At 35.4% G+C, this 144,179-nt stretch overlaps 1 protein-coding gene across 1 annotated transcript; it reads right to left on the bottom strand.

Moving 5' to 3' along the window:
* Positions 1-50,099: 50,099 nt before the first annotated feature.
* Acvr1c (activin A receptor type 1C) lies at positions 50,100-121,011 on the bottom strand. The gene is made up of 9 exons (XM_026401459.2): positions 120,869-121,011; positions 92,692-92,922; positions 66,487-66,726; positions 61,879-62,109; positions 59,039-59,206; positions 57,923-58,079; positions 55,631-55,755; positions 53,591-53,721; positions 50,100-50,225 (listed from the first exon to the last, which is right to left on the bottom strand). The coding sequence occupies exons 1-9, from the start codon at positions 120,939-120,941 to the stop codon at positions 50,100-50,102; spliced, it is 1,482 nt and encodes a 493-aa protein (XP_026257244.1). The 5' UTR covers positions 120,942-121,011.
* Positions 121,012-144,179: the final 23,168 nt, after the last annotated feature.

Raw genomic sequence — 144,179 nt, forward strand, 5'->3', positions numbered from 1 at the left:
GGAAAAGGAAGCTATCACAGGATACAAGTTTATGACTCTCTGATATCTTTGAAGTACTATTCCATCATAGGTCATCAGCACAAGGGCTGCTTCAACAGGAAGATCGCTGAAGTCAAAACAGCAGGAAATACAGCCCCACTAGCCCATAGCCAGGGGCTAACTACTTTCTCTCTGAGACAAAGGCCATACATACTTCCAGCACTGAAAGTGCCTTCTCTATGCTCTGATCAGAAACAATAGGGCACCTGCTCTAACTTCATCCCCTCTAGGCAAGGAATGTATACACTTTCCTACTCACCTACCAAAGCACACACACTTATACACATGGTCCCTTACCTCATGTAAAGAGTAAGTTTAAACCTGTTTCTTATATGTTCATTCTTACTCCTCTGTGTGGGCAACATATGTTTTCCAGTTTGTTGTTGCATCTAGAGCCTGAGGTATAACTAGAGAACTTGAAAAGTCTCTAACTTGCTTTTGATAATCTGCCTGTACAATAGAAGCTTATTAGTACTTGAAAATACTGCTTATTTACAATCTAAACAATGGGGGCCCTATAATAAGCAATTCAAACTTTGTGACAAAAAAAAGTAAGTAGAAAAACTTTTGTTATCATAAGAAATAATTCATTCTTCTAAAAACAACACTTCTATAGCGTGTTAAAAGGTCAATATATTTGCAGAGCTATGCAGGGATTGCTGATGTTAGTGGTATTTATTCTGATCCAAGTTCCTTTTTCCCTTTCTCTGAGTGGGATGGTTTCAATTACAGTATTTCAAGATTATATTTTTACTAAGCATTAACAGTACTAAGTCCATAACAATCAACATCCTGCAGAGTCTAGCAACCAACAAACAAAAAGTCAAGCTAAATAAAAAAAAAAAAAAAAAAAAAAAAACAGAACCTACTGACTATTCTGCTCTTAGGCAGGAAGACAAGTGTCTGGGCTTCTGGCTGACTCTGGAGTCCCATGTACTTTCTTCTCCAGGTCATGCTTGCCCTCAGAAGACTCTTTGCTAGCCTTGAAACCTGCAGGAGCCATCAACACCACCACCACACACCTGACTGTTCCAGTCATGTGGCTGCCCATGGTCCCCATACCAGGAAACACTGCCAGCACCTGCAGGCTCGATGACTCAATGTAATTGTAAAAAGTGCTGAATGTCAGTTTGGTGTCAAAGATGGTATATAAACCTGTAAACGTGCTCTATATCCTGAGGACAATATTTGATGAATTGAAATTTCTTAAATTCTTTCAGCCTTGGTAACCATGACTATAAAATAAAAACATTTACTTTTTCAGAGTTGTTCTGAAAGATATGAAAATATGCCTCGGACAGTGCCTAGCATGTAGTCACTAAAAATTTTTAAAAAGACTTTATTAGTAGTATTAATAGTCATAAAAATAACAGTAGCATTCATAAAGATATTTGTAATGCTATTTGAATAATAATGAGAAGGGGTAAACAAGCTGAGACCCAGGACATTACAGATGGATCCAGCTACAGAACAACTGTGGCAAGCATTAGGATGATAAAGTTTAAGAAATCCAAGTTAGTGAAGTCAGTATTCAAGCAGAGCAGAGATAAACCTACAGAAGGCATCCTGAAGAAGGGGCAGCTTCACTTCTACCTTGTCTGCACAGATCTTTCTAATTAGACCATTCAAAAGGGTAGTCCATCCTAGGAGGTCACTCTGCTAGCTCAAACCAACATCCAGAGAAGGCAGACCAGTATCAGACCCCAGGAAGAGTACTTGGATCCAGAGAGGCACCTTCAAAATTTTGGTGGAGTGCTTGCCTACCATGCACAAAGCACTGGGGATGGAACCCAGCGAATTAACCAAAAGAAAACCAAGTTTTTCATTGAAAAGAAATCACTGTTTATATATTTTTGGTTTTCAGATGTATTAAAAAGCATTGAGAAATCACTCCCCAAAATTCAGTGATGAAGGGCAAACAAATAAAAGATGATCTTTCCTATCACTTGCCAGAGCCTGGTCAAGCTTGGCTTTGACCGATTTCTGCTCTGTCTTCCTGATGCTTCTGGAATTGCAGTGCATCCATGGATCAAAGGCTAGATGCATCAGGCCCCAAAGTTTTAAGCTCTTCTCCTTCAAGTTCTAGATTACGTCTCCAAAAGTCAATATGAGGGTCTCTCTTTTTACTATGTTTTAACTACAGCATAGGAGATTTTGTTTGTTTGTTTTTTACCATGCCATATTAACTCTCTCTTATCTCTATTTCCACTATATTCTAAGATTTTTAAGGCAGAGTCTCTTTCCTCTTTTAGGCTTAACATCTCCAGCACCTCACAGACTGGCAGTTGTTACTTCTCCCCCCATCCCCAGCACGGTCTCTCTTAGGTGAATGGGAGATTGTTTAGAGCTAGAGAAAACACTGGCAGGACATACGTCAGAGGTTAATGTCAACTGAAATGCCAAGAAGGAACAGAAGGGTTTATGTGACATGAAAACAAACAAACAAACAAACAAATACATCTCAGACTGATAGAGCTCCATACCTCTAAACAGACTTAATGACTCCAGAGGCATCTGAGCCTACCTAACCATATCCTAGTTTTAAATTAGCATTTTTACAATTCTAGTTGTAACTTGGATGCATAGCTGCAAAAAAAAAAAAAAAAATCACAGTTACAATACCAGTAGGCATATACCCACTGAGAGGGGACTGGCCCAAATGATGAGATGTTCCTATGAATACACACAACACCATTTGCATTTAAAAAATTGACACTTTGGGTGCAGTATTTGGTGGCAGCCAAAACTGCCTTCAGAGAGCAAATGGAGATAGAAGAGGAAAGAAGGTGACAGTGGAGGAGTGTGAATTCATATGCATCATCTCCCTGGCTCAGCAGAGCAAAGCAGTGAAATAATACATATGCCATGATGATTAATGCCCTGAGACTCGATGACATCATGCTTTGGAGATCTAACAACCTGCTTCTCATATCCTGAGCTGATGAAGAGCCCCATGTGATCTTACTGAGTAGAAAGAAAATAGTTTAGCGGTGAGTCAGTTGAAGATTTCAATCTTAAATACACTTTGTTTCTGTACAAATTTATTTGACATAATTATGTTCATGTTTTAACCATATACATTTATCTATTGATATAAATATATGTGTGTGTGTATATATATAATATGTATATTAGTACAAAAAATATACATATTCTTTTTACCATGCCTATGTAAGTCGTCACTCAAAATTGAGACATGGGACTAGGTGGTTGTACTCAAGCTGGTAGTGAAAGGGACGACAAGACTGAGACCCCAAAGTAATTTGAAGACAAGTAGAAACAAAAAGCACAGGTGTGAGTATGTGGACCAAGCAGGGACCCATTATTCTGAGAACAAAAGTGAGAGGGCTTGCTTAGAATTAAGAAATCTGGGTAAGAACTAGAAACAAGGCACGTAAATTCATAACCACGGAGCAGAGGCTGTAAGCAAAAAAGAGGTAAATATACCCATCCTGGGGGACAAAGGTGTTTAAAGGAAATAACTAGAGCTTCACATTCTTCTAATTCGTTGAGGGCAAGGAACGTTGGAAACTTCCAAATATTTAGACTATAGAAAAGACAAACAACATGGACTAAACCAAGTACATTTACTTCCTGCTGTCCACACCCCCTCCCCAACTTGTAATGTAGCATGCATTGGAGAGTGTGTGGACCAAAGAAAAATAAAATGTTAAAATGTAGAGTCCAAAAACATCTTAACCTGAACATTTTAGAGATAAAGTTGAAAAGCTGTGTGACATTGATAAATATGTAAAGTTGGGCAGAGAATCGGTTTGTTTTAGAAAAACACTGGCTTTTATCAGCATACTCAAAAAGAGAAGCACAGGGCTTTCCTTGCAGTTGTCCTCTATGCTCCAGTGCTCTGAAAGAGGTAGCCAACAACATTACGTGTTCTAATATTTTTGTTTTTTCTAAGCTCCGTTTCTACATTGCCACCGACACTTCAGATTTGAAATCACATTCATCACTATTTCCAGTGATCTGCCCTTTTTCCTTCATCTCCCTCTTTCCCACTGTGTTTCTCTTTTCCATACTCTAAGGAAGTTTCCCCTGTTATTATCTCTGTGTTTGTGGCAGACAACTTTAAAATAGAGAGGATCCTGTCACCACCACGTGTACCTTGCCAGCTTCGTTTTTGTCTTTTTTTTTCTGGTTAGCACAGCCTTTCTTGAAAACCAACTCAAGTGGTGAACATAGAAAAGAGGCTTCTAAGAAAACAGAATCCCAATTTCTAGGGACTATTGTCTTTCCAGGTAATAAAGAGTCACTGTAGAGTTGCATCATTCAGAACAATAGCTGTGATGTTTGTTCCCTGCAGCATCAGAAGTAGACTCACTGTCCAGCACAGTTTCCAGGAAGAGGTGGGGCTCCCTAGTCATCTCTGGATCAGTTTCTATGAATATAAAACACAGAGAGAAGACAGAAGTCTGAACTGTGCTTCTGATTAGCTAGACATTCTCTGTTCAAGAAAAGGAGTCATATAACAAAATATTGCTCTGGACCATATGAAAGTAAATAAATCTATGATCTATTTGAAAAGCAGATCTCTCAATGTAGGTTATCTGATACTCTTTGTGACAACATGGTAACTAACAGCTAATTTTGAATATATTTTAATTTTTAAAGCAAAAATTAAAAATAATAGATACATAGCAAAATTGAGTGGAAAGTGCAGAGATGTCTCATATACCCTCTAACCACTATTGGAACCCTACACCACAGTGGTAAATATGATAAAATTGTGAACCCATACTCATATGTCCTAATCACTCAAAGACCATAGTTTACATTAGCATTCACTCTTAGAGTTTGAAATTCTATGGCTTTTGACAACAGTATAATTATATATTTTGAGCATTATGGCATCATACAGAATAGCTTTATTGCCCTATGAATCCTCTGTGCTCCATGGACCAATCTCCTCTCCTCCATCTCCGATCCATTACCTTTTATTGTCTCCACAGTTTTGCCTCTAACACAATGTCATGTAGCTGGAATCATATAGTACATGGCCTTTTCAGGGTACCTTCTTTCACTTAGTAATATGCATATAATGTTCCTCCACGTCTTGATATAGCTTGATAGCTCCTTTCTTTTTAGTTCTTAATAATATTCCATTGCATGAATGTACCACAGTTTGTTTATCCTTTCACCTACTGAAGGACATCTTGGCCAATTCAACATTTTGGCGATTATGAATAAAGCAGGCATACACACATGTGTGTAGAGTTTTGTGTGGACGTAAGTTTACAACTTATTTGGGAAAATTCCAAACAATGCAACTGCTAGATTCTATGACAAGAGTTTCTAGCTTCTGTTAAAAAAAAAAAAAAAAAAAAAAAAAAAAAAAAAAAAAAACTGCCTGTCTTCCAAAGCAACTGTGCCATTTTGTTTTTTTCACCAACAATTGATGACAGTCTCTGTTGTTCCACATTCTCACCAACATTTGAGTACATTTTGGATCCATGGGTTGGATTCTTATCATTCTGATAGGTGCATAGTGGTATGTCCCTATTTTAATTTGCAATTCCTAATGACATGAGGTTGATATTTTTTCATGTGCTTATATGCCACCTTTTAATCTTCTTTAGTGAGATGTCTGTTCAGATCTATTGCACATTAATCAAGTTGTTTGTGTTCTTATCATTGAGATTCATGAGTTCTTTGTATATTTTGGATTATAGCCCTTTATCAGATATACTTGTAAGTATTTTCATATTGTTCCTTGACAGTATCTCTTGCAGATGAGAAATTTTCAATTTTTGTCAATTAATCTTTGCTCCACAAAGCACACAAACGTAATAGCCTATTTAGGGCATACTTCCCAGTTATTCCAGATATGGCAATTAGGGCCCCAATATCCAAGAGGGAGAGGCGTAGGGGAAATCATCAAAGTGCAAGGCAGGCTTTGTAGGAAAGGGAAGGGAGAGATGCTAAAATTTTCCCAACCTTTCCGTCACAGAGCCAAGTATAAGGGCAGACAAGAGAAACATTCTTAAAGCTTAGGAGCGTTGCCTATAGGAAGGGAAAATGAACATTTTATTTCTAACTTTGACATGTGCACCTGAAGTGGCCTTGTCAATCCACCTCCTGAACTAATTTGAACTGAAGGTCAAGGAGACAGAAAAGACAGAGGTCCCAGCCTTAACACAACCCCCATGCATGTGTACTTAGGCAAGTGAACTTGGGAGAAGTAGCTAGGTTTATGTTATCATGACATATTCTGTTCACACAGGCTGGCCACTGAACTAGTGGACCCCCACAGCAGGATGTTGGGTGGGTGTTCATGAGATCAAACTGATGCTGGAGCTGCCATCTGTACAGTTGCATAGACCCCCAAAGGCCAGAGAACTCCAACCCATACAATTGGCACATGAAAGGCCTCAGCCTGTTAGGCCACATTATCCAGAGACACAGTAAAAACATTCACAGAGGACAGCCTACACTATAATATGTGACAGAGAGGTCCTTTTATCCTCCTTCTTCCCTGGAGTTCCAGTTTGGATCATCCCAAACTGAAGAAACTTAGAAAAGGGACAGGGGAAGAGAGACCATATCCCAGAGGCAGACCACACTGCTGTCTTCCATCTGGAAACTTTGTACTTCTCTGGTGATGTTGGAAGAGATAATTTTGGGTTGGGGGAATAGAGACTTTCAAAAGACTGAATTGTTAGGGTTTTGTTTTTAATAGAAAAAAAAATGACCAAAATATCATGATATTTGCCCAAAGAAAAGATAAATTTGACAAAGCTTAACTAATTACAGAAAAAAAATCACTTTCATATATATGCTCCAGGCAAGTTTACATTAATCAAAGTAAACAAAATAATACAATATTGCTGTTAGGAAGAAAAGTGTCAATTAAAGTGGTCACAAGTGAAAAATGAAAACATAGGACATTAAAAATAAACTCCATGCTTAAAAAAATAATTATTAGGAGAATATGAATCAAATAACAAACAATACAGGATTAATAATGGCATTACAGAGAATAATAGAATTTCAGTATATCATAGGAGTAGAAGCATGGTTATAGAACAGATTCAAACCCTCATACTATATACTGGTGAAATATTTTACTGATTCATCAAAATATAGTTTTATGTAAAGTTTTTTTCATAATTAAATTTATTTGTAAATTATTGGGAAGCCCATCACAAAGATGTAACTTATTATAGTTGAAAGAATTCTGTTCAAATAATTTTGAATTTTTATTTTCTCAAGATAGTATGTCATTCTACTGTCATGTATAATTAAAAAGAACAAGTAAAATAATTTTTAAAATGTTATGTCATACATTTCCATCCATATCAGTAACAATTTTCCTGGTTATTATTTTCTTATCTGAAATAATTAGAGGGAGATAATAAGTAGATTATATGTCTCTCTCTCTCTCTCTCTCTCTCACACACACACACACACATACACACACACACACACACACACACACACTCATAAACTATACCACAATGTGATGGCATGGTTTGGATAATATAAGATGCCATCACGAATCATGATGATATCTAATATCATCAAGAAAGACTAATTTGGTAAGGAATATTTGACATAGGCTTTGCAAGGTAGAGAAAATATTGCTAACCAGGGATGTCAAAACTTTATCTATGAAGCAAAGGGCCTGCAGCAGAAATATAGTGGGAATAAGCATATATAGGATGGCATGAAGGTGCTACAGAGACATCACCCTACAGATTTTTAAATCCTTTTACAAATATCTATATTCTAAAATCATAGTTATGAAATACTTGTGTAATCTTATTTTCACTAATAAAACTAATTGAGGTATAAATAAATCAAATGGTTTTTACTAGACCATTCACTATAAGAAAAGAAAGTCAATTCCAGATTATTTGGATTTCTAATTTTATTGTCTTTCCACTTTATTTTTAGGGTTCTCTAGAAATAACTTGGAATAAATTGATGATATGATAAAAATATCATTCCATCTAAAAAAAAATCCTGACTAGCTGCTGTATCCATGGTATAACAGAATCCACATGGAAAATGTTTAGATGATGCCTTCTAACACTGTTACCATAAAGATTAATGATGAAATGTTTTAAAAAGTGGCTATTATTAGCATTTTTTTCTCCATCATTTCATTCATCATTACTCTCTGTTATTGTGATTATGTACTGAGATGGTACCAGTAACATCCGCAGATAAAACAGTGCTAATAAAAATAGATTTAATTTGAAACTTTGGTTTATGGAAAAAAATATATAGTTCAGGGTAAACAAAATTCCTTAAAATAGCTAGATTTGGTGATAAGTTAGTTGTGCCAGTTTAGGAGCTACTCTGCAAGTGAAAAACATATATAAAGTAAAATGTTGGGCTTTGGCCCACTGTGTATACCTTATACCACTTAAAAGGGAACTTAGGAGATAAAGGCCCCAAAAAGCCAAATGACTGGAGGCTAAATGACAGTCTGCTCATGCATCACCCCACTCATCCTTCATACTTCCCATCTATTTACTTATTGATTTTTACTATCATAGCATACTTTATTTAGGTCTATCTTGCAAAAAGCATTCAAAAGCAACATGCCCCCCAAATTCACCTTCATCTTTTAAGAAAGCCAGTTGGGGTGCCAGGAGTTTCCTCTACTTTTGGTGCTTCATTTGAAGAAAGTTCTTGATATCAGCCACATGTGCCCCAGTCAGCTGTTCAGTACCCCCTGACATTGCACTGAATTACCAGATAAGTATTTGATTTCCCTGCAATCTGTTTGATCTGTGATCCCTGTTCCTTTTCTCTCTTTGATCATTTTTTCTCTTCACTCACTATTCCTTCCATGCAGTATGGGTGGTGGGTATGAACAACTTCAAAAGTTGATGCATTCTGCTTAGTTCTCCTAATGTGCTGTTGTTAGTGGTGATGGTGGTGGTGGTGTGTGTGTGTGTGTGGTGCTGGGAATTGAACCCAGGGCTTTGTGCCTATGAGGCAAGCACTCTACCAACTGAGCTATATCCCCAGCCCCTCTCCTAATGGTTTTACTGAGGAAAATCAATTAAACTGTTGACTTAAATACCATTGTGGGATCAATTATAATTCCAATTTACTGGGCCATCTGGGTTGCTCACCACTAGCCTTGGAAAAAAACTCATGCATGATGGTGAGAAAAAAATGTTTCCTATTCTTTTTATTCATCACCCACTCTAGGATTTTCCTGTAGGCACTGGTGCTGGACTCTTGAGATCCCAGAACTGTTCTCCAGGTTGGTAAGATCTTACCTCTGTCTGTGACCACAAAGGACATCAATGACATTCCCTTCTCTCCCCACCAAAAGAGCTATCATGAACTAATTTCTTTACTATGTACCAATATCTCTGCCAATGAACATTGCATGCCTTGCTTATTCAACTCCCTTGAGGTAGACAATATTGTTCTCTTCTTTTAAAAAGCAGGAACCTGAATCTTAGGAAAAGCATTGTGCCTAAAGCCACAAGGGATTCAAAGTTAGGTACATTGACACAGGTGCTACTTCTCCATCTAGGCTGCCCTGCATCTCCCTCAGAGACAGGCTCCTGCTGTGTGTCACACTGACAAGCCTCTACTGACATAAACAAACCAGAGAAAACTCATAATTTTTTCTTAAGGTTGGGGTCCTCTAACATCTGCATCCTTTATAAAATAAGTATTCCCAGAGACACATATCCCCTACCTCCAATTTGTTGAATCAGAATCACCAAAGGTGAAACCCAGGACTAGTGTTTGAACATTCTCCAGAGAGATACATACATCAAAGTTTGAGCTCCACTGTGTTGTCTTTCTCTTAGACTCTAAAAGTATACTTAACAAAGGTTTCCTGGAGACAGTGCCCTGACCCCTGGTGGTCTAGCCCAAAACTGTAACTCCCGACATGATGGAGATTTGATACAATACTTTTGATCCCACCCCAAACTCACCTTTTAACTGGCAACTTGTTTAAGTTTTGGTTGGCTCTAAGTGAGCTCTGCTCACTTTATTTAGGTCTATCTTGCAGAAAGCATTCAAAAGCAACTAGTTTTGCTAAACTTCCTATAGCAGTCACAAAAAGAGACACCCTATTCAATCAAAATGTTTATTGATTATCTATTCCTTGCAGATGATGCAGAGCTTAAAGTGCATATACAGTAGTGATGGTTGGTATGGATCATCCCCCGTGGAGGACAAGTGGCCACCTGAACATTTAATGTCAGGGTTCACTATAAATGGCAGACTCTACCCCAAACATCCCCACCTGTATGGGCCTTCATATGTGTGTGTCATCAAACAAGTCTTTCACGGGTTGTGTTTTGTTTTGGGAGAGCTTAAATCTGGCAGATACCCTGTGTAATAAGCATCTGCAACTCTTGTCCCCTACCTGTGAGGATCTTATGCCTGGTAGATAAATTATAAAATCTTTGTTTTCTGTGTGCTTTTATTTGTTTGTGTACATGTGTATCGTATGTTGTGGCAACATGGTACTAAATTGATGGTGACTGAGTGCTCATAAATTTGAAAAGACAAGTCAAATGTCTTTAAGCTCACATGAATTAAATAAATATGTGACAAAGAAGTTAATCGAAATTTGTTGGGAAGAACAAGAGCTCCTGTCCTTAGAAAAGCTAGAGTAGATGCAGTTAAAAAAATAATGAATTCCTTCTCATGTGCATTCTCTCTCTCTCTCTCTCTCTCTCTCTCTCTCTCTCTCTCTCTCTCTCTCTCTCACACACACACACACACACACACACACACACACACAGTAAATTCCCATGAGCAGCCTTACGTTGTCTTCATCACTGGACTATTGTTTGAGTTCTTAGTAAGTTTAAACTTGGTCTCTCACTGGCTCCCTCCTTTCTTTTCTTTTAATAAGAACTTTTAACTTTCTAGATGAGTTTCTTTTCTTTGCTATTCTCCCTGTCATGATGTTATGTTCCTATATTTATTAAAACTTTCTATTATCAAATATTATCTACATGTCACAAACTCAGCATCTGGCTTGACAGAAGATATCCACCCCCAGCAAGTCCCCTCACCATATGTTATAAGAAAAAAACAGAAGCAACCTGGTTCAACAAGTAGAAGTCAAAAATATTCGATAAAACCCCTAAACATCAGCCCACTTATTCATTAAACACTTGAATAAAGAACCTCCCCCCCAAAAGAATTACCAGCAATAATCCCCTTTATTTTAATATTGGTACTCCATTAGTATTTGTTCGCTTTCTCCCCTTCTGGAGATCAAAGAAAATAATGTATAATTCAGAGTCGTCCCATACATTTCAAACTCAAACTCACCATAGGACTGTAACTCGAAAACCTCCGAGTGATTCTCCTGTTCTCCAAACCAGATTTTGTCTCCTCTGTTCTACATGAATTCACAACCCCTGCAACACAACAGGACAATCAAATACTGAGACTGAAACACAGTCTTGCCCTGGCAAATTTCCTATATAGTTATTTTAGGACATGGACAGTCACAAATAGAAAGAAAAAGAAAAAAATACACAAGAGCAAAACTTGAATGATGTTCCTGTGATTCCAAGCCCTGTATGGATGGAAAATTTATTCTATAATGAATCAAGTGGAGAATGCAACCATTTCTAATCTGGAGTCACCCCTAAGTGTTTTACATGTAGCTTCCATGTGGACTGTGAGATTTCAGAGTCTCAAATGCTGGTTCCTATAATCTAACTACAAATTTTACTTCATTTGCCTTTGTTTTCAGGTAATTAATGAGTGCATCTTAGTTGGAAGGAAGTTTTCTTCTACAATTTTGGTTTTTAAGCAAAACCTAAAGCCCTACTTTTGGTCAATTCTATGCTGTTCTATTAAAACCAGACTTACCTGAGCTTTTTCTTTGAAGCAGAACAGACATCATATTGTGATCTATTTTTTAAATAGAATACCATGTTGGTTTCTGCTCACATGACATTCATTTCCAGTCCCAAGAAACAATTTATAGAGAGAGCAAATGTGCCACATGGACAGCAACTATCATATAAATATGTATTGTGGAAAATTTTCCACCCACATGGAAAACCTCATGGTCTGGTTTGGAAAACAAGCACTTCAAAGTTGTGGAAAATAGGAGCTGTCCCTGCCTTTAAGGCAGATCTGGCACTGAGAGTCATTCTATTTATTTTGAGCTTGTAACTGGCTCTCCCTTAATTTGAGATATTTATTGTGTGTGATCAGCTGAAAGTTAACATGATGTTACCTAAAAAAAAAAAAAAAGAAAAAGAAAAAGAAAAGAAAGAAAAAAAACCTCTTTTGCTTGTATTTTCAAATCAAGGAAATCCATCCTCCATTGAAAACACAGCTTTTGTTCTCCAAATCAAATTTGAACTGCTTGAGTTTCTAAAAATAAAGGCAATATTTAATATAGCAACAAATACATTGGAAACCATTGCAGCCTTGACCAACCATATGTGAAATAGTGCCCCTCTCTTTATTTGTCTCCATAATATAGAGAAATTATGGAGAAGGAAACCAAAATAGTTGGCTTTTTTATGGATTCCTTTTAATGAACTATAATATTTTGCTGCCAGCTACTAGTAGAGATTTAGAATTGTTTGTATAATGCACATGAAATTGAGAAACCAGCAGCTCTGGCTCATGCTCCTGATGGCCTGACACCTCTATCTCCCCTTCGGGATCTAGCTGGATGTTTCCTCATAGAGCAATCTGTCCCGGGGCTTCTTCTGTGATTGAACAAGCAGCTGCACCTGTCTATACACTAATCCATCCCTTTAAGAGTCATTAGTAAAGACCCAAGTTTCATTGCCCCAGAATCTCCTTAGAGGCTTCAAAAACTGTTTCTGAGGTTTGCTGCATCCCTACCTGTGCTGTAGTGCTGGAGCTGGCCGGAGGAAAGCAGGAAAAGCTGCCCTGTAGGAGATCCCAGCTCAGCATGAAGTTGGGGGAGGGCACAGTGTGGGCAGCTGGAGGAAGAGAAGGCGGAGGGAGGAATTCATGTGCCACTGCAAACATGATACAGTGCCAACGAAAACACCATTCTTTTTTCCAAGAAGTTCAAGGCACTTTGTAAACATTAACTCATGAGGCCAAGTAGTCATGGAGCAATTATTACTTTAACATACCCTTAAGATAACTATTGCCGTCAAAATCATTAGAAAAGGGATTCTCTTCATCATTTCATTATTTCTCAAGTATTTATTGAGCACCTACTGTGTACAGAGCACTGGCACCTGAGGGATCCTATGGGGCTCTTATAGTACTCTTCACTGTCATACTGGGCTACACTCCTGATTACACTTATGTACGTTTTAGTTTCGCCAAACTGTTTAATGGAATATGCTCCATTCTTCAGAATGCCCATAATGTGCTAAGTGCTGAGCAAACACACCAAAAGAAAAAATTTAAACTACCTATAAATCTCTTTATAATTATAGGAATTGAGGAATATAAATTCAAAGTGCTTTATTTTAAGATGCCATAAACAAAGCTTTAGTGTAAGCAATTCTTGTCTCTGTTAATATCTGTGGAATTGCTATATGAGACAAGGAGAGTTAAGATCAGCAATGTCATGCCAAGCAGTTTATATAAATAATATATATTTATGATTAATCAAATGATCAAGCATGTTTGGTGAAGCAGAGAGCCTTTATCCATGGGACTTTTTCTGGCCTTTTTATTTTATGTGACAAAATGGCAAGTCAGATATAAAAAATGATGGTAGCCATTTCTAAATCCTTATTCTTAGGCAATGAACTCCAGAGTATATGGTTAGTCTAAGACTAACTGGACTGAAGAGGCTGGTGGGGGCTTTTTTAAAATGTATGACATTCTGATGACTCAAAAGGAATTCAGTCTGTTGTCTTTTAAAGAAACAGGATAAAGATTCTAGTCTGGCTAGGGAGTCACTAATCCAGCCCAGTTTGGATCAAACCTAGGGACTCTTACAGATCTCACTTAGAAACTTACACATATTTTAAAAGTCATAGGGAATTATACCAGTTACAACCCAACTTCCTTCCCTAAGAAATATTTCCTTGACTGAATAAAGTACAACAGAGGTATAAAATTGATCTGCCACTCAAAACACACATAGCCAAAAATTCAAGCTCCACATCTCAGCAGTTGGCCTCAAATTACCCTTCCAGCCTTAACATCACCTTCCTTATCACTGTAACCACAGCATGCATTTCCATGATACCACATCTTGCTTTTCTGGGGTCGTCTGCCTTGAAGTCTGCCCTTCCCCAAGCTACACACACATAGACACACACACACAGACACACACCACACGCCCATGCGCATACACACTCTCACACTTTGTCCACATGGAAAACTTCATTCTTCAAGATCAGATGACATAGCAAAAAGATTTTAAAAATAAATGCTGGTAAGGGTGAGGAGAAAGGGGAACTTTCATATGTTGACGGTGGGAATGTAAATTAGTATAGTCATTATGGAAAACAGTATGGAGGTTTCTCAAAAAACTAGAAATAGAACTACCATATGATTCAGCAATTCCACAACTAGGTATATATCCAAAGGAAGTGAAATCAGTATGTTGAGGAGACATCTGCACTTGCATGTTTATTGCAGCACTATTTGCAAAAGACAAAATAAGAAATCAGCTTAGGTATCCATCATGGACGATTGAATAAAGCAAATGTGGTATATATACATAATAGAATATTATTCAGCCATAAAAAGAATAAAATTCGGTCATTTGCAGCCAGAGGGTGGAGTGGAGAACACAACGTTACATTTAATAAGTCAGGGACAGAAGGACAAATACCATATGTTTTCACTTATGTGATAGGTAAAAGTGATTTCAAAAAAGTGGAGAATATAATAATGATTGTCAGAGCCTGGGAAGTTGACAGGGAGATGAACAGAGAGTGGTTAACCGGTATTAAGTGAAGTTGGCTAGGAAGAATAACATCTGATTTTTCTATAGTACTGTAGAATAACTGTGGTTGATAGTGATTAAGTAGTTCTGGTATTGTCTGATACTCCCCCTACTCCTTTGAAAGGTTCTTATGTCTTCTTTCCCTGCCACAAACTTTTCTTTAAATAGTTCAAAATAGATGATGAAGAGCATTTTGTATATTCCCAACACAAGGAAATGATATATATTGTAAATATAATAGATATGGCAATTACCTTAATCTGATCATTACACATTGTGTACATTTATTGAAATGTCACATTGTACCTCATAAATGTGTACAATTACAATGCGTCAATTAAAGTAAATATTAGCAAAAAGAAGAGTTCAGAAAAAAATCAAATGACATTTCTGGCTATTTCTTCCCCAATTTCCTAATAGCCAGCTTATAATTTATTTATATATTTATATAGGTATCTAACTGAAGCCTGAGTATCTCATGTATACAGGCCATGTCTTATTTCTTTATGTCTTCAGCAACTAGTATTAAAACTTTGTTGAACATGAATTTTCCAGAATAGATCAATATAATACCTGCTGAGGGTAGCAAAGTAATCAGTTACGCTTGGATTTACTCTTCAACTAGATGCTCAATTGGGATTAAAAAAAGGAAAACTTTTTATTAAGCAGAGCTAGCTGCTAATGAAGAGAATAAAATTGATTAAATAAACAAGTTAAAAAGAGATCTATTATTTTTGATTAAAGAACTAGTACTTTAACACAGGTATCATAGTGCATGTCTGTAATCCCAGCAATTTGGGAGGCTGAGACAGGAGGATCACAAGTTCAAGGCCAGCCTGGCTAGCACATTAACATCAACACTATTGTCATTCAGCTTGTCACCCCTTAAATGGCCAGTAATCTGAGAGCTGGGCAATGTTCTATCTACTCCAATTATAATAAGAGCACTGAAGAGAAGAGTATACCTGTGGAATTGCTGTGTAAGGGCAAGAAATAGCTAAGCCCAACAGCAGTGGCAATACTAGCTGGAAACTGCTTCTTTCTAACTTCAAATTAAACAGGAGGTAAACAGAAGGGAGGGATAGAGAAGGACCTAGAGCAAAGAGCAAAGGAAGAGTGGAAAGGGAGGTATTTGTTGCTGTGAAATATTATTCTGAGAATTATTTTTTGCTATTTTTCTCTTAATGAAAGCAAAAATGTAGACATTTATACAGGCAGTGCAGAACATAATGAAGGGCAATTAAAGATAAACACTACCAAGTAAAGAAGTTGTTCTGTCTCCAGAACCTCTTGGAAAAAAATTATTTTTAGGACATCCTGCTTTCTTTCAACATGTTTAGAAAGATGTCTTTCATTTTCTAGGTTTGAAACATGAATAACTTTTTGCCAGTTTTAAACGAGATGAATTTCCAGAAATCAATAATTTAACAATGTTGCTAATGTAGATCACTTTGTACTACTGTGTAAGCTGTACATGTATATTTAAAACCCCACACTTGCAGGGGGTACAGTAACGTACTCTCACCTGCATTATTAATTTACTTGATCCTCACACAAACATTTTGATGTAAGTCATGCATCTTACTGATAGTCTGAGCTTCAAAGAGTTTTAGTATCCTGCTGAATTAATATACAAACCAAACCAGTCTACTGGTACTCCCAGTGTTCTTCCTATCACATCCCACTATATTAATACTTCAAAAAAATTATAAATGCAACTTTGATTCTTTACATTTCTTTTAAAATTCTGGCACTGTATATTTTGCATGCCAATTTACTGAGCAAGAGGGATGCTTATGATGATACACAATGAATATTTTTCCTGGGCACTCAGAAATCCCCTGAGAATTCAGATATTATGCAAGGAATTCACTCTCTGCTAAGTAAATCTCTGCAACATGCAAGCAAATATTAATTTTCTACTTTCAACTTTAATTCTTTAGCCAGTAATGTAGATTCAGTTTTTCTAGCCAAATCCAGCAGAGGGCAGGATACTCCCATCAACGCCAGCTGGCTGCAGCCTCCTACCAAAGCAATGAGACTTCAACTCCCAGAGAGTTTTCTGCCATTACAGCAATCATTATTTACTCACCTGGATCTGAAAAAGGGTGAAGTTTAAACTAAAAATAGGAGTTACAGGACATGGCCTTGGAAATGTCAGAGAAAGTTTTGTTTCCCAGGCTGCCCACTTTTTCTTTGGGAATTGGTCTTTAAGGAACCTGGAAACTAGCCATTTCCTATTATCTTTGGTGGAATGTCTTGTAGAAGAGACTGCATAGGGAACTAATTTAACATAAACCATAGTGATTTCTGTTTGTGGCATTAGATGGCATAACTCTCAAGGAGGCCACTTCTTTCACACATCCTGCACCTCCCCCTGAGCTGACCATCCCTTCCTGTCCTTGGAAACTCTTAAGAGCTGCCCATTATGTGGTCTCTGTTGTAATTACTTCACAGCTCCCACTGATAGGGGGTAATGATCTCCTTCCCACTAACTTAAATTCTTTCTGTCTCCCTGAGCTTGACTCAGGGGCAACTCCGTTGGGAAGTTTCTGGAAGTCTTGGTGTCAATAGTCATTATCTACAAAATGTTTGCAAAGTGAACTACAAGATGGGAGTTTTATATCAAGCCTTGTGTCTAAAAAGATATTTCCCATTCTTTCTAGTCCAGGTAGCAGTATAATAAGCGCAGAATGGAAGAAGACAAGGACAAATACCACATTTCATAGGACAGATTAATGCTGAAGAAAAATTGCACCCATCATCTATGCTAGAGTGTCAAATGACTAGCTAGAAGCTTGTCATCAGTACCTGAAAGTATTTCCAGGTGGGGTGATGGCTGAAGGAGGCTGGGTGCTTGGGCAGGCTTTGTGTCACTCTCCAACCCCCACCCCACTTCCTTACTACCTCCCAGCCCAGTGAGACAAAATCAGTTTTACCTGTTTTGTTAGTGTACACCTGTGGGTACTAAAACCTCCTTTAAAGAAAGGGTAACTGCAATAATAAGCAAATAGTCAATCCATTTATAATCAAAACAACAGGGCTGAGGGTGAGCTCAGTGGTAGAGTGATTGCCTAGCATGTGTGAGTCCCTGGTTTTGATTCCCTACACCATAAAAACAAACAAACAAATGTAATCAGAGCAACAACAAAAGAATTTTTAAAACACAGGTTGAAATAATTGCTCTAGAATGTAAAGGTTTGACTTTACTACTGAGGAAACCAAACCCAGAAAGGAGGAAAGATCAGTCCAGGGTGAAGGATGGCACGTAGGGAAACTGGACTTGAAATCCTGTCTAGCCTCTAAAATTCAAGGCTTTCGAGCCTTGCACTCAAAGACTGACTTACATTGAGCCTGAAAGAGACTGAGGCATTGAATAAAGGGACTGAGCTCTCAGTCACCTGTGAATGGCTGTCAACCAGCAAAAGGTAGGTGCAAAGTTGCTTAAGCTTCACCAGCAAAAGATTAAGGCCATATTTCTCAACCACATCTACAAAATGCTACCCTGTGTAAGGCAATGTGTAGGACACTTGGACAGAGTGGTAAATGACATAGACATGGCTCTGATCTTCCAGACAGAGAACCAGACATTATAACTTGATGAATGCTACACCAGGTAAGTACAGAGTACTAGAAGAGATTTATTAAACTCTGTGGACTTCAGAACCTCCTAGATTATTCACTTGTCAATGTCTGATTGCTAACTCAAATAATCAGTTCTTCCAACAGCAGGTTCTCTTCACTCGAGGTGCAGGATCTAATCCAGGACTTGGCATTGCATTCAGTGAGTATGACTTCTCACTCTCTTGCCATCTGGGAGAGCAAAATAAATAATGATAATATTAGATTATAATTGATATGACTGGCAATTTTGAACAGTACAGTCAGTTGTTTTGTAGAGTATTCAGTTTGGGTTTGTCATGATTAGAGGAAAGCTATGGGCTTGGGCAAGAATTCTACAGAAATGATGCCAGACCCTTCTCAGTGCATCATTATCAGGAAGCACAAGGTGTCAATACGTCACATATTTGATGATATTACCTTTGATCACTTGGTTAAATGTGTGTTTGTCAAGTTTCTTCACAATTGATACTACTTTATCTATTGGAATTAGTGAGATAAGATAATTTGAAAAATATGCAAATATCTTATTTCTAGTTACATTTTTGCTCACTAGTTTTTCCATACATTGAGTCATCCCTAAAGCAATTATCACTGTGGTGTTCCCCGAAGGGTGACCTTGAATTTCTATTTCTGCCATTCCTTCTCCACTTATTCTTTGGAATTCTACTGTAAGGATAACCTGTCCTTTCTCCTTCATTTACCGATTCAATTATCTGTTTTTGTCAATATGAACTCATGCATATTTAGTTTATTCTGTGGATTATAATCCAATATTATCAGTATTTATTTTGTTGCCGGTAAGCTCTAGCCATCAGGGGCTACTTCAGGTTGGTTTCCAGTCCTTATAGTATGTGACCATTTTTTGCTAAAAAAAAAAAAAAAAATGCTATTTAGAAACCATGCTCTGGGCATGCTCATTGTTGCTGGGATATCATTCTAGGTGAAGAGAGCTAGGAAATATATGCATACACACACACAAGTGCACATCTATCTGAATCTATTTCTCTCTCTCTCTCTCTCTCTCTCTCACACACACACACACACACACACACACACACACACACACACATACACACACTCACACTCACACACATATACCCAGAACCAGTATATATAGAACCAGTAGTTCTCACTGATACTTCGCATTCTAATTCATGGGGTTCCTTCCAGTCTTCTACCTCTCCTCCTTAGTAACTCCTTTCTCTGACAGTGAGAAACTGGCTCTCATTATCCACAATTTATTTACTCATTTGCTCAACTTAGAATACATATAAATTATCTTCACATTCACTAACATAGCCCTATAAAAAACAAATTTACAAAAGACATTATAATATGTGTGTGCTGTGCAATTCTTTATTCTTCGGTTGTGTAAAATACACTAAAAATACTATTATTCACTATTATTTATGTTCATGTTTTTCTTTTTTATTCCAGTTGTTATAGTTGTAATATTCATTTACTGTTTACTTAGATTTCTTGGTTACACTTCACATGTCATTTGAGTTCTCCACAAATCACAGTTATATTAATTTTTGTGATATTGGAGATTCAATCCAAAGTCATTCTAACACTGAGCTACATCCCCAACTATTTTTTTGAGATGATTTTTATTTTATTTTTTATTTTTGTTTTTGGTCTCTAACTTACAATCCTTCTGTTTCTGTTTCTCTAGTTGCTGGGGTTACAGCATCGCTATGCCTGGCTTTATTATTAATTTTTTTAAATATGTGAGACATTACTTGATTCTAGAAGTCAGAAATATACACAAAAGTATTCTTAGAGAAAAATCCCCATTTATCCCTTCTACTTATTCTCTACTCTTTGCATTCATTGCCACTCATCCCTGTAAATAACCAATCATATTGGTTGTTTATCCTTCTTATATTTCTTTTTTGCACAAATGAGCAAACATATGTATATTTTTTATATCCTTCTTTCTAAGCCAAGGATATCACGCTATAGATGTATTGCACACTTTGCTTTTTTGACTTAAAGTATATCCCACATATCTCTATATCAGCCCAGAGTGGTATTTCTCTTCTATAGTAGCATAATGCCATCAGTTGTAGAGATGCTTTACCACTTATTCAACCATTCTTTCATGTAAGACCATTTAGGTGGTTTCTCATATTTTATATTTACAAACAATGCTCCAATCAATCACATCATGCCCATATGTTCGCTTTCAGAATAACTTCCTAGAAATAGGATTATTTTGAAAGATGTGCTGGTTATTCTTTTTTATCAACTTGACTGGACTGAGAAACACTAGAAAATTGGTAAAGCACACTTCTGGGTGTGTCTCTAAGACTATTGTATGTGGGTAAGGAAACTGAGTGGGGAAATCTCATACCAAATATGGGTGGCACAGTCCCATACACTGGGAACGCAGATGGAACAAAAAATACAAAGGAGACTCTTACATGTGCTTGCAGCTGGACTTCTTAAGCAGATGGAGGGTTTTTGCTGCTGCCCTTAACCATGAACATCAGAGTCCAAATTTCTCTAAGGGCAGACCTGCACCAACAACTCTCCAGCAGTTTCCAGGTCTTCAGCTTTGGACTGGAGCTCCATCATTAGTCACTCTTATCCTGAAACTTCCTGTTTCTTGAACTGAGCAGTTACTTATTTCCCTTGAGCTCCAGCCTGCAGATAGCTCATTGTGGGACCATTTAACATCTTATCATTTAAGCTAACCTAATAGATACTCTCATAACTAGGTAGGTAGGTATGTATGTAGATTACTTTATATATATAATCAAATATATATATATATATAATATATATATATAATAAATATATATAATCAATTGATTCAGTACCTCTGAAAGATCCTAATGCAAAAGGTAAATGCACACGTACCATTTTTAAATATTGCTAAATTTTCCTTGGAAGACTGTAATACCTATCAACATTCAAATCCCACTCCCAGAGGTTTTAATGTAATTGGCCAAGGGTGGGAATCAAGCACTCCTATCATTTAAAAATTTTGACTTCTTCACTGAGATTTAATTTAGATACTATAAATTCATGTACCCTAAGTGTACAACAATAATTTTAATGTAAATGTATACACATGACAATATAATTTACTTTAACATAATTATAAAAGCATAAAATATAATTTGTTTTAATTATAATTATTGTTATCTTAAAAATTCCCTAAATGATTTTAATGACAAAAGTTTAAGATCACTAAACTGGTACATAACTTTCAGTGGTTTTTACTACTACATGGTGTCACTATTAAAGACCCATTTAGATACTTGGGCTTTTCTTACACTGTAGTATCTTTGTTGGTTTAAGTCCAGTGGAACCGGTTGTACATTAAACAAAAGCCTGCAGCTCAATCAGTTCTCATTCTTCAAAGTCACATCATAATCCATGGGCTATAAATGCCAGATCTAAGGAGTTTCCAGCACAAGTTTTACACTTGTCCACCAGAGCCTTGGACTGGAATCATGTCTTTAAACCAGGTTTTGTTTGTGACTTAAGGAGATTCTTTCATTCATGCCCATTGGTTCTTTCAGTCCCAGTGATCAGTTGAACATAATTCTAGAAGTCAACACAAATTTTAAATAGACCCCACGTGAGATAGTCCTTTGAATGACTCTTCGAAGAAGCACTCCATGTATACAAAGTCTGCCTAGGCTGGGAAGTATTAGGTCAGTGATATTTGAAATGAACTTTAACTGAAGACTGTAAATTAACCTGGAGAAGCACAGGGACATAAATGGGAGCACAATTCCAAGCAAAGCAAGCTGCACAGGCAAAGACCCTGAAGGAGAAGGCTCGTGTGCCCGAGGCAGAGACATGAGAGTGAAAAATGCCACTAGAAAAGACGAGAAAGGTAGATCTGAGACCCGATATCATTCTGGCCCTCTTAAGCTTTAAGGATTTGGGTTCTGATCTTAAAAGCAGTGAAAACAAACAATATTTTCAAAAGCTAGATTAAAGGATGGTTAGTGGGCTTGTAAAGTATGATCAGATTTATTGAGAAAAGTTTGGTGACTGTAGCAAGGAAAATAGGCTTGCCAGTGTGGCTACTGGGAGACCCATTAGAAAGATAATGCGCTGAAACAGGAAGAAATGATATTTTAAAATTGAAGTGGTGCTATTATGAAGAAAAGCAGTATATCGACAGGACCCAATAATTGGTTGACTCTAGAGGTTGAAAGAGATAAAGATAATCAAGAATGACTCAAGTTAAAGGACCACCCACTTCCACCCTGTAAGGGTCCTCTCCTCTAGTCCTCCTTATTCTTTGGGAGATTTTAGCATCTAACCCTCTCATTCTCTGTATTCTGCCTTAATTCTTGATGGTTTCAGTATATTTGCAGAGAGTCATTCCATTACCATTGTTGTTCAGTTCCTTGATTTCCTCTCCTTTAATCATTTTGAATTCGATATTACCTTAGCTACTGATTCCCATGGACACAACTTTTCTATCACTTCCCAAAGTATTCTCATTCTCCTTTCTGTTTAATATATTCTTTACCAAGGCAAGTACTATTCTGATTCTATTATCATGAATTATTTTTTACCCGTTTTATGTGTCTGTAAATTAAATCACATAGTTTTTATTCTTTTATGTCTTACTTTTGCTTTCAACATCATGTCTGTGAGATTCATAATACAGGATATAGTTCTATTCACAGTATGTCTTTTTTCATTATAATATCCAATTATAGAGTGTAGCATTATTTGTTCTCATGACCATAGGTATTAGATGGTTTCTAGTTATCACTTATATACATAAAGATGTTCTGAGTAATCTTGTAAAACCTTTCTGAGGGAGTATATTTTCATTTTTCTTGGATAATTAAAGGTGAGTGGAATTGATGGCCCATAGGGAGAAATACACACAGAGTATTGTAAGAAACTGGTAAATAATTTTAAAAATGAACGATTTCATATTCCACAAACAATGCATGATAGAACCAATTTTTCAACATTTTTTGCCAACATGTGGGGTTGTTATATTGGCTTTGCAATTTATTATCCTACTGAATGCGTAGTAGTATCTCATTATGGTTTTAACTTGCATTTCCATTGAATACCTTTTCAGATACTTATCAACAAATTGTCAGTCTTTCTTGAGGTGTCACAGTCTTTGGCCCCATTGATAGGAGAGACTTATCTACGTATAATTGAATTATAAGAGTTATTTTATGTTCTTAATGCAAGGCCTTCGCATATGTATATTTGACTAGCATTTTCTCCCATTTGATGTCTTGCCTTTCTATATTCTGTAGACTAGATGACAATATGATATCAATGTTAGTTACCTGTTTGATGTGTAGTTTCCTATTTGTACTGTATTATCTAAGAGAATTAGGAGATACATATGGGAGTAGGTAGAAGTAAAGAAAAATTAAGGAAGAAATGGAGACAAAGAGAGTGCAGGCATAGTAAAATGTTAACACATGAGAAATCTGAGTAAAAGGTAATCAGAAATTATACTAACAACTTTTTGGTAAGTCTGAAATTATTTCAACATATTTTTAAAAGAATATATGATATCAGATAAATCACAGTAAGAAAGCATTTTATTCTGAAAAAAAAAAAGGTGTTATGGACTGAATGTTTTCCCCCGAAATTCATAGGTTGAAGCCCCAACCCCCAACATAACATTGGGAAATGGGGTTCCTGGAAGGTGACTAAGTTCAGATGAAATCATGAGGATGAAGCCCCCATGATAGGTTTTGTCCCTTCACAAAAAGAAGAGGAGGAACCAGAACTTCCTCTCTGCAATGTGAAGCTATAGCAAGAAGGAAGTTGTCTATAACTCAGGAACAGGATCCTCACCAAATACTGAATATTCTGGTATCTTAATCTTGGACTTCTGAGGCTCCAGAACTGTGAAAAATAAATGTTTGTTGTTTAAGTCACCCAATCTATGATATTTTGTTATGGCAACCAGAGCTGACTAAGACAGAAGGGTTTATCAGATGTTATGTATTGGCATGAAGTTAAATCAAATAAGAACTAAAATATGTTGAAAAACTGTGTAGCAGCTAAACTGTAGAATTTTAGACTCTAGACTAAAGATAATTGATTGTATTCCTGAGGGCAGTGGAGATACATTAACAGCTACTGAACACTGGAAAAAAAAATGTATGACATACTATTTCAGAAAAATTAATCTGGAAAAGGCATGTTGGGAAGATGAGACTGATTGGATGTAACAATATATAAGTGTAACAATTCAGCAAATAAAATTTTAGAATTGGGCAGGAGTAATAAGGATGGAAAGGAAGTGACAGACAGGAGAAACATTATGGTGCCGTAGCTTGGTATGGGCCTTAGAAATTTGTTATTTTAAAAGCCCCCCAGTACATATTCCAATACATACCCAAATATGGGAACACTGAGATTACAGAAGTACTGATACCAGACAGTGACATTAATAAGGATGTGCCCCCTGGACAGAGATTATCAGTCAAATGAAACCAGATTGAACCTAAAGATAGTGGGCGGTTACTATGATAAAATTGTGACTTTGTTATAAGACAGGGAATTTGAACAAAGCAAAAATTCCAAAGTAATAAGTCCAAAAGAAAGCTAATGAAATGGAGAAGTGTATATTGACAAAAAATGGAGCCAGAGATTTGGGTAGAGGCCGTTCAATAATAAGTAGTACAAATATGTTTAGAATTTTATTAAATTACAATATATTTCAAAATTTGTTCTGTGCATTTTGGGGACAGTGTCAACACAAACTGTTTCTACTATGGTACCGTCTAGTCGTCACCCTTAATATTCTGAGCTGTAAAAATTTCCTATGCATGTTTCCTAAAGAGTGAATCAAATGCTATTTCAAAGATCTTCCAGTTATGTACTTTATGCAGAGTCCCTCACAGAACAGCCTAAATGCTTTGTGCTTTGGTTTCAAACAAACTGAAATTATTGGAGGTAGTCAAAAGAACAACCCAATTATCCTCTCCCCACCCCCACACACATATCAGATGTAAGCCAAATAATCATTTACTTGCAAATATCATTTTTAAAAGATACATTGACTCATGCAGAAGATAAATACATAGTCAGATGATAGGATAAAATGAGAGTTACATCAAGTCAAGGTGGTCGATAAATAGTAGATCCTCCCCACAACACCACCTACTATTTGAGAAGAAGGAAAGGTACGAAAGAAAGTGCCACAATTTTTTTAAAAGAGTAAATTTGTCATTTGCTGTCAACCTCAGTTCTCTCCACAGGTAACAAATTCATTTCTGTTGGTTTCTACTGGGGTAGAGAGTATTTTGCAAAAGGGGTACAGAGAGGTTACAAAGTAACTTTCTGAAATATTTTTTGCTTATTGTGGGAGGTGAGAGAGTGGGCAAAGTACAAAATTATCTCTCCCACTAATACTACCAATTAGATATTCAAAGCAGTTAATGAGCCGTTCTTTTAAAGTGCAAAGGTCTCATAGGGTTGCACCTCATTTGCACCCGAATGTCATTAAACAAATAATTAGATTGAGTTAAATTTCAAAACAGAAACTTTGTGGCAGGGAAAGGAGTTGTGAGAGTTGAAAGGAGTAGTGAGAGTGGCAGACAATTCCTGAGTCCCTGAGGACACAGAATTTGGGAAGGTCAGCAGGAAAAGCCAGCAGCAACAGGATTTCAAAAGAGAAACTGGGGATGGCCAAGTGTAGAGTTGCCATTTTGTTCAGGGACCATAGATCAATGGGTATAAATCACTCATCTTCCAGAATAACTTTCAGATGACTACATTAAGATGTTCAGATACTCATTATTAATTAATACTAATTTCCTTTATTTCCATACAAAAATTGTAATCCTTATAACAATATTGCAAGAGACTTAAGTCCTTATCTCCCAAATGAGGAAACTTGCACACAGAGAATTTTGCATGGCTTGCTTGAGGACTTAAGAGAACTCATAAATACTAGGAAAGAATTTGATTAGATAGATAGATAGATAGATAGATAGATATTAACCACAAAGATGTCTTTTTTTTCAAGGCAGGCCTCTACATTTGGCAAGCTCAAATCTCATCTTTGTTCTACTGGGCTTCATCTTCTCAGGCTACAGCTTGATGGACTTTCTAGCTCAACTTAATGTCTTGCTGGTCAACCTATGTCTTCTTAAAGGTGTGGCCCAAAAAATGGAAGAAACTCAAACTTTGGATTTAGACATATTGGAGTTCACAGCTCAACTCTGCCATATCCATGTTATGTGACCATCAGCACATTTCTTCATTAGTAAAATAGATGATCATATTCCCTTATAGTTGATCATATTCTTGGTGGGCTATATGTTGCTGCATAAAAAAATCAACTCATAATTTAGTAGCTTAAAAGTAATAATTGCAATGTTCATATCTATAATCACATACCTGTTCAGGATAGTTTGTCCCTGGTCCACTCAGTGTCCGGAGCAGCTTAAAGCCTGAGTCACCTGAAGGCTCCATTACTTACAAGTCAGGCAATTGATTCTGGCTCTTGTATGAGACGTTACCTGGTGTCATCAGCCAAAATATCTACACCTGGCCTCTCCCTATAGCTTGATTTTCCTAACAATATGGTACCTGGATTACAAATGCAAGCATTCCAAGAGAAAGAGCGGTTAGGTGGCTCTTCAGTGTAAGCTCTGTTTCTTTCTGTGATCTAGCCTCAGAAGTCACAGAGCATCACTTTAGCAAGATTTTACTCTTTGAGGTAGACTCCAAGTCCAAGATTTAGGGGATGGGATATATAGTTCATGAATGGGAGAATTGCAAGTTTCTAGAAAATCATTTGTCACCAAAAGTATGATGCAGGTCATTATTGGAAACTAAAATCTGCTACAACACACTTTTAGGCGAAAAAACTCCATATCTCTGCCACAGGCCAAATACACTCATCCCTTGGCCCTGGGGTGACTCTCCCAAGCTTATCAAGCTAAGGCTTGCGGAACAAGTTCTTGTCATCCTAATCAAATAAAGTTCATTGACTGTGGTTCCTTGGGTTTACCATATTGCGTATCAATCCTTTTGCGTCATCCTTGGATACAAGGAAAACAATGAAACAATATGTTCCTGAAGTGCCTCTCTCTCTTTCCAGAAACCTAGCCAAGTTAAAGGAACAAAAAGAGCAAGTCTGGGTCAGAATATCCAGACAAATGTTATCTTCAAAGACACTGGCTTTCTCACATATGCTGGGAATTAGGGCAAGTTGCTGTTATCTGTAGAAAGTTGCTTTCTTGAATGCAAGCCAACTTCCTTGGCATGGTGGTCATACAATGGGACAAAGCAAATTAAGTCAGTGACATCACTGCTTCTGTAGCCCAGCTTATAAAACCATTCTCCCGGTGGTGGTAACTGGTGTGAATCAGAGCACTGTGGAGAGGGAAGTGCTCATCCAGCCAGCCACCACTGGATAACTGCCGTGGGAAATGGAGATATTCTTTTCCTAAGTATCACCAGAGGCACTGTGTGAAACAAAGGTGCACCTGTCCAGTCCATCACCATTGAACTTTCTGATGAAGAATCTACATAGCTCATTGCCACTGGATCTTCCCTGTAAGCATTTCTGGATAAACTTGATATCTTATATCCCGTCTCCAGGTGTCTTCTTGGTATCTCAACAGCCTATCTCACTGGCCTACCATAATTGGCCCATGGATGGTATTCCTCCAGATTTTAAGACCTGTGAACTAAATAGATGATTTCTGTATTTCGTACACATCTGACATACAAAGATGGGATAGATAAAGAAAAAGTGTTAAATATACTCACATTCAAAAAGGATAACTCAGTGCAGTCACTTGGCCTTAAATTGTAAAATAGAATCAGACACGTGTTACCTGTACTTTCATTAGGGTTCATACCTACTACCAATATGAGCCCAGAGTTCTCCAGGGTTCTTACCTCTACATTGGGGAGCTATCAACACACAATCTATCTTTCCTATTCCATAAAATGTAGGTCATTTTTTTTTTGGTTGAGCATTTTCTTGTTCTGCTTCCTTCTCAAAGATATATCATGATTGAGAGTCTTCTTTTAATTATATAGTCTCTATCATTTTCAATTACAAGGTTATAAAATTCCTTTAAACACTTTGTGGGTTTCTTATGAATCAATTTATAATCCACTCCATTAGACAAAAGCCACATGCTCAAATCTCACTGAAATCTTTTCTTTTAAACTTGGATTCTGTTAAAGAGTACCACTGTTAAGATTCTCAGAAATTATATTGTTTTATGGAAAGAATCTTAAAGGCACACAATAAGATCCTTATATGGCCTTTTGTCTGCTCAAAATGGTCTATAAGGTACGATCTCAAAACTTTATGAGGCATTAACAAAAGGTTTTTATCTTTAGATCATGTTTTCCTGACAGCACCCTGGATTTGATCTCTGCTCAGAAGCCATATCTTAATTTAGCATCATTTGCCATCTGGAGAGGCTGGGAATGAGAAACAGTTTTCTTTTCCAACCCAGCAAGTCCTGGAGACTTATATATAACAGTTCTTTCTTTAGCTCATCTCTCTTCCCTGCATTTTACTACAGGCAGCTAGAAACAGAAGGCAAAGCACTTTCAACCCTCTTTCTGCAAAACTCCTTAACTAGAATATAGGTATATTTCCTATTTTTCACCTCACTGCAGGAGACATTGTTGCTAAACTTTCTACCAGTACATATTAAGAGTTCCCTTTCCTCCAGCTTGCAATAATATTTTCCTCTTTTTCCTTTAATTCCTCACCAGCAGTCTTTTTAAGATCACTTATGTTTCCTCTAACCAATTCCTTGAACTCCTTTAAACTTTCACTAACACTGTTTCACTTCCCATCCCCACTTGCCCCTGATCCTTTTTCTCTTTTTCTTTCTGTCTTTACTTTCCTTCTTTTTCTTTTTTATTTTCTTTTTCTTTCTTTCTTTCTTTCTTTCTTTTTTTTTTTGTACTAGGGATTAAACTCAGAGGCAATTTGCCACTAAGCTAGATCCCCAGTGCTTTTTATTTTGAAATAAGGTCTTGCTAAGTTGCCTTGCACTTACAATCCTCCTGACTCAGCCTCCCAACTTGCTAGAATTACAGAGGAGCACCACCACACCCAGCTTTGCCCCTTATCCCAAACCTACTGCCTCATGTATTTGGTTGGATTTTGGCTGTAATCCAAAATATGTGTTCTAGTCATCTACTACTGCCAGCAAATCCACCTGAAACTTAATGATCTGAAAAAAACGACATTTATTTTGCTTAAAAATATACAACTTGAGAAAGATGCTGTGGAGATTGCTCATCTCTGCTCAACTCAGCTTTAGTAGGGAAAACTCAAAAGCTGAGGACTGAATTCACACTTTGTCTCTGCTCCAGGGTGCTTGAGTCCTCAACTGGTAAACTTAAGCCTATATAAAACTTGTTGGCAAGGACCCGGAATCATCTGAAGTCTTATTCAGGTTCATGTCCCATAATGATACTGGATGTTAGATGAGACCTTTACTGAGGATGTTGGCTAGAACATCCACAAGTAATAGTTTCCTGTATCCTGGGCCTCCTAACAACATGGTGGCTGAGTTCCAAGAGGGAGCATTTGAGGGAAATAATGAGCCAGGAAGATGTACTGCCTTTTATGCCTTATTCTCAGTAATCATGTTTGTCATTTTGCTGCTTTTCATCTAGACAGTCACACAGGCACAATAAACTCAAGTAGAGGGTAAGTGGATGTTACAGATGGGGGAATGGCAAGGTTTTGGAAGAACATGCGAGACCCAAACTACGAATGTCACCATTTTTGGAAATACTCCACTACCATCAACAGGGTCACATGAAATAATTTACATTTAAAAATAGATGTTGAACACATATCTATTCCCTTCCTCAAGCAAAATATGCAGTTATTTTCCACATTTTTCCAAATATTACTTTTACATGGAATGTATGGATGGTCTTTAAAACCCCTTGGGTTGAACATAAACAGCCATGGGTATATACATGTGTATATAATTTCAAAAAATATTGAAAACACAGGGAGGTCCAAAAGAAAAAGACATGAAAACAGCTCTTATAAATATGTGCAAGTACTAAAATAAATATACAAATGATGGGGAAACAAGTGGAAAGTATGAAAAATACAAATGAAACTTTCAGAACTCATCAATTCTTAAAGTATCAATGATCAGGGTAAATAATAGATACTGTTATAGTCTCCACTATTGCAAATAATATTTTTAAAATATATTTTTGGAAAATGGAACTAATTTCTATAATGCTAAATGTCAAATTTACAGCTACTTCAGAAAAAAAAAACAGGAGGAAAAGGGGATTAATATTCACAAGTTAAATTTAAAATTTAAATCATCTTTAACATTCTAGAAGATAACCACAGCATATATGCAAGCAAGCACACGTTGTCTCTGTGCTCAATCCTGCCCTTAAGTAACAACTCAATTGAAACCGAAATCAACTTGTGGTAATTCAAAGCTACTATTAGAGAGAGCACTAAAAAAGGTACACTATGATAAAAGCCACTGGAGACTGTGTCAACCTGCCCTTAGAGTTGTTCTTTCTCAAATTTTATTAAACAAGGTCTGGTTTCATGGAGCCAGACTCAAAATAGTTTCTGTTAGATTTTATATGGATCATGATTCAGAAGTGGCCAGCCCATGTGAAGGGGTAAGCAACACAGCAAAGCTTTTTCCCCTTCTAGAACAGGCATAGCAACTAAAATCCTTCTTCCATTATAATATTTTTTGAGTAGCAAGAACTGGGGAAATGAAAGAACACACAAAATCAGGAAGAAAAACAGAAAAAGTGGGAGTAAGAAAGGAGAGTGAAAGTATCACATTAAGGGGCATGTCAGGCACCTGCCACTCCAACCCCCAACCTTCCAGAGGAGGAAATATTGTAACTGTCAGAAATAAGATAGACGTGTGAAAAGTATATGCAATTATCTACATTCATTTAGAATAATAATCAATGCTTTTGTTCTAGAATTCCATAAAAATGGCAAAATTTATAGAGAACTAATGCTAAGATTCAATAGTAGAGGCACAATACAAAATATTATGTTCCATTTATGCCTACAGTAAGACTTAACAATGTAGGAATAATTTTGAAACTGTTTGCACTGCTCACAAGTAGATAATCCCTTAATGTGATGATCATCATTATCCAAAGTACATGTATGAAGACATGAATTAGTGTGAATATACTTTGTATACAACCAGAGGGCGGGGGGAAGATTTCAAATGTACTCACTAATATATTTTAATACATAGGATCCAATCTACTCAGATTATTGGATAAATAAATAATACTTTGAAAGCAAAAAATTATCATTCTTCACTTTCCAATATCTATTCCCACTCATCAATATAAACATATGATTATGAAGCTTTTGTGATCTTTTTCTAATTTTCATCCCCCATCTCTCAGTATTATAAACATATTTTAATCAGTTGGACATGTTCAAAAAAATTTTAGGTACTTGTCATTCTGTTGCACTCGACTTGATTCAGTCTCAAAAGATGTAATTCACAGAATAAATAGACAAGCATTCAAATAAATAATTTGAGAAACAAATATAGCATGATAAGAACTTTAAAAATAAAAACAGATTTCTATTCCCACCAGTAGCAGACTAACTATTTGGCACTATAATTGCCCTCCTGCTATAAACAGCCAAATATATATATTTAACATGAATTAAACACATATGCAATATGTATGTAAAAAATACAAGTAAATACACACACATATATCCACATATATATTGTATATATATTTACAATATCAAACTACTTCAGGCATTCAACAACAGGTGGAAGAACAGGATTATAATTCCTAAAATAAGGAAAACACAAGAAACAAGCCATATCATTACTTAGGATCCTTCTTTTCCTAGAGTATTTTTTTTAGAGAATTGTGAGAAAAAAGGCAGAATCAAACTGCCCATAGCATCTTGCTGATTTGAGGAGACAGATGCTGCAAGGGTGAAGATAACTAGTACTTCAAGACCATGAGAGTGCTTCACAGGGAAACAGTTTCAAAGAACTTTGAAAGTCTGCATTATGGCACCCGGAGTCTTTTTTTGAAATGCTTCATGGTACATGTTTAGTTAATCTTCAAGAAACAAAGCAAAGAAAAATTACTGAGGTGATATAAACGAAACAATTCTTAGAGTTCACACTAGCTGGATTGTGTATGTGTACTGACCAGGTAGAATATAGAGAGCTTGGGGCATTCAGTTGAAACCCTGGAGGATCACAGGATTAAGCTAACCCTGGAGTTAAGGTTACTCTATACCTTAAATAACAAAACTTAAATGTAAAATGCAAAAAAAAAAAATGAACTAGTCTTCAACCCCCTTAAATGTCTTCAAAGTCAAAATTTGACTCTTCAGGAAAAAATGACAATAAAATCTATATACTCAATAGCATAACCTTTACAATGTCCAGCATCTAGTAAGAAATTATTAGACATGCAAAAAGGAAGAAAATGCTGATCCATAAACAAAAGAAAAAGTGGTTAAAACAGACCCAGAGAAAGATAAAGACATTTAAAACAGCTATTATAACTATGTTCGATCACTAAAATAAATATACAAATAATGGGAAAACAAGTGAAAGGTATAAAAAATACAAAGGAAACTTTCAGAGCTGAGAAGTACAATGTTGAAAAGAAAATCTCACTGGAAACTTATTTCAGGAAATCAGAGAATGCAAATAAAAGAAAGAATGAACTTAGACGAAATAAGTGGTAGAATTGAGTCATGTGTAAGTACATAGAAAAGAAGCTATAGAAAAATAAATAGAATCTCAGTTACCTAAGAAACAATATCAAGTTGTCAAATATGCATGTATTTGAAGCACTTTTCTCTGAAAGAGAAAAGATTAGTATGGGATGGGGCGGCAGGGTGGAGACCTGAAAACACTGTGAGGTTCAAACATTTTTCAGAATTGGATGAAAATTGTAACCACACAGTCCAGGAAGTTCAATGAACCAAAGTTGAATTTAAAAAAAAAAAGCAATCTAAAACCATCACAATCTCTTTGCTGAAAACTCATGGAGAAAAATTTTAAGATGAAAAGAAAGGGTCACAATAGAGGAAAACATAATTACCACTGACCTTGTCAGAAACAGTGAGACTTAGGAGGCAATGAAACAATACAATGTCTTTAAATGCTGACAGATAAACAAAACTGCTAACTTAGAATTCAATGTCCATCGAAAATATCCTTCAAAAAATGAAGATATTTTCAGGTTAAGGAAGCTGAGAATTCAATGCTCCATAATGAATGTTAAAAAAAAAATTCTTCAGATTGAAGATCAAAATTCAGATCTAAAGAAATAAATGACAAGCATCAGGGAGAAACAGTCCTTATTTTTAAAACTTCCAAATTTAATTATTTAAACTATAACCATGTAAAACAAAAATTATATCAATATATTATGAAATGTATAATATGTATAGAAGTAAAAGTTATGACAATAATAATAAAAAGGATAAGAGTGAAAAAATAAAATATTTTATAACGTTCTTACTTTTATGTAAACTGCTTTAGCAGTGTTTCAAGATAGATTCTGATAAGTTAAAGATACTTGTGAATCCTAGAATAACATCTAAAATTTTAAATAGATATTACTTATAAGTTATAGATAAAATAAACTGGAAAACTAAAAATATTGAACTAATTCAAAATATGAAGGAAGAAAGTAAAAATAAAGTAGATGAGAAATATCAAAGTAATAAAGTTAAAATCAATCATATTGAAAATTATGTTAAATATAAGTGGTCTACACATTTCAATTTTAAAAGTGAGAGGTTGTCAGACTAAATAAAAATGTAAGATCTAAATATATATACTGTCTCCAAGTTTGATATATAAAGACCTAGATATATAAAGAAAAAGTTGGGAAAATACGGGCCATTCAAATACTCATTATAAAAAAGTTTTAGTGGCTATATTAATAGCAGACAAAGTAGATTCAGATCAAGGAATATAATCAGGCATACAAAGGGATGTCTCATGATAAAAGGATTTATTCAAGAAGACACAATAATCTAAATGTATAATAACTAAAAATAGAGCTTTAAAATACCAGAAACAAAAACTGACAAAATGCAAGGAGAAATCAACAACTCCACTATTACAGTTGGAGATTTCAACAACTGTCTTTTAGTACATAGTGGAATAAGTAGAAGGGAATCAGGTTAAAAGATTGAACACAATCAGCTAAACATTATATTTATAGAACATTATTCACAAAACTATAGAATATATATATATATATATATATATATATATATATATACATTTTTAAGAGCACACAGAACACACACCATATTCTTGGCCATAAAAAAATCTCAGTAACCTGGAGAGGATAGAAACCATTCAGAGTATGGAGGACTCAAGATAAAACTGTCAGTAAGCAGAAGAACGGGATTTGGCTCAGAAAACTGGTTTCAGTAGCCAGGCCTACTACAACATGCTACTGGCCAAGGAAAATACTGCCAACTTCTGAAAAGATGTCCTTTTTTCTGGTGAATTATTGGTCAAAGTATATATAAAACAGAATCTAGACATTCAAAAATAGTCCTTTTTAGGAGTTTTTCACATTTTGTTTATCCATTCCTACATTACTCATCTTTTTTTTTTTCCTAAGTAGAAAGGAGGAGAATGAGCTTTTACTCACATCCACGCTCGCATCCTATTTTTGTCCACCAAAGTTTTCCAGGTAGAATAGTGTGTCCAGTTTTAAATTTCATCCCTGCATTATTTAGCAATCGAGGGCAAACATCTTATTTTTGAAATTCAAAACATAACATGTCACTTTTCTCCATACTAGTCAGGTTTCTGTGCTCACAGCTACCATGATTACCAAGATTGCTAGTTATTTAATGTCTAGGCACCAATTCTCTCAGCCTGTAAATGAAAAGCTTTTGTTAATTTCACTGTTCTATCACTTATCCATAAAGTGCCCTCAAGATTCTCAAAGCTTATAAGCAAAATATGGCATCCCTATTATAATTTTTGAGGGACTAAGACTTTCAATTCTTTGCTGATTAAATTTAGATTCTGATGTAAAAATGAGCAATTGTATTTGCAGATATTAACACAGTAGAAAAACTAAGAAATGGAAGAGTTTCCAATATCATCAACTTTTCCAATACCATCCTAAAAGCATGTAAAACTTTGGGATAAATTAGACAAAATAAGTGCAATAGAAGTAGAAAGAAAAATCCTCAAAATGTCGCTGAAAGAAATTAAAGAAAACATAAACAAATGAAGAAATATATTCCTGAATTGAAGGCCTGATATTTTTCAAGGAAGACATTTTCTCCAAACTGATCTATGACATCAATGCAAACTCAATCAAAATTGAGGATTTTTTGGTAGAAAATTAAAACCTGGTTCTAAAATGTGCCTAAAAATTAGACAGAATAGCATACAACAACCTCAAAACAGAACAATAAAGTTAGAAGGCTTACACAGTTTCATTTAAAGATTTAATATAAAGTGTGAATAATCCAGATAATATGCTATTGATATACATATGGGCATACTGATGAAAGAAACAGAACCACAAATACATGACAAATCAAACTTTTCCAGAGGTTATAATATATTTAAATGTTAAAAAAATATCCTTCAAAACAAATATAGAACAATCAGAAATCCTTACAGCTGTGACCCTTACCTTACACAATACACAAAAATTAACTCAAAATGGACTAGAGATTAAAAACTTAAAGTTAAACCTATAAAACCTCTAGAAAAAACACACAAGATAGGATTTTTCATTTTCTTGGAGTAGACAAAGATTTTTAGATAGAAGCCAAAAGCAAATCACACATTTTTAAAAAAATCAGTAAATTGATCATCATCAATTACATTGATTTTAAAACTTCTGCTCTTTTGGGGAGATTAGCTAATTTAGCATTATCTTTTATAACTCCATCCATTTACCTGCAAATGACATGATTTTAATCTCTTTTTTTTTCTGAGTAAAATTCCATTGTGTATATATGCCACATTTTTTTTATCCATTCATTCACTGAAGGGCATCTAGGTTGGTTCCACAGTTTAGCTATTATAAATTGTGCTGCTATAAACATTGATATGGCTGTGTCCCTATAATATGCTTTTCTCTGATATAAGGAGGCTGACTCATAGTGGGGTAGGGAGGGGAAGCATGGGAGGAATAGATGAATTCTAGATAGGGCAGAGGGATGGGGGGGAAAAGAAGGGGCAGGGAATTAGCAAGGATGGTGGAATGTGATAGACATCATTATCCAAAGTACATGTATGAAGACACGAATTGGTGTCAACAAACTTTATATACAAGCAGAGATATGAAAAATTGTGCTGTATGCATGTAATAAGAATTGTAATGCATTCCACTGTCGTTAATTTATCTATTTATTTATTTAAAGAGAGAGAGAGAAAGAGGGAGAGAGAATTTTTTAATATTTATTTTTTAGTTTTCAGCGTACACAACATCTTTGTTTGTATGTGATGCATCGAGGATCAAACCCGGTCTGCACGCATGCCAGGCGAACGCACTACCACTTGAGCCACATCCCCAGCCCCTCTGTCATTTATTTTTTTAAAAAATCAATTTAAAAAAAATCTTCTGCTCTTTGAGAAATACTATTAACTTAAAAACATATCACCAACTGGAAGAAAACATTTGCAAAGCAGACACTTGACAAAAAGAGTACATCCTGAGTAATTATACTCATATTAAATTGATTTTTGCCCATTAATCTTCAGGTGGCATTTTAATAGGTTTGTTAGGATTTTTGTATGTACACAATAATTTTAAATGATCATTTATTTCTTCCTTTCTAATCTGCATTTATTTTGTTTCCTTCTCTTACCTTATTTTATGAATTAGCTTGCCAATACAGTGTTGAAGAGAACTTTCAAGAATGAACATTGTTAACATATCCCTGGTCTTAAAGGAAAATCATTCAGTCCTTAACAATGAAGTATCATAGTAGCAGGCTTTTCATAGAATTGCTGTGATTTACAGAACACAATGTGAGGATTCAAACACACATGCATATCTATTTATTTTTTCTATTCACTCTCATTTATACTTAAAAGAGATAACCACACTGTGTGTCCTCATTTTGACAGCACAAGCTTTGCATCTCCCAAATAAGTACCCTTCCTCTGGCTCTCTTATATGATTAGGATGGGTACCTAGCTTAAGAATGTGTACGGGGAGAAATATCCAGAAGCATATGATACTTTAACTAAGTCTGACCAGAAAAATAGAAGTCAATCATGTGAGTTAGATAGAAATAGGAAGTTCCAGAAAGACAGAAAAATAATCACATGAAATTTCAGAATCCTAGATAAACATGCAATATTTATATCACTCTCAGTAGTTGTGGTTGATAGACCAATTGAAGAAAGAAATAAGACATGAGCCTATAGAAGACAAAAGAAGGGAATTGGGTTATATGAAATTCTAATTTCATCCTAAAGTAAACAGAAAGCTTGTAAATAAGATTTCTTAAAATAACAGTATGTGAGGATACTTATAATTTAGATCATCCTGCTCACTATTTAGTATACTCACTAATTATAGGAGCAGACATGGAGAAACTATATAAGAAAAACCCATGGCATATGCCAAAGAAATGAATGGAAGGTCATAAACTAAAACAATAGTAGTAGCCTACAGAGTAGTGACATAAAGACGGAGAGGAGTGACAGAGTTTGGAAAGAGGAACAATAACATGGTTGTTAGGTGGAAGAACAGGGACCACAGACAGTTTTCTCATGAAAGAAAATGAGTTCATTTTTGACAAAATATTCTAATGTACTTCACAATATATAATGTCAATATTTGCAGAATTTATATAAGAATATAAATATAGTTAATACAATTTGAAATAACAATGAGTCATAAAAGTACAATTTGTACTAACAATGATACCACTACATTATCACTGGAAAAGTTAAAATGAAAAGATCTGGAGCAACTATTACTCTCACAAGCTGGTAGAAAAAGACTCTGTAAAATGGTATAGAAACCTTGGCCATAGTTTCTATTTACACCAGTAGGGATTTACCCAATTACATTCCTAGATATTTATCCAAGGGAAATGAAAATTTATATTCTTTAAAATCTTATACATGCATGTTCATAACAGATTTATTCATAATAACTCCAAACTGGGAGCAATCCAGTCATTCAACAAGTGAATGAATAAACAAAGTGTGGTGTGTTCGTGGAATAGAATTGTACCCAGCAATATAAAAGAACAAGCTGCTGACATATCTAACAACATGGTTGAATCTTAAAAACAGCATGCTAAGCCAAAGAAGTCTGGCACAAAGAAGCACACTTTGACATTTGTGTCTCAAGTGACAGTGTCACATCTGAGTGGATGCATCAGGAAGCAGCTGGACCTTAAGGCCTGGATCTTGGAAGAGAAGTCTAGAACAAACATGTAGGCTTGGAAGTCACCAAGATTGTCAAAGACAAGAATAGATGAGATCTCCAGAAAGGAGTGTTTAGGATGAAGAGCAACAAAGTCAGAATCCTGGATAAATGTTAGCATTTTAGGGACACAGAAAAAGGAAAATATATGAACACACACACACAAAAAAAAAAAAAAAAAAAAAGGAAAGGCAGAAAAAAGAATCATAAGAATTAAATGAAGAAAGAAATAACTCTAGGAGATGACATTTTGTAATAAAGGAGAGACCAGGAAGAAAAGGATGAGTATTCTTTGCCCTGGGCTTCTGTATCAGTGAGCATAGAGAAGACAGATTTAGAGGATGAGTGAGCATAGAAGTTCTACTACTGCAGTGGGTAGAGAAATGAATGGGCAGAAATGGTGGGGACAGAGAATGCACCCAGCTCCCACAACAGCTTGCTTCAGAAAGGAAAGAACACAGGGGATACATTTCTGAATGTCATCTTCCCACCTGATTATAATTTTTACTATTTAATAAATGCCTCATGCTGATGGATTCTCAGTTGGATGTTTGTGATATCACCCATGTATTTCTGGTAAAGGAAAGCAGACATAGAGAAAAGTACATTTTATGAACTAGTTCACGTATTTTATAAAAACAAAGATCCAGATTGTGGTACAGAATTAAAAAATGTGTTTTGCAAAGCTTTGCTTTTACTCTATGCAGAAACCTCAGCTATATTCCCCCCTGTTCCAGTTCACTTATATCTTATATGATTGTGTCACCTTGTGTTTCTCCATTTAAAAATAAAAGGCAAACTCAGCAATTCTTTTTTCTTAAACTGCTTCAGTAACCAGCAGTTGCCACATTAAAAGCTTTAGCTGAAAGACTATAAAAATAGTCTAATGCCCCTTAGCAGGTAACTACTTTTGAGCCAATTCTTTCAGGGATGTAGCAAGGTCAAATCAAATGACCAGGGAAGGACAGGATATAAGAGGGGCGGGGTGGGGGGATGGGGGGAGGCAGTTGACTTTCCAAGGGCGAAAGTACATTGTGCTTGGAATGTTTTGTGTAAATGTTAAACAGCACCCACATTTAACCACCTGCTTCTTGTTTAGAAGGGTTCGAATGAACAATTTCAAGCACAATTGAGTAACACTCAAAAGAAAATCAAGTGTAATTTCCTAAGTTGCTGAAGCAAGTGTTCTTCTATGAAATCGCCATTAGTATTCCTAAACCTGATTTGATTATATTTGAAATTTAATGCACACAGTTCAGTGGCACCTGGAAATTTCTTCATGCAGAGATGGAATTATGAGGTAGACCTTTTTCAATGATTATTTTTCTGTATGTATGAGTGTTTGAAGCTTTTAAAAAATGCCATGGGTCATATTTGTAGTAACACTAAATTATTAAAGATGAAATCTTCATTTCTTTTTTCTCTTTCTTATTATAATATTTTTCTTTGCTTTGACAACACATTAAATTAATTCAAGGTGAAAAATCACATAAATCACATCATATCATTGTAGAGCTCATCTTGGAGTTCTTCACCTATGTAGTGTCTCTAAACACTTACTAGTTAAGGGAGAAAAGTATTGTGGAATCTGAAGGTTAGCTTGATAAATCTCTTAAGAAGGTAATTCTTTTACTGCCTTTATTAAATATCAATTTCACATAATTATTGCTACTTAAAAGTTTCAGCATGTTCCTCAATGACCAGATGAATTTTAAATGCTGTGATCTAATCCTTTCCCAAACCCTTCATTTCAATTCTCAGGTTCCTCATTGCCTTGAACACTCCTACCTTTGTTTTGGATATTTTTCCTACTGAGGAACTCTCACTTGTTTTGTACTTAGACAAATCTTCCCCATCCTTATAAGCTTCACCTTGTCAATTTTCTTGACTTTTTCAACTAAATTGATACTTAATTTCCATGTTTTTATGAACCTTTCCAATTAAAAAAAATTGTAGTTGTAGATGGACAGAATAACTTTATTTTATTTGTTTATTTTTATGTGGTGCTGAGGATCAAACCCAGTGCCTTATGCATGCTAGACAAGCGCTCTGCTGCTAAACTACAGCCCCAGCCCAAACCTTTCCTATTTTTACCCACATGAGACTTTAATAATATGACAGCTCTCGTGTTACTACCTTCCAAGGTTAGATAGCTGTTCATGTACATGCCTTGTCTTCCTAAATAGATTGTTATTCTCAAATGCAGAAGCTTACTAGTTTTTTTCACATCTCTTGCAATGACTATCATGTTACTATGTACTAACCAGCAATGTTTGATAAAAAAAATTGTTGACTAATATTTGAAGGGAAAAGAATATGATTCTATTTTTATTATAGAAGTGATTATAATTAAAATTTGGTTAGGTGTAGAATTTTAAAAAATCTCGTGTGGGGCTGGGGATGTGGCTCAAGCGGTAGCGCGCTCGCCTGGCATGCGTGCGGCCCGGGTTCGATCCTCAGCACCACATACCAACAAAGATGTTGTGTCCGCCGAGAATTAAAAAATAAATATTAAAAAAAAAATTCTCTCTCTCTCTCTCTCTCTCTCTCTCTCTCTCTCTCTGTGTGTGTGTCTCTCTTTAAAAAAAAATCTCTGTAAAGGGAAATATTTCTAAAATCGATTTTAAAGAAACTACTGAAGTCAAAGTTTTTAATAACTCTCCTGAACCACAACATATGTTTATTTCATATAAGAGTCGTGGATCATTTCTTGAAAATCTCACTTCCAGAATGTCCCACAATAAGCTTACATTTAGTGACTCCCCCAAGTCTTCAATAATTTATTCTAAATGAAAAAAATAACTATCCAATTTTAAGTTCACACTTTAAGTAAACTATTTCATCAGTGTGAGGACTCCCCAAATTTTGTACACATTAATGTTTAAAAATCAAAGACGCTGAAATTTCAAATGACAAATGAAGAAAGTAAAGCTAGTGGTAATACTGCTGAAACTAATGTATTTGTTTTATTGCATGCTTGTTTCACACTTGATACTGATATAAAATGAATAATATGCCTTTCTCTACAACCCTAAGAAGCAGCTGATTAACAAAGCCAGCTGAGACAACACAGTGTTTGCCTCTCTTATAGTAAGTCCCAGAAAACATGAATTTTGTAGGGCTAGAGATGTAAGCCAAATACCTCTTGTTCTTATAATGTCATTTTGGAACACCTACCATGAATTAGTCTAACAGATTACTGACTGGGTTTTTATAGACACCTTAAGGTTTATTACAGACATTTCAGAACAGTAACTTCCATAAAAGTATGTCTCATTGTGCAAAATAGTATATTACTCAATGTTTTAAAACTATTTTCAAATGAAATGACCTCTAATTCCAATGCTGAAATCATAAAGGAAAATTTAGCCATTATGATACTATATGCTCTCAGATCTAGAATATAAAATGAAGTCAATTAATATTAAGTGCAATGAAGAAAACTAAAACAGACAGTATATTAAATGAATAAAGGTGCCTCCTTAGAAAGGGTGGTATTCTGCCAGAATATTTTACAGTGTACACTGTAAAAATATCTGGAGGAATAACATTCCAGGCAGAGAAAATGGTCAAGACAAAGTCCCTGGGACAGGCAAGTGCTCAGCCAAGTTCAAGAAACAGAAAGAAACTAGAGTCTGGAGAAGAGCTGGGGATAAAAGTGGTAGATACCAGAAGTGAAAGCTGAGAAGTAGTTGGGTATCTTGAAAAGACCTGTGAAATGGGTGAGTCTGTGTAATTTTAAGTGTGATGGAAGTTATTTTCAGCTTAGGAGTGAGTCAATCCACTAATATTCCAATATATGTTGAAAAAGTGCAAAAATGCCAAGAAAAAATTTTAAGCCTATTGTCTTAAGTGTCATGTAGAGAAATGGCTGTTAAATTTAAGTGTCTCTTCCAGCTCTGAAATTCTAGAATTCTATAACTCCCTAGGTAGGAAGGAAGGAAACCAAATTCCAGTACTGCTGGAGCCAGCATTTAAGTTTCCAACAATCGCTCCATACTCTGCACAAAAAATATAAAATGAAATTTTAAAATAATAGAACCATAAGGAAACCAAAATATGGCACATTTTCTTTTATTTAAAATAGAGCTCTATGTGCTTCACAGAAACAAGTGCAAGGAGTGCTTAATTTATTATTTTTGCCACTTTTCAAAACAATACATTTTCAGAAATGCATACATAAAAATATAACATTTAGGCAGATAAGTATTTACATCAAGAGGCAGCTGAAAGTTATGCAATAATATTAAAAAGCTTTAAAATAAATACTTTTATGACTTGCTGTTGGTAAAGTTAAACATTTTGGTATGAAGCCTATCACTGAATTCTTACTAAATTCTAAAATACTATGATTTCTAAACAAAATAAGTAATATTACTGTAAAACTGCATATTTCACAGACTAGAAATTAATTAAACATGTGAATCCCATTAATTTCTCTTTGAAATTTGGACTTCTCTTTACCTTCAATAATTTAATTGCAATTATGTACTAAAATCCCCATCTGTACATTTTTTGATACAATTTGTAGTACAGTTCTCATTTTGAAACCCAATTTATTTTTCATACTCCTTATATACATCCATTTGGGCCTCTTTTTCAAAAGGCAGTATCTGTTTTACATACTTAAGAATATCAGCTAGCTTACAAAAAGTCTTTACAACAGTGATTCTTTTCACAGTAGTTCAAGAGTTCAAGGCATGTTTTGCAATGTCAAAATGCAATGGTTTTGACATTTGTAATATGTTCTTAGGTATAAGAAGAGTCACGCTACCAAAAGAAAAGTATAATTAGTATTAGTACTTTGAAAGTCAATCCAAAATTCCCTTTTTGAGATCTGAATCTCATTTTCTGTTTTTAGGGCATTTTAAAACGTGAAATACAGACCAATTTGGAATTATCCTATCCAGTCTAGGATCACAAGAGTACATGAGTTTGACACCAGTCATTGTGTAAATGAACTAAAATATAATATTTTAGCTCAGAGATCCTTATTTTATATAAAGAATGGCGTTGGATCTTTAAAATTGCTTAGATACATTACTTATACTATGGAAAAATGGAAATATTGGTTAATGTTATTCTATGCTTGATTTTTTTAGTCAGAACTTAGACATGCAATTCTGTCTTTATAGGCAAATTCATTGAATAGATTCATGTATGAAAGGAAAACTCAATAGAGATATCAAAACATGATCTATGCACTTGGCTATAGAAAATTAAATAAACAGGAAAAACATACAATGAAGAGCCAATGAATTAACCTTGTAAGTTCTCTGTTCAGTTTACAGATGTCAAGAAACATTTTGAATTTTTAAGTCCTCATGTCTAAAAATGTATAAGCAGGTCCATTTTCTGAAGATATGTTAGTACATTAAGATGCTTTTCTGAAAATCATTACATTTTCTGTGGGTTGAAAAGTCTAATTTTAGTTCCCACTTGCCTCTCAGCTGGAAGTATTTGTGTGGATCCCAACATGCACAATGGGATGTGGAGACAAGAGGGCAGAGGCTAACTTCATCCTGCACTCAGATTCTTTGTGGCCTAATTATTAACAATCAAATGCATATAGCCCAGGGAAAAACTCTTGCCGTTAAAACTTTCAGATCTGTGGAGTAACCTTGTAGTCTGATATGGACAAATGATGAGAAAATATGGTCATATCTGACAATATTAAATTAGGAAGAGATAGAAATCACATTCTCTCAAATGTTGTATTTGCCTACAACTGAAATAGATGTTCTGGCAGTTCTTAGTAGGTGCATTTTTAAAAGGGTACCAATACCTATTTTAAATATAATATTATCTTCTAAACTATACAGCATAATGGCTTAGTTTTAAAAGATGGCAAAAGCAAAACAAAGCAATGCTATTAAACACAACAGAAATAAATTCAGCGGTCACATTATGGGACATATATTTCGTGTTCTCTTTTCAAGTCACTGCCTCCACTGGAATTTAGCATTAAAGCAAATGTAGGGGTCCTTTGTATGTTAGCTTAAAGGCTGGACTATAACTAGGGAATCTTTTTTAAAATGTAAAGGAAAGTCATCTCTGTCATTAACAAAATCCTCTTTATAGTGCCAAGAGAATAATAACTGGTAAAGTTATGAGGTGAATCCTCTCATACACAGGTGGGAAAATTAAAATCTTGTTAAGTTCAGCAGGTCACTGTGGACGGGCTGGAACACAACTAAAAAAGGACTGGAATTATGAAGTGATTTAGGGTAGATGAAATCCAGCAGATTTTTTTTAATCCACTGTGTCCATTTTTTATTTTAATTTTAATTATTTATTTTTTTAAAAAACTGTGTCCTTTTTTTAAAGGACAAATATGAAACTAATAAAAAAACAGGAAGAAAAAAGAGAAGTCAGATAATTTGCCAATACACATAGACGCAAATCATTTGATCTATCAAATCATCTTTCACCTCATTGCAATGCATAAAGAGAGAGAGAAATCCTGACATAAAGTGAGGCAGGGGATAGGACACCTCTCTGATCACCACTTGCACTAAGAACATCTATATTGTTGCCATTCTTAAATTGTGTTCATTAATTTTATCAGCCCAGTAATTGCCTACCTGGCCTGGCAACAATTTTACAGCTCTTACTTTGCCTATTTTGGTTTTTGTCACTAATCTCACCCTGAACAAATTATTTTAATAGAAATACAAAGGGAAATGGAATTTTTAAGAATCCTCATTAAATGGCACATTATGATAGTGCACATTCAAGGTAGGTTTAGATATATGTTAATTCATTTTTTAATTAGTAGAAGTTGGGTAGGGCACAGTGTCACCACTGGAGTTCTGCAATAACTAGTAGTCATTTAATCTCTGATCCTTAGTCCCCTCAACTATAAAATATTGGGATCAAATTATGAAATCTCTTAGATTCTTTTTCAATTCCAAATTCACTGAAACAATCTAGACCACTTATATAAATATAATATAAATATCTGAAACAATTTAGACCACTAAGGGATTCCTTTTCGTGAAAAGGCTAAAATTCGAGAATGATTGTTAAATAGTAGTTATGCTTTAAATATAGGAACTATTGATAATTTTGGAATACAGTGAGGGAATATTTAAAATGAAGTGAGGAAAAACATTTTAAAAGCTAGCTGGAAAAAAGAAAATCAAATATTTGCATTAAATTTTTTTTGAAAAATTGCCCATTATAGACATTCTGCTTATTATTAAAATTTTGACTAAAGTTTTCATTCTAGCTGGATTATTTTTTTCCTGTTCAGAAGAGGCCCTCAAGAAGAAAAAAATGAAGCTCTCAATCAAAGGGATTACTGTGTTCACTGAAATAGTGAATAAAATCCAAGAAGGTATTAACATACGGAGCCAGAACAAAGTATTGTCAAACGTGCAAGTGTCCTGTTTCACAAAAGATTCTTAGAACATCTCCAAAACACACAATGACACCATTTTAAGATACTAAGATGAAACATTCCTAAGTAGCTTATGAGGTTCTATTTGTGAGTTTATTTAAAGGAAAAAAATATTGAAGACACCAATGGTCAAATTTTATTTGTTTGCTACCATTATTTAATTTCTTGATGGGAAATAAAATGCCTGCATTTTAAACACATTGAATAATGAAATCTATTTTCACATTTGCTTTAGATAATCAATCAAAAAGCTATTCTCTGACAAACAACTAAGTTGTTCACTTGAACTTTGTGTGATGGTGAACATTAGCTCCCTGCTTTCCATTGCCTGGCTGTTAAGTTCCCTGGTATTTTTGCATCAACTCCAAGATAGCCCTGAGCTTGTTCTGTTCCAGTAAGTCACATGACAGCAAAATGCCAGGAGAGTAGAAGCAGCTTTGTTTTCTTTGACTAATAATTCTACAATAGTAGAAGTATTACAAATAATAAATTGTTGTGGAACTTCTAGTGAATCTGTTGTAGATTTTCATTTTAAAATAAAAGCTGATTTTGAATTCTTCAGACACTGCAACCAGGTTACTATTTTCATACAATCATGGAAATTTAAAATGCAAAGTTAATTGAAAGTATAAAGATGAAAAGCAAGTGCTATGCCTAAAATAGTGCACGACAGTCATGTTTCACTTAACTCTCAAGTCAGAACATAAATTAAGAATTCTAGATATGACATGCCAAATATTTTAGACACAGAAGAATGCATACAACAGAATCTGCACCAATTACAAACTTAAACGCATAACTTACAAGGCAGCAAGTCCATGCTTAAATATTGACAACAAATAATGTTTCTCTTATTTTCAGGAAGTGATGCTGCATAGAAGTCACATCACCTCTTTGTACAGTACTGAAAATTCATAATAGCATTTCCCTAAGGTTTGTATTATATCCCAAAGTCAAAATATCTGAAAGGAGCAAAAGAACAGTGATACTCTGAGCCTAACATAAGAAGAATATTTTTTTTGCTCAGAATAAAATTTAAAAAAAACAAATATTACACAGTGGGACTCCATTAAAAACATATATACAAAATTTAACAGCATTAAATATATACAGTAAATCTGCCTTCTGCTCTAAATTTTACCCTATTTTTCATAAGTGAACATTTTCTACATAAAATCATGTTGAAAATGAAGGAAAATTTTACAACTTTTAATGTTTTCTTTATCATTTTATTGCTTGGCCTCTTTCTTTTAAAAAATGCATTTTGTAATTGAACTATGATTCTGTTAGGAGTTATAGCTGACCAATACAAGAACAAACAAAATATGTCAAAATGTACCAACATACAGATTAATCCAGAGTGAAAGATGAATCAATAAAATGTGGGATTATATTTAGATACCCTCAAATAAATATTAAAACATAATGACAAAGAAAATACAGATATTAAGATATCCTCTCTTGAAAAATTCAGTAAAATTCAGTTTACCCAACACATGTGACTAAAATAGGAAACATTATCCTTGTTTATTTGAGACTAGAGTACAATCATAGTAAATAATTTCATTCTCCTATATACCAAAACATTCTATGAGAAATAAGGTAACAAGCACAAGCAAGATTACCCCTTCACATAAGCTCTTTTTAAAATCCCTTCACATAGGCACTTTTAAAAACTGATGATATATTTAGACTGTAATATCCAAATAAAGATACTTTCTAAATGTGTAGCAAATTGAAAGCGATTTTCAGACCTATTCTAGAAACCCACTGTCATACAGAACTCAAGACATCCCACTTTATATTTTATCTGTCAATTTACTTTCTTCCCCCACACACTCACATCCCTTTTCCCATTCCCAAATTAGACTTTAAAATCCCTGAGGGCAGGACCTATCTATCTTTTTATTCCCTCTTGCACCCAATATTGTGGCAAGCGAGATATGGGGTGCTCCATGATTATTTAATAAATGGATGAATGCATGAATGAGAATGAAAATATATCAAACCCCATAGCTGTCAGTTTTTTGTCTTTCTTATCTCAACTGAGTCAAATGAAGATGGATTTAGGAACCTATTTCCATAGTGAACTAAATTGTGTTCTATGGGAAAATATAGCTGTATGTCCTTCAGAACACTGTTACCCAGTTGTGCTCTGTACAACATCTACGAAATAGTAAAAGGTTTCCCCTGCTCTTAATAAAATGGTTCCATTGTGGTCAAATAAAATGACAAATCCAGTTTCTAAGAAAAATTCAGGGAACATGTCTTTACTGATAGACTCTTCAAAGTACATGATATGCTAATGTTCAGTATCACTCTCTTAAGAAGCTATCAAAGAACACTTTTGTTCTTGGATCATCTTAGCAGAAGAATGTTCTAAGAAACAGAGCTTAGGAAGCAATGTTTTGGAACAAAAAATATACCACATTACATCTCCTTTACCAAAGCAGATGTATAGATTTTAAGGAACTATGTAGCATCCTATTAAATACTTATTGTTCTGTCTCCACAGAAAGAAAAACGAAGGCAACGCTCTGATGAGCATTCTTCTGCACCCACCTGTCCATTTTGACAAGGTAGGTAAATATACATTTACTTCTGCTAACATTTTCTGTAGGGTTTAATTGTTATACTTTTTGAAAATTTTTTCTAAATTTCTTTCAATATGTTTCCTTAATTACTCTTCTTTTTCTGTCCTTTTCTTACTAAATAAGTATGTATAAAAATAATAAGAACCATTGAATTGTATCTTAACTCATCTTTAGACAATGGATACTTGTTTAGTTATCTTTGAAGTGTCTGGAAAATACTTATAATCATTAACAAGCAGGGTAACTATAATTTTTCTGAGGAAAAAGTTAATAAACATGGGTCTGAGATTTCCTGCAGGTCCATTATAATTCTGAAAAATGACACACTTTCTCTATGACTAAACTCAAATATCACAATGAATAATGTTTTTGCATAGGGAGAAAAGCACTACAGAAATTCAAGGAAATGTAGGATGCACCCTACCTTTCCTGTGTTAACTGTCACAAGATTTGGACCTATTGCCTCAGTGTCAGGCTTTGGAACATTTCTCAGTGTTTCAATATGTCAACCTATTTGCCTAGGGGCTGCTGTAGTAGTGAATTATGAATAGTAGGAAGGAGGGGAATAAGGAGGAGAGACCATGTGAATGGGACTCTGACCTCACTTACATATTCCACCAGAAGATCTGTATTTGCAAGTTTTATATATTAAAAATAAGAGCATTATTTATTTTTAGAAAGCATTCTAATAATTTAAAAAGGGAAAACTATAGATTGCATGATCTAAAGTTCTGTTGCACTATAACATGCTCAAGTTCACATTTTTAATAAGTTTTCATTGCAGAAAAAAAATGTGACTTTACATTTTTTTCTAGTCATTCACATGCTCTTGATTCAAGTAAAACAAAATCTTAATGATATTTATTACTGTTATATAGCTTATTTTACACTTTTATAATATCTTTCTCATTAAATAAAAGATAAGTTGATGTGTTGCTTTTCAAAATAAAATTAAAGACAACATGGAGAGTGGATAAAGTCAACTCTTGCTCATGCTTAACTTTAGAGTTATCCTTTCCTGCTGCCTTTGGGCATTTAAATACTGTACTGCATCATCTTTGAGGTAGAACCAAAAATGGAAAAAAAAAATTCACATACAAAGGAAAACTGGGAAAGAAAGAAAGCTATGAGAGATTTCCTTTTGACACAATTATCATCTTTAGGCTTTGCAGTCTTCTTTGACACAAAGTTGAGAAATAGTCTTCTTAATTCGAAGGGCAGTTAGGCGGGCTGCCCCATTGGCATACCAACACTCCCGCATTATTCTTCCCATGACTCGGAGTGCCTGCAAGAGATTAAAAAAAAAAAATGTCAAAGACTTCAGCTACTTACCAAAACAGTGCAAAAGAAGCAAAATCACAAACCCAGGAATTAATGCTAAGCTTACAACAATACAAGAAGGAGATCAGAGCCAAACTTCTTCAAAATATTATCAAAACACAAATATTAACCTGGTAGAAATGAACTTAATTTGAACTTTCAATTGAAATTAACTTAATTGATTTATGGGAATGTGGCAGAATCTTCTAAGAGGAACCTAAAAGACTGCAAGGGACATGAAAAGGGTTGGAATTTCCTTTTATTTCTTTCTTTTATTTTAAATATTGGACACAATATCTTTATTTTATTTACATATTTATTTTTAATGTGGTGCTGAGAATCAAATCCAGTGCCTCACACATGCTAGGTGAGCACTCCACCACTAAGCCACAACCCCAGCCCTGGAAATTTCTTTTCTTGATCCAAGTGTTAAGTATGTATGAAAAATTGCATCAGGCTGTATGCTAAAATTTGTGCTTTTTACCATATGAAAAATATACCATATTAAAAATAATAATTCAAACACAAATTTAAAAATATTTGAAAATCAGTATAAATCCAGTCAAAGAAAGAAGACAAGCACTCAGAGGGTAAAACAATGAGAAGGCTTGAAACCAGAGCAAGAGGGATCACTGATGCAGGTGGCTGCTTTGGTGGTGTCGGCCCATCTCAGGCTGTACTACTTTATGTGAAAGACAAGAAACCCAGCCTGAAGCATGCAGAAAGTGTCAAAATGCTTACAAATCCTAAATGTAATGATGCATTTGTCCCAGAAAGGAAGCTTATAAATGAAATTGCTTACGTCTTGGCTTTGATGAAGAAAAAAAAATCAAGCCCATACTTCTAAACATTGTAGTAAACCTGAGCTCATAACAAACTCCACAAAAATAGGAGAAAACAAGGTACCATAAATAAGAGTGAATTGGAGCAATACCAGCAGCATTGGATCCATAAAAATATCAGATGTTAGAATTAAATGATATCAAGTATACAAAATATGCTTTGAAAAGCAAGAAAATTCAAAACATGAGTAAAATGAACATTTTTCAAGTACCAAAAAAAGTCTCAATCTGAAAAATATAACAATCAAAATAAATAACTCAATGAATGAATTAGATGGCAGAATAGAAGAACTTCAGAATTCTGAAGACAGAATTACTGAGCTGGAAGACAGTTCTGAGAGATACAGCATAAAAATACATATATAAAAAATCAGAGAACATTTTTAAAAAGTTTAATATGCTTTCAATTATTTTTTTCAAATAAATGAGTAATAGAGACAATAAGAAAAGAAAAAAAAACTATTTTAAGAGATAATACCTTAAGATGATCTATTAAATTCTTCCAGACTGAGGAATGTTACAAATCTTTCAAATTAGAAAGGACAAAAATTCCAAGCAAGATTAACCAAGCTACATCATAAAGAATTTAAAGAACACTGAAGAGGCAGTGAAGTTCTTTAAATAATTATCAGAAAAAAAAATTAAGTCAAATGACACATGATTTTGGTATTTGCTGACCTCTCAACAACAATAATGGAAGCCAAATGACAGTGGAATAATAACTTGAAGGTACTTAGAGAAAATTAGTATTAATCTCAATTTGTATGACTAGATAAACTATTTCAAGACTGAGGACAAAATATACATTTTGGTCAACCCAAACTAAATATTCTTAAAACAAGTAGGCTTACAATGAACAAACAAACAAACAAACTTTTAAAGGATGCATATCAGGAAATAAGAAAATTACTTTAGAAAGAAGTTCTGAGAGGCTAGAAGGAAATGTTGAAGAAAAAAATAGTAATAAATAAACCATGGTTAAAAAAATTAATATTTGAGACACAGGATTAACATAAAATTTGTATGTAGAACTGATATTCAAATTTGATCACATATAAAATAACTATGTTGAATCCATTTCAATAATACATGATTGGCACTTGCCCAACATGCACAAGACCCTGAGTTCAATCCTTAGTACTGCAGCAAAACAATACAAAACAAACAAAAACCATGACATCAACAATAAAAAACACCATTACAAAAGACTAAAGCAGAAGTGCCATATCATTACCTCACAGACAGGGAACAAACAGTGAAACCAATGTCAGCTTTTATTAAACCTTATTTTTAACAAAAAGCAATATCGTAGATATCATAGTCAAGGGTGAAAAACAAAAGGTTTTAAGAAGCAAACAAGAATACCCACTGTCTTAACTTTCAAGTGATAGTATACTAGAGATCCCAAAAATTGCAATAAAAAAGAAAAAACAGAAAAACTGGTCTTAGAATTCCCATTATTTGGAGCTTTGACAATCTATATGGACACCTCAAAAGAACAACTAGTTTTACACTCCTCCAAAAACTTTTCCTCACTATGCAGCATCATTTGTTAAAAACTAAATATGAATTACATGTACAATAATTAATAGTAAATGAATAAAAAAATTCTGTTCATTTCATAGAATGAAATGTTACACAGCAATGAAAATGATCAGATTTTATATATATATATATATATATATATATATATATATAAATTTATGTAATTAAATGCTATATGTCATACATAAAATACTATGCAATAATTATATTGCTTTTTTATTTCCATAAAATGTCATTATACAATTCAAAAATAATACATTATTTATCCTAATCATGTATGAATACACACACACACACACACACACAATACTGAAATTTTTTGAAAAGAATACTTACTGTAAGTTTTAATCATGTTTTATCAATATATAAAACAAATAACATGACTTTTAGGATATATGTGTATACATAAATATATACGTGACAAATTGTAAAGAAAACCAATGACAAAGAAATAATTACAATAGCAACGCCTCAGCAAGGCAAAAACATCTTCAAAATATTGGAAATGTTTGAGTCTTCAAACTCAGTATTCACTAGTTTTGATTTAATCATGAAATTTCCAACAATACAGATTTGTAGTCTTTATTATGTAAGAAATTATTAATATTAGACAATTGTTTAATTAATTTCAATTATATTACAAAGAACTCAAAAAATGTTTATCAAATAAGTAAGTAGGGGATCTGGGGTTGTGGCTCAGTGGTAGAGCGCTTGCCTAGCACATGTAAGGCACTAGGTTCAATCCTCAGTTAATCTCACACAAGAAAAACAATATGGTCTCTAAAAATTCTCTAATACTTACTGGAAAAGAAATATACTAGAAAGATGATTCTTGAGAACATAGCTGGGATTTGATATCCAGCACTACAACACACACACACACACACACACACACACACACACACAATAAATAAATAAAAAACAACAGCAATAATAGCCTTACTTCACAGCTTTGCCACTGGTTTGGGATACTTGGCCGGAACTTCTGGTCACAAACAACCTTCCTCATTTCCTCTATCGAGGGATCTGAAGGCACCATGTCATAATAAGGCAACTGATACTCCTCAACAATTCCTACAAGAAATTTGTATAATAAATTTCCCTTATAAATAATCAATAAAAGTATTTATTTAACATTAATATCATTTAGGTCATATAGGCATAAGTGACACCCTCAGAAGCTGAAAAGTCAGGTTTATTAAAATAATATAGAATAATGTAGCATGATTAAACCAAGGATTAAGTTTAAAGCACTCAGTTGAATAGCTTTGTGAAGTTATAGAATTTTATATTATGAAAACATAAAAATTTATGTAATTAAATGCTATATGTCATACATAAGATATTATGTAATAATTATATTGGTTTTTTTATTTCCATAAAATGTCATTATGCAATTCAAAAATAACACATTATTTATCCTAATCATGAAATTTTATAACACATCTTATTGCTCTGTGAATAAAGTATATTTTTCTATCAAATGATTTTTTTTTCAAAGAAAGTTTTCTTTCTTTAAAAATTTTTAGACAATCTTTTAAAGGTGAGCCCCTCACATTTATATTTTAAACTACTATACCTAAGAATGTTCTGGAGAAGCAACCAGAAGAAGTTGAATATGGATATGTCCACATGAAGAATGATGTTTACAAGTCTCAAATACAAAGACAAAGGTGACCTTAATTATCAGAATATCACCCTCATAAAGTCTTAAATTAATTATAGCTCTATTATTTAAAATATTTAAATGACAAAACCATAAAATCAAATCTCAAAAATATGAAAATTTTATAAAAATAATGAGTATCCAAGATATCTTGATATGTACCAAGCATTGTCTTAACCACTTTATATATTTTAATGTATCCCTCGAAACTACTAACTAAAAAGCATACTGTATCACTGCTAGTCTACAGAAGAAGAAACTGTGGCAAGGTATTATGGGTTTATTCAAGAACACACACGGATAGCAAGCAGCAGATGTGGAATTTTTTAATTCAAATTCGGTTTTTATGTTCTGCACCACTGTAATTCTACTCTTTCTATAAATAGTTTCATACTCCTGAATATTTTACTATCTCATCTATGAATAAAAAAGTGTGTTTTCTCATTTAAATATAATTTTAACCTTAGAAGATTTTCATAAATCTCATTTTAAAAATGAGATTGATATAATACAAAATGACATCAATACAACATGCAAAAAAATGAATGTAGTTTAATAATTACAGTTTTTATTGAAGTTTTACTATAACTAGGTTACATACAAGAAGCTTGCACATGAATCAGTTCATTAAGTCCTCAAAGCCCAAGGGTCACTTTCATTCTTCTCATTTTATAGATGAGGAAAGTGAGACTAACAAACTTGCTGGTCTGACATTCAGGGAGTTGCTAAACCAAGGCTTCATGCTATATCTATCTCACATGAAAGTGAAAACTCTAAACCATTGCTATAAGCATTTAATTTTTCTCCACTGATAAAATAATTCCATCAGACTGCACTTGTAGGGCTTCATACACACAATTTCTTCCTCTCATTATTAATTTATAAACTCTTGGGAACAATAGAGGCAGGAAGTTTGTTTTACCTCCCACCTTTATCTTCACCTTGCTACATTCTTTGTATCAGAGGAAACAGAGAACAAGAAAAGTCTAATGTCAAGTCATTTAACCTCCTTGAGACATAAAGTAAAGATAGCAACTCACTACACACAAAACTATGTAACTTTCAACTGTCTCGCACAGAGCATCATTATAGAAATCATTATAGAAATCAGAGTTATCAGAACTTTTTACATCGTAAGAAGTACTTACAATGTAAAGTATTATATTCAATGTGCTTCATTTTTCTTACTGGAAAGGAATCACCAGATGTTATTCTCTTAATTATTTAGAAATGACTCAATATAGTGCTTAGGAAGTCACACCTTAATTTCAGAGTATTGAGGATTGGCAAACATAAAGAATATTATCAATATCTTACCTCCAACTGAACACCTTCGGGCTATTTCCCAGTAAACTAGACCAACTGAGTAGATGTCAGCTCTTTTGAAGGACTCGAAGACACTCACATTCATTGTGTCATCAAGCATTTCTGGAGCCATATACCTTAAAAAACATACACATTTCAAATTTTGTGTATGACTTTGTAGCAGTCCAATAAAACACAGTTTTAATAAACCCTGATACAAAATATAAATTAAGATAGCTTACATCAATGTTAAAGGTAGATCTGAGGCATTATATAGGATAAATGTAAATAATACAGTTATTAGCTTAGCCAACAATTAAAAAACACTTTGAATAGAACTGGAGGTCATTTAATTTGGTCTTTTTTTTTAACATTTATTTTTTAGTTCTCGGCGGACACAACATCTTTGTTGGTATGTGGTGCTGAGGATCGAACCCGGGCCGCACGCATGCCAGGCGAGCGCATTACCGCTTGAGCCACATCCCCAGCCCCATTTAATTTGGTCTTATTGCAACTGTGCCAGGTATCTAGTACCTGGAAAATACAAGTTTCAGGGAAATACTGTGAGCAAGAGAGAGAGGGCTCAGTCTCCACCAATGGCTTGCTGCCTCGGGCAGCTCTTAGAGGGCGGAGAGTGTTTTACCATCACTCTGAGCCCAAGCCTTCCATTCAGAGCCAAGAAGCATGCCACAGACACCTCTCTGAATGAACAATTTCACTATATTGTGCCCAGAAAACTGTAGCCTTCTATAAACAGGACTGAATGGAAGCAATCACTAGTCCATGGGACCTAAGTCTGGTTGTCTTAGGGACATTTTGGAGATTTCCTAGAACATTGAAGTCAGGATACAACACCTCCTAGCTCTTTTAAAAGTGCAGTGAAGTTTGTTAACATTCTCTAGACTTGCATTAAGAAGAAGAAGGAGAAGGAGAAGGAGAAGGAGGAGGAGGAGGAGGAGGAGGAGGAGGAGGAGGAGGAGGAGGAGGAGGAGGAGGAGGAGGAGAAGAAGAAGAAGAAGAAGAAGAAGAAGAAGAAGAAGAAGAAGAAGAAGAAGAAGAAGAAGAAGAAGAAGAAGAAGAAATAGTAGTAGAGGAGGAGGAGAAAAGAAAAGAAAGAAATTCCCATAATAAGCCAAATTGCAAAGGAAATTAAAAAAAAAAAAGTTAGATTCCCCTGAAGAAATCCACCATCCAAGCTTCCCCTTAGGTCCCTATTGTGAGGGCAGTCTAATGAGAAAGTTAAGGCTTTCTTTTTATGGGGAAAAGAAAAGAGGTCCCTTAGGGCTGCTCTGAATAAAGTGCACTGAAGTGTTCCTGCAACCTTATTAAAGCATCCCAGGAAACCAAGGGAAGGACTCACAGGTGCCACCCTGAAATCTTAGATATGGCTAAGAGGCCAGTTATACCAGTTTAGGAATTCTCAACTCTGAAGGGCCTTGAACAACTCCAGGAAGATATCTTGATTGTTGCTGTTTTCAAGTTCAAGAACCCTGAAATTATGGCAAAGTAGCATAAGGCCTGAAACTCATAAAGGAAATGGAAGTAGTCTGGCCACATAGCCACCTGCTGGCCGTAGCAAGAAAACGACAGGAAATCCCATTACTCTTGAGCCTGTCCTAATCCATAGGAGATATTTCACACATTTACAAAAATGTTTGTTGTTAATTTCAGGGACTCTCTCCCTTAAAAGTGGGAAGTTTTTCCAAGCTTATTATCTTAACACACATCACTTTGGAAGAATTAAGGGTAAGTACCCTATAGGCAATACATAAATTGTTACATGGTATCTTTAAATATTAAGGGAATAAAATAGCACATAAAATTATGCACTATATAGAGTTCCTACCTATGTTTCAATATATTGATTTTCTATCTGCTTTTTAGAACCTGAACAGGTAGAACTAGCCTTGAATTTTGGTTTATTTATGAAGGATAAAGCTTTGGAGGGACCATGCACGTTGTTAAGGGGCACTGTTTTCTTATCTGTAGGAAAACGCATCCTTGGAAAGTGAAACATGAAAAATAATATATCTGTATGTCTTTCACCATTTCTCTTCACTGGCTGACTGCACCCAAATGGCTATTGTCGATATAGCCAAAAAAGCCAACTTGTGTTTTCTCTGACTTCTCAATGACTCAGCTTACTTTCTTGGACCTAATGTTTCCCCAGCAGTTTTTGTGCCTTCTATACATGTATTTTAAGCTTTCAGGGTTTTTGTAGGCTTTCAGGTTTGGTTTTTTTGTTTGTTTTGTTTGTTTTTTTGATCAATCATAAGTCTTAGTATGCTTTGGAAATCATCTTACCTCTTGGTTCCCACTTTTGGATTCTGGGGTATGTCTAAAGTGTTCAGTAATGAATCATGCTTCACAGCCAACCCTAAGTCTGCTATGGCACAAGTCTCACTTTTTTTCACTAAGATATTCTTTGATTTTATATCTCGATGCGCAATAGCAGGTTTACCTAGGAAGCATAAGAAAAGCATATTCATTTTTTTCTTTACTAAAAACTGAGTCCCTCCAAGAAGAATTATTTTGAAGACTTAACTCAAATATTGCCTCCTCAGATAGGTCTTCCTTGACCACCCATTCTGCACTCCAAGTTCTTCTTCATCAGAGCAGCCCATTTTGCTTTCTTCCTAGATCTTAGCACCTGAATTATCCTGTCTGTTTATGTGTATGCTTAGCGTCTGTCTCTCTCAGACAGTTCTCACCTGAACTGTGAGCTGAATGAGGGCAGTGGCTTTGTCCTGTTCATCACCAGGCTTCATTACTTAGAACACTAAGTGACATTGTAGGCACTAATATTTTTTTGAAAAAATTGGGAAAGAATTACTATTACTGTGTGAACATAAGAACATGGAAAATATTTTCTTAAAAAACAAATTTAAGCTTTATTCTATACCAACTGTTCCCAAAGGTAACCCAAAGATCCCTGGAGGTACTTGAGACTCTTTTCTAACTACATATCTTGTGTGATGCTACCTTCTTTTTACTCTGACAAAATAACACATGAGGACAGGCTTTAACAAAGAACAGCTATAAAAATCTAGACATTGAGGAGATTTGCAAATATGTAAAACCATTATTTTCACTAGCTTTTTGCATTAGAAAAAATGATGTAACATTTAAAAACTGTTATTTATGTCAACATTTGATTAATAATTGCTACTTTGAGCAAATAAATGTTTAAATTTCTCATTTTTAATTTTTATTATGATAATATTAATACATATAACTTAAATACAAAAAAATCGGGGGTTTTCAATAATTTAAGAGCATGAAGAGATGATGAGTCCAAATTTGAGAACATTGCCTGTTTAGATGAATGACTTTCTAAACTAAATACTAAAATACAACATACAACTTAGCTGTCTATCCTCATATTCAAGGAGAAAAAAAAATTTGAAAGGAAATACGTACCTTGTGTACCAACAATCTCCATATGAAGGTGGGCCAGACCACTAGCTATTGAAAGGGCCAGCTTGATCATTCCAGCCACTGTTACTATGTTTCTATTCAAATAGTCATATAAGGAGCCCTGTTCATGATACTCAGATACAAGCCAAAGTTGAGTCCACGTTCCATTATCTAACAAGAAGACATAATTTGTTGCTGTAAATATATATGAAGAAAGAAGACAAAAGCCTCTACCAAATGTCAGTATTTAAAATTGTTAACAAAGCAAAGCTAATTCCTTTCAGTAGGGCTGCTCGTAGTCCAAGTTACTAAAGTTTCTCAATAAATTACTGAAGATGCTGATATCAGACCCACCATAGAAACAGGAAGTTGTGACACAGTGAATCTAACAAATGAACAACTTCTTTCTTATTCCCTCTGAACAAAACCTGCAGGCAACAATAGCCACATCACAGCAGAGACCATTGAGAGGAACATTTAGGCTCTGTGTTGTGTTTATAAATTACTCAAAGCTTTTAAGAAATATTGTAGCAATAAAGACCAGAATTACAACAAATTTACACAAAGTATTACTGCTATCATAAAAGCTCTAACATTTTAAGACTGTCCATGTTATTTACCTTTCAAAATATGAAGTTGATGGCTTTCCCCAAAAGCCTATGTAAATGCAATTTCAAGGCATTTTAAAATAATTGACTTCATTTAAGCAAAAGCTAGTACTGGTTATTTTAAAAAGACTTATAGCATATGAGAAACTAACCTAACGTTTCCTTAAGTATTAGAGTTCCTTGAATTAGCTTTACTTTTTAAATAGTATCTGTAATAACCTAGGCAATCCTGACCAGTTCTGACACTCAGGAATCTATAATGAACACTTGCTAAGAACCTCTCTTGCTTGGTGCTTTACATACAGAAGCTGCTTTTTTTCCCAAAATATTTCATTTTCAAGCCAAGATAGTAATAAATTTCCTAAGAACACAAAAATTCAATGTTACATGATAAAGCTCACTAATGAACTGGCCACATACAAAATCACCCTTACTCACACTCTCCTTCTTACCTCAATGACTTTGCCAGACACTTGACTAAAAAGTGAATGAAACTGTAAAATGTAGCAAAGCTAAAGGAATTTATAAAGATTAAAGTGATATTAGAGACCATCTGGTATTGGGTACAAAGTGATTAACAAGAAAGGTATGACAGACCAGATAAACGAGAAAATAAGGATGATCTCTCTTGTGCATATTGTTTCATAATCCAGTAAACATCATGATTAAAATTCAAAATGAACCATATAACTACAGTCACTACTGAACAGATATCACTCTAATTCATCTAACCAACAGTTCAACTCAAGTGAGGGAAAAGTGTTCTTAATAGATGAACAAGAAATGTTTCATTTTCAAAAACCTGGATATAATTTCAAAGTATATGTAGTTAAGAATTTGAAAAGAACTTTTTTTTAATCTCATCTTGGCTTTTCTGTCTCTCCCTAGCAAATCAGAAATGACAAATCATCTGCAAACGAATTTTAGCCAAAATACACAATAAATGCTAAGCCTCTCTTTTGATATGTAATTAAAAGACTACTTTCATGATCAGGTTTATATTAGGTCAAAATAATCATAGGTTTTCAATGTTCACAGGCAGTGGTGGATGCCTGACATCCAGAGATAATTTGTTTTAACCCCTTTGTTATGTGATTATAACTGTGAGTCAAAATCCTTCATGAGTACTACTCATTAGAGTTATAACTTAAACATGAACTGAATCAAGTTTTGCTCAGTTTTGTTTCCCATTTTCCCTTGTTGAATAGTTAAATGAGTCAGAGCTTTGCTGAAAGAAGAAAGACAGACTAGGTAATCCATAAACTTTATACCCTGCCACTGATTAATCATACATATATGCAATATTTTAAAGTACTGTTTTTAAATATTAAAAAACTGATGCTATATTTTGTTCGGGTGAATTCAAAAAATAAAAACTGTCATTTGTAAATGTTAGACTTCAAGATATAAATCATGGCAACAGAATAAAATAGACATTATTATTGCTGTATGTATATAGGTTACTGCATGACCAATGTGATTCTGCAACTTGTACAATCAGAAAAATGAGAAATTATATCCCATTTGATTCAAATGTATGAATTGTCAAGATCATTGTACTGTCATGAATAACTAATAAAAATACAAAAAAAGATATAAATGATGTTCAAGATAATACTACCAGATTTCACTAAACTTGTCTTACTTGCCACCATTCTAACACAAACCTACAGGTACTGTTCACTGAAAACTTGAGTCCTGAAGACAAAGTCTGTTATACAGAAGAATACAGTCCTAGAAAAGGTAAATATTCAGCTAGCATTCATTGGTATGTCTAGACCTGTTATTGAAATATTTCCATCCTGGTTGGTAAATAACTGTTATTCATAACTCCCAAAGATATTCCTTTGCTCTATATGCCTAAATGCTCCCACCTTCTGAGATGCCTCCATAAGGTAGCAAACACAAAAGAAATGAAACTTAGCAAGGCAAGGATCCCCAGGACTGGGCAGTGGAGGTTTCTGCTTTGGATGGTTAGTTCCTCCCCAACACCAGACATCAAATATTTGCAACATTGACCTGGCTATTGCAGCATCATGATTGCATGTCACTTCCTTGTTCCACAATATTGTGTGGTTATATACATTTAGTTATAAAAAAAGAAGAAAGATTTATTTTCCTCAATAAATAAACCAGACTTTCACTTATATTTCATTTAAACAGAAAGATTATTTATTCCCACCTGATAATAGATCGAAAATTTTTACTTGCTAAACCCAATTAGATTGAAAATACCTTTGTTGTCCGCAGCAATAAAACCAAGGATGTTTTCGTGCCGTAGCATAACTGTCTGATAAATTTCCGCCTCACGAAACCAAGATCTTTCATCTCTGGAGGAGAATATTTTCACAGCCACATCTTCCCCACACCATCGTCCATGCCACACCTCTCCAAATCTTCCTTTTCCTACTATTTCCTGAAGTACAATGGTCCTTGCAATTGTTCTTTGAACCAAGAGAGGCAAACCTAACCAAAAAAAAAAAAAAGAAAAGAAAAGGTGGAATCCATCATTAAAAACAAGTATCAGAAAAGAACTGCCTGGTGACCACCATTTTCACACAAAAAGCAAATATTTCAGCACTTTAATAATTTTACAAATTTTGAAGGAATAAGCACCATTATATCAAACTTGTCAAAGCAAGCTCAAAAAAGTACTCTAAATTATCCATATGAATCTCTCTTCCATTTACAAATATAGTTTTGAACATAGCTTGATGCTACAAATAATATGGTTTCCAAGAATTGCTACAAATCTCTCTGAATTGTCCAACAAAGCCAGTCAGGTTACTTATTACCCAAAGGAAAAAAATATTTTGTTACATGTAAAATAAAATACATGGTTCCTAGCACAACTGGGCAAACAAAATAATTCTTTATGAATTTTTTCAAACCAAACTAAAATTAGTAAATAAATTGAGATAGTCAAGTGAGATAATGATGTTACACTAAAAAATATATTTTCTATGGAATAAAAAATTTTCAAGAAAATATATTCTGACTGTGTATCATAGTTATATTCTTTGAACTAATAACTCCACCTCTACAATTTTATCCTAGAGTTTAATTCAATGTGCATTAAAATGTATGTAAAAATGTTGAATACATCATTATTATTTCTAGGAAACAATAAGAAAAAGTATCAGGTAATAGAAAAAAATTTTGAAACATAATGCAGGGAGTATAAGCTCAGATCAGAAAGACCTGGATTCAAACTTTAACTGCAATACCTGGCTACCATGGGCTGGGCAAGTTATTGAGCCTCTGTGAACTTCAGCTTCTTTCTCTAAAAAAATGGCACATAACAATATTATATATTTGATGGGGCTAATATAAGAATTTTTAAGAATGTTAAGCACCTAGAACAGTGTTTGGCATATTACATGCTCAATAATGGTTAGCCATTATTATATTCATCTCAGCATGGATTTCTTAGAACCCATAATACTGATGCTGCTCATTAAGAGGTATTCCTAATGATATGGGAAGCTACTTTTGCTATACTGTTAAATGAAAACAACATATTAAATTGTATCCATATAAATGCATGTATCTAGCTTTTAAAAAATTTGCACAGAAGGGAGACTGAAAAGGAAATATGCTAGATGTTAAGATTGTTGTTTATATTTGGTGGAATCAGATTGAATTGTGATATTCTTCTTTCTTATTTTTTACATTTTAATAATTTCTACAATGGATATTTATGACTTTTATAATCATGGGGAAAATAGTTTAAAAGGCTAGAAGATGAATGCAGTCTGGAGCGTGAGTTTAGTCATTATCACTTTCCTTGGATCTCTGGGGTGCAACAACCCTGCAACTCCTGGGGGCTTCAGCCCCTGCTCCAAAAATTAACCTCTCTGTATTCAGACGTTCTCATCTTCATGAGAACCACCCACTGTGGATAACTAGGCACAAACAAGAAATTCACTGTCATGAGTCTCAACAATTAGTCACAAAGCCCCAAAGTCAGAAAGTTGTTTTGAAATTATCTGGTTCAAACTTATTATTTGGAGATGAGAAAACAAGGGCCCAACTGTAATCACACAGCTGCCCAGGACTCAGCTGCTGAGGGGGCAGACCTGGAACTAAACACTGGTCTCCGCCCATGCTGCTGTCTTGTCATCCAGTGGACATGGCTGGCTGCAGTCCTTCCCCTTGGAAAGACATCTAGCAGCAAATGCTAAGGGCTGGTTTTGTAGGTTGCAGTCAATTTTACTATTTGAACACCCACTGAAAGTGAAAGTAACAATTATGAGAGGAATCCCAACCTCAATATCTGCTTCCCCTCACTGTCACACACAGAATCACCACTAACACCACAATAACAAATGGATGGGGAATTTGATAAGCCAGTGCTTTCATATTGTGATTGATAAAACACATGATTCGTGGTGCAGACCAGAGACAAAGACAACATCATACAAGGTGTTCAGCACGGCAATGAGTTTGAGATAGTAAAACCTAAAGTTGACTCCCTATCTTTCAAAGCAGCTACTAAAATGTATCTGAGCGGTTCTCGTATTACTCACCTAGAAATATCCCTTGAAGAACCTAGGCTCTCACTGTAAATTCATTTTAATCTTCTTAGGAGAGACTATAGAAGCTGATGCCTGCCTATGTCACCATCCTTCAGAATTGTTACACCAAAAGAGAAGAAGCAACCTACCTAGTTTCTTAGAATTCACCTGAGACACAATCTACTCTCAAAGATGATTCAATAAAACATCATTACATTTTTCTGTCTTGCAGATATTATATACCTCTTCAAAATTTGTCTATCAGGTCAGAGACAAGCTGCACAATTTTTGTTTCTTAACAGCTGACAAAGCTGCCTCGCATTTAAAATCACTGATCAATTAAGAAAAGCAGAGATGAAGCAGAACTGCCGAATCTCCCTATGAAGCAGGGGCCTCTAATGGCAGAAGTTTTGCAGTGGGGAGACCCAGTCTCTGATTATCAAAGGCAGAGACACTATCAGCTACTTTTAGCCAGTGGTCACTGCCAAACATATGCAACTGGCTTTGGTTAAAAATTAAAACAAAAATGCCTAAAACTTCTTCAATTGGCTTTTAAAGAAATCATCTGTGCTTGGGTATATTCACTTCCTTTATTTGCACAAGATATCTTACAAGAATCTAAAAGGAGAAAGTCCGGAAGTCAATAAATAGAGATCTAGATTTAAAGACACCACAAAAAAAAAAAGAATTTTTTTTTTAAATTTTATGCCCTGGCTCATGACTACTTTCTTAAACTAGATATCCAATCTCCAGTTTTCAATTATATTATTTTTATTTGAAAGAAAATACTTCAGTCATGGTTAAACAGTAGCTCCAAAACGAAATTTCTACCCAACATCTTCAGATAAACTGAAATGTTTGAGTGGAGATTAAATAGATGATTATCTAATCATTTGTATTTTGCTAAGAAATTGCTAAAGTTTTGAGACATTGGGCACAAATCAGACTGCTCTGCTTAAAACATTGCCAGTTTCATAAAACTGAACATAGTGGGCCTCAAAATAAATGTAATATTGACAGAAGGAAAGAATATAGAATCCTAACGAGTGTTCCTTTTAAAGAAAGAATGTCAGCCTTTCTATCCAATAATTTCATTTGGATTCCAGCTTAATAAACTTTCCATTTTCAAGATTTTCTTTCAAAATTTCCTCCCTTGAAAACATGCTACTTAATTTGTACAGTGATAATGTAAACTTTTAGACCTTGGTCAGGTGTGGGCAGGTAATCTTATTCCCAGAATCAGTAAAAATATCCTTGCTCTCTGGATGCCATAATCATGCTTTTCTTTTCCAATAAATCCAAGGCACCTCTGTGCTAAATATGGATGCTCACATGGATGTTGTCACCTGCTTCCATTAATTATACCTGCCTAGATGCTCCAAAAGGCCATTGGCAGTGAGTTCCTCAAAATCTGCTGGGGTAGTAATCTTAATGATCCTCCCAAAGTTAGAAGGGATGTAGAGGCTTCTGGTCATCTGGCTCTTCTGGGTTCACCCTTGCTCATATTTCTGTAAGATGAATACTGGCAGGATTTCTTAAATTAAATGTGAAAGGAGGAAAAGCCCTATGATTTTAGGGAGTTTGTTACTATGGGGAAAATCTGCTACATCACCCTCAAATGCTTTGTGCAATGAGAAAGACTTAGACCATAAGACCAACTAGCACTTTAAATTGCTTCACCAAGGGTTCTGGAGTCCATTTAAGAGAAAAAGAGTTGTCATTTAACCTGAAGCATCAAAAGCCAGCACAGGAATCCTATGCCGCTCCCTTTAATCTCCCATTACTATGCTTTCAGAACATACTGCTGATTTAACTCCAGGTGAGCTCCCTGTTAACTTCACACACATGTTCTAGGGGGTGCCTACAGATTCTGAAGACCTTCATATCCATAAGCAGAAGTCTCAAAGAACACTACTGTGCATAACTAACTTCTTTTTCCCAGGACTCCTTTGCCTTAAATATGATAACCGTAACTCTACTGTGTCCATAAGATAGTACCAGGAAAGCAAGAGTGATTATTATTCACCATATGGGAAGAGGGTAGGAAAGAGAGAAGAGAATTTGATTTCTTGCTTTAGAAATGAATTCTGAAAGAACATGAAAATGAGAATCTGAACACATAAAGCACAAAAGACAATTGGGAAGGCTTTGGGGCCAGGACAGATTTTTTTCTTCATTTAATGCCAAAAGCTCTTTTATACCAGAGTTCATCATCAATCATCAAGCATTTTAGATGATGGAATTCATATTTGGGCATTTTTTTGTTTAAAAAACTTTTATTTCTAAATAAGAGTTTTCTTATAAAATATGGACAATGGACACATACCAGAGCCAGATCCAGAAGCAGTCACATCGTAAATCAGATCTTTAAGGGTTTTTCCAGCATTTACCAGATTGCACTCAGAGAGTGGCTCCTCCACATTCTGTCTCTTTGTTTTTCTGTACGTGCACTGTCGGCCTTGGCATGCCCATACTGTCAGCATGGCAGCTATGGACAGGAGGCAAATGGGTATAGTAATAACAATGGTCAGCTCCATGGGTCCAAGTCTTGGGGAATTTGGTGATGCTGCAGCTAAAAAAATAATAATAATAAAGAGAGAGAGAATACAACAATAAGGCAACCCATTTTAAATATTTTAGAAACTGGAAAGGCAAACACCAAAATTTCATACATAGGCTATGCAGCTACACAATATGCACTTATGTTTGTTATCAAAGATTTTTTGATACAAGCAAAGACCTGGAAAGGGAGTTAAGATTAGACTGCTGCAGGGAATAGTTGTCAGTAATGATGGGAGGCAGAATTGGGACCAGGGAAAACCATTAGCATTTAAGTTTAAAACTTCAAAGCATTTGACACCTTTATGTTTATCATTCCCTCCCTATTATTCAGCAGCCCATTCTTAGAGCACATTCATTTATTCACGCATGCCACAAATAATAAGCCAGCACTTGCAAATGTGTTGCCACTATTCCAGGTGCTGCAGATACAATGGTGAGTAAAGAGCCAAATCTCTGCTCTCCTGTGCATATGTTCTCCTCACACACACAACTAGGCACAGAGAGATGTAACACAAAGGTAAGAAGGGATAAGTGCAATGAAGATGAATAAAAAGGGAAGAGACAAAGATGTCAAGATGCCATTTTAGACTGAGTAGTCATAGAAGGCTTCTCTGGGGAGGTGAACGAAACAATGTAGCAGCAAACCAAAGGGGTTGCAGAGACCCAGAAGCTAGAGTAATTGTGCTGTGTTCAGGAATAATATGTGCCTAAAGTACAGTAAATGAGAGAAAGAAAGAAAGGGATCAGGGAGGTAAGACAGGGAAACTTCATGTGGGGCCTTATATGCTAAAAGAAGGGCTGTGAATTCTGTTTTAAGCAGAAGCTATTGCAGGGTTTTGAGCAATAATAGATATGATCCAGCTTTCATCCTGAGTAGTTACTATTTGAATGAACAACAGAAAACCAGTAAGGTAGGCACTGGTGTCTTGGGTGAGAATCCTTCCTGAAATAGCATCTTCTTCCTATTCCTCCACTCACTCTCTAGACCTACTTTACTTTGTGGCTCAGGCCACCACCTGGTGTGCTGCATACTTGTTTATTTATTATCTGATTTTCTGTAAACAATATAAGTTTTGTGAAAGGAAGAAGTTTGCCTGCATTGTTCCACCACATGCCCAATGTTTACAACAGGACTTGACACATAGTAGAGGATCAGGAAATATTTCTTAAAGGACAGAATGGTTCCTTATAAGGAAGGGATGAAACTTTGTTTTAGAAAAATGAATGTGAGGGCTGGGGTTGTAGCTCAGTGGTAGAACACTTACTTAGCATGTGTGAAGTACCCAGTTTGATCCTCAGAACCACATAAAAATAAATACATAAAGTTATTATGTCCATCTACAACTAAAAATATTTTTGAAAATGAATGTGATCATTGAAACCAAATAACATAAGGATATACTTAAATTTACAACGCTAATTTTAAAACACATATAGCCAATTTTCTACTTAAACTTCATCTCGTACTAAAATCTTTTTTCAATTTAGAAAAAGATCCATGAAAAAAATCTATGATGTCAGATATTTCCAGTGTTTTTCAAAAGTTATTTTGACACTTGAAACTGGCTCACTTTCATTTCCTTTTTATTCACTAAAGACAGACTCAGCATTAGTTTTTCTAACCCCACATACTATCATGAGAGGTATTGGTTTTTGTTTTTAATGAGCCATGAGATGTATTCAATAGAACATGGAATCAAATTGAGGGTATTTAAGTTCTCAAACATCAGGAGGAGAATTCAGTCTCTGGGAGAGAAAAGCATGTCTAGATTGTGGGCTGCCTCTTTCTCCCTCCGAACTGCTCCCCACCCTCAGTTGACTTTCTACAGGCCAGAGAGGGTCAATCTCATGACCATATCTGGAAAGTAGCAGCATAACCCCTGTACCTTAGAATCTAAACAAATGACTGTGGTCATGGGCCTTGAGGATTACACAGTTTCTCAGACTTCCTTTTTTTTCATTGACAAGGCTATACAGCTTACTGCATTAAGTACTTGGAGTTTCCTTACAATGTGTCCAAAAAATACATAAATATGGCCAGGCACAGTGGCACATGCTTGTAGTCCCAGGGGCTTGGGAGGCTGAGGCAGGAGGATCATGAGTTCAAAGCCAGCCTCAGCAACCTCGAGAAACTAAGTAACTCAGTGAGGCCCTATCTCTAAATAAAATTTAAAATAGGGCTGGGGATGTGGATCGGTAGCCAAGTGCCCCTGAGTTCAATCCCCAGCACTCACCCCCCCAAAAAAAAGCCCATAAATATGAAAATATATAATTCTAGGGGGAAAAGTTTTAAATTCCTCAAAAACATGTTCATAGACTTTTCATCATGATGCTAAAAATTGTTAGTGTATATACTATCAGTAAGTCAAAGACTTAAAACTGTGAGGTGAACTTTAGAAACATAATCCAGGTTCTTCTCTTCAGTGAACTTGATTGCCACCTCTCCTCCTGAGGTTTCAGTGTTCCTCTGGAAGCATTAGAAGTTGGACAGATGCATAGGAGGAGAGTTGGCCTTGAGAGTTCTTTGGTAGGTGCTGAAAGTGTTCTCTCGGGGCTTTGCCTTGGAAATCACTAACCATGGTTCTTGCAACTTCTAAAGTTTGCTGTTTATTTTTATGTGGTGCTAAGGATCGAACCCAGTGCCTCAAAATGCTAGGCAAGTTCTCTGCCACTGAGCTACAACCCCAGCCTTTAGCTTTATTTTAAAAACACCTATTGGGACATGTTTTTAAAAATGGAATTTCACTATGGTACACATTTATATAGGTCAATTTTATTTTGATATGTGTAATTAGAAAATACCAATATAAACATTAGCCTGGAAAAGCTTATCGATTGTCTTCAATTTAGTAAAGTGCTATTAAGCAGAGCTAAGATCATCACTATAGCAACTAATAAAGAGGTAGAAGATCAGCAACCCTCAGAATAGAATTATCTTCATGAAGGTTCACTGCTTTGGTGATGCCCACTGCTCTCAGGGATGTTTATTACAGATGGGCATTGTTTCTACTTTTGTGAACAAATTTACTGATCAGTTAGTCAGGGTGAAAAATGAAGATTCATCTGCTATTAAAAAAGTCTAGTAACACTATCCAGAAAGAACCCCTCAAACACCTGGCAGTTTTAAAAGCAAACATTATAAAATTATGCTTTAAACCAAATGTTGATTGTAATCTCCACAGAAGAGAAATGAAGAGAAAGTAGAGTCCACACCCAATGAATTATGGCAGAAGAGGACAATCATGCAGCAAGAAATACTTTTAATAATAGTTACCTTTCATGGATATATTAATTTTTCTAGCAGTTTCTACAATTTTGATCATGGAACTCTTTCTATTATATCAGTTCTAATTTGGGAGATTTCTTGTGCCCACTGAGATGCCTTTTCCATGGAATAAGAGCTCCATGAGAGAGTTTGTTGAATTCTTGAAGCTAGGTATGGAGAGTGCTGCATTGCTAATTCAAGTTACGTCACTCCATAGCAAATGGGGAAATGAGGGGAAAAGCATCAGCTTAGATATGTGAGAAATTAGCTCTCAAATATCTCCCCCAGAATATGTTGAACCAAGAAATCACAAATAAAAGAAATATAGTCATCCCTTGGTATCCGCAGTGGGTTCAAAATCCAAGGATGCTTAAGTCCTTTATATACTATAGGTAGTACTTGCATAAAAATAGTATCTGCATAAAACCTATGCACAACCTCCCATACACTTTCTAGATTACTTATAGTACCTAATACAATGCAAACGCTCTGTAATAGTTGTGCTGCTTAGAGAACAGCAATAAGCAAGAATCTGGGCATGTACAGTAAGGATGCAATTTTTTTCTCTGAATATCTTCAATCTGTGGTTGATTAAATCTGTGTGTGTGGAACTCATGGACACAGAAGGCTGACAGTTAGCAAAGTGGAAAACAGGAAGAAAGAAACCAGGAAGGAAGGAGGGAGGGAGGGAAAGCAAGAAGGGGGTAGGAAGGAAAAAATAAATTGATTGTTGTGGATTTTGCAACTTTCCCTAGAGCCGTGGGTGGAGGTGGTGGTGGGGAAAGCCCCTGGTGGTGGCTGCTGCCCACATGAAGTTCAGAATTAGTTCAGTGCATGGGCTGCTCCCAGGAGCTCATTCTCATTCCTCCTTGCCACTTTTTATTTCATGCTCCTGGGAGGCAAACTCATCCAGATGAAAGGAGAAAGATGAGACGATGTTGGCAGGATTCTCATACTTCCTCCCTGCTGACCTCTTATCCTTTTTTATCAAAAAATATGAAAAAGTACTGATGCCTAAGAGACTTAAATGGCATTCAGCTTAATAAATTTACATTTCCTTAGCATGTGTTATTATGAGGAGAAGGCTTAGAATTGAGTGGAAGTATGTGCTTAATTAATTGCTTCAAATAATTAATACACTGGATTCTCACTGGCTTGAAAATCTCTTAGTACAATATTCAATTTACAGACATGTTCCCCTATCATATTTTAATGACTTTCAACTGAGTAAAAACTGAGGCACCACAATAGAACACTGTGTTGAAATCCCTCCTGAAAGTTTCTGTAGCAAGTAGTTACAGAAACTCACAGGGGCCCCAAACACTCCTAAAACCCACTATACACTAATTTAGCTCTAAAACCACTCCTTCTCCTCCTTTTATTAAAGGTTTTTCCTAAGTGAAAATATTGATTTTGCTAGTTTCAGTTCATGAATGTGTAAATATCACATCTTCAACTATGAACATTCACAGCTTCAACTAGTTGCCTTCTCACCCAATTCTACAGCTACAGACGGAACATTTATTTTTTTTCCAGTTCATGGCTTTGGAGTATTCTCAGGTAATACATCAACCAAAAGACAATATTGATAGAGATGCTTTCTGAAGGTTCTGTTCCTGTCCTGTCACCTGGAAAACGCCACCATGATCAATTGAATGATATGATAATGTCTGTCCATCCACTTTCCTCATAAACCTTCTGTGATACAGGCCTGTGACATAGGAACATTGTTTACTTCTCAGGCTTCTGGGGCAAAATAGTAAAAATAATATGTGCAACTGCAACTGAAGAATCTATTACCCCTAAGATAGTAAAAGGTGCCTCATTAACTCAAAAGGAATACTTTCTTTTGTCAAAAACAGAGTGACATGCTAAGCAATGAGAAATCATTAACATGTTACATGTTTGTAAAGAAGTTAGAAATTGTTCACAGAATAATTTAGATGTGAGGGGAGGGAGGTTATACTAGCATAGACTTTTTGGACTTCTCCCCTGTTATCAATATTTTAAGAACTTCACTGAACAAGGCTGGAGCTAAGTCACAAATGCTGGTTTTACCTGTCACCTTCCCATGCAATTTTGTGCTCACAGATTACAGGCAGATACCCCACCTACACTGGCCTGCCTCCCCCTTGTCTAGCCTACTTTTTTACAGTGACCATTGTAAGATTCCTCAGGTATAATCCAGTTATAAGTTGATTTAGTTAGATCCCTTCAAGGTTCTCCACTGTGGGTAACAGCAAAAGGTCTTCATTCTACACAAATCGAGAATAATCATGTACTAAATAAGAGAAGATTTTCTAACCTAGAGATAAAACTAAACCATGACAGGAACAGAAATAAAATGACAATTATTTTGACATGTTAAATGAATCTGATGAACTATTAATGGGCCATTCCATTGTTCAGTGCTCAGTCTGTGAGTGGTTATTTGCACACCGTCTTCATCTGGCCAGATTTACTAATGTTATAGCACACAGGGGACATCGCATGTAAAAATATTTCCAGGACAGTTTTTACCCTGTGGTATGTTTTCAGGGAGTATGTGAAGAACATCTAAAGGCTGCAAATCTTTTACCCATCAGCATCTGAACTTAAGAATAATGCTTTTTAAAAATATTTTAAGAAAATAAGAATATTGGATTGAAGAATATAATCATTGACTTAAAAGTATGAAGAACTTTCGCTCAGAGCTGGGTACAGTGGCACACGCCTGTAATCCCAACAACTTGGGAGGTTGACAAAGGAGGAGTACGAGTTCAAAGCCAGCCTCAGCAAAAATCAGGGCACTAAGCAACTCAGCCAGACTCTGTCTCTAAATAAATAACAAAATATGGCTGGGCATGTGGTTCAGTGGCCAAGGACTCATGAGTTCAATCCCCCAGTACCAAAAAAATACTTTTACTCAGGAGAAATTAGATTAATAAAATGTAGGAAGGAAAATTTAAATAGGTTCCACTATTAGTTTTCCTTACTTGCAAGGCAGTTAAATTGATCATCTTTTCATCTCTGCCATCGAAACACATATTCTGAAATGATACATGTTTGTAAAGAAATCAGAAGGTAATTATTCAAGGGATATTTTAAGTTCTTTCCTTAAATCAATGCTTTATATGGGAAAAATGAAAGTTCCTTGGAAGCCATACTCATATCTCACACCTTTCTCTTCCCAGCTCACGGCAGAGGGCCTTGTTCAGTGAAGGTACTTAAAATATTGATGACAACAGAAAAGTCACACTTCCCTGTCCTAAAGTCTATACTAGTATAACAGCTAATATATTCACACAAAGCAGCTTGTTCGCTTGGAAAAGATTGATGTGGGATAATCACATTTTGACCTAGCTCAATGTCCTGCATATAATAATCATCCAAAACATATTTGAGTTAAAATATAATGGCACTTACATGACTGAGAGAGTACAGCCTTACATAATGCATAATCCTCAATTTAAATTTTGTTATAAATTTCACTTTCAATTTCCAATTACATCGTTATGAACAAAATCTCCTAACCTAAATCATTGTACTTGTTTCTGAAGACAAGAAATGCTTCCTGTATTAAACTTTTAAAGCACAAGTTCGACTTCTTTGTTTGCTTATACTTCAGAGAATTTTCCAAAATATAAAATCATAGCACCTTTCACTTTACAGGGAAAGAAAAGCCTGTCTGGCACACCTGTCAGGTGTGCACTGAATCCTCAGAGAGTGAGCTATAAATGGATTTGTTCATGTGATGGCAGAACAATTCCACAAGGGGTCCCATGAGCATTTCTCAGCGTGCACATGTCACCTTATCCTGACTACAGCAAAGAATTTGTGTCTCAAATAGAAGCCATAAGAATGTTAAAAACAACAATTGACATTTTTTAAAGGAATAGAGATAACAGGACTTAAACTCCCAAAAGAATAACACTCAATTCCTGAGTCTGCATTTTTTAAAATTACTAATTTTTGATAAATTTGATTTTGTTTTGGCTGTTTGTCTTCTTCAGAAGCAAAACTGTGGTTTGGTTGAAACTGAAGGCTAATTTAGAAATAAACCTAATCAATATACACTATCCACTAACATAAAATAATAAATAATTAATCTTCCTTTCTCTTTTTACACAATGAAAGACAGAACAGGAAGTTGAGAATTATACGAAATTAACAAAGCACCCACATTTAAACATTGTTCTTATATCCTTTTTATTGAAACTAATTATTTAAATTAGTAATAATATAATACTATTATTTTTTTCTTTTTTTTTTTTTTTTTTTTTTGGTACTGGGGATTGAACCCAAGGGAGCTTTTTGACTGAGTTACATTGCCAGTCCCTTTTTATTTTTTATTTTGAGACAAGGTCTTGCTAAGTTCCTGAGGCTGGCCTTGATATTATAATCCTCCTGCTTCCGCCTCCCAAGTCATTAGGATTATAGGCATGAATCATCACCTGGCAATATAATAGTATTATTAAAATAATTGAAATCTAAAGGAAAAAAATCAGAAATTATCACTACACTTATGCTATCGAGTACTGAATTTTTAGGAGAAAAAAATGGGAACAAAGATGCCTGGAACTTGAAGGTTTTTTTGAAAAGTCTAATTCCCTATGAAGGATTGCAATTAGTGTAAGCATGAACTAACCAGCAATTCCTATCAAAATTAACCCTATAAATAACCAGCTTCTCTGCTGAAGCTTCCTAACCTTGTGATGTAAAATTTCCATGAACAATTATAGAGTGTTCTTGATGCAATTTGACATCAGCTATTTCTATTTCTCACAATCCTCCTGCCTCAGTCTCCTGAGCTGTTGGGATTACAGGTGTACACCTCTGCACCCAGCTTATAATCATATCTTTGATGTCACCTAGAATCACAAGAAATCCTTCATTATAAACTGAAGTGTAACTCAGCCATGAAAGAATAAGCTACAAAATGTTTCCTTCACGTAGAAAAAAAAATTGTTTTTAATGTTAAGGAGAAAAAAGGTATGGAATAAAATTATATCAAACAGAAAAACACAACAATATTAAAATAGAGAACAAACTAAACTCTTGATAGTGGGAAGTCTACAATAGTGAACATAAACTCCATACATACTGAGTGAACACAAAGAATAGGAAACTCTTGTGTCTAATAAGGAAAAGTCAGTTACTATTCCTTTTTGGGCAACTGATACCACAAGGGACACTTCAGGGATGCCCAATATTTTGATTTTTCAAGGCGAGTTAAGAATCAGGGTTAGGATTTATTTTTAAAAAATTTATAGTTTATAATTATATAATTATAAAATTTATATTGTTTATTTTTAAAAAATAAACAATATAAATTTGTTTCTCACACTTGTGAACGCTAAGAAGCTCAAGGACAAGGCACAAATAAACTCCATGTTTGATGAGCTCCCACTTTCCAGGACATAGGTGGGACCTGCTTGCTGTGACCTGGTAGAAGGAGCTCCCTTAGGCCTCTTTTATAAAGACACTAATCCCATTCATGTAAACTCTACCCTCATGACTAATCTCTTCTCCAAAGGCTCCAAATCCTAATACCATCACCTTAGGGATTAGGATTCCAATACGTGAATGAAGGAAAGGCACAACTATTCAACTATAGCAGCCTCTAAATGTTTTTAACATTATAAACACATTCATTTTTCTTTCCCAGAAACTGCATAGATCAAACAAAACTTGTCTTCAGGCCACACACATCCCCCAGGCAGGCAGAACTCTGGTTGAGTTGTTTTGCCATTTGTATGTTAATTAGAATTGGATTTAACTGCCAGTAGCAGAAAAAGACAAGTAGGAATTTTCTATTTTCTCCTATTGAAAAGGAATTGGAAGACAGGTAGTTCTGTTAGCCAGGTGTCTCCATGAAGTTGTCAGTCAGACTCCTCTCAGCTCTCCTGTTGTCATCTCTATAGTGCAGCATCACCCTTGTGGTCCAAGTCAGAAGTCCAACCATTACATCCAGGCAACATGGAGATGGATGGCACATCAATGTGCCAGTTCTGTTTTAATGGACTTTCTCAGAAGTTCTCCAAAACACTACCACCCGCCTTGTCAGCCAGAATTCAAGTCTCCTGGCCATACTTAGTTGCAAGAACAGCAGAAATATTTCTGTTAAGTGGACAGTTGTCAGAGCAGTTAAAAATCTAGGTTCTACTAAGTAGTTGTTGAAGGCTACCAGATGTCTTTTAAACAATTATTGATAGTCATTTTTAACCTTAACTTAATTTGGTTTTCATTAGGAAAAAAATAATAATAATTTAAACAGCATTGGAATTTGCAAGGAAAGAGTTAAATAATGTCCTCTGCCAATTCTCTCCCATCCCAACTCCAAATGTTAATAGAATATATAAATATAACCTTGAAATTTGATGTTTTATTCATTTGTTTACAGAAAAGTGTATATAACATCTAGGTAGAATAAAACAAATAATTACAAACTGCAATTCATAACCTACTCATTCCCCACACTCCTCTCTAAAATACCTCCACATAGGCCTAGCTCTCGCCCTGGGAGAAGCGGCCCCACCCGCCCGGTTTCTAACCAGGTGGCCTCAGCTACTTGGAGATAAAGGTGCCCTCGTGGTGGGTGCAGAAGTTAAGTCCTGCAGACGCCAGCCACCTTTGCAACCCGCGGGATCCCTGAGCGGCTTGGCCCGCCCCGCCGGAACCGGCAGTCCTCCGCCATACAGGCTCCCCCGGGAGGCCTAGCTGTCGCCCTGGGAAAAGCGGCCCCACCCGCCCGGTTCCTAACCAGGCAGCCACAGCTACTAGGCAATAAAGGTGCCCACGTGGCGGGTGCAGAAGTTAAGTCCTGCAGACGCCAGCCGCCTTTGCAACCCGCGGGAACCCTGAGCGGCTTGGCCCTCCCCGCCTGAACCGGCGGCGGGTGCAGAAGTTAAGTCCTGCAGACGCCAACCGCCTTTGCAACCCGCGGGATCCCGGAGCGGCTTGGCCCGCCCCGCCTGAACCGGCAGTCCCCCGCCTGAACCGGCAGTCCTCCGCCATCCGGGCTCCCCCGGGAGGCCCAGCTCTCGCCCTGGGAGAAGCGGCCCCACCCGCCCGGGTCCCAACCACGCGACCGCAGCTACTCGGCGATAAAGGTGCCCCCGCAACGGGTGCAGGAGTTAAGTCCTGCTGATACCAGCCGCGTTTGCAAGCCGCCGGCACCCAGTGCGGCTTGGCCCACCCCGCCTGAACCGGCAGTCGGCCTCCACCATCCGGGCTCCCCCGGGAGGCCTAGCTCTCGCTCCGGGAGCAGCCCCCTGCAAGCTAGGCGAACCTTTGACCCATCGGGAGGTTAGGCCCAGCAACCTGCGGAGTGATAGAGGTGCCCCTCGTGCCTGCTGGGTAGGCGGACCTTTGACCGACCAGCAGAGCAGACCTAGGGCCTCCCAGCGTGGTAGACGGATCACACCAATTGGAGGAGGATCACAGCCACTACATGCCCTGCAAGGGTGATTATTCAACTATACAAGAGCAATATAAATAAATAGAGGGAAAATTTCAAAACACAACAGTTTCACCAAGCAGAAAGAAACGCCAGCAGTATGAAAAGACAAGGAAAGAAAGGACCACAGGCAATGCAGGTCAACTCAACTTTAGAAGAGGTAATAGGTGCAACAGATGGAATGTCAGATAGAGAGATCAGGATATACATGCTTCAGATGATCTGGAGTCTCAAGGAAGACATGAGACAGCAAAATCACATAATGAAAGATCACATTGACAAACAAATCCAGGAAGTAAAAGATCAATTTCACAGGGAGATAGAGGAAATAAAAAACAAACAAATAGAAATACTAGAATTGCAGGAAAAAATAAACCAACTTAAAAACTCAATTGAGAATACTACCAGCAGAGTAAATCACTTAGAAGAGAGAACATCAGACAATGAAGACAAAGTATTTCAACTGGAAAAGAACATAGACAGCTCAGCAAGTCTGCTAAGAAACTATGAACAGAACATCCAAGAAATATGGGACAATATCAAAAGACCAAATTTAAGAGTCATTGGGATACAAGAAGGCACAGAGCTCCAAACCAGAGGAATACACAGCCTATTCAATGAAATAATACGAGAAAACTTCCCAGACTTGAAGAATGAGACAGAATCCCAAATCCTAGAAGCCTACAGGACGCCGAATGTACAAAACCATAAGAGATCCACACCTAGACACATTATAGTGAAGATGTCCAACATACAGAATAAGGAAAGAATTTTAAAAGCTACAAGGGAAAGGAAGCAGATTACATTTAGGGGTAAACCAATCAGGATAACAGCTGATCTCTCAACACAGACTCTGAAAGCTAGAAGATCCTGGAATAACATATTTCAAACACTGAAAGAAAATGGGTTCCAACCAAGAATCATGTATCCGGCAAAATTAAGCTTCAGGTTAGAAGATGAAATTAAAACCTTCCATGATAAACAAAAGTTAAAAGAATTCGCAGCTAGAAAACCATCTCTTCAAAAAATCCTTGGCAAAACATTGCAGGAAGAGGAAATGGAAAATAACATTGAAAACCAACAATGGGAGGTAGGACAGTAAAGGGGGGAAAGTAGTCAAAGAGGATAACAAATCAGGTTTAGTAACATCAATAAACAAATATGGATAGAAGTACAAACCATATCTCAATAATAACCCTAAATGTCAATGGCTTAAACTCACCAATTAAGAGACACAGGCTAGTAGAATGGATCACAAAACAAGACCCAACAATATGCTGTCTACAGGAGACGCATCTGATAGAAAAAGATATCCATAGACTGAAGGTGAAAGGTTGGGAAAAATCATACCACTCATATGGACAGCGGAAACAAGCAGGCATGTCCATACTCATATCTAATAAAATAGATTTCAAGCCAAAGCTAATCAAAAGGGATAAAGAAGGACACTTCATACTGCTCAAGGGAACCATAAACCAACAAGACATAACAATCATAAATATATATGCCCCAAATAATGGTGCAGCCATGTTCATCAAGCAAACTCTTCTCAAGTTCAAGAGTCTGATAGACCACCATACAATCATCATGGGAGACTTCAACACACCTCTCTCACCACTGGACAGATCTTCCAAACAAAAGTTAAACAAGGAAACTATAGAACTCAACAACACAATTAATAACCTAGACTTAATTGACATATATAGACTTTACCACCCAACATCAAGTAGTTACACTTTTTTTTCAGCAGCACATGGAACCTTCTCAAAAATAGACCATATATTATGTCACAGGGCAACTCTTAGACAATATAAAGGGGTAGAGATAATACCATGCATCTTATCTGATCATAATGGAATGAAACTGAAAATCAATGATAAAAGAAGAAAGGAAAAATCAAGCATCACTTGGAGAATGAACAACAGGTTGCTGAGTGACATATGGGTTATTGAAGACATCAAGGAGGAAATTAAAAAATTCCTAGAGTTAAATGAAAACACGGACACAACATATCGGAATCTATGGGACACATTGAAAGCAGTCCTAAGAGGAAAATTCATTGCTTGGAGTTCATTCCTCAAAAAAAGAAAAAACCAACAAATAAATGATCTCATACTTCATCTCAAAATCCTAGAAAAAGAGGAGCAAAACAACAGCAAAAGAAGTAGAAGGCAAGAAATAATCAAAATCAGAGCTGAAATTAATGAAATTGAAACAAAAGAAACAATTGAAAAAATTGACAAAACTAAAAGCTGGTTCTTTGAAAAAATAAATAAAATTGACAGACCCTTAGCCATGCTAACGAAGAGAAGAAGAGAGAGAACCCAGATTACTAGCATACGGGATGAAAAAGGCAATATCACAACAGACACTTCAGAAATACAGAAGATAATCAGAGACTATTTTGAAGCCTTATACTCCAATAAAATAGAAGATAGTGAAGGCATAGATAAATTCCTTAAGTCTTACGATCTGCCCAGATTGAACCAGGAGGATATAGACAACCTAAACAAACCAATAACAATAGAAGAAATAGAAGAAACCATCAAAAGACTACCAACTAAGAAAAGCCCAGGACCGGATGGGTATACAGCAGAGTTTTACAAAACCTTTAAAGAGGAACTAACACCAATACTTTTCAAGCTATTTCAGGAAATAGAAAAAGAGGGAGAACTTCCAAATTCATTCTACGAGGCCAACATCACCCTGATTCCGAAACCAGACAAAGACACTTCAAAGAAAGAAAACTACAGACCAATATCTCTAATGAACCTTGACGCAAAAATTCTCAATAAAATTCTGGCGAACCGGATTCAAATACATATCAAAAAAATTATACACCATGATCAAGTAGGATTCATCCATGGGATGCAAGGCTGGTTCAATATACCGAAATCAATAAATGTTATCCACCACATCAATAGACTAAAAAATAAGAACCATATGATAGTCTCGATAGACGCAGAAAAAGCATTCGACAAAGTACAGCATCCCTTTATGTTCAAAACTCTAGAAAAATTAGGGATAACAGGATCATACCTCAACATTGTAAAAGCAATATATGATAAGCCACAGGCCAGCATCATTCTGAATGGAGAAAAATTGAAGGCATTCCCTCTAAGATCTGGTACAAGACAGGGATGCCCTCTCTCACCACTTCTGTTCAACATAGTCCTCGAAACACTGGCAAGAGCAATTAGACAGACGAAAGAAATTAAAGGGATAAAAATTGGAAAAGAAGAACTTAAATTATCACTATTTGCAGATGATATGATTCTATACCTAGCAGACCCAAAAGGGTCTACAGAGAAGCTATTAGAGCTAATAAATGAATTCAGCAAAGTGGCAGGATATAAAATCAACACGCATAAATCAAAGGCATTCCTGTATATCAGCAACAAATCCTCTGAAACGGAAATGAGGACAACTACTCCATTCACAATATCCCCCCAAAAAATAAAATACTTGGGAATCAACCTAACAAAAGAGGTGAAAGATTTATACAATGAAAATTACAAAACCCTAAAGAAAGACATAGAAGAAGACCTTAGAAGATGGAAAAATATACCCTGCTCATGGATAGGCAGATCCAACATCATCAAAATGGCGATATTACCAAAAGTTCTCTATAAGTTCAATGCAATGCCAATCAAAATCCCAGCTGCATTTCTTGTAGAAATAGATAAAAGAATCATGAAATTCATATGGAATAATAAAAGACCCAGAATAGCAAAAACAATACTAAGCAGGAAGTGTGAATCAGGCGGTATAGCGATACCAGACTTCAAACTATACTACAGAGCAATAGTAACGAAAACAGCATGGTACTGGTACCAAAACAGGCGGGTGGACCAATGGTATAGAATAGAGGACACAGTAACCAATCCACAAAACTACAACTATCTTATATTTGATAAAGGGGCTAAAAGCATGCAATGGAGGAAGGATAGCATCTTCAACAAATGGTGCTGGGAAAACTGGAAATCCATTTGCATCAAAATGAATCTGAATCCCTATCTCTCGCCTTGCACAAAAGTTAACTCAAAATGGATCAAGGAGCTTGATATTAAATCAGAGACACGGCATCTGATAGAAGAAAAAGTTGGTTATGATCTACATACTGTGGGAGCAGGCTCCAAATTCCTCAATAGGACACCCATAGCGCAAGAGTTAACAACTAGAATCAACAAATGGGACTTACTCAAACTAAAAAGTTTTTTCTCAGCAAAAGAAACAATAAGAGAGATAAACAGGGAGCCTACATCCTGGGAACAAATCTTTACTCCACACACTTCAGATAGAGCCCTAATAACCAGAATATATAAAGAACTCAAAAAATTAGACAATAAGACAACAAGTAACCCAATCAATAAATGGGCCAAGGACCTGAACAGACACTTCTCAGAAGAGGACATACAATCAATCAATAAGTACATGAAAAAATGCTCACCATCGCTAGCAGTCAGAGAAATGCAAATCAAAACTACCCTAAGATACCATCTCACTCCAGTAAGATTGGCAGCCATTAGGAAGTCAAACAACAATAAGTGCTGGAGAGGATGTGGGGAAAAGGGCACTCTTGTTCATTGCTGGTGGGACTGCAAATTGGTGCAGCCAATTTGGAAAGCAGTATGGAGATTTCTTGGAAAGCTGGGAATGGAACCACCATTTGACCCAGCTATTCCCCTTCTCGGTCTATTCCCTAAAGACCTAATAAGAGCATGCTACAGGGACACTGCTACATCGATGTTCATAGCAGCACAATTCACGATAGCAAGATTGTGGAATCAGCCTAGATGCCCTTCAATAGATGAATGGATTAAAAAAATGTGGCATTTATACACAATGGAGTATTACTCTGCATTTAAAAATGACAAAATCATAGAATTTGGAGGGAAATGGATGGCATTAGAGCAGATTATGCTAAGTGAAGCTAGTCAATCTTTAAAAAACAAATACCAAATGACTCCTCTGATATAAGGGGAGGAAACAAGGACAGGGTAGGGACGAAGAGCTTGAGACGAAGATTTTCATTAACAGGGTTGAGAGGTGGGAGGGAAAGGAAACGAGAAGGGGAATCACATGGAAATGGAAGGCGATCCTCAGGGTTATACAAAATGACATATAAGAGGAAAGGAGGGGTAAGACAAGATAATTCAAATGGAAGAAGTGATTTACAGTAGAAGGGGTAGAGAGAGAAAAGGGGAGGGGAGGGGAGGGGAGGGGGGATAGTAGAGAATAATATAGACAGCAGAATACATCAGACACTAGAAAGGCAATATGTCAATCAATGGAAGGGTAACTGATGTGATGCAGCAATCTGTATACGGGATAAAATTGGGAGTTCATAACTCATTTGAATCAAACTGTGAAATATGATGTATGAGGAACTATGTAATGTTTTGAACGACCAACAATAAAAAAAAAATAAAATAAAATAAAATAAAATACCTCCACATGATCACAACCTTGTCCCTTCCCCAAAGCAGCCATTATCTTGATTTGAGGAATAGTGATTTCCTTGTCTTTAAACAACAGTTTTATTATTAGACTTGATCATCTTCTTATTAACTTTGGTTAATTTCAACTATGGTTCCCATACTCCCTGTAGGATCTCAGCATCCTATATGGTTCCTATTCAAATTTTAGATACCTGCATATATGTTCATGAGTGAGCAGGACATAATTTTCCTTTTTTTCTACTTTGTTGGGCTTTGATATTAAGATTATGCATAAATGAATTATGGAATATTTTATCCTTACACATGCTTTGGAAGAGTTTATGTAAAAATTATCTGTTCCTGGAAGTTTAGCATAATTTTCTAGTAGATCCTCTTGGGCTTTGAAATTTTCTTTAAGGGAATATGTTTTTCCTGCCTGCTTTAAGATCATTGATTTAAGTTCTTTAATGTCCTAAGATTTTTGGGATCTGGGAATCATTTTCTAGGAAAATATCTATCAATTACCAGGTCAGTGCTACTTTTAAATCTCCCTTTGAGATTATGGACTTCTATTTCTCCTTATTGTTTCATAACATTTTATTTATTTTTTAGGCTGTGTTCTTACATGCACATAAAATGAACTTTTTGGTTCTGGGGAATGAACACAGGGCCTCATGCACACTAAAAACACACTCCACCACTGAGCCACACACCTCCAGCCCTGATCATTTTCAGCTCCAGTAATTTTTTTTGCATTAAAGTTTATTTTGTCTGCTCTTAATAGGAGTCACCCAATACTTTCTGTTTGTTTGTTTGAAGTATAAGGCATATCTTTTCTATCACAATAATTAAAATATTTCTGTAAAATTTCATCTTATATACATACTTTTAAACAACAGGTAATTGAGTTAGTTCTTTTCCAATTTGACAATCTTTGCATAGTGTATTTACATTAATGTATTTACACTTAATTATTAATGACATATGTTGGTTGCTTTCTTTTTGTCATATCTGGTGTATGTTTCCTTTTCTCTTTTTGACTTCTGTTGGATTGATTCCATTATTCCATTCTTTTTTCTGTTGCAGATTACAGAGAACATTCTCACTTCCTATTATTTTATAGGTGTGGAGAAATGACCTCAGGCCATTTCAAAGCACATTTGAAATAATGCTTAATGATATCTTTACTTTCCTCCTAAAGTAGGCCCTATGAACATTTTAACTCCATTTGCCTCTCCTGACATATATAGTGTGTTATTTTTATATTCAATGATCACTTAGTATAATTTTTTAAAGAGCCACAGACTTTATTATTGATGGAGATTCTTTAGAATCAGCCACACGTTTTTCATTTTCTTTACTCTTCACTCACCCTTAATGTCTCCTTAATTTTTTATACCTGAAGGGCATTCTTTGGAATTTCCTCTACTCTTGGATAACTATACTCCTTTATTTTCTGCATAATGTAATCCTATATTGATTAAAAATGTCTTTGCCTTACATATATGCTTTAAAGATAATTTGGCTGTATACAGAATTTTGTTATTTGCTTTTCAAACATGGAAGATACAATTCCACTGTTTCTCCTTTTATTTTTTGCTTTTAAGAAGATGTCAGCCTACTGTAGCTCTTTTGAATTTGATTTACCTTTGTTCTCTGTAACTTTTAGAATCTCTCTTTGCTTTGGTGTTCTGTAGCTTTACAATGATGTGGCAAGTTTTTGGATTTCTTTGTATTTGTCCTCTTGATTTTTGTTAAATTTCTGAGATTTCTGGACTGGCATACTTGATCAGTTCTGGGAAATTCTGAATTGTTATCTCTGCGCATAAACATTTTTGCCCAATTTTTGTCTCCTCTCTTTCTGACTTCATAAGAGCAGATGATACAGCTCCTTACATTTTCCTGTTTGTTATCTTCTTCATGTTTTCCATCATGTCTTCTCTACATACTGCACATAAAATAATTTCATCTGACTTGTATTTCAGATCCCTGATTCTCTCTTCAATTGTTATTATACAGTTGTTGTCAAATCCATTCCTTTGTTGTTGTTGTTGTTGTTTTTAATTTGAAGGAGTTTTTTTTTTTCTGCTACTGTTCACATCTGCTATCTCACTTTTTCATGGTTTCCTATTCTCCAAAAACTATTTTCAAGTTTGCCTTTTATTCCTTTAAACCTAAAAACATACGTAGTCTGTGAATTTTGTCTGTTAACCATCAGATATGAAACCATTTCTTCCGGTGTGTGGTCTTCTCTGCTGGCTCTGGCTCAGCTGCCTTGCTGAGTGCGTGGTGAGTCTGCTCCACAGATCGTGTCCTTCAAAGTATGGTTGCTGTGTCTCTTGGAGGCCCAGTCTTCCACCAGAGAGAGTTTGTGCTTTTTCTTAGAGGCAGTTATGGTCCCTTTAGTGACTCTAACTAAACTAAAGGAAGTATTTATCTGGAAAGTCCTGCACCACCCAAGCAGCAGAAAAAAATAAATAAATAAAAACCCTAAAGTATACATGAGAGGTTCATTCACAGGTTCTCAGGAACAAATTATTCTATTTACTTATTTATTTGTAATAAGCCCAAAGTCCATATTTGTGGTAGAAGGAGAAGAGTTTATTTGTGGTCTAAATTTGCAATAAGAAAAAAGACCTTTGACATCTCAACTAAATAGAGTTTCTAGTACACTACCTAATTTGGGCAAATCAAATTGAGCTTGCCTTGAAACTTGAGCCCCCAAAGAACAAAACCCCAAACCTACATCAATAATAAAAACAGATTCACATGAGGAAAAAAGAATCAGAGGAAAACTATCAGAGGAATCAGAGAAAAACTATCATGCTGTAAACAATGAGGGTATCCACAACTGGCAAAAAGAAACCTAGAAGTAGGATGGTGACACTGAGATTGCTTCCAGATTTCTCACCATGTGATTCAGTGAATTGTTTTATTATTGAAGATGACACTATCTAATTTTCTGATGCTTTTAGTTGAAAACACCCTAACATGTCACTCTTTTTAACCTTTGCCAATCTAATAGTATGTCATCATTTTAATTAATATCTTCTCAGCTATTCCTGAGGTTGCACATCATTTCAAAACTTGACCACCTCGGATTTTCTTTTCTACAAAACTTGTGTCCTTTGCTCATTTTTTCACTTAACACCCACCCATTCCCTCCTCTCCTCTGATCCTTCTCTCGTCAGTCTCTATCTTTTAAAATAGTTACCTTTCCCCAGTTATATATGCTATAAATATTTCTATCCAATATTTAATTTATCTCTTGGTTTTATTTATGTTCTCTTTTATCATCCATTATTATTTTCGTTTTCATGTAGTCAATTTTATCTCTTTTCCTTTTATAGCAGTGAGTTTCCTGTCTTATTTAAGAACAGCTTCCATACTATAAAGTCATAAAAATCTTTTTTTCTAAATTTTCCTCTGACATTTAAATTGTTTTATATGTCACAATTAGATATTTAATCAAGCTGCAATTTATTTTTGTATATGGTATGACACTGTGGTACAACCCTGTGTTCTTCCAGATGGATAGATAATTATGCCAGTATCATTTCAAAAATAAACCATCCTAGAATTTACACTTTTGCCAAGTTACACTTTAGATGTCCATAGAAATCCTTTTGGTACACATGAAAATGCTAAATAAAATACAAATGAAAAAAATGTTTTTCTATTTTATGATTAAGCGGGTGGAAAAAATAAATGAATTGCTCAGCAGCCACAACCACAGTGCCAATGCAAAGAGGTGCAGGAGCATGGATGCCATTTGCCCTGGAGGTATGTGCCAGATCCTGGGGCCAAGTGCATGGTTGACAAATTCAGGAGATAAAGGATGGTTCCTGAAACAGTGAAGGTCAGGAGAGAGATTCTTATCAATTCAGGCAAATATAAATGGTGACTCCTTGAAAACAAGACAAATCAAAAGGTGTTCCACAAAGAGACAAGGTGTACCCTCCTATGACTCAACCTTGACTTTAGGTAGAGCAGAAAAACATTTGTCTTCGAGAGTTCTTCACCACAGTTATGTACCATACTGGCAAGCTTAGAGCCAGGATTCACTCTACATGTTGGCCCCAAAGACCAAATTCTAGAATTGAATGGATTGGAGTTGGTAGCACCCTCAGACACATTTGGCAAAAACTAACAAATATCTTCTCTGAAGGAGCTAATTCAATACAGGCTCCAAAAGTTCCTTCAGGTAAGGTTCTCAACAATACAAGCTCACAATGTAAAAAATAAAAAATAAATAAAATAATTTTTAGAAAATCCAAGGAAAGAAACTAGCAAGAATACGAGTCAGCAGAATCTAAAAGAGCAGAATTAAAGTCTCAGAAACTGTTTAGATATTGAAATTATCAGAGATTCAAAGATTTAAAAATATGAATAAAAGAGTCTGAAAGAAATAGAGGATAGAGACAGAAAGCCAAATTAATTCCAAATATGTAAAAGCAGTGAGAAAAATCGGGGTGGGGGTAGGGTGGGGGATAGATTACGGGGCTCACAGACAGAACCCATGCAGGGACTAACACTGCAAACATCATCCACTGAGTGTCAGACTCTTTCACCTGTTATTATTTGTTGACCCAACCTGATTTTTCCCATAGCACATACTAATTTATGCAAATATCTCTTTTCTTTTTGAAAGGAAAATATTCTTGAATAGTTAAGGGATGTATCAATTATTTCCAAAGATGATTTTTTTTTCCCCACCATAATCGCTTCTCTCCTTATTTGAGAGGAAGCTGAGGGAGTACAATCCTGCCTGAGTTGGAACCGGGCAGGAAACAAAGCCTGGGAGTGCTACATCAGAGGGACTAGAGTCACAGTGAAGCATCCTGAGAGGGCATGAGCATGGATGCCATTTGCCCTGGAGGTATCTGCCAGATCCTGGAGCCAAGTGAATGGTTGACAAAGTCAGGAGATAAGGATGGTTAAATAAAAGCATTTCTATTTAATGAAATAGCACTGATAGAATTGAAGAAAGCTCTTATCTGTCTTAAAATAAAAATGGAGAGGAAATTATGGTAAGCTCCAGGAAACATAGAAGTTTCTCTTGTTTAACTGATTTGCATAGTCTATATTTAATTTTAAAATATTCAGTACCATATTCGTTTTATGGAAATAATAGTATATTTGTTGTTTATAGACATAAACTTTAATTACCAGTCAAATAAAGGACTGTTTTAATGTAAAAAGAAACTCTATTGGTGATAAGCAGTTGAACTTAGAAGATCATTTCTTTATTGACATCAAAAGTTCAGGGAAGAGGCAAATTTTCTAATAGTATATTTCTGCCAAAACATAAAATTACTTCTATTAAATAAAATGATTAACTCCTAAAAAATTAAACCCATGTGTAGTATCAAACAAGAAGATATTTTTTAAGGGCAAATGAATGAATTCATTGTGATCTGAATTAAATATTACTCATAATAATCTGAATTAATTTGACTTAAATTTAATCCATTTTTATATTTAAAATGAATAGTAAGAAGTTTTTAAAGGTCATTTAAAAAGAAAACGTGTGAAATTAAAATCATAACAAAATTTCAAATAGTTTTTTTTAATACTAGTGAATTAAAGTAATAAATGTGCTTACTCCAATTAAAACTACTACATTTTAAATATCAATTAAAGTACTGTTTCTTGAACTGTGAACAAACCTATTAGTGGGATCTGACTAGCATTTTTATTTAATGAAATAGCAAGAATCAAAGCACCTCACACATTTTAAAGGTGAGTATGCATTGTGAAAATCTTGTTTCATTGTACGCGTCAGGTGGGGGAAAATTAAGTAGAATGCATTTCTTTCTATGTGTCATAATCAAAACCTGTATGAAAGCCACTAAGGTTTTGTGAATTAGCATCAAATACTCAAGAGGATTTTCAAGAGGGCAAGGGCAAGTGCCAGCAGTTCCTCAATTGCTGAGTTACTACCGTACAAGCAACAAAGGTTTGGGGTGGGAGAAACATGAGCTGTATTTAAGGTAGAAATTTTGTCACAAAGAAACAAGGCAAGGATCATTGCAAAAAGCATCTAAGGACAGAAGAGCTAAAACATGCCAAGCTGAGAGACTGCATTTATATCAAATTGGTTATTTAGAAATGACCCCATGGTCTGGGGAGATGGATGAAAGAGCCAGGGGGGCAAGGACCCACTTGGCTTTCAGCTGGAGCCACAAAGGGACGCCCCAGATTTTGCTCAACTTCTTCTGATCACCACCCCACCTTTTTCTTTTACTGATTTGCCCATGAACATGATGCTGACTCTCAAGTACTGCAGAAATATCACACAATTTGTTTTTTGGAGTTCTCTTCCATATTTCACATATAGGTGATCACATCTGAATTTGACAGATCCCTACTAGGCAGAGCAGGGTAGATATCAATTGCTCTCTCTGATGATGTGGAAACTGTGGAGCTGTTGGCACTGATTGTGTGGGTGCTCCGCATGGAGGTTCCCAACTCTTCTTCAAACAGCTGCTATTCCTAATACAGCTAATAACCATCCAGCTCTGCCTCAAAGAGAGAACAGTCCCACACGGGATGACTGCATTGAGCACATGCTCTCCTTGTAGTTTAATGTCAATTTACCAAAAAATGTCATTAAACATACAAATTCTTACTTTAAGTCAAAACACTTGAGTTCAATGAAATATCATGTAGCATTTTCTTGTAGACATTAATTAGTGGCTGGACAATATCATCCTTATTGTAGAAAATGTTTCCTACTCAATTAATGTAATCCATAACATCAACATACTGAAGAAACAACATAGTAAACCTCAATAAATTTGTAAATATGCTTGAAAAAATTTAATCTCCATTCAAGATTTAAGAAAAACTTCACCAACTTAGAAATAACATCAAATTCCCTCAATTGATAATAGGCATCAACACTCTATAGAAGAGACTGATGCATTCTTCATAGGACCAGAAAAAGGTAAGAACCTTAACTCTCATCACCCCTATTGATCATTATATTGGAGGTCTCAGGCAATGCAAAAAAGGCAAGAAATATGAGCAAAATGAATACAGACCAGAATGGAGATCAAAGACAACCTGTGTTCCCAGATAAGATGATTGCATATTTAGAAAATATCAAAGAATCTTTAAAACAAAATCTATTAGAACTAATTTATTTTCTCAATCTTGCAGGATATATGGTCAATATACAAAATTAATTATTTAATATAGCAGCAATTAACATTTTGAAATTAAGATATTAAAAATACCATTCACAATAGCATCCCAAAGTGTGGAAAATTCAATGAAAAAAAATAATAAAATGGCAATTCACAGAGTGGGAGAAAATATTAACAATAAATGTATATGATGATAACTTGTATGAGAATATATATCAAGTTCATATGATTCAACCATAGGAAGATAAATAACCCAATTTCAATAGGCACTTGAATAGATAGTTCATAAAGGAAGATACAGAAATGACTTATATGCCCATAAAAATAATTTAACATCATTATTCATCAGAAAAACATGAATGAAAACCAAAATAAAATACGACTAGACAACCACATGAATGGCTAATATCAAAAGAACAGATTATACCAAGTGTTAGCAAGAGTATGGACCTAACTGAAGCTATCGTACATTTCTATTGGGGATATACAAGCAATTTGAAAATTATTTATGAGGTTATATTTATGAAGTTAAACATACACTTTCCATATGATGCCACAATTCTACTCAGGTTATTTTCCAAGAGAAATGAAAACATTCTCCAAAGCCTTGTAAATGAATGTCCATAACAGCTTTGTTAATAACAGTTTGCAAGTGGAAACAACCTGAGTACTCACCAACACATGAATGGACTTTAAAAAATTATTCTGTACATATAATTGGTAATTACTGAGAATTTAAAAAATAAAAAAGCTACTAATACAACCAACATGGATTAATTTTGAAAACACTATGTAGAGTGAAGGAAGTCAAACCCCCTAAATGTGTTCCATAATGACTCCTTTCATGTGAAACTCTAAAAGAAAAAAAAATTTAATCTACAATGATAGAAAATATATCAGTGATCAATAGATTTACTTAAATCACCATATTTATAAACCACTACAGAATTTTCATAAACTAAATCTTAACTGAAAACATTTATTTTATACAGAAACCTAGTATCATTACCACAAATTTAAAAGTTTGCTTGCCATGAATAGAAGATAACTACGTAAACCATCAATGTTACTGCATTCTAGTTAGATAGTTTGTGTTTTCTCTCTGTTTAAAAGAGAAAAGAATGAAGTATTAAAGACACACTATCTGGAAATGAGAAATCTTGATACAAAAGTCAGGAAAACTAAGAAAATTAGAGAAGATATCATCATGTAATTAATATTATTTAGTGTTTTTTCCAAAAATTTCTAAAAATTTTTAATTAGCAAATATTAATTGTACGTATTAATGGGGTTCAGTGTGGTATTTTAATACACATTTAAGTGTGCACATATAAAATTCAATATCACATGTGTTTGCCATGCCTACTCAGCTTGAAAATTCTTAAAATCTTTTCATATACCACAACTGGTACTTGTCTCACTCTTAGGAAATACTGTTCTAAGACATTATCTTATATATACAACCTCAAAAGTTATGCTTGGCCCCTTTCATTCCTTAAATCTACGTGCAATCTTGGTTTTTAGATTGCCCTATTCTCTCTGCCTCACATTCCATATATTTCTTTATTTGGTGGTTCTCTGAGATCTATCATGAACATTTTTCTTTGTTTATGGTTTTTTCCCCAGTTTCTCCTTGGGCCAAAAATTCATTGTTTAGATTGAGCTGAATATATAGATTAATTTGAAGAGGATACTCATATTAACAATATTGAATTTTTTAATCCATGAATGAGGAATGGGTTTTTTTCTATTTTTTTTTTTAGTTCTACTGTTCTGATCTTATCCATAACTAAGTACAAAACATAAGGAAATATGAAGGGAAGTCCTTTCATCAGCTGTGTCAAGAGTCTCTTTAATGTGTCATCTCAATAACAAATTATCCACAAGACCATGTTCTGCCAGTCAGTATGGGTACAAGACAGTACTTTGTAACAAAAGAACAAAATACTACCTATGTGGCTGGAAAAATAAAAGGTACTTAGAGCATCTAAAATGCAAGTCCTTCCCAGTCTATGAACTCTGATTAAGTATTTACAATGAATTCTATCTGAGTCCATGTTCTACCCTTAAATTTAGTCAAAAATCAGTCTTTCTTCTTTGAAAATCCACTCAATTGAGGCATAATCTCCATATAACAAAGTGCATACATATTATATTTTTCAGTTTGGTGAGTTTTTACACATACATATGACCATATAACCACCACTGCATCTCAATTATCCCAAAATGTTCTCTGTCCATCCTCACTTCCACTAGGGCTAAAATAGTTATCTATTTTCTGTCAGAGATTAGATTTGTGCTCATTGTTTCTTTCCTTTGTCTTTCTTTTATTTGTATACATATCAATGTTCCTCAATTCTTTTCCTTTAGAAAAATTCATAAAAACTTACATTTCATTTTAGGTCCATTACTCACTTCAAAAAAGACAATTTATGTGAACAAATCTTTTCAAAATGGTTATGCCAGTGTCAATGTTTTGACAGTGATGTGCAATATTTTTTTAAAAAATCAATATCAACTGGACTCTAGAGAATTTTATGAGTCAAGAACAAAAAGAGAATAGTGAAGCATATTTTCTTATTTTAAAAAAATAAGACTGTTTGATTTCCACTATTTATAATTTCCCAAGATTAAAAGGAAATTTGAAATGAATTTTAAAAATAAGACCTCTTACCTGTTGGAAGGTGTAGTGTTATATTGTTGCAAAAATCTGTGAAGCAACATTCAGTTTTGGTAACATTGTTGGAACTATGGCAGAAGACTTGAGCATTTAACTCTGGGAGGGAGACACAGGATTTGATCACCTGTTCTTTTCCATTGGTTAGCATGACTGAGGCCCAACATGCTCCTTCTGTTTGGCAGGTAAAGTTTGAAGAGTCACACAAAAGACATACACACTTCAATCCTGGAAAGAGTAAGGAAAATAGCTTTAAAATGCAAAAGAGATTATGCAAGTTCTTTAGTTTTACTTGAGAATAGAAACTGAACCTTTATAGAAATTAAAGAAGGGTTTAAATAAGCAATACTTGATAAATACATGCTCTACTTTTACAGTCTCTCAATATTGTATTTTGTTAAGTAGGCTACCCAATTATCATTTACTATTGCTAGTGTTTGTGAATTTATTCAGCTGCTACTATATTTTCATTATCTGTGCTCTGAATCTTTCTGAAGCTCCATCAGTTTGTTCCTAAATCAATAGCTCCTATGAAATGCTAGGAAACAGTATCACAGCAACAGGGGAGCTGTCCAGCATCACTCACAGAACATCAAAGTATGGTTGTGGCAGCTGTGTAGCCAAACAAACCAATGTTCTGTTCACTTACCTTTCCCCCTTTAACCATTTAAGTGCATTTGCTACACACTGAACTAACAATAGAAATTTATATCTCAAAAAAATGGTTGTGATTCTCTGTATTCTATGACATTTTAACCTTATTGATGTTGTCAAAGTAGCTTTAAGGCATTGATAAGCCATTATACTTCTCCCTCTTCACTAAGAAATATATACATCTTAGAATGGGAGTAATTTGAACATAGACCATGACCTTCAGGCAATTCTTTCTAAGGCAAACCTCTCCTCCATAAAGAAAAGAACATCAACAGTAGAATTTAATATATCTGTAACAATAAAACTTTCAAAAATTAGATTTTTTAAAAATTAATCTGTTCATGTCCACATATATTCCCTTTACATCTCTCTCTCTCTCTCTCTCTCTCTCTCTCTCTCTCTCTCTCTCTCTCTCTCAGTGGTACACCATTTCTTTGTTTAGGTGTAAAATATTTGCCAATATAAGTGTCTAGTGATTGTGGGGAATTTAGTCTAATTTTATCTAAGTAGATTATTCCTAAATACTACAACACTAAATAAGCTTTCTGTATTACTTTGATGAACTTTTTGGTAAATCCTAACTGCCTCTTTACAATTATCTGAATATCCAAAATTTTACCATGTAACCACTGTTAATGAAATTAAAGACTTTAAACTGATAATCAATCAACTTAGGGATGATTTCATATTCACAAAATATTTGGTATATAAATGATGACTTTCACTCAACTTCAAATATCAGTATGAGAGCAAAATGAGTAATATTCCCATATAACTGGGATGTAAGAGAAAACAATTTATAGATTAATCAGCTAAAAATTATTATTATTCTTTTTTGGTAATTTTTCTTGACTAATAAAATACCATTTAGATCATATTTTAGCAAATATTTCCTAAGGGAAATATTATAAATATGTATATTTATTATATATATTTCCTAAGGGAAATGCAAATCCCCAAATAAAATATTTTGTTACCAACATTGGATCCAGCACAACAAGCTCACTACCTTATTAATTGCAGTATTGACCAATGTAAATAAACATGCTCTTTCTTCAATAGTTATATGCTACAGTAGATCTATATATTATGTATTGATCTGGATCCCACAGAGCTAGATGTACAAAAGCTTGTGATTTAGAAAATGTGTTAAGGTAGTTCTTTTGCATAAATGAGAGTTCATATAGAGAGCATTCATTAACCCACTGTCTTTTGGCAGTGGAATCTCTCCAGCATTTTCCAACTCCAACCTGAAAAAGGCCTTCAAATCCTGCTTATACTAGCTTTGTAATCATAGGCATTACTTGGTCCCTCTGTGCCTCCAGTTCATTTTATGAAAGGTAATAATAAAAAGAAATACAAATTCTTATAGTGCTGCTATAAAGAATAAATCAGTTAATCTATGTAATGCTCTTAGCCCAATTTCTGGCCTACAGGAAAAACTATAGGGACCATCTCTCCTACGCCTGAAGAGGATAAAGCCAGTTGTCTTACACAAACAATCAAAATATATGTTTAGTCCATAAGGGAATGGCTGAATGATTTAGGATATAGAGATTATTTTAAAAAGCATGATAAAGAAATGCATTTCTCTGCTCTGCTAAGTGTTAGTTGAGTGTTCTCATTCTGTTGATGATCCAGACTAGATCCTAGATGGCCACAGAGCAAGTGATGGTTGATGATAGTCCAGAGAAAAAATTCAGAGAAAGAGAAAGGTTCTAGCACTTACCTTGTCACTCACTTGCTGATTGACTCTGGAGAAACTATTTGACTATACAGAGCCTTCGTGCCTTTCATTGGAAATGGGAAATAAACCAGAGTAGGGACAGTGCATCCAGAAATCTTAAAATCTCATATATTTTCTAACTCTATAATTTACATTTATGGAAATATAGAAAACATTCAACAATTAAGATACTTCCCCTCCTTCATTGTTCTTCACCCTTATAATTTAAGGTGCTAAAGATGGGAAGAAGAGTAACTCTTGTGATACAACTTCAAATCATCTGTAACACGATTCATTAGAGTCCTTGAATTTTCTCTAAGAGAAGCTGAGCCAGAAAATCAAGGCAAGTAACCAAGGAATATGGATCCACTCTCTAAAGACAACCCTGAAGTACTCAACAACTAAACATATACTAATTCATGTGCATTCTTCATGGCATATAATTCCCAGTGAAGCTATGGGAGTTGTCACTATCACTACTTGATAGATAATGAATGAGACTCAAAAAGATCAAATGATCATCTTAATCGAACAGTCTCTAGACTACACAAGCAACAATATTTCTATCCCATCAAAGCTGCCATTTTCTTAAAAAAAAAAATTCTCCCAGCCCAGGAGTTTCAAGCAACTGTGAATAAAATATAATTGTTATACAACAGAAAGAAATTAATATTTAATTAATAATTGATAACTGACTTTTTATCTGTATTGTTTCAATAAACTTTTAAAAAACTGTTCCTATTTTTAAACAAATTCAACCTGTCCATTTTGTGGTGAGACATATGGTCAAATAAAAGTCAGTAGCATGTGCCTTGCATCTAGAATAAGTAATCTTAACTTTCAGCTTATCTAAATTTGTATTAAGTAAATATCTAAATACCTGTCCTGATACTTTCTCTTCCAAGCACTAACTGGTTCTTATAAAAATATTACATAACAGTTCTTATCAAGGAGTAATGTGGATACTCACTGAATGTTTAATAGGTGATAAAAATTTCCTTCAGCTTAAAGTAAAAGTTACCATCCAGAAAAATATAGACCTAGGTAATAGAGTTAAGACAGAATGACAGCTTATTTTAAATCTTGCACAATGGAAAACACTGACAAAATTGAGGATTTGTTAATGATAATGGCTTTCAACATCTGCTAAATGTTCCTATTCATTCCAGGTCAATTAGCAGTATTATTGCACGGACAGAGAACAAATAGAAAACCAAATGGGGCCTATGATCTATAAGTAACATATGACATATTTAGGCTCTCATTTTTCATTTTCCACTAGTCCACTATGTAGTCACATTTGACACATAACTACTTAACTATCCTCAAAAATTCTATCTTGTATTAAAATTTAAGTGGCCTTGACAATGAGATTTTGCTTTCATATTGTTTTTTAGAAATCAGATGTTAATTGAGTCAATTATATTAGAATATTCCATGACAGGATAAATCTGGTTGTTAGCAGACAGTTGTCCTGCCTTATTATTCTTTATTTTATACTTTCTCATTGCAATGTACTTGAGTCATATGGAAAGGGATAGCAAATGAGGTTGAAGAAGAGGCAATTACCCATAATAAAGAGGTCTATTAGATTTTTCCCCACAAGGAAGATTGCACTTTTCTTGTGTCTACTCCCACCCCTTTAATTATCTCCCTTTTACTCCCTCTTTGCCAATTAGTCTGTAAAAGCCAAGACATCTGTTACCCACAAGACATCTGTTACCCACATCCACCAAAAGATGTACACATTCCCAATCAACCAGAAAATAAATTTTCATCCATATTTACATCGGATGGCTAGCACACCCTGGTGTACAGAGTAATATCCATCAGACAACAATAAAGAACCAAATTTATCAATTTGCACTTATGCCCTATTCTTCTTTAAAAGCCAAATATTTCTTTGACAAATAGTTGTTGTTTTGAATTAGATATTATTTTTAATAAGTTGGCTTTATATTACTTGTTTCCCATATTTTGAGGCTATGTGCTAAAATATCTATTGGACAAGGCTTAATGTCAACCTCTGATATATACCCTTTCCTCTTTTTCAGACATTATTCTATTCAGTTTTTCTAATTTGTGACGAGTATCAAACACAATATAGAGTTGTTGTTGTATTTTTTTCGACTGAAAGAGTGTCTCAGATCCTTCTGAATATGTGATTGTTCCATCATTTGCAGGCTTCTGAGCTTGCAAAGGGAACAATTCAAGTTCATCCATGTTCTAAATCTGAAAAGTATGACCATAGCAAAGAAGCCAGGGCAACTAGTACAGTGCACCTAAAGGAAACCAGACAGTCTGTCTTCCCTTTCTAATCCTTGCTAAAATTTTTAATTTCATGCCATGTGGCCATTTCAAAGCACATGCCTTTCTTAATTGTAAGGAAAAATAGAAGAGGGGAAGAAAAAAATTATTATTAAATATGGGCAATACAAACATAAATTTTTTTGCCAAATAGACTTTGAATAAAGTTTCAGATTATAGAAATTCTATTTGCCAGACTGTATCCAAGAAATTTTAGAACTTCCAAAATATGGCAAAGGAAATTTCTCCTTTGTGCAAAGTGAAACTTTGTTCAAGAAGGGCTCATTCTCATAGCTAAGAGTGCCTGGAACCACCATACCAGAAGGTATTCTGCCCAGGAGAAGTGCTTCAACTTCCAGCTTTGGGGCTCAACACTTTGTGAGTTATAATATTAACCACATGGAACTTCCTCAGTCTAAAGGCAGCACTGAACAAACCAGAGCATTCAGCTCATCTCTGCCACAGCTACCTAAGAAGACAAATTTCTCAGTATCTCCAGACCTTGAGATTTCTAAAGACCCCTCCAGTTTTGTTGTCCTTGGTTGCTCTGAACTTGTGACATCCTTCTCAATATAAGCAACTTAAGGACAGAGTTAAAATGAGCTATAATGATGTTTTTTTGTTTACTTATGAACTCAGAATTGTAACTAAATACAGACATTATGGCATAATGTCATAAAGCTTTTACTCCAATTTAAAAAAAATTTTAATGGAGAAAAATAATCAGTTGAATACTTTTTAATATTAGCCTGGCTATGATCTGAAAGATTCACTTTTTAAAGGCCTTTTTCAAAATTACTATAATAACATTATTCCCTCGGCTCCTACAGCCTGGTAGGATTCCATGTAGAGATATAACCTAATTTAAAATAGGTGGTGGCAAAATTATTTGCCTATGTTCCATTAAAATATCCCTTTCGGAGGATGAAAATGTGTCAGAACCATGAGACAGGGAGATGACAGTCTTCTCCTTCCTACCTGTGGAATTTGAAGCTCAGTGGGCTGGGAGTGTGGCAGTTGGATAGTACTGCCTTGGGGCACAATGCAGAGGAATCTAAATCTATTTTTGCCTAGAAAGGACACATACTTCCTGGAGTCCCTTGTCCAAAAATAGTCCTTGTGGTCACATAATGGAGAAAAGAACCCTATTTGGAATCTCCTGCTGAAAGCAGCACGGAAAGAGTGTTCCTATTCAGAGGACACATTTCCTTGGCCACCATGTGATTCTTAGTTTATTTGAGAGTTTATTTTCTTACACTGACAGCCTAAATGTTCCCTCAGTCTTGGGCGTTGAAATTTATTGTCTTCTACTTAGGAGAATAGCAATGCTCAATGGATTCCAATGGCATTTAGAATAAAGCAAAAATCCACCATTGTTAATATGACTGAACAGGCCAACAGTTGGAGTTCTTCCCATCCTTGAACATCATCTCTTAAGACTCAGTCTTCCAGACCACCTATCTTCTTTCCACAGCTCTAATAGAACAACTTCTTTTCTACCTCTGCCTTTCCTGTAGTGCCCTTTACCTGTAACATTTGTTCCTTCTAATTCTCAATTCAAATGTCTTCACTTCAGAGAAACTTTCCCTGATTCTCCTTGATCAGGTATCTTGATCAAATATCTTCATTTTTCTGGTATTATCATAATCTATAATTAGTCTACTTGTTGCATGAGCCCCACTAAAATGAAAATTTCATGAAGGCAGGGACCTTCTCAGGTTTTATCTACCATCATATCCCCAACACTTAGAAGGTCTGGTTCCATAACTAGATGTTTTTGTTTTATTTTGTTTATATTTTATGATGCATATAGTTATGCATAATAATGGGATTCGTTGTGAGAAATTCACATATGCACATAACATCCTTTGGTTGACTTCATTCTCTTGTACCTCCCCTTTTCCTCTTCTCCTCCTTCCCCTTTCAATCCCCTTTCTCTACTGGACTCCTATTTTTGTGAGATCTCTTTTATTCCTTTTTTATCTCTACTTCTGAATATGAAAAAAAATGATCCCTGACTTTCTGAGTCTGGCTGATTCACTTAGCATAATATTCTTTAGATCTATCCATTTACCAGAAAATGCCATAATTTCATTCTTTTTTATGTCCCAGTAGAACTACATGGTGAATATATTCCACATTGTCTTTGTCCATTCATCTGTTGACAAACACTTAGACTTGTTCCATAACTTGACTATTGTGAACTGTGCTACTATTACATTGACATTCAATGTAGTATGCTGATTTTTATTCTCTTGGATAAATACCAAGGAGAGAAATATCAGGGTCATATGGTGGTTTCACTCCTAGTCTTATAAATCATCTCCATACTAATTTCCATAGTGGTTATACCAAATTGCAATCCTACATACAATGTGAAAGTGTACCTTTTCTGGGTATCCTCACCAGTATTTTTTGTTATTTGTATTCTTGATGATTACCATTCTAACTGGAGCAAAATAAAATCTCAGTGTATTTTTTATTTGCATTTCCCTGATTGCTAAAGATGTTGAACATTTTTTCATATATTGTTGGTCTTTTGTATTTCTTCTTTTGAGAAGCGTCTGCCTTAATTCATTTGCCCATAAATCAATTGGGTTATTTGTTTTTGAACTCTTGATATATATTCTGGATATTAATGCTCTGTTAGAACAGTAGCTGACAAAGATTTTCTCCCATTCTCTATGCTCTCTCTTCACACTCTTGTTTCCTTTATTGTGTGGAGCTTTTAATTTGATGCCATCTCATTTATTGATTCTTGGTTTTATTTCTTGAGCTTCAATAATCTTTGTAAGGAAGTCAGTATCTGAGCCTATATGTTGGAGGGTTGACCTGTATTTTCTTACAGCAGATATTCTTAATAGATATTGTCAAATAACTTTCCAAAGAAGAGAATGAGATTTCCATTGACTCTGTATGAAGTACCCATTTCTCAATACATTTGTCAGCATTTGCAGTTTTCACTAAAATCTAGGGGCTAGCAATGTAGCTGAGTTGGTAGAATACTTGCCTTGCATATGCAAAGCCCTGGGGTTACACAGACACATGTACAAATTGTCACTAAAATCTTAATTATAAAATAGATAAAAGTTGTATGTGAAGTTATTTTGCATTTCTTTAATAATAGGGTTGAACTTGAAAAAACATTCATCTGGCTTTCCTCTTTGGTGACCTTTTTATACATGATATTATCTCTTAGATAAATCTTAAAGTCTCTTCTCAATCTGAAAGAGCCTTTTATAAAGTAAAGATGGAAATCCTTGGTCATTTTTTTATTTATTTTCTTTCTCTTAAACATTATCCCCATTGGTTTTGGAAAAAGAAATTCTAATTCACACATAATATGAAGAAGGAAGTAAAATAGAATAAATAGCGCTTTATCTGCTCTCTCAAAACTGACCATGGCTAATGGCCTCTCCAAATAGTTTTCTATGGTGTTATCATAAAGATATGCTTAGTGATGTTCTCATTAAACTCCTAATAGTATTATAAATATAAACTGTATCTATCAATCTACCAATTTGTACTTTCTTCCTTTGCCTTAAAACAGTAAATCTCACATCCAGATGTTTTCTAAATATCCCATATTTTCTTCCACTTTATGCTTCGATTGTCTTTAGACAGTTTTCTTTTTTCTTTCCTTCCTTCATTATTATTATTACTATTATTATTATTATTTTGTCAGTACTGGGGATTGAACCCAGGACCTCATGCTATTTTTAGACACTTCAATCTCAAATTCTTTGGAATTTTTATGGATTATCTGGATTATGTATAATGCACAAATCTTTTTAACAGGTGATAAGTGAATTACTGTAAATTCTTAGATGTTAAAGAAGTTTTTAAGATCACTATTTAAAGAATATTCTACTATATGCCAAACACTGTGTTAAGGAAGGGAGGTTGGGAGTACAGAGAAAAGTCGTGCCCTAAAGGACCTTTGTCCAGTAGGTTAAAGGACGTTCAGAAAGTGTGGTAAAGCCAGGCATGAGTGCAGGGCACCTGGGGACACAGAGGTAGGGCATACTTAATCCAGCTGTGGCAGGGGCAGGGGTGGGGATGGGGGCAGCAAGTTTCTTTGAGGTGAGCCTTGGGGAACACACCTGCTCCTCACCATCCCAGCATGTTCGTAGTACCAATTCCACTGCACCCTCTCAGCAGTGCTGAAAGATCGTCCAACTCGCACCCACCAGCCTGGGGAAACCTCGCAGTCCTCACCCACTAAGCAGTGTGGAAATATCTCCTGCGGTGAGGCTGAAACGTATGGGCACTAACCTGCCCCCACTTTGTCAACGGCTTCTGTCACACCCACTCTCCAGCTGGAACTTGGTTTCTATCCACAGCCCGCTCCCCACCCCCACAAGCACATGGGCACCGCGCCACCTCGAAGGGGAGGGAAGCTGGACCGAGCGGCGGGCGGGAGGGGAAGTTGCACTCGCTTTCCCTGGACTTGCAAGTTGGTGCTAGGATCCTTTCCCTTCCACCAAGCCATGGCCAGGGCTGACTCCTCCTATCTGCCCGACAGGCCTGGGGTCACCGGCACGCCCAGGCTTTCCAAGACTGAATTCTGCTCCCAGAAAGCAAACGCAGCCCAGAGGGGGATGGATGTTCTCCTGGAATGGTTTCCCGCACACCTGGGTACCATCCAGTGGCACAGAGGCAGGATGCAGGCTCCTTTTGACAGAACGACCTCCACTCCAGTTAGCATTTCTCAAGCTTTTTTAAAACCCATGTTTTCCTTAAAATAAACGTTAAAATTTCACAAGCTCATTTTCTGTTATTTGAAATATCAAATTAAAAATCCTTTGTCTAGAAACTTAGGGATACGATGATGTCTTGAATGCACCTTTTTCATTAGGAAAAGTGCCCCCCCCAGTCCAATACACACACACACACACACACACGCACGCACACAATAACAACCTTGAAGATCACCTCTTCTAGATGGATGGTTTTGAAAATGCTCCTTCCTGGACGGCTATTTAAAAGATACCTTGTTTGCAGCCAAAGATCCCAGCTACCCAAGTATTGCTAATGAAGTCTTTTCAAAGGCTATGAAGAAAAGAAAAGACTGATAATAATACTTTCATTTAGGTCCTATGGGTCACATACTGTGTGACCCATAATGTGTTTATGTTTCCATAAAGTCATACCTGATAGCAGTGGTTCCCATCACTGGGGGAAGGGGGAGTAATTAACTTGATTTAATCATCCCATATTATACATATACTGAAACATGACATTGTATCCCACAAATGTATACCATTATGATTTGCCAGTTTAAAATAATAATAATTTTTAAAATCAAAATTAAAGAGCTCTAAAGAAACAGAGGACAGGGAGACAACAAGGAAGGAAAAAGAGGCATTTTAATGCCAACCAGGTAAGACAAGTCATATGTCTCAGAATTAAAGTCTTGACTTTACCAAAATCAAGGATATCTGTTTAAAATTTCAAATGTAGAAAAACATACTTATGTTTTAGGATGTTACATTTGTTTTAATTGTCTTTTTCAAATATGAATTGTTCATCTGGGAGTTGACTGTATATCAGAAAATAGAGATTGAGTGTCCAGCCTTTTCTTATCCCAACCTGTGTTTTGTTCATAAGCAATAGCCACACTCCACATAAGAATGTTGTCTCAAATGGAAGTGGCAATTTCTAAAGTGCAGTTTTTACTCAATATGGAACATTCTGGAAAATGAGGTGGGGGGCTGAATAATAAAATAAGTCACCTCCTCCAAGCTATGAAGAAAGCTAACAATAACAGACCAGGTGTCTTGACTAAAAATGGACGTTTTTGCTCAGAGGGCAAGGCTGCTTGGCCTTCCTGGCTCAAGATCACTCTATGCAAATGTTTACCAGCTAGAAATTTACCTGTAAAACCCTCCATCAGAACTGGTGGGCAGATCTTAATACTGTATTTGATTGGTCTGCACATTTAGATCTATTTTACAGGTCTTAGAGGGTAATACACATTTTTTAAAGTTATTACAGCCTTGTGTTCAATATATTGCTCATCAAATCTGATTTAATTGATGATAAACACTTGGTAAGGAACAAAGCATACAATTTTAACTTTGTCTCCATGGAAAATAATTAACAAATGGAAACAATACCTGAAGGATACAATTTCAAGCAATATCTTGAATAAGCAGGAGTTACTCTGTTGCACTGAGAAATGAACCTATGTTTAAAGAACAAATAAACAAACAAAAAACACTGCATGAGCCCTGATTTATCTCAGGCATTCTGGAACCCAGTTAGGAAGTCTGGGGTTCTAATCCTAGTTCTAGCAACCATGGCTTTCAGGCTGGGTTCTCAACTATTGTGGGTAAGAAAAAATTCATTTAGATGATCTCTGACATCACCCCTAGTCCTAAAGTTCTATGGCCCTAAGATACAAATCTATCAATGGCTATCTTGCAGTATGAGAAAGAACTGCATACCAGAAAATCATGAAGTTGTTGCCCCAGAATAACAGTTCAGATAGTGTTCCAGAGAAGAATTTACTGTAGTAAAGACTAAACTGAATAATTGGAGCTCATAATTTGGAGGTCTAGTAAGTCATAGAAGTCTAGTTTCGAGTTTTAAGACTCCATTAAAGTAGAGAAGATAGAAATCAATGGGGGAAGACTATAGAGAGTTGGTGAAAATAGGAACTCAAAGCATGTGGCATACTTAATCTATGTGGGAAAGATGGTATAAAATATGAAAGGTTAATGATAAAAAAATTTAAGGTTTCAAAGGCTAAAACACTCTGACTTGTTTAAAGGAAGCAATTAAAAATAGTAAAGAAGAAAATACATAACAAATAATACATAGTCAGAACACAGCTAAAATACACAGAAGAAGACAAATTTAGAATAAAAGTAGCAAAGAAAATTCAAATGTTAAAGTTCTCAAGAGTTCTCAGGGGTTCACTTGTCAAAATTTTTATCACAATCCATGGTTACACATTTATATGATCAGATATGTTAAAGAATAGATGATTCTCTAGAAATAAAAGGGAACTATCCAAAGTAAGAAGTTGATCTAGCTAAAAATAGTGTGGCAAGTGAGGAGTTGAAAGGGGAAAAAGAGGGCAAGAGGCCAAGTGGTTTGTTTTTAAGATTTATCTTAACTGTGCCTCTTTCCAGCACTGACCCCATGGCTCAAAGATTTAACCTGGATAATATTAAGAATTCATAATGTACAAGCGAAAAAGGGCAGCACCACCTGCCCCTTTCATCAAAGAAGATGCGTGGGAGTGGGAGCTGAAGAGAAGGGGATGAATTTTTTAAATATATAATTATAAAAAATACATTTTTGAAAAATGTAATTCTCAGACTTCGAGGGATTATCATAGCTACTTTAGGAGATAGTCACATGGCTTCTCCTAGTTCCTTTGTCTATCAAAGTAATATCAAACAGAATAACTGCCTTTTACTTGCAGCTACACAAATATATGTCAAGATATGCAAATGAAGAAATATTAGAAAGAAATTAGAGAAGATCTGAGAAATTTCTTAGCCAGAACAAAAGGAAAGTAAAGGAGTTTGTCCCGAGTTCCACTGCTTCTCTGTGATAAGCAAGTGTAAAACAAAACAAAACAAAACAAAACAAAACAAAAAAACTGGAATAAACAAACAAAACCCCTGTCTTTGTAGCTCAGTTCATTTGAGTTTAACATTGTAGAATTCAGCAAGGTACAGTGAAAAGATCCTAGACTTTAGAAGGTGCTTTATTCATACCTGAACTCCTGAGCCACACCTTGACCCGTCATGTGGCCTGGGAAGGTCTGACACTTCTGTAATCTGACTTTCCCATAATAAAGGGGGAATAATAACCGATATCTCACAGGGCTATTACGAAGTTTAAAAGAGATTTTAGATAGCACATTTGACATACCATAGATGTTTAAAAAAAAAAAAACACTAAAAATTTAGTTCCCAGTATTGAAAGTTAGGAACTATCTACAGCACTACATTTGAGACACAAACCACACTCCTAAACAGTTGTTTCTAACAACTGTTTCTGGTTTTGATTAACATTTGCTTGGTGGTTCCATACTGCCACACTAAGGTGATAAAATGAGCAGTTCAAGATAGATCTATTTTTTTAAAAAATTGGTATTTGAGTACAATCAAAGTATTTGGAAGTCTCACATTGCTTACAATACTAATGTTTTTCCATTTTCACTTGGTCATTTTTTGGGTCTGACAAATATTTCAATTAAAATGAATGAAGTGGGTCAACAGAGGAAAAATTACCAATAAATATGAAAATGTTTAATTGCATTAATATTCAAAACAAAATAAATACAAAAACATAATTTTCATTTGCCAAACTGGCAACAATTTTATGAATTATAACACTCAGAAATGTGGATGAAGAGGGGGAAAGACTCTGGAAAATTAAATGAAATTTCATTTTTATACACAGTTGAGTATCAACTGGTATCAAACTTTTAGAAACAATCTGAAATATTTGTCTCAAGAATCCTACAAATATTTATTATCTTTATGGTTGTGTTTCTACTTCCTCTAGAAGAAATAATCACAAACGTTCATTAAAACTTCTGTTGCAGAGTTATTATTCACAAAAGTAAAAAATGGAAATATGCTAAATATTCCCAAATCAAAACATGCAAATAAATCTGACAATATGTATGATTGTATAACGTCCTATTTTTTAGTAGTATTTAATTAGAATGGAACTTACTGTAAAATTAAATGAAAAGTAGAATCATAAACATGTAGGATATATCTCAATTTACATACATGTATTGAAATAAAGACTAGAAGGAAATGCATCAAAATATGAATTGTAGTTATCCCTGAGGTATGGGACTAAAGATGATTTCTACATTTTTTCAACATTCCTCCCTAATTTCCTACAATGAACACATACTAATCTTCTAATCAGGAGTGGACATTGTTTTGTTATAGTAATTTGTTGCTCTGTGAAAGTATTTAGTTCTCAGGCAGTGGTTGAAAATACCATGGGAACACCTTTGGTCAGTGTTCTGCAAAATCCTTTAATAATACTGACAGTATCGTCTAGATGAACACCCACAGGCCCTGTTTCATACCACACCATAGTGACTGCAACTGTTTTGTAGTCCCCAAACTGGATTTTGTGGTCTGAAAATAGGTTAGCATGTCGAAAATCAGGGATGTCCCCCACAACTCAAACATGACTTTTGCTGAATTGAGAATATGATCAAGAAAATGCTGACTGCCCACTGTGTGCATGGCATGACACTGAATAAGGTGTACCTCTAATTTGACTCAGCAAAATGAGGTTGGTTAACACATTAATGAGCCTATGCAGAGACTGCAGATGCAAGCAAAATTGTCCATAAGCAAGTTTAATGCTATAGTAAACTGAGAAAAGGAACCCAAGTAGCTCATAAGTGTTCCCTTGTAGGTGATAAATGACCTTTCAAGTTGAACCAAATGCTTTCACCTTTAAAAGGGCAGGTGAGCAATTTTGCATTTACAATGAGCTTTATCTATGTACAGAAAATGTCCCCAAGTTGCAATTCCCTTTGTAGTTGAAAAACTCACTATTCCATGCTAATGAATTAAACAACCTAACGTATCCTAATTTGATTTTGTATATATCTACTTCATGCCATTTTACAGAATAAAGATGAAACACACACAAAAAAAAAACATTTTGATATGTAGATATACTCCTTACTTACAAAGAAGTTATATAACAAAAGTAAATCAATTATTTAAAATGTTAAATATATTTTACTTTTTAAATCAATATTATAAATGTACATAGCAAACAAGTAGTATAGGGAATATTCAAATGAAAAGCAACCATCTAGTGACCCATATATTCCCAGTAAGTTCTCCCACTTTAAAATATTTTTGTTATTATTTTTAGGACATTAAAAATACACTATGGTGGGGCTAGGGTTGTGGCTCAGCCGTAGAGCACTTGCCTCGAAGGAGTTAGGCACTGTGCTGGATCCTCAGCCCCACATAAAAATAAATAAATAAACAAAACAAAGGTATTGTGTCCATCCACAACTAAAAAAAAAATTAAAAATACACTATGGTTCTTGATTAACCATTTGAAACTTCCTTATTTTATACAACATTTTATACACACACCCTTCAATTTGGGGCAGAGAATCTGATTTATTGAGATGTAATTTACACTTGAAACATTCATCCCTTTTAGTGTGAGCTTTTGTGAGTTTGACAATTGCAGTTCAATCATCCCTCCCTCTCAGATTTCCTCACACTCCTTCTTAGACAACTCCTCTCCCCACCAGCTCCTGGCAAGCTATGTTTTTGTTCCTATACTTTTGCCTTCTGCAGAGTGTCAAATGAATGTAGCCTTTTGAGTCTGGCTTCTTTCATTTGTCTGAAGTCATCTGAGATTCATTCATGTCTTTGCCTACCTCTGTAGTTTTTTTGAATGAATGTACAAGAGTGTGCTTATTCATTCACTAGTTAAAAGACATTGGTTCTTTTTCCCCCCGTTTTTATGGATTAGAAATAAACTTAATAAACATTAATATAGAGGTCATTATTTGAAACAGATTTCATTTCTCTTTGCCAAATATCTACAAGTGGGATTACTATGTGGTGTAGAAAGTGTATGATTAAATTTATATAAAATTGCCAGAGTTTTCCAAGTGGTTGTACCATTTGGCATTTGTATCGGCCATGTATGAAAATTCCATCTATTCACATCATCTGAAAACTTCTTATTGGGTTGTTTCTTTCTTTATTATTGAGTGCCGATAATTCTTTGCATATTTTGAATACAAATGCTTTATCAGATAAGGGTTTTGCAAATATTATGTTTCAGCCTGTGGCTTGTCTTTTATTCTCTTAACAGACTCATTCAAGGAACAAAAAACATTTTTTTAGTTAATTTTTTATTTATATATGACAGTTAATTTTTTATTTATTTATATATAAATATATATATATATATATTTACAATTCTTATTACACATATAGAACACAAAAATTTTAATTGTAATGATGTCTAATTTATCAGTATTTTTCTTTTTTGTTTGGAACTTTTCATCTAAGAAACAAAATCTAACCTAAAATCAAAAGATTATCTTCTGTGTTTTCTTTTAGAATTATTTTTCATAGTTTGGGATTTTATCTCTGAGTTAATACCTTCAAGGATGTAAGGTATGTTTGGAGAGTTTTGTTTGTTTACTGATGTCCAATTATTCCACCATCATTTATTGAAAAGAAATGTCCTTTTTCTATTAAATTGCCTTTTTACCTTTGTTTAAAATCAACAGATATACATGCATAGGTCTATTTCTGGTTTCTTTATTCTATTGCTCTCCTTATCCAATGTCACAATACAGGTTAATAATTCTTGAAATAGGTACTGTGAGCATTCTAACTTTGCTATTCTTTTTTTCTTTTTCAAAATGTATTTGTTTATTCTAGTTCCTTTGCATTTTGAAATAATATTTTTTAATCAGCGTAGTGGATTTACAAAAACTTGTGCTAGGATTTTGATAGAAGCTTTTACTGGGTTTCCTTATGTCTATAGCACATCAGGGATAATTAATGTAATGACAACATGGAGCCTTTGGTTCTGTGAATAGAGTAAATGATCCCGCTAATTCAGATTTTAAGTTCTTTCAATTGTGTACTGTACTTGAGTGTTGTCATCTAGTTTGCATATTTATTGGTAATGTCATTTAGTTTTTATTCTTTAGTATGTTTAAACGATGAATTGTAAAAATTGGATTTTTGAATATTGAACCAGCCTTGCACTGTCAGAGTTAATTCCATTTGATCATATCCTATTCTCTTGTTATTAAATTGTGGCTCAATCTGATAATATTGGTCTGTAGTTTTCTTTTATCATGATGTCTTTTCCTAATTTTGGATTTAGGGTAATGCTGATCTTAAAATGTGAGGAAAAAACAAACAAAAAAAAAGGTGTTCTCTTTCCTTCCCTATCCCGGAAGAGTTATGTAGGATGGACATTGCCTTCCCAAACTTTTTGATAGATTTCAACAGGAAAGTCCTCTGAGACTGGAGTCTTTCTTAAATGTTAGAAGCATTGAGCCATGAAATGAATGTCTTTAATGTATGTTTAGGGCCATACATAATTTATAATTTCTGGAGTGGTCTTAAGTAATTTGTGTCTTTCAAGGAATTAGTCCGTTCTAACTAAATTTTTGAATTGGATATAATGTTTTCAATGTTCCTTTGTTTTTACTTTTTCTGTCTATATAGTATGTAGCCATGTCCCCTCTTTCACTTTCATTTTTAGATTTCCCCTTTGTATATGATCTTTATTCACAGCATACTCAGTATATCTTCAAAAACATTATAATATTCTTCATGTAATATAAGGAACTAAATTTATATATCCTCAATATTTCCTTCCCATCACTTGTACTAATACTGTCACACATTTTACCTATGGATAAGTTACAAATTCACAAAGACTTGCTTTTTATTTTTGCTTAGAGAGTCAATGAATTTTCGGAGTGATTAAAATGAAGTAAAAAAATGTATTTTATATTTATATTCATGTTAGCCATTTCCAGAGAGGGTTATTTCTATAGGTTATTTCTCTTCTGCATCCAAGATTCTGTGTGTTATTGTATTTATTTTATCTTTAAGTTTTTTAAAAAATTCTTATAGCACAGATCTATGAATAAAAAATTATGTTTTTATTTATCTGTTGTTTTTATTTTTCCTTTATTTTAAAAGAAAACTTCATGTTGTATGAAATATTGTGTTGGATAGATTTTTAATTGCTGTATTTTAGAGATATCATTTCATTGTTATCTGTTTTTCATTGTTTCTGATTAGAGTACATATAAATATTAAAATTATTCCTCCACATGTAATACCTCTATTTTATTCAGGATGCCCTCAAGATTTTCTCTTAATTGTTAAATCTCCTCAACTTGAATATCACATATCTTATGGTGTAAAGTTCAGGAGGTTAGGTGTTTATTCTGATTGGTTCTTTAAGCTTCTGTGATTACATTTCATTACACTTGAAAAATTATTACCCAACATTTCTCCAAATATTTCCTCCATCCTATTCTCTTTCTTTCTTATATGGGATTCCATTCACACACATATTTTGCTACTTCATGCTCTCCCCCATGTCTTGGATGTTCTGTTTTACTTCTTTTGACTTTCCCTCTTTATCTCCTGATAACTCTCTCCTTAGTAAAATAAGAGTAAAATAAGTTTAAAATAGTATAATTTTATGATTATAAGGCAATTTCCATTGGCTCATCTTCAAATTCATGACTCTTTCTTTGGCTGTGTTGAGTCTAGTAATGAGTACATCAAATGTATTCCTTTTCTCCTATTTTCATATCTCGCTTTTCCATTTTATACTTTCTCACATTTCTATCTTTCTGCTGAGATGTCACATAGCTTCATGCATATTTTCCCACTGTAGACTTTAATTGTAATCATTTTAAATTTCTATATTATTTTTGTAATATCTGCATAATATTACATCAGGTTTACTGACTGGTGTCTTTAAAATAGGGGTTCTTTCCTTGGTTATTTGTGTGTCTCATAATTTTTGGTTGATGTAAATACATTCTTTATAGAATTATACTATCATAAGGTCTTCACACTTAAATTGGGATATGTCAAAGTAAAGAGGGATGTGTGAAGTAGGAAGATTGAAGTGTTAGGTGTAAAAGGAAAAGTATAAAATAGTACAGTATTGACTCAAAATGGACAATACATTAGGCTAAGAGTAACCCTTAAAAACAGGTAAAAGGTAGAATTGAGAAATAAACAAGGAAAAGAAAATGGAACACTAAAAAAGACTAGCCAAAAATAAAATAAAATAAATGTTAAAAAACAAACAGAGGAACAATAAAGAAGAGAGACAAATAACAAGATGGTAGGCTAAAAACCATACCAATTATTACACTAAATGTGAATGAGCTAATTAAAAGCACACTTTTTCATATTATAAAAGCACAATGATCAGGAAACAATTATATATGACCATTTGTGAAGGATGTAGTTCCAATCTAACAACATAGACAGGTTATAATTAAAAGTGTGGGGAAATTATTTATACAAATACTAAACATAAGCAAGTTAGCATGGTTATATTAACATTAAAGTAGACTTTAAGATAAAGAATTTTACTAAGACAAAGAACTGCATCTTATAATAATTATATAGTCATTGTCTGAAGAAGACATGACAATTGTAAATGTTTTGCATTTCTTGTATTTTAAAACTGTTTTATTCCAGTAATCAAATAGCTTTAAAATACTAGAAACAAAAAAATAACAATTAAAAAAACAGACAAACCAAAAGGCATTGTTGGAGATTAAAAAAAAACATACTTAGTAAAAATATACACAATCTGAAGAGCATTATCAACAAATTTGACCTAAATTGATATTTACAAAACAATACACTTAAACAGCCAAAGCTAATCTATGGAAAAACTAAAAACAGTTCATGCCTTTGGGAGTATGGCATTAAGGAACAACTAGGGAGGGATTGAGGAAACTCACTGTGGTGTCATTAATCTTTAATATCTTGAAAAATATTAGGTGAATGCATTTCTTAAAACTCCATAAATAAACATACAGAACTTGTGAATGTCATATATAAATATTTGACTGAATGAAAAAAATGTTAGCAAATATTGAACTCTGCAGAAAAATATGTATGTTGAAGTACATAGAAGGAAGTATATTGATATCTGTAATTTATTTAAAAATGCATCAATAATAATGTGTATTAATGTCTACAGAGGAGGAAAAATGAAGATACATGTAATAAGGCAAATATAATAAAATGACACTGGTATAATCTAGTTGGTAGTTAGGTGGTAATTGTAAGGTTCTTTCAATTTTGATGTATATTTGAAAAGTTTTATGATAAATCTGAGGGGACATTAAAAGTGAAATAAAAACTTTTTTCAAAAACAAAAATAAATTTGAATTCTTTACCATCAGAACTGAAGTACAATAATCAAAGAAAAAATGAACTGGATGTAAACTGGAATCTGTACTAAGTTAACAAGAGCACTGGAAATGACAAATAGGTGGGTAAACAAAAACGACTTCATACATGTTTTAAAACTTGTTTAAATATAATCAAGTATTTAAAGTCAAAATAATAATAATGTATTTTGATGTTTATAAAATATTTTAAAAGTACAATGGATGAGATTCATTGTACAAAAGATAAGAAAGAGGAACTATGACAATTTACAATAAACCTGCTTCCTGATAATTCCAAAAAAAATTATACCAGTTTAAATATGGATATTATAAATTTTGGAGCAATCACTAAAAATAAAAGAGATGTAGTTTATAACCAAATCAAAAAAAAATAAGACTAATAACTAGTCAATTAAACCAAATGAAGATAAGAGGAGAAAGTGAAAAGAGATAAAAATAACAAGATGACATATTTAATATTGATAAATACATTAAATGTATGTGTTTTAAACACGGCAGTGAAAAGGCAAGAATGTAAGACTCAATGAGAAAGCAGAACTCAGCCATATGCTCTCTACTAAAAAACAATTTATGTCTTTATAAAAAAGTTAGGAATAAGAGGAAGGAAAGTCTATAAAATGCAGACATTCAGAAATCTAGAATAACTTAAAAATTTTAAAAGTAGATATGAAAATACTCACCATAAGAAAGCTCTGATGACTATATTGACAGAGTAGACTTCAAGGCAAAGAGCATTATCACCAGTGATGAAGAGAGACATGCCATAATAATACTCACTGCCAGGGATAAAGCAGATTTCCTAATGACAAATATTCATCAAGGCAACATAACAAACCTACGTAACTATGTACCCAATAGAAAAAAATCTCAAATACATAAAACAAAAATTGGAAAAGGTAAATAGACAAGTGCTGAAGTAAGTTGAAGATGTCAACAATAATCCTTCAATAATTGGCAAAAACCAGGTAACAGAAAACCAGTAAAGATATAGTAGTGTGAATAAAATTGTCAAACAACTTGACTTATAAAACATTGCATTCATCAAAAGCAGAATACACATTATTTTCAAGTATATTCAGTAGTTCAGACACAAACTGAGCTACAAAGGAAGTATGAATGAATTCAAAGAACATATATCACACAGGTTATCTTATTTCACCATCACTGAATTTAAACAAGAATATAATCATAAAATGCTGGAAATTGCTAAAATAGTTGAAAGTTAAACCACAGACACTTAAATATTACACAGACACCAGAAAGTTAAAAAGAGAATAAGAAAATATTCTCAATGAAAATGAAAACAGAACAGATCACAATGTAGGGAGGAACACAGACAGTTGCCTAGAGCGAAAATTTAGAGCTTGAAATGCTTATAATTAGAAAAGAATAAATATCTTAAATGGAAGGTTTCAGAAAAGCTCAGCAAACTGTTGTCCATAAGCTGGCCCATTTATGAATAGTTTTACTGAAATCCAGCAATACCTATGTGCAGATATATTGTCTATGATTGCTTCTGCACTGCAAAAGCTGAATTAAGTAGTTGCCACATTAACTACATGGTCCTCGAGTTTGAAATATATCCTAACAAACCCTTTTGGAAAACAACCAATACTAATCTAAGATACCACCAAAAGAAGCTAAAATAAAAATGAATAAATTTAACCCAAAGTAAGTAGAGAAACGAAATGAAATAAAATCAGACAATAAGAAAATAGTATTTATTTGAATCGATAAAATTGATAAACTTCCAGTTAGACAGATAAGATAAAAAGAGAAAATTCAAATTCCCAGTATGAAAAACATAACAAGGGACATCACTAAAAATCCTATAAATATTAAAAAGATTATAATGAGATAATATGAAAAACTCTAGGGTAATGGCAATATCCAAAGCAGAGCTGGGCAAAAGCAATTGTATAGGAGAATCTTCATCATGATTTAGTCAAACTCTCAATCCGTTTAAAGGGATTGTTTTTAACGTAGTCAATTTTTTTCACTCTGCAAAAAACAATACCTCTTAATATAGCTAGAGAAACTGGAGAAAAGGAAAACTTTTAAAAAGAGAGTTTCATACACTTACATATTTATTATCCTATAAGGAATCCTCTGCTAATTATATAATTATTCTTTCTTCAGTCTTTCAAGCTCAGTGCATTGTCTATTTCCTAGAAATACTGGATTGTAAGTGGAATTCAAGTGAGAATACCATCTCACCATGACTATAAGAGCAGGCAAATGTTCACAGAGTAGAATTTTTACTCTTGGAGAGTGATAATGGGAATGGTAGAAAAGAAAAAAAAATACACTTCTAGGGGAGCAGGCCAGGAAAATGTCATCAGATAAAATTGTGAGATGTGATGAGTTAATACTCTTTAATATATTCTGGCTCTGTTTTAAAACAATCTGTTTTTTAAAAACTGTGTTAATCTGGATTACCACTCTCTTAGTTGACATCTCTTGGATAAGCATGCATTTATGAAACTAAACATTTGCATTAAAATTATTGTCCAAGTCTGGATGAAGTGGATTTTTTCTAATTCTAGTTTTATCACAGAGTCTTTATTTCAATCAATCTTGAAGTTGCACAAAGAAATTATAAGGCACTTAATCAACATACAGAAATATGGCATTTATCACTGTCCTTATACCTTACCATGAGGTAAAGATGACAAAACAGATTGGGGAAGGACTGTGTTTCACTTTCGAAATTTGAGCATCCTAATGATTTTCTTGATGTGAAAAGTTTAATGAAAAAGTAGATTGATCTAATTTGGGATGTTTAAGTCATTGCAAATTTAAATTGTTCAAAAAAATAATAAGCAAGCTCTTGAGTCATACTGAATGATTCACCCATGAATTCTTGAGGGGTTTAATTTAAAACAGCTCCAAAGAAACATGCCTACTCTCTAAGAGACAGAAGAGAACAACAGAAAAAGGAAGTTACTCTAGAAGAGAAAAAGTGAAGTATCAGGACAAGAGCAGAGCCTTGTTAGCCTGGCTGACCAATCAGAGCTAGTGAATTCAAGATGTGCAAGGGACGTAGCAAGGTGTCTGGCCTCTGTAGAAATAAAGTCTTCCTTCTCTGTTTCATACTCCTACTCACCTCCTCCTCTCTCTTCTTTATTCTGGATCCCTGAGTGAGAGGAGTAGTGATTTGTATTGTTCAGATTTCAGGGGACCAAGTGGCCCACATGCTTTTGGGATCTAACGTTCAAACCACAAGAATGGCACGGGGTGCAGGGTCATGGGGTCTCCTACCTCTTTTCCACAGCAAGTGTAGGAAAGGTAAGACCTGTTTCCTTATAGAAGAAACCCAACCATCCTTCTCCACTCTCTCTGCCTTTTCTCACCTAGTAGCCACCCTTGATATTATTGCCTAAAATCCTGCCACAGTTTGTATGAGAACAGGACTAATGGAAAGTGTTGGAAGTAGAGATTCCCTGCTCCACAGCCTCTCTGGCTTCATCTTGCCAGGCACTGGATAGCCTTTCAGGATGGAATCATAGTGTCAGGATCCAGAATTCTGGCTTTTCACATACCCTGCTTAGTTGCCCTTAAGCTATTCCATTGTTAAGTATTAAGAAAAGGAAATGTATTGGAATTCTATCATGCAGCTGGGAGCCAAAGGACTAGGGAACAAGAGAATATAACTTTTCCTTACTTCATTCTATTTTTCTAGATATCTCCTTCTGAGTGGGGGAGGCACCTAAGTCAAGACACTATTAGATATTACTAGGTCCCTCTAATAAAAGTGTCATTTCTATATAAGTTAAGAACATACTACAGTTTCTGAACATATTTTTCTTTTTCTTCTTTCCTTCTTGTACTGGGGATTAAATCCAGGGGCTCTCTACCACTGATCTGTGTCTACAGCCCCTGCCACTTTTTTTTTTTTTTTTTTGGTAAGTCAAGGGCTAAATTCCTGAGGCTGACCTTGAATTTGTGAACTTCTTATTTTAGCCTCTCTAGTCGCTGGGATTGTAAGCATGCACCATAGCACCTTGCCCAATTTCTTAAATAGTATAAGGATAAACCTTGAAAATTTGACCATTTACTAGAAATTTTAACATCTAGAAGGCCAAAGCAATGAAAAATCCAGAAGAAACTTCAGAGATGCAAGTGATAAAGTATGATACATTGTACAATCTATGCGCTTCTATTTTTGCTTTTTTTCAATTACTATTAATTCTTTCATTTTATTATTAATTAAAATGAACTCTTTATATACATGTGAACATATCTGCAAGAGATACTTAAGGATGCATACCAACAGGTGTCTACCTGTAGGACACTCTTCACTACAGATCTCAAAATGAAGACCATACTAATCAGTTGGTAGCTGAAATGCTGGTCAAGAATTTGCAAGAACACAGCCTCTGACTGATATTCATGCATCCTGGACTCTTTGCCAAAGGATTGCAATACTCTTAAAAACATACTCCAAAACCACAAATGGTCTCAGATTAACAGGTCCTGCCTTTAGGGCTCAACAGTCTAACTCCTACTCTGTCCAGTTTCCTCTTAACCTCTGAGTTACAATAAGAAATGGAAATACTGGCAAGGAAAAAAAAAGTTCAGTATCTACTACATGGAAGCATTTCCTCTAAAAGAGAAACATAAAAGTTTATTCAAAAAGAAAACCACTCTAAAAAAATGAATCTGTAAAAAATAGTTTTCAAAAGATGGTAAATTTGGGGAGAACTGACAGTTTTCATGTAACCATCACTTCCAGGAATCGAGAAAGTTATTTCTTTCAGATGTACTTTCATGTTAAGATACTCATGTCAGGTTGGGAAAGTGTAGGTACTCTCTCCAGTTCATACAGAAGTTGTGGCACATCGTGTTCAAAGAATTGAGAGTGACCCATCCTGAGACACACATGGGGGACGGTAGCAGAGTTAGAACAGAAGTTCTAAGAGACAAGACAAAGAAAATAGGTCTGCACTTCTCTTTTTTATAAATGATCCAGGAATATGTGTACAAGGAACATCTCATCTTACCACAATAACTCTTCTATGTTGGGTTTCCAGATAAAAGTACTGAGTATCCAGTTAAATTGGAATTAAATAACAATTAATTTTTAATATAGATATGTCACATGAAACAGCAGTGAATTTTCAATATAGGTATGTCACATGTCACATTTTTAACACACTTATACTTAAAAAAATTCAATGTTTATCTAAAATGCATTTTAACTGGGTGTTCTATGCTTTATTTGCTAAAATGTGTCTTCAAAAATTACCTGTAAATGCCCTCGACTCACAACTTTTTACCTTCAACCCACACATACCCCCTGAATTCCAGACTCACAAAATTAATTGCTCACTGAACACCTCTGTTTAAGTGTCTACTGGACATTTTAAACTCAACAGATTTCCAACTGAGCTGCTATCTGTCACCATGCCCTTCCTCCCCCCAGACCAGCTTTTCCTGCAGTCTGCCCCACCCCAGTTAAGTTTCCATTCATCCATTACTTGGATCAAAAATTCAATATCATCCTTACCTCCATTTTCTCTTCCATTTCAATCCCTGTATGAGTTTTGCAATTCAGATGAACTCTATGTTTCATATGCTTTAAGTTTAAGGCTAGATAATGGGTTTAGGCAGTCAATGAAGAAATAAATTCCCAAGGGTATTTGCACAGTTTTTTTCTGGGCCTGAGATGTCTTGTCCTTGGAATCAGGGAGTTCTTGCCACATTTGTGCCCATGGACCAAGAAATGACTGTGCTTAAAAAAGGGCAAAGGTGGCAACATCTTTTCATTTATAAATTTGGCCCTAGTGTTTCACTTTCACTTCCAAAAGCACCACTGAAAACTTTTCATGAGAACTGTTGTTAACAATTTTAGAGTGAGCATATAGCTTTCTGGACTCTCAATACATCTTTGCCAACCAGATGACAAAGGAGTTTTATGAAAGCAGAAGAGAATGTACACAGTATATACTGGCATCATATCCAAATCAACACTTCAAGGTACAGATCTCCTGAACATTTATTGCCAGTTCTTTGTTTAATATGAAAAAAATGGTTAATCTGAGGCTTGTCAGGTCTGTCTTATCAAACATCAAGAAATATAAAGTTTATATAATCAGAACAAACTAATTTTCAAAAATCAATTCCAGACCAGTAAGTAGTTTTTCGAAGTTTCTACCAGCTGTTACCCTCTGAGATTCTCAATGAAGAACAATGGTCTATTCTCTACTTTAATGCATGTTAACTGCAAACATGACATTAATGCCAGAGAAGAGCAACTAAAGCATAAAGAGGTTTATAGTATTTTCAGATATTTATGGACTGGTGTTCAGCAGAGCCAAATTGAAAGCCAGCACTTTGTGTCATGAAGCTTTGCTACCTACGTCAGCATGTCAAGAGTAACACCTCATACAACATTCTGACAAGGGTGAGTTCATATTCATAAACATCTAGCATGTTAATAATGTAACTTACAAAAGTGGCCAGGTCAAAAACAAGGTAGGTACCCATGTGAGAAAACGAATTGAAAAGATGAATAGTAAAAACTACCTTGAATTCCTTTACCCAATAACCAAAGATTTGTACTAAAGTTTAGAATAAATGACAGAGGTAGCAATATATATCGTTTATGTGGAACACAAAAGGGTTAGGAATTTCTTAAAGAAATTTAATAATTGCATTTGACAAAAAAGTTCATTGTAAATTTCAATTTTATAATTACCTCTCTAGTATATTGACACATTAGCTACATATCATGCATTTTTCTTAGATTTCATATTTTGAGGGAACAATCAAATTTGAATGAATGACCTAATTTTAAAAAATCTTTGTTCATTTCAATGTCAAAAGTTTCCATAACTTTCCATGCCTTGTCAAGAACATAATGGGGCATGTTTTATTCTGTTGGTATGCCCAGGTCTCTAAACTTTTAAAAGATTCTGTCATATGGTGAAATATTCCTTTCAAGCCTAGATTTTTAAAAAATTGATTGTTTTTTCAGCATGTCTGAAACCTAGTTATTAGTTCCCACAAATATTAGTTGTATAGTCAGCCTGTAGAAGAAGTTTCATAGATGCCCAGTCAAAGCTGTCATATCTGAAAGACTATCTTTACGTGTGTGAATGTGTGTGTGTGTGTGTGTGTGTGTGTTGTGTGTTTATTGTGGTAGGGGGATAAATTCTATGAAATTGTCAAGAACACTTTCAGTATTCCAATTTAGCAGTATTTTCACCCATTTCTTATAAAGACTTCCCATGGTTGGTTTTCTTCCCACTGATGAATTGACTAACTCCAAATGCACATGTGTCACTTTATCCCATCATCTTCCCGTGGGTCTCATGGTGACTCTGCTTTCCAAAAATACAAATCAAATGCTTTAACCCTCATATTTTGTCAATTAATAATTTCCAATTATCTATTTTTACTTGAATATTTCATGATTTACTTGTATTTACTGATTCTCTCAGGTCATTTGAAACACTGAAATATATACATGACAGCAATCATACTATTCAAAATATTCTCCTGCACATGGCACCGAGAGGAAAACTACCCACCCTAAGTATAGCTATTAATGTCAAACAGATTGTCATCTGGGAAAACAAAAATGCATCAAAATCAATTTCGGACAAAGTACAGCTCTATGGAAAAACACCAGGTTTTTATGTGCAAATGTCTTCAATGTCTGATTGAAATGTTTAAAGAATGAGTTAGCAAGGAATCTGTTCCTGGTCTGTGTAATCCAGGACAATGTAATAAAAACACTTTCAAAGCTTAAAGGTTTTTAGTTACAGCTGACTATGATTTTACCAAAGATGCATTTGCCCCAGTTTCTTGTAAATATTGTAAAGAAACGTTTGGATTCTAGCTTGGGTCGAGGGCTCTATTTAGCCTATCAAGGCACAGACCTGTTATAAACGCTGGGGCGCTTGCCAGAATTTTTTTCCCCTGAAACTCTGAGTAAAGATCGTACCTCGAAAGCAATGTGCGTTGCAAACCACGCAGATTTAAGCTCCTACTCCTGCCTCCCTAGCTTGGCACCAACGGCTTCTGGGATATCCTTCGCCTCCTAAATTTCAAACCAAATTGCCAAACCCCACCACCATAATGCCACCATCCTTGCATAGCCCTCAGGGGCTCAGTATAGAGTCTCCCAGGGGCACTTGCAGCCTTCCACGTCCTTGCAGGGTAAATTCATAGTGCCACCAGCTTCCAGCTCAGCACCCACCTACAAACGCTCCTGTACTGATTCTGCTACAAACTGCCCCCAAATTAGTCACCCACCTCACCCCTACCCCACGTCCGGGACTTTTTTCCCTTTCCTCCTAGTGGCTTTATATTCAACACACCTGTCTACTCCTACGGCTGCCAGACGTCAGGTGCCCACGCTGTGCCCCATCCCGCGCCCCCTCAACCAGACTGGCGCTTCCACCTCCGCCCCGCGGCTGGTCAGTTTACTCCGAGCACCCTCTTTTTCTCGCCCGTGTGCTCACCGCCCCCAATTCCCACCCTCGAGAGCGCAGGTGGAAAAACACCCACTGTACCTGCCGAGAGTTCGGCGGCCACTGCAAACAGCAGGAGAGCCTGGAGGAGCGCTGAGCGGAGCGCCGGGGTCATGGCCACTCGGCGGCCGCGCTGGGGCTGCGGGGCCCCAGAGTTGAGCAAGGCAGCTGGGACAGCGCGGGCCTCTTTGAAGTTCCCGGGGCGCGGGAGGGGAACGCAGCCCCGACACCCTTTTGAAGTGTGCTGTTGGCTCTAGTCTGTGCGGGCGCCCCCCTCCTCTGCCACCCCCATCCCACGCCCCCTGCGGCTGGCGGTGCGCGGCGCTCCTACCACTGGCCCCAGCAGCCGGCTGGGAGGGGGCGGAGGGGGGGTGCGACAGAGCCCGCCCCTGCCGCGCCTCCACCCCCTACGCCCTCTGGCAGGCACCCGGCCAGGTGGTGAGGGACAGGCGGACCAAGGCGGCCCGATGGCGGGGCAGTGAGATCGCCCAGAGTCAGAGTGAAGAAAGAGGAGGTGGTGGGAGAATGGCACTGAGCCCCCAAGGCTACTCGGTGAGTGGAGTCAGGACAGGAGGGAAAATCCCGTCGAGACTTTAGGGAAACTTAAAATTATGCAGCAGTTGCTTCCTGGTGATCTGCTCTTGTCGAAGATCCACTCTTCCAGGTCTTTTGACACTCGTTTATTTGTCCAGCTTAACTAGAATGTAACTAGTCTGCGCCTTGAGAATACCCTCCGGTGTGCCTGCGGATTTGTCCCACCAAGTCCTGGCTGTTTGTGCGTTAGTGGAAGTGCGCCCTCTCTGTCCATCCCTGGAAATGACCAATTTCCCGACTGCCTTCGGGACCTACAACTTTGTCTGGTGTCTTTCAGAAACCCTCTGCTCTAAGAATGGCGACCAAACTGGGCCACCTACAGCAGGTGATGTCATCATCTGCAAACTGTAAAAGATTTTTAGGACCCGATCTAGAAAGGTATCTCAGCAGCTACAATTTTAGCAATTGAAGATCTGGGGAAAATATTATACACACCAACAAGGAGAAGAGTTTAAAGTAATATATTACAAGCATTACTTAAAATATTACTTAAACCCCTAGAGGCTTATTGTTGAATAGAGGTGCTTCCCGTCTAATTTGTGACTCAAAACACAAGGGCAACATTATCAATTGAGAGAAATTAGCCTAAACTCAATGCAGCTTGAATATAAAAGTGAATGGGATTATTTTCATGTGAACGGCACGAAAAACCAAGAATACAATACTGATGTTATTACTGCTATTAGAGGGTTCCTTGAAAAGTGATTGAGTCATATAAATTAATTGCTTTAGAGGAAGAGATGACGTGCTTCTTCACTTAGCTCAGCATTAAATAGTGAGTGTTCTTTATGTCTATGAAATACCTATTGTATTTTTTTTTAAAGTCAGGGTGGCTGGGGCTGGGGATGTAACTCAGTGGTAAAGCATTGGTGGGTTCAATCCCCAGTAACTAAAAATATAAATGGCCCTATTGTCAAAGGGCCATTTTGTCATTGTCACAATATTGTAGACAGGATGGTTGTTGAACTTTGAGGCATGAGGGTGACAGTCCCAAGAATATCTACCACCACCAACTTGTGTGAATCAAAACATTCCTAGGTATAAGAAAGACTTATTCTCATTTAATTCTGATATAAACAAACAAAAAATGGAGACATGGGACAAGTCAGGGCCCTTCCAAACACCCACAAAGCACATACTTTAAAATATACGTATATAAAAGAAGCAAGAAATACTGGGACATATATTTTGACTGGCTTGGTTGCTCATTATTTGGTAACTGTACCCTAGATTGTGATAGCCAGTTGGATCATGAGAGTTGGAGCTTGAGGGAAATTTAGTACACTCTCTGGGTCTGCTTCCTTAAATAAAAATAAATGGTACTTAATTCCTCCCTATTTCTCAGAACTACAACTGGATTAAAAAAGGTAGTATATGTGAAAGCACTGTTAAACTATAGGCATTAAGTAATGTCAAGTGTTTACTCCCCACATATTTATTTTGTCTTGAATGCAGTAAGCAATGTCCTCTGCGAGTCGGAAAGCTCTTCTTTTCTAAGAAAGCAAGGTTATTATACCAAGAAATCTGATGCAGAATAACTCAATATTCTGAACAAAAGCATTGCTTTCCTCTTAGTCAAATGGTGCATTGTCAATACAGTATCTACTAACCAATGTGAATATTGAACACTTGAAATGTAGCAGACCAAATTGACATGTACTGTAAGAGTAAAATACATGCTAGATCTCAAAGAATTAGCAAAAAAAAAAAAGACCCACAAGACTGTAAAATACATTATCAATGACTTTTACATTGCTTACAAGTTGACATAATATTTTGGGCAGATTGAATTAAATAAAATACAGTTGTGTACTGCATAACAACATTTCAATCAATGACAAACCTCATATACAACAGTGTTTCCCTAAGATTGTAATAGAGCTGAAAATTTCTATTGCCTTGTGACACGATAGCTCTCCTAAAACTATAATACATTACGTTATTCGAATGTTTGTGGTGATGCTGGTATAAACAAACCTATTGTGCTGCCAGTCACATAAAAGTATAATAGAATTATGTACAATGCATAGTATTTTATAATGATAAATGACTATTACTGGTTTATATATTAACTGTATTATATTTTTATGTTAGAGTGAATTTCAATATATGTTTATTATGTTTATCTTTAGAGTCTGTGTGTATTCATATATAGTACAACAAAATTTTAGATAAAAAGACTTAGGGAGTAGAGATATAAAGAAAGAAAATATTTTTGTACAGCTATAAAATGTGTGTTTTAAGCTAAGTGATATTATGAGCAAGTCAAAAGTTTTTTAAATTAGAAAGTTTATACAGAAAAAGGTTATAGTAAGCCAAGGTTAATTTATTACTGAAGAAAGATTTTTTTTTTTTACAAACTGAATGTAATCTACATATACAGCAGTGCACAGTGATATCCCAGGCTTTGCATTCACTCACCACTCACTCACAACTCACCAGAGCAATTTCTAGTCCTAAAGTTCCATTTGTGGTAAGTGCCCTATATAGTTGTACCACTTTAGTTTATTTCAATGTGTTTATTATAACTTTTCTTGTTTAGATATATTTAGCTACATAAATACTTACCATTGTATTATATTTGCCTACAGGATTCAGTGCAGTAACATGCTATAGAGGTTTGTAGCCTAGGAAAAGTAGGCTATACCTTGCAGCCTAGGTGTATAGTTGGCTAGATTTGTGTAAGTACACTCTATGATGTTTGCCCAAAGATAAAATTGCCTAATAAATACATTACTCAAAACTTATCCCATCATTAAGTGGTGCACAACTATATATTATTAAAATTAATTTTATCCATTCTTTTATCCTTTTTAATGTGTGCTGTAATTTGGATAAGTGTCCCCTAATGGTACAGATATTAAATACCTGATTCCCCACTACTGGTGGCACTATTGGAAGGTGCTGGAAGCTTTAAGAGGCAGGGACCTAGCAGGAGGTCTTTAGGTCATTGGGGATGTGACCTTGAAGGACATAGGGAGGCCCCACCTTCTTCCCCCTCCCCCTTTTCAATTCCCAGCCATGAGGCAAGCTGTTTTGCTCTGCCACTAATTCCCATCCTGAATTGCCACCATAGCCCCAAAGCAACAGGGCTAACCAACTATGGGCTGAAATCTGTAAATATGTGAGCCAAAATAAATCTTTTCTTTTTTTAAGTTGATCATCTCAGGTATTTGTCATAGTGACAGAAAACTGAATAACACAATATGACAACTAGACAATTTTAACTTACATATGAGGCTCACATTATATCTCTTTTGGACAGTACTGATCTAATTAAGTCTTATTAGATGGGAAAAATCCTTACCTTGTCTGAAAAACAATATGAAAAAAATAAAAAAAGAGTGCTAGGTGTCTGGCCAGTCAATATGTAGTCAGCCAATAAAGGAATCAGGATCTTTTGAATTCTTGGTGCAAAGTTCTGGAACACTACAAAAAGGTTAATATGTCAAAAATTTAAGCGCTTTATTTGTAAGAGTATTTTAACTTATGTCTTTAAATACCATATTCCCTATCTTATTATGCATGTTCCAGTGTCAGTACTCTGAAACCCTTCAAGCAAGGTATTAACCACTCTCAATGTATTAGATCCCAAAACCTGGAAATTTATATACTTGGCAGTTGTAAATATTTCTAACAAGTTTGAGTCCTTAATGTCACCTTCATGGCTAACAAGAACTGCATCCTTAAAATGTGTCCTGACTTATACTTTATTTACACACATACATGCACATATGTCTACATATCCCTTTATGGCAGTTAACCCAGTCTTATAAAATGAACTACCATTGGGGCTGGGGTTGTGGCTCAGCAGTAGAGCGCTTGCCTCACCCCTGCGAGGCACTGGGTTCAATCCTCAGCACCACATTTAAAAAAAAATAAATAAACAAACAAAATAAGAAGGTATTGTGTTCATCTACAACTAAAAATATATATATATTTTAAAAAATGAACTACTGTTAAGAAAATACTATGGATCAGGTGTGGTGGGTCATGCTAGTAATCCCAGCAACTCAGGAAGCTGAGGCAGGGAGATCACAAGTTCAAAGCCAGCCTCAACTTAGCAAGTCTGTAAGCAACTTAGTGTAGACCCTTTCTCAAAATAAAAAATAAAAAGGACTGGGTGGTTAAGCACCCTTGAGTTCAATCCTTGGCCCAAAACAAACAAAAAACTCAGCTGTAGAGTATTAAGATGTTCCTACTACTTAATATGCACAATAGAGAGTCATCATTCAAGATGTGTTATAACACACTTCCTTCATATAGTCGTACATAACAGAAAAAAATTTACTTGAAAGATTTTAAAATTTCACTAGAAGGAATTTACATGCAAATATATTTTTCATCATTTAACTTCCCCTCCAAACACCTAGTTGTACATATTCATTGCCATAGCAACATTACATCCTGACTCCTGGATTCTCAACAAAAGAAAACAATAATAAATAACTGAGAGTATATAACTTCTCAGCAAAACAGATTTTATGAGTAAATCCTATATAAGCAAAAAGAAAGTATGTATAAGGACTTTAAACTATAGAGATACGACACATTTGCAGATTATCATTTCAAACTCATAAGGCACATACGTGTGTAATAACTGAACTTTGAAAAAGACTGTTTCTTAGCGGCTGGAGTGTGGCTCAGCAGTAGAGCACTTGCCTTCCACCTGTGAGGCACTGGTTCCATCCTCAGCACCACATAAAAATAAATGAACAAAATGAAGATACTGTGTCCATATATAACTAAAAATATTTTTTTAAAAAATAAAAAGACTATTTCTTGGGTGTGGTTAAAAATTGTTATCATATAAGTGTATTTTGTTATTATCCTTTTCAGAAATTCCAGTGTTACACATTTAATTTTTTATTTCATCTTGGAACATAAACTTATCATGGAATGAGCATATGGTGAGGAGGCATACTACAATGATTTGCTATGCACTATCAATGTCTAATCTTTTCTCATTTTCCTGCATTTTTTCTTCTCCAAACTCACATTTCACCTATACAAATACATGGCAAACTCATCTCCACTCATCTCAACTCTTTTTTTTTCAAGTACATTTTCTTTTAGTTGTAGATGGATACAACCTTTATTTTATTTATTTTTATGTGGTGCCAAGGATCGAACCAGTGCCTCATGCACGCTAGGCAAGCACTCTACCACGGAGCCATAACCCCAGCCCCTCATCTCAACTCTTAATCCCAGAAATCTTTGCATTGGAAAAACTTGCTTCCACTTCTCTTCTTTTTTAATTATCAATTCACATCTCAAATAAAAATACTCACATCTCTTAAGACTTTTATTGAGCATCTACATCATGTACCCTCAATGAGTCTACTCCATGGGATAGCTCAGGTTTAAAAAAAAACTAATAATAATGACCAACCCCTCTGTGGCCATGAATAATGAGGATATAGAAGAGTTTCTTAGTTCAACTGCCACTGCTAAAGCTCTGATCTATTTTCAGTGCTTACATTTTCTATCTTCCATCTTCTGAAATTTCTACCCTCTTTCATTGATTTTCATATCTTTTTAATACTATAGATATGATCTTTCACATAACTCAAATTTTGCCTGTTTTCTCTTTCACAGACCAGTGTCAGTGTATTTTGAGCTGATTAGGTACATTCAGTACAGGCCCTTTAAAAAGCAGGTCAGAGATTCAGTTCCAGGTAAGCAAGCTGCCACGACTTAGATCATTTCCTTAGAACAGACCCATAATTACACCCTACACATGCAAGACGTCGAGGAAGTAAAAGGGTTAGATGACTCAGTACAAATCCATCACTTTCTGAGAAAAGAGCTCAGAAAGAACCAAAAACCCCAGACAGAAACAGCATTAAGATTCTGATATACTTGACTCAGAAAAAGAGTAATTACAGCTGCTGTGAAAAAAGTGGCAGCCACTAGCCACTTGGGCTATTGAGTACTTAAAATAGGACTGATATGATTTTTCTGTGTACTGCACATGCAAAATACACATCAGATTTCAAAGACCTAACACATATTCTAAAAGAGAGAAGATTGTAAACTATCTCAATAATTTCATATTAGTTAAATGATCACTGAAATGATAATACTTTTTAGACTGGGTTAAGTAAAATATTAAAATTAATTTCATCTTTTTTACTTCTTAAAACAGCTAACTGAAAATGCATTAGATTGCATTTGTGGCTCTCATTTCATTTCTACTGGACAATATTCACTTAATGAATCCTTCCCGAATATCAGAGATCAAGCGGCACCACCTTTCTTCCAATCACATTGTTTCAAACCCATTTATCTTTTGCTCCTTTCATTCTTTGACGGTAACACATATTCAGTCAATAACCAAGTCACATTTTTGTTTCTTTTCTGTTGTCCATCCTCATCAGTGGTTGTTTCCATAGTCTGAACCCTTAGTAATTTCATACCTGAGTTGCTATAATTACCAACTAAATCATCTCTGTAACTTCCTGTTTTCCCCATCTTAATGCATACTAGGCTGCCATCAGAATAGCTTTCTGATTATGTTCTTGCCTGCCCTCAGGTCTTCAGTGACCATCCTTGACTATGGAATCAAGGCTAAGTTCTCTAGTTTACCAGATTTAAAACTTTTCATTCATTTTGAGGACCCTAAAGCCCTTATGTTTAAGTGGGCTATACCTGTCAATATATACTGTGCTAGAAATTAAAACTGAGAATTTCTTAAAACATAGGAATATGTGAAGACACATTCCAATAACCTTTGAAGCAATGGCATTATGACACATCTTGCAATTATGTACATCTTCAGTGTACACTCATATGAGACCAAGAGTGGAAAAGGTAAATCACATCTTTGTATTAATTATAGTAATTTTCACTTTGTGGACCCTGAAAAGCTCTTAGCACCCCCAGGTATACCTGGGTCTAGCCCTCCCTAGGTGATCTCATCGTTTCCATATGTTCAACTTTTTACTTCTTCTATGTGCCCAAGACTCCCAAATCTCTGTCTCTCACTTTATCTTGCTTCAGAATTCCAATGTATACATCTCACTAGGATCACTACCTATATAGATCAAAGATGCCCCAAACCAATAAGTGTAAACCTGCTCCTCTGGTCTCTATTATCTCAGTAATTGTCACCATTCAAGCCACATTTCTTGGGTTTTCCCCCCCTTATCTCTCCCTGTCTCATTTCCTCTAGTCGCATCCAATTAACCAGCATTTCATATAGAGACTAACTTTTATAAAAATCTCTCAAACTTTTTCACTTCTTTCCACTGCAATGCTACCAGACCTGTTCAGATCATTACCTTCTTCTGGTTTAAGTGTCATGAAAGCCTCCTATCTAGACTTGCTTTCTTGAGACTCTCCTTCCTCCAATCAATTCTAAATTCTTTCAGCCAGAGGAATATTTTTATAGCACAAATGTGGTTAGAGCACTAAAAATTATCTAAAACATAATGCCAGATCAAACACTGGTGTTATTTATTATTTAATCTCTCTAAACTCCAATTGTCTTATCTGTAAAATGAAGGCAATAATTGCAGCTACCGCCATTTATGGTTAGGATGAAATAACAAAAGCATGTTAGTGCCAGGGGGTATCTAGCACATAGTAAGCATCAATAATCTGTGTGTTGGATTATGAGGATGATGTTTATGATCTTAATACCACCATATACCAAATTAAAAACTTTCCAAGACTCAATATTGACTTCATGCTAAATTCAAAACCTCTTTCTTTGGCTTACTGGCCCTTGAAAATCCAACCACTTCCTGTTAGTCCAACTTCATTTTATTTCTGCACCCTTCCCCTGCACACAGTTTTATAACTTTTTTGTCTTTGTATACATGCCTCAGTTTTTACAAATGGGATAGTCTTCCTGCCACCACCTGTTTTCTCAGAGTCTACTCCATTCCTTAGGTTTTAGTATAGGAGTCACTATCTCAGGAAAATTTTCTCCTATTTCATCCTTCATCAAAAAATTGTATGTCAGGTGTTTCTTTCATTTTGCTACTACAATGCTAATTTAATATCTATCATGTCAACATATTGCTACCTCCTCTCTCCATTTGTCTGCAACCTTAGGCTATAAACTTCCACATCAGCATCATGTCTTCTAAAATGGCCTGCTCTTGGCATCTGAAATCAGCATGACACATGCTTTGGGTTGATGTGATTTGTTTCCCTTGGGTTCAGGTATTGAAGCTTGCTCCTCAGTGTGGTGATTTTGTGAGTAGGTGGAACCTAGGAGGTAGGCCACTATGCACGGTAAATAGGCCACTGGGGATACTTCCCTCTGAATGAATAATTTATTCCTCGTGGGATCCTAAATTAGTTCTATGGGGATAAGTTTCATCAAAGAGCTAGCCTCATATCCACCTTGCTGTATGAGTTCTCCCTCACGTACACTCCAGCCGTTGTGCCGTTCACCACTAAGCCCTCACCAGAGACTGACATGATGGAACTGTCTAAAGTTGAACTTCCAACCTCCTAAACTATGAAATAAATCTCTTCTCATTATCAGACTTAGGTATTTTGTTATAGCAACATCAAATGGTCAAATACAGCGCATATTAGGCACTTGATAAATATTCGTTTAAAGAATGAATAAGTGACATTTAGAACCTCACTCATATTGCCTCAAACCAACTTTTCCATGTCAATATTTCCTTTTGCTCCCCTAACACTAATGCTGTGTTGAATAAATGAATTGGCTCAACAATAGCAGCAGTTGTAACTAAAGATATTCCCCTTTGTATTCACATTGCCAAACCAAACACAGTAGTTTGGGTAAAAAAAAGTACAGAAAATGAGAGGGAATGCTGAAACTAAGAGTAAGCATGTAAGTCAGCATTTTATCACTGTGGAAAGTAATTGAGAAAAACAACTTAGAGGAGGAGAAATTGAGTTTGGCTCTTGTTTCATAGGTTTCAGTCCATGGATCCATCACCTGGGGGGCCTGAGGTGAGGAAAAATATCATGGTGGAAGGATGTAGCAGAGGGAAGATTCTTGGTTCACATCAGCCAGGAAGCAGAGACAGAAAGAGGCAGAGAGACAGACAGACAGACAGACACACACACACACACACACACACACACACACACACACAGAAAGAGGAGAGAGAGAGAGAGAGAGAGAGAGAGAGAGAGAGAGAGAGAGAGAGAGACTGAACACAAGAGATATCCTCTAGGGCATTCCCCCAATGGCCTTCCTCCAACTAGACCCCACCAAAATTTCTACCACTTCCCTTATGCCATCAAATTACGAATCCTTCAGTAGAGTCAGAGCCTCCATGATCCAATCACTGTACAAAAGCCCCACCTCTGAACATTGCAGCATTGGGAAACAAGTCCTCGACATATGAGTCTTTGAAGGATATTTCATATCCAAATCTAAGAGCAAGATTGCTCATTAAGGGAAATTTCTGACTTGAGGGTAAAATTATCCTAGTTGAAAAACAAATAAACAAACAAAAAACTTAAACTATGTCATTCAAGGTTTGTAGTTACTAACAAATGAAGTCTACTTTCATAAGTTAAAGAGAATTTTCATGTATTGCAGAATAATCTATATATCCCACTCTTTGATATTTGTTCAAATGAATGAAAGTTAGCATACTTTAGAGATACAGGTGTACCTATGTTTATCATAGCATAATTCACTGCAGCCAGGTTATGGAACCAGCCTAGAGGTCTGTCAAAAAGTGAATGAATAAAGAAAATTTGGTATTATATTCATTCATAAAGAAGAATGAAATTGTGCTATTTGTAGGGAAATAGATGGAAATGGAGAGCATTATGTTTTATCTCATATATGGAAGATAGTGTGAGGGAGTACATCATGAAAATAGAAGGGAGACAAATAAGGTAGAAGAATGGGAAGGGGCAGGAGGGAGGAGAGGGTAGGGGAGATATTTGGTAGTAAACTTGATTGAATTATGTCATTCCCATGTACCATTATGCCATGGTGAAACTCACTCCTCTATATAATGTACCACCTTTAAAAAAGAATATTAAGTAGGTCATAGTGTCTGCAAAATGGCCCAAGAACCAGATCTGGAACTTACAGAACCAGGAACAACATTCCACATTTGTTAGAGTCTGTAAACAAGTCTGGATGGAGCCTGGCATTTTGCCAGAGGGAGAGGTTTATGAAGTAACGCCAGCAAGCCATTAAGTGTGGAGATTCCTTATTGGTTGACTGCTGTATCAAGTTTATGTTAATTAAGATAAGCTGTGTGGAATGTATATATACCGCTCCTGTCCTACAATAAACGGCTCCCACTCCTGCTGTATCAACCTACACAAGTTGTTCACCCCCTGGTTATTTTGCTGAGGCCAGACTGCGGCACACATTCATCTGTAGACTTGTCCTTGGAGAGTGTCTGCCCTGCCCCTCCACTGAGTACAAAGAGCATTTAGCATAACTAACAACCTGAGGTTGGATACATGGTTCTACTAGAACATCTCCAACTGCTGCATATACTGAAGGTGTCTTTCTCAGTCTCGCTATAAGACAAAGAAGGCTTGGGGACTGGGTATCAGGATTTTATAGGGATCCTCAGAGAGAGGTAGAGACTCATATAGTAGGAAATTCTCCCCTAACAGAATGAATGTTTAAAGGTGCTGGAGGTTAAAAAGAAATGATAACTCAGATCCAGAAGTACAGGATTCTAGTCTCATTTTTCCAGAATTTAAGCAAATTATTTAATCTTTCCAAAGTTATAGTCAGAAATTGAGGTTTTTTTAGACCTATTATAATACCTATTGTAATCCTTATTTAGCTAAAACTTTACCACATTTTATATTCTTCATCTATAATATGAGAAAAGGTACCTCCAAGGCTTGTTCTATAAACTAAATGCTTTCATAAATTACACAAAATATGATTTGCTACTAATATCATTATCACTAAATGGGGATAATAATATTTTCCCATGCACAAAACATTTCATAATGAGATAAAATTGAGTCATTTTGAATTAAAAAACAGTTTGGATGAATGTTAGAAACAGATTCTTAATAACTTCTATGAAAAAGTAGAATACTAAATATAATTAACATGCATAAATATTTTCTTATGTTGTTATAAGAAGTCTTTTTTATTATTGGTTGTTCAAAACATTACATAGCTCTTGACATATCATATTTCATACATTTGATTCAAGTGGGTTATGAACTCCCATTTTTACCCCGTATACAGATTGCAGAATCACATCGGTTATACATCCACGTTTTTACACACTGCCATACTAGTGTCTGTTGTATTCTGTCTTTGAAAAATTGTGTCTTTGAAAAATTCAAGATTTTTAGTTTTCTTTTCTGTTATGAAATCTTAGTTCATTTTCTGTTGTTACAACTGAATACCACAGATGAAGTAATTTTTTTTTTAAGTAGAGGTTCTAAAGTCTGGGCAATTCAGGACATGGTGCCAACAACTGGTGAGAACTTTCTTCCTGAATCATGGCAGGCAAAACCTTTGACAAAATAGAGCAAATTTTCCAGAGAGAGAGTTCACTTTTACAACAAAGCCACTCCATGATGATTACTAGTACACCCATCAATGAATGAATTAAGCCATTCATGAGAGGTTCGAGTTTATTCCTTAAAGGTTCCATCTTTCAAATACCATTAACAGGACTCGGGGCACAGTTTAGTGGAGGAATGCTTGCCTAACATCTGTGAATATATGAGTTCAATCCATAGTCTGCAAAAAAAAAAAAAAACACACACATTAACATAAGACTTTCAGAATTAAGTTTCCATCCCTTGAAATTTGGGTGACTTCTTAGATAGTAAATCAAGTGACCAGATTCTATACCACATGACAGTGTTTGTTATTTTCTATCCACTCTATCCCTCCCCTACATCTTTTTGGGGTGGGAGAGTCTGGCAGGAGTTTGGTTCCCCATGTTTTTCAAAACAAAATGTAAAAACTGAAATATCAAAAATAAATAAAAATTATAAATGACAAATGCTTAAAAATAGTTAGTAAAATAATAACTTTCTGTCCTCTTCAAAGAAGTCAATTTTTCCCTAAGTTCAAAAGTAAGTGGTTCTTCTAGAATAGCAGGAAAGGAAACTGAAATGAAAACCAGGACAAAAAGTTTCCAGAGATGGAAATTTGAGAGTGATGAGAAAGATGCTCAGAGATCTCAATAAAATTCCAACTCAATTATTTTTGACTGATTATCCTTATGATCCAATAGCTTTTACCTATTCTGTTGCCAAGTAGCATATTTGTCATTTAATAAAGGCCCTGAAATGTGTTCCTTCTCTTAGTAATTCATAATATATGATTTATCAATCTACACATTTCCTTTTAGATTACTCTTAACATTAAAATTATTACTATACAGCAAATTATGAAGTTTTGGAAGATGGAGTATATTATTTTCTTACTGCTCTCTTTCTATTTTTCTGTTGTATAGAGATGTAAAACACACTGATATCTCTGGTCTTTAATTCTCTGGGAATCAAGTCCTTAAGAAACAATGACTTGAGGAAAACCTCACAAATGCTTGGTGTACCGTACAAACTCAAGTTGGCTCACAGTTCATGCTGCCCTGTCCCTATGCTGCATGGGACCAAAGGACTTCGAACAGGGCCTATTCACCCACTTCCAGTTGAAAGAAAATATATTTCACCTCCCCATCAAAAAAAAAAAAAAGAAGGTAAGTAATTCCAATTCCAAGTGATCTCTGATCATTCCAGTCTGTCTTATTTCCCACATTTTGACTCCTTCGGATAAATGAGTTTCCTACTCATTCCTCCCATTCAAACAAGGATAGTTCTGAAATCATATGTTTATTAGTTGACCAATTATATTTCACAATGAAGATTCTATAACACTATTACTAAATTCAAGCATAAACGTTTTTTTGAAAAAAGAAAATTTATTCTTAAAGGAATTTCAGAAAATAGCAATCTCATTAGGGATAAGTTTGAAGGCTCTAGAGAAAATTGAAATCTCACTGTCAAAAAGACTAAAGTTATTCCTGTAAGGAGAACAAAATTTGCCTTAAGTCCAATATGTTCTGAAGTTTCAATGCAGGGAATATTGTTCTATGAGGTAAGAAGTGAAAGAATAGACTTCTCAATTAATTATTTCTTCCAGCACATGGACCTAGAAAGTAGGGACATGAGGGACTGCAAGTAGAAAAAAAGTATACCTCTAATAACCTGGCTAAAGAAAAAAAAGGGGGGGGGACACACGTGACATTTGCCAGCAAATGGATGGATCTAGAGACTATCATGATAAGTAAAATAAGCCAGTTCCAAACAACCAGAGTTTGAATGTTTTCTCTGATATATGGAAACGAACCCAAAATAAGGCAGGAAACGTAAGGACAAGAATAGAATTTCAGTAGATAAAGACAAAGGGGAATGAAGAGAAAGATGGAGGGATAAAAAACGGAAAGACAGTGGAATGAATCTGACATCATTTTCCCAAGGACATATATGAAAACAACACAATATATCCCACCATCATGTACATCCATAAAAATGGGACCCCATCTAGAATAAGATATATCCCGTGCTTATGTAAGTATACCAAAATGGATTCTGCTATCATGTAGAACTAAAAAGGACCAATAAATTTTTTTAAATGTTGTTTTTAAAGTGGAACACAACTGTTCTCTAAATTCCCAGTACTAGAGTTGACACAGTGCTGAGCACTTAAACAAAAAACCACTTAAAGCTCAGAGGTAATAGAAAGGGAAACAAAACAAGAAAGGAACATACAATCAGGCAATATGGTTCATAAAATATAATTTACTCATGTTTTATCCTGTGTTCTCCTAGAGAAACATTTCCTCCCCTAGCTCCAGACTCAATGTTCTGAGGCCTTTGCAGGCAAGGCCATCTTTAACACAGAGGGGAGGGTGACTCACAGAGCAGCAGGTGTTTGCTCTTGCCTTTCTAAAGCCCACCTTGTAAATGTCCATTCTTTTCGAAGAATCCTCCGCTTCACCACATGATTGACTCCAGGAATAGCTAACTCTATCAGGTGAGACCTCTTACCTTCCTCCCAGCCACACAGGTGTGGCCGTACCATTTCACAAGTGAAACCTATCAGAATACCAGGAAAAAGGCATGAATCAAGGCACACGCGCTCGCGTGCACACACACACACACACACACACACACACACACACACCACACACCCATACCCACCTCAGAGTGAAGGGTCCCATTCATTGCAGCATCAGATTTATCCCCCACAGTAAAGTTTACAAGCAAAAGCACCCAAAATGAGTTTCTCCTCCAGAGGATGCCTTGTCCCATTTCTCTGCTGCAGCTTTGTCTTAAGAGACCAGGTCCAGAAGAGAGAAGCAGAAAGGAGCAAACAGTTGTCTGACTCAAGGTCCTGAACATGTCACCCTGTAGCACAGACACATCTGGCAAGCTGGTGTGTCCTTAAGAGAAAGGAAACGTAGAATCAAGATTCCTTATTATTATACTCTTTCTTAAACCTCAGAGATCCAGGTGTCCGATAGTTCATGACATAAAAGCAGATAGAAAATGTACTATTTCCTCTCTTAATTTGATTAAGATTATTCCAGAAAGCCCCAAAGTCTTACATATGGTGTAAATTTTTAGGGCCAATAATACTTCTTTAAAGTACATAAAAGCACTATTGCTATTTTTTTCTATGTTCCATAAATATAGAAACATGAGTGGTGAGATGGTTTCTTGACACATGGTCAAACAGATCTACTCCCCATCATATCCTCCTGTTAACAAAATTAGAATAAATTGACATAATTCTTCAGAAATATTTGTTAATGCATATCATGTGATTGATGTTATCATAGCTTTATGATACACAAGGAGATAAATTTGGTCCTTTTGTTTCAAGAGAGAGAAACTATTTTTGCTATTTTTATCTACCATGTGATAACTTTATAATGATAGTAAAATTTCTCCTTGGTTCTCTTCTCTTTTCCGTGAATTCTCTCAGGGTAATTTTGAAAATTACATTAGAATTCATTAGAATTAGTGTTATTTGAATGACTTAACGACCTCAGACACTGCAAGCATTCAATAAATTTAACTTCCCATTTTTTCCTTTTCTGGTTTTTACTAATATTTGGCTTAGAATTGATTTTCCCCAAATTCAAGGCAGAATAGTTAGTAAAATTATTTTTTAATAATTTCCACAAAGTGAAATCATATAACTATTTAGAATGAGATTCCCTAACCCATACGAATGGCTTCTCACTCATTACTTGATTCATTTATCAATTCATCTAACACCAACTGGGTGCAAAGCAGCATGCCAGGCACAGAGTATAGAGAAGTGCCAATCACTGCTCATGGACGTCATTTCAAATCAAAAAGAAAGATCTTACACAAATAATTACAAAATTAATTACATTACAATAAGCATTACAAAGGTTAAGTACAGGGAAATATAAAAACTATAATGGAGCTTATCTATCAGAGTTGGCCAGGAAGGTTTTTCTTAGGAACGAAGTGTTAAGCAGAGTTTAAGAGTAGAATAGAAATTATGTGGCGCGTGGGGGGTGAGGGGGTGGGGAGAGGGACTCAGGGAAAGAAGGGAGTTGATTTTACACAAACCTGAATAAAACCCATGTGGCAAGATACTGAAAGTGCTGGGGGTGAATCTGAAGTATTCAGACCAGTCAGGTGCTTGGACACATTAAAGACTTTAGTTCTAAGTGTTAAAGTGATGGGAAATCATTGAAAAATCTCAAGGAAGAGAATATATTACCTTTGGATAAAAACTTAAGATGTCACTCTACACTAGCTTCTGGTGTCGAGAGTGGGCTATGTCCAGGCAAGAGTGAAATCTGGGCCACTAGCTGGAAGGATTATGCAGTCATGCGGGTAAAAGAGGATGTTGGCAGACACCAGTTTTGGCCAGGGAGATGGGGAAAAGAGAATTGTATTGAGGGAGGAGGAGACAGGAAAGAAATAGAATAATTTAAGGTGTCCCCAAGGCTTCTGATGTCTGCACTCGCTAGACAAAGGTGCCATTCACTCAGAGAAGTGCAAAGAGTCAGGGTGAATGATTAGGAGATCCACTGAAGACTTTGAGATGTCTGTGGGACTCAAGAGGGGCTGAGGAGTTAAGAGATATAGACGTAGGGCTCAGAGGACCAGCCTTGACTGGAAGTAAACATTTGAGAATTGTCTAATACAGGGGCGGGGAAGTCAAGATTGTGGGTAAGATCTTTTGGCTACACATTTTTAGACCACATATTCAGTGAAGCTGTCATAGAGGTCTCCCTGACTTTTTTATAGTCTCTCAGCTAAACTTACAACTGGTTCAAACCTGATTTAAAATAACTTCAAGACTTAGGCTGTAGACTTTTAACTGATCAATTTGTGTAACTGCTTAAGAAAGTCCAATGTTATTTCTTGACAAAAATGTTGACTTTCTGTGTAGATAATACTATGTTAGCTAGAGCTTGCGCTGGTCTGTTGATCTTTTAACTGGGATAGACTTCAAATTCAAGTACTCAAGTGTACACAACTGAAAGAGATCTTTGTCCCTTCAAACCTGACTTTTATTCTAGTTACAACATAAACTACTATAATACTGCTGCTTCCTAGAAAAATCCAATCATGAATGAAATAAATCAATTTCACCTGAGATAAGTAATTATAGGGGGAGAAGGAAGCAAGATATTGCCCTCTATTAAGTTGAATAATCAGTAAAGAAAGTGTTTGCACAAAAGGCTTTTTAAAAATTATTATTATTCTTTTATACTGCTCTAACTGGGGCGTCATTTGCTTGTATCTTTGAAGATTAAGGTATTAAAGAACAAATTTCTACAAGCTTTCAAAGCTCTGCCTGTTTTGAAGCATACAGTGATAGAAGAGGAAAAGGGAGAGAAGTTAAATTTTAAATTTTTATTCATCTTTGTTCCATAAAGAATTTGAGATGCCTTACAAGAATACATGGAATGAAATATGTGAATATATATTCAGAACAAAGGAAAATACAAACTGGAGTAGATGTCTATGACTGAGGGAAAAGTTAAAATGTGAGTATGTAGGCCAGAGACTCCTACATAGGTACTAAAGTTGGAATGCAGATTTGAGGCTGAAATGTTGCCTTTTGAATAAAGGGAACCACCATTATATATATATATATATAACTGTACATAAAGAAAATATTGCTTTTCATGTAAAAGAAATTTATTACTTAGAATCTTCTTGAGAAGACACTGAAAGACAAATTGGAAAATATGCTCAAAATTATTCCTAGAATCAATGCAGATTTAAAAACTTAATTCCAAAGCAACAACTTCTTAACAACAATTCTGTAAGGTAAAAGAAGTGGAAGAAAGATGGTCAGTGTGACCAGAGGATGTGGCTCTGTAATATCCTAACTTAATCCATAGTTATATGTGCAACATCTGGATGGCTGATTGTTTACTGGTTTAGATGGGAATTTCCAAGGTGATCTGATTGCACAATTGTCCACGCACGTGTGTGCACACGCGCGCATACACACACACACCATAGCATATAAATACAAGTGGTTCACAAGTCCTTTTGTGTCCAGGTCATAGCATGAGATCTTAAGTATTTAAAAAGTATTTTTAAAAATCAAAGGTAATATAAGTGTGTGCCGAAGAGTATACACTCTGGCATTAAACAAACCACAGTTTGATAACTCTTTCTGTCACTTGCTAGCTGTAGAACTTTAAACAAGCTACTTAATTTTACTATCTTAATTTTCTCATCTCTAAAATGGGGTTAATAACATTGTTCACCTCATAGGGTAGAGGTAAAGGTTGAGTAAGATAATGCAGATCAAAGGCTCAACACAATGTCATTAACATAGTAAAAACTTAAGAGTAGCTATTACTTTTGGCTTAATTAGTAAGAAATTAATTGAAAATACCTTGCGTGACTATTAACGATGCCATTTTCATTTCCCTGCATGACTAAGCACATTACACAGGGGCCCATCAAACCACTAAGCCCTGCTTACCTGTAAGTGTAAAGGATTCCTTTAGGAAGGTTCTTTAGTGATGGAAGCATGTGAATCCCACTGGAAAGAGGCAAACATAAGTGGTCTCTGTACATTATGAAGGTGCCAACTCGCAGCCCCTACTCCTCATTCGACAACTTTGGCAGGACACCCATGAGCTCAGGACACATATTACGAAGTGTCACTAAGCTTTTATTGATCTGAATCCATTTCTGGACTCTCCTTTGATGGCTTTAATGCTTGTGACTCCTCTCTTCCAGGCAACTCTCTCTTCTATTGCCTGAGTTACTTTACCCCGTGTCTTTGCTGTCTTTGGCCTAACTTGGAAGTCCCATTTTTTTGTCCTTTGAAAACTGTCACCTGCAATAAGGGGTTTTTGTTGTTGTTGTTGACCAAATAACCAACAGAATGACCCTTCAAATAGTTACTCTTCCTTCCATGTTTATTGCACTCATTCAAAGATTCCTCTGTATTTGTTGCTGGATGCACAACAAGGTTTCTTTCATTTTTTTTCCCATCTGAGAACTATTTTGGACACTTCAAAGAGGCTTTTTCCCCACAACCAAGAATTTATTGTATTGACATGAAAATTTAAAGCTTTAGGGATTGAAAATCTCCCCAAAGCCTTGCAAAATTAGGGTTAGAGTGAAGCCGAGACTTGCAGATCTAAGTGTCAGTGAGCTGTTAGCAACTTTGTCTTGCTCCTGTGTTTTTATATCATGTAGTTCAAACAAAACCCATGTACAGCTCACCCCACAGCCATCTTCTCTTTGTTGTCATAATTTCTGTTTTTAACACTTAATGGAAATGTTATGACCACAAATTTCTTCATTCAGTTAATTATTTCATATTTGGACAACATTCTAACTGCAAACCAATGTACCTTTTATGAGTACCTACAATAAAAAATAAATAAATAAAGTGCATCCTATATGCCAGGGCACATGCCGGTGCAGTCACACATTACCTCCTTTGGACTTTCCCAAGCTCTTGTGAGAACCGTTAGCCTTCCCAGTTGATGGGTGATGTCAAGTAAGCTCACAGGATTGAAGTGACTTGCTGTTGCCAATGAGTGTAAAGTTTTGTGTGACTCAAGTTTGTGTGACTCTAACACCCTTGCTTCTCTTACTGGCAAGGAAGGATTCATTTAATTTCACCAGAAATAATGAAAGAACTTTATAAAATTATGTATTTTTGAAGCCCCGGAGCTTCTAGCTCAGTAGATCTCAGTGGAACCTAGAAAACTTGTAAGGACTCAATTAATAATGTCAATTGTTAGTTATTAGTTATGCTGCTTTAGTTTTTCTAATAGGACCAAGAGCATTTAGAGTAGAGGTTATTAATATTCAAAACATTGTGCGACTATGCAAATGTGCCTCTCTGGGAAGTATTCCATAACCTTGCTCAGATTCTCAATGAAGCCTGTAAACCCAGAAGGTTAAAAACCACTGAAGGAGGCAAACACAAGTTAGCTTACTCCCTTTTCTTTTTTTCAATCAGGATTTCTACGCACATCTGACTGCATCTTACCATTTAAGAACATCGGTGTACTCAGGGCAGGCATGTTGATTTTATATATTGCTACTCTAAGATGGACAGATCATTAAAATGTCTCTAAGCTTTCTAAAGTGTTCAAATCACAAATACCTTGAACTGTTCCATTTTTTTGCATTAATGTTCTTCATCTATCCCAAAGTGCTTGGAATTTCTAAAACCATGGGATTCAGATTCACATTGAGGTTTGGGAACAACTAGACTTTACTAAATATCTTGGTATAATGTTCATCCCATTTACTAATCAAAACCACTTTATTAATTAGCATCAGTTAATGCAAGTTTTCTGAAGTGCATTTCCTTTGTGTACAGATATTAGAGTAGTCTTCAAATAGAATACATTTTACTGCTATGGCTGCATTAATAGTCATCGCTTTTGTATGAGTGTCAAGTTGTTCATGAATGTGAATCTCTGAACCTTAACATTGTTATCCTGGTGTGGGATGGCATTCATCATCCTAGCACTGGATCTTGTTCTTGGCACTGATTTCTAGATATGATGTATCACACCCTGTTGCTTCCTCATTGTCCACTTCTGATTTTTTTGGCTGCAATGCCCAGCTGCATGGGATGAATTACCATTAATTCAGCTCATTCTACTTTGCCAACGATTGGTCTGGTGATGGGCTTATGACACAGTTCTGCCCAATGACAATAAGGCGAGGGTATGCTCCCTTATCTGTACTCTCTGCCTTCCAACTAGGGGACAATATGGATTTACCAAGCCAAGTACAGAGGTTGTTGGCTTCTAGTTTCTTGTTAATGAGAACATATGATTTTACAGTTCAAGCTGCTTACTACTTTCAATCAAAAGCATGGTAAATTATGCAGGTAGTGATGAACTATTTTCAACAATGCACACAGCTATTCACAGACATCTTACTCCTCCTCAAAATTTTGACCAACAGAAAAGCCTGAATAAGGATACCCAGTGGACAGAGCAGAATAAACAGGACTTCATAGGAATAGAATTGACAGTACAAAGTAATGGTGTTGTGCTTCCTATCCAAAGACTTGAATTAGACGAATATCTGCTAAATGAAAATTGAAGTTAATTTATTATCCAAAACTAGGTTTATGAACTTAGGAATGTTTTTTCTGAGTCCTGATTCTAAAATATCCCCCCCTCCCTTTCTCTCTCTTTCAGCAAACACACACAAACTTCTTAGGGAAGAAGGAAGGATCCCATCATGAAGGGATTTTAATATTATTTTTTTAAACATAGGTTTTAACCTATGGGTCATGGTCAGAGAAGACCCTGCACATGTACCATTTCTTTCCCTGTGCTTGTGCCCAAGGTATATATCAGTAAGAGATCCCCAATCTTTCCCACAGAACCTAGTCACAGTCTGACAGACCTCCTCAAGTCAGTGTTTCAGCAGCCACCATTAATGGATTAGAATTTGCATTTAAGAAAGATCCCATCTGCCATTCCAATTATAGCAGATTGGCAGTAAGCCAAAAGCTGTTGTCGAACTCACTGTATACAGTTAATGGGGGAGCTTATAAAAAAAATGTAGTCTCAAATTTATTGCATTTGAGTGGGGCCTGATAGCCTCTATTGTTAATAACTTCTAGAAGTAGTCATGCACTGCTAAGTTTCAGAACCTATGATACAGAGCATTTGGGACAAAAAAAAAAGTCATAAAAATCTGAAGTTGCAAAGTGGTAACCCATATAAATTTGACTTTCAAATAAGTGATGTTTATATTTTATATATTTATTTCCTAATATTTAAAAATTGAAAGGGAGAAAAACACATAAAATTGGTTGTTTTGAGTTTTATTTGTCTTTTGCTTCTCTTGAAAGCACAGAAAATATACAATGCTGGGCCTCCGTTCCAATACTAACCACTGACTGGAGCTGAACAGAGGGGATGTCTTTGGATAGGCATGAACTTTTGTCATGTCTTTTTCACTCCCTGAAGCCTCTCTGCCACCGAAGGTGAATTTCACTGATGTTTACCATTGTGCATTCATGGTTGTTTTGCTTATACAGATCATTGTCAAAAGCAGGAAAACAAATGACAGACCAGAAAGGCCAATCTTCAAGGAAGAAAATCCGGTGATATTAAGACATCAATCTCCTTCTCATGAAATATCAAGGAAGAAGATTAACGATGTCCTTGTGCAATAGTTTTGACGAACAAGTCTAAGTCAGTTTCACAATTAATGATATCAGGGAGGCTTCATTCTGCCACTGTTTTTCTAATATGTTAAGGAGCCAAAGTCTAATAGGATCACAGCAGAGAAAGAAAGTCCATCCCAGAATATGATAGTCTTTGTGGTACAGAATCCAATATGATGAGGCTAGGTGCAGTTTGCCAGCAAAATCAGCTCATTATATAACCCCATTTCCCAATCTTATGAGGACCTGGGAATTGTTTTCTTAAAACCTGTGCTGTAGTGTGGTGGTTTGTGAACAATCATATTCTATCCCCTGAATATTTGTGATCTCATAAATGGTCCTCCAATTGTATTCTGAAAAAAAAAATCAAGTACGTTAGGCAAGATTTTAGATGTAATCATTCTATTCCACTTCACAGCAAGTAGTATTCTGTAAGGATATCCATGTTATTGAGGCTCTTTTTATAAGGTTTCATTACAGACTACACACAAGTGCATTCCAGTTATAAGTATTTTAAACAGGGAGATACAGAGAGTAAAAAAATGAAAATACCCCATGCTCACTCTTACCTTCCTATTGCCTGTCCTTTTATACCCATAGACACTACTCTTCTTATTAGAAACATAATAAGCAAACCAGTGTGCATTTTCCTAGACATTTTTTGCATAGTTGTATTACATAATCTATGCTTTTGTCTGGAGAATTTCTCCTCATTTATAGAATTGCACTATGAATTTTTTCTACAACTTCCTTTTCATATAGTAATATGTTTGGGAAATCTTTCCACTTATAACATTCCATATCAAGCATTTCTCTACTGATGTGTATTTTTGTGTACTTTATGATGATACACACACACAAACACACACATATCACATCATATTACATATAAGTACCACATTATTATACATATAACACATTTTCTTTATTCCTTCATTACTTGATGGACATCTAAGCTGTTTTCTTTGTTTATTATTAATTGTGCTGCTATAAACTGGGTATGCATGTATTGCTATAGTATGATGACTCCAATTATTTAGGATAAATACTGAGGACTGGTATAGCTGGGCCATATGGTGGCTCCCTACCTAATCTTTTGAGAAACCTCAATACTGATACCCATAGTGG

The sequence above is a fragment of the Urocitellus parryii genome, chromosome 1 (genome assembly GCF_045843805.1).
Source record: "Urocitellus parryii isolate mUroPar1 chromosome 1, mUroPar1.hap1, whole genome shotgun sequence".
Lineage (NCBI taxonomy): Eukaryota > Metazoa > Chordata > Mammalia > Rodentia > Sciuridae > Urocitellus > Urocitellus parryii.

Excerpts from the sequence above, each read along its gene's own strand:
- Acvr1c (XM_026401459.2), bottom strand. The coding sequence starts at position 120,941 with ATGACCCCGGCGCTCCGCTCAGCGCTCCTCCAGGCTCTCCTGCTGTTT. Across the intron at positions 66,727-92,691 it reads AACACTACACCTTCCAACAG|CATCACCAAATTCCCCAAGA; the intron begins GTAAGAGGTCTT and ends TTTTAGCTGCAG. Across the intron at positions 50,226-53,590 it reads ACCAGTGGCAAAGCTGTGAA|GCACTCCGAGTCATGGGAAG; the intron begins GTAAGGCTATTA and ends AATCTCTTGCAG.